Source organism: Chiloscyllium plagiosum, unplaced genomic scaffold (genome assembly GCF_037043375.1).
Source record: "Chiloscyllium plagiosum isolate Xiang-an unplaced genomic scaffold, Cpla_swu_hap1 HiC_scaffold_11, whole genome shotgun sequence".
Classification (NCBI taxonomy): Eukaryota; Metazoa; Chordata; class Chondrichthyes; order Orectolobiformes; family Hemiscylliidae; genus Chiloscyllium; species Chiloscyllium plagiosum.
This window is the reverse complement of record NW_028270149.1, coordinates 29,292,580-29,436,758: the sequence shown is the minus strand read 5'-3', so window position 1 is coordinate 29,436,758 and position 144,179 is coordinate 29,292,580. Positions and strand designations below refer to the sequence as shown.

The 144,179-nt window shown below is 41.3% G+C and overlaps 1 protein-coding gene across 2 annotated transcripts; it reads left to right on the top strand.

Moving 5' to 3' along the window:
• The first annotated feature begins 26,238 nt into the window (after positions 1-26,238).
• Positions 26,239-132,387, top strand: LOC122557341 (short transient receptor potential channel 5-like). Of its 2 annotated transcripts, XM_043704946.2 has the most exons (11): positions 26,241-27,343; positions 51,617-52,016; positions 84,572-85,093; positions 88,196-88,532; positions 90,593-90,732; positions 96,277-96,599; positions 110,720-110,915; positions 119,461-119,664; positions 125,746-125,787; positions 127,175-127,264; positions 131,099-132,387. In XM_043704946.2, exons 2-11 carry the CDS (start codon positions 51,639-51,641, stop codon positions 131,840-131,842), a joined length of 2,976 nt encoding a protein of 991 aa, XP_043560881.1. In that variant the 5' UTR covers positions 26,241-27,343; positions 51,617-51,638; the 3' UTR covers positions 131,843-132,387. The 2 variants fall into 2 exon arrangements, with proteins under 2 accessions (XP_087848072.1, XP_043560881.1); XM_087991946.1 differs by lacking the exon at positions 84,572-85,093 and having other exon boundaries at positions 26,239-27,343.
• Positions 132,388-144,179: the final 11,792 nt, after the last annotated feature.

Below are 144,179 nucleotides of genomic sequence, written 5' to 3'. Positions count from 1 at the left end.
TGAAAAGGAGCAGAAAAACCCTGGCTGGAGTGTCCTACTCTGCACTATCTTGGAGTGAGATGTTTAATGTCTGCCACAAACTGAAATATGAAATGTACAGTGGAGGTCAAGGTCACATGACTAAAGGAAGCCAGCTACTACACTACGTACAGTTGCATTTCTCCAAACATTCCATCTGTTTTTCAGCGGCAGCAGCAACTCAAAGAGTGGGAGCTTGTACCAGGGGCCTGCCGGGAGCAGTGAGTCACTGATGTGAAATTTTAAAAACTTGCCACAAGCACGGGCGTCCTCCATTTCTGTTTTTCAGTGGCAGCAGCAACTCGAAGGGCAAGAGCTTGCACCAGGGGCCTGCCGGGAGCGGTGAGTCACTGATTTGAACTTTTAAATTTGAAGTCAGAGCAGAGGTTTCTGGGAAAGGAGGGACTTCTTATTTTTATTTCCATCCAGCTATATAAGTCAGTGTTTTCTCAACCCGAGACCTTACCTTTGTAGGGCATCCACCCAACCACCTCCTCTAACCTTAAACTCTAGGGACATATCAGGTAAGCGTCGCTTCTTTTTCACTTTGTGATACGGGGACTAGCAGGGATGGCAGTGCAGGGAGAGCAATGTTGCTCCTGCATGATGTTTGAGGTGAGGGATGCCATTCGTGTCCCATCCAAGTACATCTGCAGGAAGTGCACCCAACTCTCGCTCCTCCAAGACCATGTTAGGGAACTGGAGAGGGAGCTGAAACCAAAAGAGAAAATGCTGGAAAATCTCAGCAGGTCTGGCAGCATCTGTAAGGAGAGAAAAGAGCTGACATTTCGAGTCTAACTGACCTTTTGTCAAAGCTTTTCTCTCTCAGTGTTAGACAAGGTATTTACTAAGACTCACTTCCACAGCCATATTTCCTTCCTCAGTGACTGTCTTCGCCTCCGACTTAATCCACGTGGATTTCAACTCAAATTCCATCCTGCATGCAGCCTCCAGAATTACAGGTACTTGCACGATATACAACATTTTTCCAACTGCTGTTCTCGCTGCATCCTAAAAGCCACACTCAGGGCCATGCGCCACCAAAGAGTCAGTTAGACTCGAAATGTCAGCTCTTTTTTCTCCTTACAGATGCTGCCAGATCTGCTGAGATTTTCCAGCATTTTCTCTTTTGGTTTCAGATTCCCGCATCCACAGTAATTTGCTTTTATGGAGTGGGAGCTGGATGAACTTCGGATTATTCGGGAGGCAGAGGCTGTGATAGATAAGAGTTACAGGGAAGTAGTCACTCCTAGGCATGAAGAAAGCTGGGTGACTATTTGAAGGGGGAAGAACAGTCAGTGGAGGGATCCCCTGTGGTTGTTCCCCTGAAAAACATGTATACCGTTTTGAATACTGTTGAGGGGGATGACTTACCAGGGATATGCAGTGGGGCCCAGGTCTCTGGCAAGAGCCTGTCCCTGTTACACAGAAGGGAAGGAGGGAAAGGAGGTGAGTGTCAGTCATTGGGACTCAATGGTTAGAGAATCAGATAGAAGCTTTGTTGGGAGCGAACGAGATTCACGATTGGTGTGTTGTCTCCCAGGTGCCAGGGTCCATGATGTCTCGGATTGTATCTTTGGGGTCCTGAAGGGAGAGGGAGACCAGCCTCAAGTCGTTGTCCATGTAGGTACCAACGACACAGGTAGAAGGAGAGATAGGGATGTAAGGCAGGATTTCAGGGAGCTAGGGTGGAAGCTGAGAGGTAGAACAAACAGAGTTGTTATCTCTGGTTTGTTACCCATGCCACGTGATAGTGAGGCAAGGAATAGGGAGAGATATCAGCAGAACACGTGGCTGCAAGGATGGTGCAGGAGGAAGGATTTCAGGGTCTTGGATAATTGGGGAAGGTGGGACTTGTACAAACAGGATGGTCTTCACTTGAACCAGAGGGGTACTAATATCCTGGGTGGGAAATTTGCTGGTGCTATTCAGGTGGGTTTAAACTAGCTCAGCAGGGGGATGGGAACCGGCGGTGTAGTTGCAGTGCACAGGAAGACGACAGTAGGAAGGACAGGGACAGGATTTCAGGGTCACAGGAATGTGCTGGCAGACAGCGAAGTGGTTTAAAGTGTCTCTACTTCAACGCCAGAAGTATCCGAAATAAGGTAGGTGAGCTTGCAGCATGGATAGGTACCTGGGACTTCGATGTTGTGGCCATTTTGGAGACATGGATAGAGCTGGGTGAGAAACAGATGTTGCAGGTTCCAGGGTTTAGATATTTCATTAAGAACAGGCAAGGCAGTAAAAGAGGGGGAGGCGTGGCCTTGTTAGTCAAGGATAGTATAACGGTGGCTGAGAGAACATTTGATGAGGACTCGTCTACTGAGGTAGTGTGGGCTGAGGTTAGAAACAGGAGAGGAGAGGTCACACTGCGTGGAATTTTTTATAGGCCTCCACAGAGTTCCAGAGAGGTGGAAGAGCGGATTAGCAAAATTATTCTGGGTAGAAGTGAAAGGAACAGCATGGTCATTATGGGGGACTTTAACTTCCCCAACATTGACTGGAAATGTTATAACTCCAGTACGACGGATGGATCAGTTTTTGTCCAATGTGTACAGGAGGGTTTCCTGACACAGTATGTTGAAGGGCCAACAAGGGGGGAGGCCACACTGGATCTGGTGCTTGGTAATGAACCAGGCCAGGTGTTTGATTTGGTTGTAGGTGAGCACTTTAGAGAGAGTGACCATAATTCAGTTACATTTAATTTAGCGATGGAAAGGGATAGGTACATGCCACAGGTCAAGAGTTATTGATGGGGCAAGGGCAAATACAATTAGGCAAGAATTAGGATGCATAGAATGGGGCAGCAAAATGCAGGGGATGCAGACAATGGAAATGTGGAGTTGGTTTAAGGAACAGATATTGTGTTCCTTGATAGGTATGTCCCTGTCAGGCAGGGAGGACATGATAAGGTAAGGGAACTGTGGTTTACAACAGAAATTGCATCTCTTGTTACGAAGAAGAAGGAGGCTTATGTGTTGATGAGGCAAGATGGTTCAGATGAGGAGATGGAGAGTTACAGGTCAGCTAGGAAGGATTTAAAAAGAGAGTTAAGAAGAGCAAAAAGAGGACACGAGCAGTCTTTAGCAAATAGAATAAAGGAGAACCCTAAAGCTTTCTATAGGGAGGTGATGAATAAAAAGATGATTAGGGTAGGAATAGGGCCAATCAAAGACAGAAGTGGGAAGTTGAGTGTAGACCCTGTGGAGATCGGAGAGGTGCTAAACGAACATTTCTCATCTGTTTTCACTCAGGAAAAGGAGAATATTGTTGAGGAGAAGAATGAGGTACGAGATATTAGACTAGAAAGGATCGAGGTTAGTTACACAAAGATGTTATCAATTCTTGAAAGAGTGAAATTAGACAAGTCCGCTGGCCGGATGGGATTTATCCAAGGATTCTCTGGGAAGATAGGGAGGAGATAGCAGAGCCTTTGGCTTTGATATTCGCGTCATCGTTGTCTATAGGTTTGGTACCAGGGGACTGGAGGATTGCAATTGTTGTGCCCTTGTTATTAGGCCTCCTAATAGTCCTAGAATCATTGAAGAAAGGATAGGGAAGGTGATTCAGGAGATGAGTGACAGTAATAGGGTGGTTGTTATGGGGGACTTTAACTTTCCTGATATTGATTGGGAAAGCTATAGCTCAAGTTCGTTAGATGGGTCAGTGTTTGTTCAATGTGTGCAGGAGAGTTTCCTGACACAATATGTAGACAGGCCAACAAGAGGTGAGGCCATACTGGATTTGGTTCTGGGTAACGAACCAGGCCAGGTGTTAGAATTAGAGGTAGGTGAGCACTTTGGGGATAGTGACCATAATTCGGTGATTTTTACTCTCGTGATGGAGAGGGATAAGTGTGTACTACAGGGCAAGAGTTATAGCTGGGGTCAGGGAAATTATGATGCGGTGAGGCATGACTTAGGATGTGTGGCTTGGAAAAGTAGACTCCAAGGCAAGAGTGTAAATGATATGTGGAGCTTGTTCAAGGAGCAACTATTGAGTGTCCTTGATAATTATGTACCTGTCAGGCAGGGAGGAAAGGGTCGTGCGAGGGAGCCGTGGTTTAATAAGGAATTGGAATCCCTTGTTAAATGGAATAGGGCGGCCTATCTCGAGATGAGACGTGAAGGTTCAATTGGGGCGATTGAGAGTTATAGGGTAGCCAGGAAGGACCTGAAGAGAGAGCTAAGAGCAGCAAGGAGGGGACATGAAAGGTCCCTAGTCGGTAGGATTAGGGAAAACCCTAAGGCTTTCTATAGGTATGTTAGGAATAAAAGAATGACTAGGGTAGGAATAGGTCCAGTCAAGGATAGTAGTGGGAAGTTGCGTGTGGAGGCGGAAGAGATTGGGGAGACACTGAATGAATACTTTTCTTCAGTATTTACTCAGGAACAGGGCATTGTCGTCGATGTGAATACTGAGACACAAATAAGTAGAATGGATGGCTTTGAGGTATGTAGAGAAGAGGTGTTGGAAATCCTGGAAAAGGTGAAAATAGATAAGTCCCCTGGGCCTGATGGCATTTATCCTAGGATTCTCTGGGAAGCAAGGGAGGAGATTGCAGAGCCATTGGCCTTGATTTTTATGTCCTCTTTGTCTACAGGAGTAGTGCCAGAAGACTGGAGGATAGCAAATGTGGTTCCCTTGTTCAAAAAGGGGAGTAGGGATAACCCTAGTAACTATAGGCCGGTGAGTCTCACTTCTGTTGTGGGCAAAGTCTTAGAGAGAATTGTAAGGGATAGGATTTATGCACATCTGGATAGGAATAATGTGATCAAGGATAGTCAGCATGGTTTTGTGAAGGGCAGGTCGTGCCTCACAAACCTTATTGAATTCTTTGAAAAGGTGACGAAGGAGGTTGATGAGGGGAAAGCGGTGGATGTGGTATATATGGATTTTAGTAAGGCGTTTGATAAGGTTCCCCATGGTAGGCTACTGCAGAAAATACGGAGATATGGCATTGAGGGTGAGTTGGAGGTTTGGATTAGGAATTGGCTGGATGGAAGAAGACAGAGGGTAGTAGTTGATGGCAAAGTTTCTTCATGGAGTGCCGTCACTAGCGGTGTTCCGCAAGGATCTGTTTTGGGACCATTGCTGTTTGTCATTTTTATAAATGACCTGGAAGAGGGGTTAGAAGGTTGGGTGAGCAAGTTTGCGGATGGTACGAAAGTCGGAGGAGTTGTTGACAGTGAGGAAGGATGTGGCAGGTTACAGCAGGATATAGAGAAGCTGCAGAGCTGGGCAGAAAGGTGGCAAATGGAATTCAATGTAGCTAAGTGTGAGGTGATTCACTTTGGGAAGAATAACAAAAAGATGGGGTACTGGGCTAATGGTCGGATACTTGGTAGTGTGGATGAGCAGAGGGATCTTGGTGTCCATGTACACAGATCTCTGAAAGTTGCCACCCAGGTAAATAGTGCGGTGAGGAAGGCATATGGCGTACTGGCTTTTATTGGTAGAGGAATTGAGTTCCGGAGTCCTGAGGTCATGATGCAGTTGTATAAGACTCTGGTGCGGCCGCATCTGGAATATTGTGTGCAGTTTTGGTCGCCATACTATAGGAAGGATGTGGAGGCACTGGAACGGGTGCAGAGGAGGTTTACCAGGATGTTGCCTGGTATGGAAGGAAGATCGTATGAGGAAAGACTGAGACACTTGGGGCTGTTTTCACTAGAGAAAAGAAGGTTTAGAGGTGACTTGATTGAGGTGTACAAGATGATTAGGGGGTTAGATAGGGTTGACAGTGTGAACCTTTTCCCGCGTATGGAGTCGGGTATTACAAGGGGGCATAGCTTTAAATTAAGGGGGGGTAGATATAGGACTGAAGTTAGGGGTAGGTTCTTCACTCAGCGAGTCGTAAGTTCATGGAATGCCCTGCCAGTAGCAGTGGTGGACTCTCCCTCTTTATGGGCATTTAAGCGGGCATTGGATAGGTATATGGAGGATAGTGGGTTAGTATAGGTTAGGTGGGCTTGGATCGGCGCAACATTGAGGGCCAAAGGGCCTGTACTGCGCTGTATTCTTCTATGTTCTATGTTCTATGTTCAAGAAGGGCAGTAGAGATGACCTAGGTAATTATAGACCAGTGAGCCTTACTTCTGTTGTAGGAAAGGTTTTGGAAAGGCTTATAAGAGATAAGATTTAGAATCATCTAGCAAGCAACAATTTGATTTCAGATAGTCAACATGGTTTCATCAAGGGCAGATCGTGTCTCACAAACCTCACTGAGTTTTTTGAGAAGGTGACCAAGCATGTGGATGAGGGTAGGGCAGTCCATGGTATACATGGACTTCAGTAAAGCCTTTGATAAGGTTCCACATGGTAGGCTGTGGAAGAAAATGCAGAGGCATGGAATTGAGGGTGATTTAGCACTTAGGATTAGAAACTGGCTTTCTGAAAGAAGGCAATAAGTGGTGGTTGATGGAAAATATTCAGCCTGGAGTCCAGTTATTAGTGGTGTGCCACAAGGATCTATTTTGAGACCACTGCTGTTTGTCATTTTTATAAATGACAGTACTGGGTCGATAAAAAGATTCTTAGTAGTGTGGATGTGCAGAGGGATCTTGGAGTCTATGTACATAGATCTCTGAAAGTTGCCACCCAAGTGGATAGTGCTGTTAAGAAGGCATACAGTGTGTTAGGTTTCATTTGTAGAGGGATTGAGTTCCGGAGCCGCAATATCATGCTTCAACTATACAAAACACTGGTGCAGCTACACTTGGAATATTGTGTACAGTTCTGGTCCCCATCTTTTGGGAAGGATGTGGAAGCATTGGAAAATGTGCAGAGGAAATTTACCAGGATGTTGCCTGGTCTGGAGGGAAGATCTTATGAGGAAAGGCTGAGAGACCTGAACCTGTTTTCATTGGCAAGAAGAAGGCTAAGAGGGGAATTGATAGAGACATACAAGATGATCGGAGGATTAGATAGGGTAGACAGTGGAAGTCTTTTTCCTAGGATGATGACGTCAGTGTGTATGAGGGGGCATAACTACAAATTGAAGGGTGATAGGTTTAAGACAGATATCAGAGGCAGGTTCTTTACACAGAGAGTGGTAAGGGTGTGGAATGCCCTGCCTGCTCATATAGCCACTTCAGCCACATTAGGGAGATTTAAACAATCCTTAAATAAGCACATGGATGATTTTGGGATAGTGTAGGGGGATGAGCTGAGAATATTTCACAGGTTGGCGCAACATCGAAGGTCAAAGGGCCTGTTCTGCGCTGTATTGTTCTATGTTCTATGTTCTATCTCTCCACAAAATAAAGTTTGCAGGTAAATGTTGCCCAATGTACATGATCAATAAAAGAAAACTAACATGCATGAATAAAACTGCAATAATTCCAATAAGTTCCACTTTGATCAGTCTATGCGCGTGCATTTCATCTATTATCTTTAAAGCATTTAGGTCTTAGCATGGTGTGTGTGGGTTGTCAGTTTGTCTTGTACTTGCTTGGTCCTGGGGTGATGTTCCTTCCTGTGTAGTGTTAATCTGAAGGTGAGTGCTCGATCATTGCAAGACATTTGTCTTTCACATTCAATGTTTCTGCTGAATTGATGACTCCTAGAAGACATTAAGGTGCTGTCCCTAGTTTCTTTTGATCCAAGTGAAATATGCTACTTGTTTTATATCCCAATACCACTGCAGCCACTAAACAATAGACAATAGACAATAGATAATAGGTGCAGGAGTAGGCCAGTCTGCCCTTCGAGCCTACACCACCATTCAATATGATCATGGCTGATCATCCTTAATCAGTATCCTGCTCCTGCCTTATCTCCATAACCCTTGATTCCACTATCCTTGAGAGCTCTATCCAACTCTTTCTTAAATGAATCCAGAGACTGGGCCCCCACTGCCCTCTGGGGCAGAGCATTCCACACAGCCACCACTCTCTGGGTGAAGAAGTTTCTCCTCATCTCTGTCCTAAATGGTCGACCCCGTATTTTTAAGCTGTATCCTTTGGTTCGGCACTCACCCATCAGCGGAAACATGTTTCCTGCCTCCAGAGTGTCCAATCCTTTAATAATCTTATATGTCTCAATCAGACCCCCTCTCAGTCTTCTAAACTCAAGGGTATACAAGCCCAACCACTCCAGTCTTTCAGTGTAAGGTAGTCCCGCCATTCCAGAAATTGACCTCGTGAACCTACGCTGCACTCCCTCAATAGCCAGAATGTTTTTCCTCAAATTTGGAGACCAGAACTGCACACAGCACTCCAGGTGTGGTCTCACCAGGGCCCTGTACAGCTGCAGAAGAACCTCTTTGCTTCTATACTCAATCCCTCTTGTTATGAAGGCCAGCATGTTATTAGCCTTCTTCACTACCTGCTGTACCTGCATGCTTACCTTCATTGACTGGTGTACAAGAACACCCAGATCTCTCTGTACTGCTCCTTTACCTAAATTGATTCCATTTAGGTAGTAATCTGCCTTCCTGTTCTTGCCACCAAAGTGGATAACCATACATTTATCCACATTAAACTGCATCTGCCATGCATCTGACCACTCACCTAACCCTGTCCAGGTCACCCCGTAATCTCCTAACATCCTCATCACATTTCACCCTGCCACCCAGCTTAGTATCATCAGCAAATTTGCTAATGTTATTGCTTATACCATCTTCTATATCATTAACATATATTATAAAAAGCTGCAGTCCCAGTACTGATCCCTGTGGTACCCCACTGGTCACTGCCTGCCATTCCAAAATGGAGCCGTTTAAACAACAAGCTTATATAAATATTCACATGATGCTATATTAGACAAGCACTTTGCTAGATACTTCATAAATCAGATATTGTTTTCCGATATTTTGACTTGTGCATCTATGCTACAATTCACACCTTTTTCAGATCCATACAAAATAATTCTGCTCTCAATAGATGTTTTTGCTATTTGAACTTGACTTCAGGATCTTCAATGACATATTTTCCTTCTGTTCTTATCATGCTTTTACATTTGCTGCTCTGTGATGATGGCCTCTTCTGTTTTCACTTGCTTATCATCAGCTCTTCAAAGAAAGATCTCTTGGCTGTCTGATCTTACTTTCCCTACTTACAAGGATGTCCTGGATCAGTATGGTTCTCTATTCCTCTATCTTATCTTTCAGATTGTATTTAAGAGCAGCTGGAAAGTTTCACATCAGATGCTGAGTTGGTCTCTCATCTCATCTACTTTGAAATTTGAGATCTGCAAGAACATTTTTATAATCTCCTTGGCTCTGGAAGCAGTCTATGAAATGCTGCAAACATCTCCTGGCATGTGCAGGGTTACCAAGCAAAACGTAGAGCTGCTTCACCTGAAATGATTTGCTGAACTCCAGATCATTCTTTTCACTGAATTGCTTTCTCAGTTTCGCCTATCCTCTTGGGATGAATTTAATTCCATCATATACTGTAGTCTCAACTTCTATAGCTGGGGCAACATCTTGATCGAACTTATGCTGGCCTGTGGAGCTTATGACGTTCCATTTGGCACCAGTGTCTATCTGACACTTCAAATTTACTTGATATTGTCTTTCTGCAGTCATTCTAAAGGAACAAGCCATTTATAACTTTAGACTTGACAATACCAACCTGTCGTATGGTATAGAGCGATTTGTCAGAATTATCAGCTGACATCTGTCCAGAGGCTGTATTTATTGCCTTGCTTTGCTTCTTTTCAGCTAAACACTTGCATATAACATGATTCAGCTTCTTTCAATTAGGGCATTGCTTCCTTCCACATTGGACACACTTCATTTTCTGTGGTGTCCTCTGCAATATGTATATCCTGTTCTTTGGTCTTAATCTTTCTGAAGTTGTTCAGTTAATAGTTCCTCCTTTCTTCCAAGATGTTAGTTTTGGCTGCCTGAAGCATCTTTCAACGTCATGCGAAATCTCATTTGTTCTCTCATTGATGAACTCTGGATCATTGTTTCTCAAAACATTTCCTTTTGTGGCCCAATATTGAGGAACGTCACAAACCCTCAGTGAGATCAGCAAGAGTGGAGTTGGAGGACAGTGAGATCCAGACTGTTAAAGCAGGAACATGAACAGAACTCCATAGCAGCTATTGTTGCTTGAACTTATGATTGTGACCCCCAATTGGGTTCCCAAACTTCATGTTGGCAAGCCTCAGTCCAACTGATGATCGACAATCTTAGAGTTTCTGTACATGTCAATAGCATTCTTAAGAGTAATGTCTTTCCTCTCATAACAGATACACTCTCACAATGGAATCACTTGTGCATAAGGCAACCTTATCTCTGATTAGATTATTTTTCAGTTGTCCAAACTCACAGGATTCAACTAAATGTGTTAGTGCCATCACATACTGATCAATAGATTCCCTCTCCTTCTTTGAACATACAGATTTCAGAAGTATCATTAATATTCCAATGCTGTCCTTTACCTTCTTTCATTTCCACAGAAGCAGGAAAGGGAAATTTCACAGCGACTCTGTTTCATCCAGCCCATCAAAATTGCATTTTTAATTCACTCTAGTTTTTTTTTACAGTATCCAGCTCTCTTACAGCTCTGAAAATTCAATCTCAACTCCACACATCTGACACCATGTTTTGAATCATGTGTTTAATGGCTGCCAAAAACCAAAATGTAAGTAATTTATAGTAAGAGGTACATAATACAAGACTAGGGTAAGCCAGCTAGTACACCCTTTATTCAAGGAATTACTGTATCCAATTACATGAACTGCAAAATATTGGTATGCAGGAATAGCAAGTGATTATAAAAGCAAATAGACTGTTGTCATTTATTGCAAGAGAAATGGAATATTAAAGTAGGGATGTTTTATACAGGGCATTGGTAAGATCACATCTGGACAACTGTGTACAGATTTGGTCTCTTTAATTAAAGAAACATAATTCCACTAGCAGTAGTAGAAGAATAGTTTACTTGACTGATTCCTTTTAAGATGAAGTTTAGGAGAATTACTTTTCTCAGAGAATTGTGAGTTCTTGTAATTTTCTTCCCCAGAGAACTATAAAGGCAGGGGCACTGAATATTATTAAAGCAGAGGTAGATGGATTCTTGACTAATATTGGAGTCAAAAGGTGTCAAGAAGTAGGCAGAAAAGTAAAACCACAGTCAGGTAAATTATTACTTTACTGAATGGTGGAACAGGGCTGAGGGCTGAATGGTCTCCTCCTGTTCCCAATTTGTAGAATTATGTGCACTGCTGCGAAATTTTGTTTGATGCAATTAGATCAAATGCCTGAGGATATTTTACTATGTTAATTGCACCATCTAATGCAAGCAACTGTGGTTGTAAACAAATATAAATTACAATAGAGTTTACTGAATCATTTATACTTGCCAAGAATTTAATAAATGTTTAGAAGTAAGGATGGTTAAGAAGAATTTTGAACTCAATATAAATAAGTCAACACTACAAATAAATAGGATCCTGACAGCACACACATCACAAAACAACCTATTACTTTTATTTTCCACCAACAAAGAAACTATCATTATAGCTGCGGCTAATTTAAAGTCTATTGATTACAGTTATTACACTGAAAAGGGTAAGAACAGATCAGCTGATTCAAGAAAACTATCCCACAGTTGCACCCTGCAGAAATTCAACTTTTCCCATAATACACCAATTTAATTTCCCATCCCTCTTTCCCACAATCCCTTCTCATACAAGCTCTAGGGAAAAGCAGAACACCAGAGAAATAAAAACAGGCCAGTTCAGTAGAGGGAAACAAAACCTCTCGGAATTTCCTCTTGAATTCCTATCAGAGATCTGATAAGCTTCAGGAAACTATGGGTGACTGGTAATTGCATCTTCATCAATCTACCCACCTTCTATAACACAATGTGTCCTAAGTATTGCAGCTCCTTTTAAAACAATTGTACGAGATTTATATTAAATAGCTTGTCCGAGCATTCCAATTTTGAGCACAACAGTGGTCATTTTAATTTTCTGAGATGCAGTGAAATGTACGATGGTGAATCTGCAGCTCATTTGATGTGTCTCCAAGTTTTATTACCTTGACAGCAATAGAAATGAAAGTCATTAATGGTATAAAATGGGCTGTTGTTGCTCTAACATCTGTTTGTGTAATATCTATTGTGTAAAGACAAAATTGCCTCCAACATGTTTTATTAATGTTAGAATAAGCTGACATAAAATTTTAACAATTCAATCGCCAGTGTCTTTCAGTCTCTTGAAAGAAGCAAATAAACCCACTGGATGAAGGAACATGTAGTTCCCCCTTTAAAGTCATTCTGATGTGTTGATCAAATTCAAGTGCACATAGTAAGAATGCTCAGGTGTCATTTAGACATCTCTTCAACTGTTATGAGGTAAAATCAAAATATTTAAATTAACATCATTACCAGCTTCCACCTGACTTAAAATCTTGGATTATATCTGGACATTACAGCTTTACAAAAAATATTTAAGAAAAGTTTTCAATCATATTGACAAAAGAGCATTATTTCAGAGGTGAGGTGACATCAAGTCAGCACTTGACTGAGTACTGTAGAACCTTGCAAAATGATGGGAGGAAGAACATTCAGGCTTTGGCTAATTACAGACAATCAATATTTGCCTGGCAATGGCCATTTCCAACAAGAGAGCACAAACATCACTGAATGCCTGTTACCAACATCGTGGAGGGTGACCTTTGGCCAGGTAGTGAACTGGACCAGCAAAAATAATACTGTGGCCACGAGAGCAGATCAAAGGCTGGGCATTCTGTGATGAGTTACTCACCTCCTGACTCCCTGAATTCTGTTCACTATCTACAAGGCATAGGTCAGAAGTATCTGGATGAGTGCAACTCCAACAACACTCAACAAACTCGACATCATCCAGGGCAAAGTAACACACCTGACTGGCACCACATCAGCAACATTCTCAACATTCACTCCTTCAGAATATCAGCAAAATTGACTGGGTTCACAAAATCATGAGGGGCATGGATATGATTAAAGGATAAGGTCTTTTCCTCGGGGTAGGGGAGGGCATAGGTTTAGATTAGAGGGGAATGATATACAAGGGACCTAAGGGGCAACTTTTTCACACAGAGGGCGATTAATGTATAGAATGAGTTGCTAAAGAAAGTGGTGGAGGCTAGTACAATTACAACATTTAAGAGGCATCTGGATGAGTATATGAAGGGTTTAGATTAGATTAGATTAGATTCCCTACAGTGTGCAAACAGGCCTTTCGGCCCAACAAGTCCAGCAGAGGCATAGGAGCCAAATGCTGCAAAATGCAGATTTATTTAGAACAGCATAGACGAGTTGGACTGAAGGGTCTGTTTCCGTGCTGTATATCTCTGTGACTCTGACACTATTTACAAGATGTTCTGCAGCAACGCACCTTTGACAGTGCCATCTAAACCAATGAGCTGCATCACTTAGTATGACAAGGGGCAAATACATGAAAGCACCACTACCTACACATTTCCCTCTAGGTCACATGCCATCCTGACAGTAATATATCGCCATTCCTTCACTGTCACTGTGAGTGCACCTACACTAAATGCACTGCAGCAGATCAAGAAGGCAGCTGACCGTCATCTTCTAAAGTAGGGATATTCAATAAGCGCTGGCCTAACCAGCAGCACTCACAGTGGCTGAAAGAATAAATATAAATAGTTCTGAGAACGCAACTTACTGAATTTCCGAGCAAGCAGTTAGTAACGTGAACAGGATTTGAAGTGCAGTTATCCCACACATCATGTAAAAATTTGATACATCATGTTTTTCATAAAGTCATTGGAAGAAACTAGAAATTGAATGCCTGATTTTAGATAAGGGATAAATCTGCAAAGCCTGAAAAGCACGCTCAAAGACCTTTGCTCATGTCCTCAGGATGACAGCACCTCCTACTCTGTGTGCATTTATGTGTCTGTGAGACCATTGATAAGATTATGTGCAAATGTGTGTATATATGATAATTATGTGTATGCGACAGACATTGGATTGGATTTTCATTTGTTGGTAGGATTGGCATTAGGATTGTAACTTAAAAATAGTGTTCCTGGAGGGAAATTCTCCAATTCCTACGGTTTTCAACTGGAATGTGGTAGAGTGTGGTGAGAATGAGAAACCCATTAACCTTCTATTAATGATTTTCTGAGCTCCCTACAGAGCTTACTAACAAGCCAGAGAGAGTCAGGACAGGATTTTCTATTGTTAATACAGCAAACCTGAACATCAGTTCAAAACTGTCTGATCGACCATAGGGACTACTGAAAGTTTGTTTTTAATGGATGAAAAGTGTCTGTTCTTGGGGCATCCTGCGCTGGAGCAAGTGCTTCATTTTGACTGCATCACCATTTTCCTTTCCCTTTTTGGTGCTGGATCTTCAAGATGCTGTCTTCAACAAGGCTCCCATCTGCCTTTGCTGTTGGTGCACTGCAGGCATCTACCACCTTCTGCGTGCTACCAACTGGGCACCAAGCTCACCTCTTTATCAGTTAGGAGATTAGAATTTCAAAACAGTGATGCATGAGCAAAACAGGAGAGAAGCATGGTTAGGACACAGAATTTCATTCAGACATTGAGTTCCTGATCCCACTTTAGAAATCTGGCCCATTGTGTACTGTGTTTGTCAAATGAAGCATGTATCAGATTATGTTCATCTCTGCAACAGTAATGGCAGTCAGAATAATTTTCTCATGAAGGCATAAACTGAGTTCTGTTGATGCTTTCATTCTCTCTCAGTTGCTGACTGACTTAATGTGTGTTTCTAGAATGTTCTAAATGTTCTATTTTTATTTCATATTTTCACTATTCCTAGTCTTTCTTTTAACCTGCACAAAATATCAAAGCAGTTTCTCTATTTAGACCCTGCCAGGGTGCACTACTTCAGTCTAATAAGAAAAGTTGCTAACTAAATAGCAGAAAGCCCAGCTGTCTCAATTTTAATTTTATAAATCAATGCTATCCTTTGAGCTTTGTGCCAGTCTTGAAGGGCTGATGGTTATTGTTTGGTTTATATATACATTACAGTCACAGACACAAGTCTTTCAAACCTCAAAGATTTCTTCCTCAAAGAACAAGATTAACATTAAAGTCTTACCTTACAATTGTAAATCAACAACAAAGCCTTCAGTGCTTTAGAAACACAGCAGTCAATGTAACAATGCCCTTGGTGGTCAGTTTATGCTGAGAATACAATTTTGATTGTCAGGATGAAACAGTCACATGGTTTAAATATAGCTAAACACCCACATGTATTTTAAGCCCTACACACTCTTTTTGCCTTTTGCTCTTTTTACGAAGAGATGAACACCCAGTGGGGGAGGTTGGGACAAGAAGAGAACAATTTCGAGCTTGATGTGAACTTTGGAAGTGAGTAGCTAAACTAAATCTATCTAAAAGACATCACCCCAGAACCAAGTGTTAATTGCATTGCCCAAGATCTATTTATTGCTTTTCTCAGCAGGACTAGTGAGCAAATGTTTGAGGATGTAACTCTGAAGATGGACGAGGGAGATCCAGTAGATGTAGTGTACCTGGACATTCAGAAAGCTTTTGATAAAGTCCCACATAGGAGGTTAGTGAACAAATTTAGGGTGCATGGTATTGGGGGCAAAGTACTAACTTGGATTGAAAGTTGGTTGGCTGATAGGAAACAAAGAGTAGTGAATGGTAGGCAGTGACCAGTGGGGTACCACAGGGATCAGTACTGGGACTGCAGCTTTTTACAATATATGTTAATGATATAGAAGATGGTATTAGCAATAACATTAGCAAATTTGATGATGATACTAAGCTGGGTGGTAGGGTGAAATGTGATGAGGATGTTAGGAGATTACAGGGTGACCTGGACAGGTTAGGTGAGTGGTCAGATGCATGGCAGATGCAGTTTAATGTGGATAAATGTATGGTTATCCACTTTGGTGGCAAGAACAGGAAGGCAGATTACTACCTAAATGGAATCAATTTAGGTAAAGGGGCAGTACCGAGAGATCTGGGTGTTCTTGCACACCAGTCAATGAAGAAGGGCTTATGCCCGAAACGTCGATTCTCCTGTTCCCTGGATGCTGCCTGACCTGCTGCGCTTTTCCAACAACACATTTTCAGCAGTCAATGAAGGTAAGCATGCAGGTACAGCAGATAGTGAAGAAGGTTAATAACATGCTGGCCTTCATAACAAGAGGGATTGAGTATAGAAGCAAAGAGGTTCTTCTGCAGCTGTACAGGGCCCTGGTGAGACCACACCTGGAGTGCTGTGTGCAGTTCTGGTCTCCAAATTTGAGGAAAGACATTCTGGCTATTGAGGGAGTGCAGCGTAGGTTCACGAGGTCAATTTCTGGAATGGCGGGATTACCTTACACTGAAAGACTGGAGCGACTGGGCTTGTATACCCTTGAGTTTAGAAGACTGAGGGGGGATCTGATTGAGACATATAAGATTATTAAAGGATTGGACACTCTGGAGGCAGGAAACATGTTTCCGCTGATGGGTAAGTGCCGAACCAGAGGACACAGCTTAAAAATACGGGGTAGACTACTTAGGACAGAGATGAGGAGAAACTTCTTCACCCAGAGAGTGGTGGCTGTGTGGAATGCTCTGCCCCAGAGGGCAGTGGAGGCCCAGTCTCTGGATTCATTTAAGAAAGAGTTGGATAGAGCTCTCAAGGATTGTGGAATCAAGGGTTATGGAGATAAGGCAGGAACAGGATACTGATTAAGGATGATCAGCCATGATCATATTGAATGGTTGTGCAGGCTCAAAGGGCAGAATGGCCTACTCCTGCACCTATTGTCTATTGTCTAAATGCAAGCACTGATCCCTTTCCTGAGTTATTGAGACTAGCAAGAAAACCTGTATAGCTCTGGATGAAACCAACTAACTCTTCAATACTTTGGATATCTGAGGTGCGAAAATCTACATTTTCCAAGCTCAATGGAGAAGGCTTGGAGGCTGGTACATTAGAAGAGTTTTGTAGACAGGCCGGCTTTCCATAACATGTCTGCCTATAGAAAGGTTTCATTGGAATAGACTTGACACTGGATGGGTTGCAGCTCCTCACAGTGAGGCACAGAATTAGGTAGTTTATGGCAGCGCTTATCAATTTGGCAATGATAACAGTACTTTCCTTACATAACAACCATGCATTAATCCTTACTGTGTATGGAGACTGTCAGTTCAATCAAGGTGTTTTCCTGGAGTCAGGGTCAGGGCTATTTCAGCCAGAGACTTCATGTTCCAACGATGGTGTTGCAGAGGTGAAAGGTCTCACTACTCCTGTGGAGGGGTTTCTTATCAACCCACTGGACCTACCAGCTTCGGATCTATTTATTTAATTGTTTCTCTGCAGACAATCAAGGGCACATCAATTCACACATCTGCAGTGCCCAACTCTCCCAGTGAGATCTAAATCACTGCTGGAGACCTCGAATTAGGAAGTTGTTTCAAGAGAGTTGCAACAGTAGCTATGTTCATGCCATGGATGGGCTTGGGCCACTGAGTAGCTACAGCATGTGTTAGTTTACAGTTTTATATCTAATTTATTCCTAGTCCTATGTCATAGAGACCCACTGTGACAAATAGCAGGAAATTTCCTTGCCTAAAGGGCATTAGTGAACAGCAATCAGGTAGCCCTTTGTTTAACATTGCTGGTACCATCTTATTATTCCAGATTTAGTCACTTAATTGAATTTATATTTCTTTGTTGCTATACTGTGATTTGAACTCAAGTTTAGTCCAGGCCTCTGGACTACTAGTCGAGTATAACCACAATGCTATCATACAGTATTTCACTCATAACATGAAATATTATCCAGTGCATTGTGAGAAATGTCACAGAGATTCAGCCACACAATAATGTCAAATAGCAATGGTTTGTGAAAAGAATTAATTCAATTTTTGGCTGCCGCTTTCATTTATAAACTGCTCAAATTTTTCTTTTTCAGACAATATCATCTGAAGATATCTGATTGACTCACAGGCTGCCATATTTCAGCTTCCAATCATTCACCACTGATCTCAATTCCTACCTGTCGTCTTTTATTCCAGAAAGAATCCAAAGAATTTTAAAATCCAGGTTTAATATAATCTAGCTACGATTTCTTAATTCACTTTATCTTCTGGTTTTCTTTATGGTTATTGACATTTCCCGCGGGCTTATTCACTTGAAAGATGTATTAGATTATATGACAAATGAATGGTAATTAAAAACTATTTTGTCTATTTGTTGGGTTTGCATTTTAAGCCAATGTAAAGTTTGGATTGGTTTGCTTTTGTCACATGAATGCTGTAATGGTGAGTTTATAACCCCATTTCTTCTTTCCTAAACCTTCAAATTGAACACGAACACTTTGTGCTTAGAATACTTAGTAACAATCCAACACATACGCTTATCACCTGCTGTGTTGCCTTTTCAGCTATCCTCACATTTTGTTATCTTTGCAGAAAACATAAACATAACAATGTGACTGCATTCAGCATTCACCAGATCACATTCTTTTGCCAATCGTCACAACTTTCACTTGCTCGAAACTGGTTACATTCTTAACTTTTCTGACAGGCCATTGACTAGGAATGTTAACTCTGCTTTTACACAGATGCTGCCTAACCGACTGAGTATTTCTAGCATTTACTGTTTTTCTATCAAAGATACAGTGAGGTTGGAGTGATAGAAAGAGAAGAACATGTGCGACATAGTTAAAGGGATATAGTCAAGATTGATTAAGCCAGAGGCAAAAGGGAACTGAGCCAAGATTTGAAGGTAGACAAGAATATAATGGATAGAGGGGAAGCAGGATGAAGAAGGTACAGTAACAGAAGGAAAAGAGACAAATGACAATCAGTTTGGGATGGGGCAATGAAAAGTAGATCAGATTCAAAGGAATGCGAAGATGATATTGAGGAAGAAATTATGAAACTGTAGTTTTGATTAATAAAAGGAACAAATAGAGCAAAAGGGAAATAAAGGGAAATAAAATAAGATTAAATGACCAGCTCCATTATCCATTATAATGGATGACTGAACTTCACGAACAACTGTATTCAGTAGATAACAAGAGACCCCACACTCAAGTGAACTATGGATCGCCATGTCCAATGAGTGAATTTAAAAAAAAAACAGCAGTAAAAACTAGAACTGATCAGTACAAGAGTAAATTAGATGCTAGGAATACTGCAGTGAGTAACTCATCATCTGACTCCCCAAAACCTGTCCACCATCTACAAGGTGTAAATCAGGAGTGCAATGGAAGACTCCACATTTGCCTGGACAGATGCAGCTCCAAAATCACTCTAGAAGCTTGACAGCATCCAGATCAAAGTAGCCTGCTTGATTGGCAGCTCATCTACAAGTATCCACTCTCTCCACCACTGACACTCAGTAACAGCAGTGTGTACTATCTACAAGATGCACTGCAGAAATTCACCCAAGATCCCAAGAGAGCACCTGCCAAACCCACGACCACTTCCACCTCAAAGGGCAAGGGCAGAAGATACATGGGAACACCAACAACTCCAAGTTCCCCTCCAAGCCAACCACCATATTGACTTGGAAATATATTACCTCTCTTTCACTGTTGCTGGGTCAAAATCTTGGAATTCTCTCCTTAATGCCATTGTTGGTCTACAGGATGTGGACAGCAGCGGTTCAAGAAAACAGCTCACTGCCACCTTCTCAAGGACAACTAGGAAGGGGCAATAAATTTTGGCCAGCCAGGGATTACCATGTCCAATGTGTGAATTTTAAAAAATACAAGCACCGTCAACTGAATGTAAGATTTGTCTGATTATAAACTTGATCCAAGTGAGGAAGCAAAGCGTATCTAGAGACTATCTTCATTTAAGCAATGTCTTATACAAAGATTTTAACAGATAATTGGCAAACAAATAATTGGAACCTGGATAATACAGAATTTGCCACAGTAGAATTGTAGTAGTTTCCAATATAGTGTCTTGCTTGTCCAAAAGCATGATACAGCTGGACAATACAAAGTCAAAAATGTCTATTTATTAACACATGCCTCATCACTGGATTGCAGGGCATTTTCAGCAATTGACTTCATTCTCTGTCAAAATACAATTTACATCTTGTCATCCCATACGACAGCAAGAGTCTATCAATGGTTCTCTTTTTATCTACTGGATTCAAAGAAAATTAGTCACAATAATGGACTCACTCATGCATAGTGACAATCAAATCAAGACTTGCCAAGTACCATTCACTGGAGTGACAAATGAACAATTTTGTTTTCAAAGTGTGCTTTGTTTTGATGAATGTCACTGTTAAATGGGTTTGCAATCTGTATGATGCTTACTGATCATGAATGTCACCCCTAACAGTTTCTTGATATAGATAACTCTAAATCAAGAGTATAACTATTAGAATACAGTCAAATGTGAGGATGTTCTGGTAGATATTTTCTGTTGTCTGTGTAACCATTGTCTTGACCTGCCTCCAAGTGGTATCAATATTGTGATAGCAGTATTAAGGTTCTCACCTAAGGAGAACCATCAGCCAATACACCAACTAAAATTTCAACCTTTTGACATTGAATCAATGAGACAGCTAATTGGATTTTGGAAATCTATACTGAAGACACAAAGATAATAATTGTGCTCTGTAGAAATTCAGATCTACTTCTTAATGAGTTGCAACTAATGTGTGTTAAGTCTGTAATGACCTTAAATTGGTTTGTTTGAAAAATAAATGCCTTCATGGAGCAGGGCAATTGATGAAAAAAAATCAATGAGAATTCTCTTGGAGGGACATCAGCATCATAGAAAGGAGCTTTCAGCTCATGACAATCCCTACAAACATTAGGAACGAGGTCTTCCTGAAACATTGATGGCCAGGAATTGTTTGCACTGTAACATCAGTGGTATTTATTTTCCATGCTTCAACCTTTTTATTATAGGAGGATAAGTAACTTTTTCCAAGTGAATTTTGTCAAAGACTACAGTAATATCCATGTCCATTATGTAAAGTTAACTTAGTAACAAAAGAACAAAGGACTGCAAGTTGTTAATGGATCTTTTAATATCTAATTGCATCCATACAACACTGCATTTAACCAGCAGTCCCTGATTATGGTTTTTTAAGCAAAGCATTTAGGCTGCCTTCCTGAACAGTAGAAAGTAATGATCCTGAAATTCTCTTGAAAACAAAATTGTCAAAGCAGGATTACCCATGAGTACTATTACCTAGAGAGACAAGAGCAGCAGATACTTGGGAACACTACGATACGTAAGGGTCTCCTCTAAGCACACACCAACTTGATTTGCAAATATAAAATCATTCCTTCAGTGTTGCTGGGTCAAAACCTTGGAACAAACATGAAAGTGAGTGTACCTACACCAAGTGGACAGCAGTGGTTCAAAATGGCAGCTCATCATTACCTTCTCAAGAGAAATTAAGGATGGGCAATAAATCTTATTCCATCAAGTCATGCTCATATCCCCTGAAGGAGAAAGTGAGGTCTGCAGATGCTGGAGATCAAAGTTGAAACTTTATTGCTGGAACAGCACAGCAGGTCAGGCAGCATCCAGGGAACAGGAGATTCGACGTTTCGGGCACAGGCCCTTCTTCAGGAAGAAGGGCCTGTGCCCGAAGCGTCGAATCTCCTGTTCCCTGGATGCTGCCTGACCTGCTGTGCTGTTCCAGCAATAAAGTTTCAACTCATATCCCCTGAATGAAGTGAAAAAAATACAAGATTACTCTCATAAAATTTGTAGGGCAGGTATATTTGGTGTAGTAGGTACTTTGCACTGCAAGTTCTGCTTCTGTTGCGTAAGTCCAGCATGCAGACTTCCAATTGCTTAAGTTTTAACCTGTGGCATCAAAAAGAAGTCACAGCAATTTGAGGGTTTTCTTTGGTCAACAACATCAAAATTATTTTGTGTGCGCTTTTCACATTGAAGTGAGCTTTGATTTCAAAGCAACAAATTGAAAGTTTTATATTGATGTTGCTAATCTCCACGTGATGTGTGTAACTCTGCTGCCAGACTCTGATTACGGTGCTCCATGGGGACCTTGGATCTTCATTCTGTTTTCTTCTTTTTCTGTTACTCCTTTAAAAGTATCAGCATTTCCCCATAATGGTATAACCTAGATAACTAACCTGTTTGAAGAGAAATTTTAGCTTTAAACCTGGTCAAACCATTTGGTTGATTATTTCAATATTTAAATCTTTTCCCACCTACTATTTTTCAGCAACCTAGGTCATGGTGAATAAGCATTCTAATGTCGAATAGATATTTCCTAAATATTCAAACTAGCCCCACATAAATGCAAGTTCAAAAAAGCACTACTGATATCTTGTCTGAACTTCAAATTATATTTGAAGTTAGATCGAAATGTATAATCCTGAGGGGACATGGAGATTATTTTTTTTCTCTCTGGTGCACTCTCCTTTTTCCTTCCCGAACCAAAATTGTAAATTAATTCAGATTTGTGATGTCAATTATCTTTCAAGTATACATTCATCGCTGGCATTAATTGATTATCTCACTTGGATAGCATAAGGATTGCTGATGTGAAAAATCGAAATTTCACAGTTTAAGGCTGTGTTTGGAGACTGAAGGTTTGTTGGTGAAACACACTGATCATTAAATATTATGCCCTACAACTTGTGCATGTTCATGTATCAATAATTTGTTGCATTTAATTCAGCGTCAATAATTTCCAATTGTCACTACCCATGCAATGCTTGAGGATATGAGCGACATTTGAGAAAATGTAATTTAGGAGATGTGACTGTGTTTAGAATGAAGGTGCACAGATGCTCACTGAGTACTTTTCTAATTGTGATAATTTGTGTCATCTTTGGTCTGCACACTAATAATGAAGTTTTGATTGTTATAAACCACTTGGTGACAGTTATCCAGAGTAGAGATATTATATCTGCTCTTCAGTCACATTAAAGTTCAATTTACTGAGGTTTACAAATGACATTGAATTGTTCTGTCTTTGATGTGCAAAATATTTGAATTTGAATGATTTATTGTCAATTGTATTTTACAATAAATAATACAGTAAGATACAGTGAACAGCTTTACCTGTTGCCACAATCTAGTGCCATTTTGAATAGTTTAAGAATAAAAAGAAGAAAACAATATAAAAAGAGAATTTGTCTTTGTTCTGCCACTTTTTCCATGAGTCCTGAGCCCTGAACTAGCTCACCAACAACATCTGTGCTGTCACCCATCCTCCACTACCTCACCACCTCTGCACCGGACCCACCAATGTCAGAATCGCCACTCATCAGGCACCATCTTTTCACCCCTGGGCCCACCTCGCCAATGCTGCTGCCGATGCGCTGTACCCACACTCACCCTTCTGTGTTTTCTCTCACCTTTATTCCAATGTTGCCTAAACATGTAAAATCTGCATCGAGATACCATTCAAGGGAGCTGGCTTATCCATTGAATAAGAGTCTGTTCTTCAAGTATTAGTGTTGACAGTGTGTTTTGGAAGTCTATTCCAATATTCCAAAGGAGGCTGGGGTAAAGATTAATGCCGGTATTTGTACAATGTACTTTCCTACAGGGGACACTGAATAATGACCGGGTATGAGAACCATGACATCCATCCTCATTAGTCAAATTGGTAAGCCAAATGTTACACTTCAAATGCCATGCTGGGAAGAATCTATTATTAATGCAAAGGTTGGGCTTCAAATATTGTGTGCCCCAGTATTACACTGAGGTATTAAAACCAAACATATAGAAAGTTTAAAGCAATTATTTGCAATTTTGCTACACAGCAAACTCATAATGGAAATTTCTGCCACTTGTTAAAAATATCCAAAAGACAAAATTATTTTCTGAGGATCCAGGAGTTAAGAATTACCATACGACTATAAGAAAAATAAACCATATGTAAAACTTGAAATACAAAGTAGGAATTTATTCCACGTAAATTAAAGTAATTACGATATAACAAATATTTCATTTTAAATTGATTTGTTTCTTTGTTTGCACAGAGACAGAAAAACATGATAAACAGGAACGGCAGGGGTGGCACGATGGCTCAGCAGTTAGCACTGCTGCCTCACAGCACCAGGGTCCCAGGTTCAATTCCAGCCTCAGGCAACTGTCTGTGTGGCATTTGCACATTCTCCATGTGTCTGTGCGGGTTTCCTCCGGGTGCTCCGGTTTCCTCCCACAGTCCAAAGATATGCAGGTCAGGTGAATTGGCCATGCTAAATTGTATGTTAGTCAGAGGGAAATGGATCTAGGTGGATTACTGTTCAGAGGGTCGATGTTAGGTTGAAGGGCCTGTTTCTACACTGTAGGGGAATCTAATCTAAATTGTATCACGTTATAGCTTAAGCACCAAGAATCGACCTCTGCCTTGAATATACTCAAAGAATGAGCAAATTCCGCCCTCTAGAACAGAAAATCCAAAGATTCACAGGTTCATGACTTAGTGAATGAAGCAATTTCTTCTCATCTCAGTTCTAAATGACCCCTTGTCTTGGAATGGTGATTCTTAGTTCTAAACTCTCCAGCCAGGAGAAAACAATTCTGAACATCCAACCTGCAAGTCCTCCAAGAATTTTATACATTTCAAAGAGACAACCTATCATTTTTCCAAACATCAAAGAATATAAGCAAACTCTACTAAACCTCCACTTGAAGGTCAGCCCTCTCATTCCAGGGAATTAACCTTTACATAAGAAAGAGGAGCTGAAGTAGATCATTTGGTCTCTCATGTTCGCTCTACAATTGAATAAGACTTGTGTTTCAAATTCCACATTCCCAACTACCTCCAATAACTTTGATTCCCTTGCCTAAGAAGAAACTGTCTACCTTACTTTAAACATTTTTTAATGACCACACCTCCACGGCTATCAAAGGCAGACAGTTTCAAAATCATACAGTCTTTTGAAAGAATTGTTTTCTTTACCTCTGCACAAAAGGATAACCCCATTTTAAACAAAAACAGAAATAGCTAGTGAAACTCAGCAGGTTTGTCAGCATCTGAGGGAAGAAAGCAGAGTTAATGTTTCAAGTTCGATGTTTCTTCATCAACTCTCCCCACAGATGCTTGCAGACCTATCAAGTTTCATTCGCAGTTTCTGTTTTGTTTCAGATTTCCAGCAGCAGTTCTTTATTTTGTTTTGCTTTAATTCTGTTGTTCTTCCAGTTTACCTTTGGCCTCAGTCTGACAGTGGAACAACACCTGATATGTAGCCTTGGGAACTTATAACCCAGTGGCCTCAATATTGACTTCACCAGCTTCAAAATCCCATCCCCAGCCTTATCTTATGTCCAGCTCTCCCCCTCCTCTTCCCTCCCTGAGCTATCCTAATCTGTCCAACTTCCTTCTCACCTATCCGCTCCACCCTTGCCCTCCGACCAATCACAATCACCCCCTAACTGCATCCACCTATCACCTTCCCACCTCCCCCAGCCCCTCTATTAACTTGTGGGGTGCCCTCCCCCTCCCCTCCCCAGATCAGACGAAGGATTTCGGCCTGAACTATTCCCTTTCCGGTTCCTCGGATACTGGCTGCCTTTGCTATGCTTCTGAAGACTTACATCTGTCGACTCTGATTTCCAGCATCTGCAGTCCTCACTGTCTCCAAGCGATTGTATATTCTTCCGGATTTACTTAATTTTCTAAAGGAATGTTTTGCTTAAAGTTTCTCTTCTCCCCATTGGCTAGCTTTAAAAACAACTCCGGAATCCTCACGTCTCTCCACTAGTCAAATCTAGCTTGGCCCCCTGCCAATACACGTTAGCTGAAGAGTTTATATCGAATAGATGGAAGCTCAAGGACTATATTCTAAAAAATGAAAATAAGCCATTTGTGACAAATGCCTAATTTATTTACATATCATTAATAATTCATTCTCTTTTCATTCCACTTTTAACCAAGCCCTTGTTCTTTTATCCTCCATTCCAGTGTATTTGATCGTGAGGTTGAGATTGTGAAGGGGACTGCCAGATTAGCAGTTGTTTTTACCAATAAAAGGCTGTATACTCAACTGTGTCAGCGCCACATTTGGCTTAATTGAACTTTCTTGGGCCTTTACTCGGGAGGTCATGAGCTCAATCCTCAATCGTGAGACATGAGGGCATGAAGTAGGCAGGTACTTCAGTGCGATGCTGCTGGACGTGCTACTCGGGATGAAATGTGATACTGAAGCCCGATGGATGTAGAAAATTCCATGGCTCTATTGACGGGAGAATTTAAGAGTGCTCCCAATGTCCCGCAATAACTGTCGAACACACAACACTGAAAACCAGATTTTTTTTTGGTTTGATGCAGTTTGTCAGAACTTGTGCAAACATTGTCTGCTACATTTCCCCAGAGACTAGATTTTCAAAAGAACCTCATTTGAATATCCTAAAGTGGAGAAAGGTGTTACTAAAATCCAAGTTCTTTCTTTGGAGATTGTCGAACCAACCCAAATCACCCCAATGTCCAGGTGCTACATTGGCTAAAAAAAATCTCAAGCATGTCCTGATTTCTGTTTATTCTGGGCTGCGAGAGCATGGGGGAATATCGAACAGATTCTATCCGGAACTACAAGAGGGTACATGCTTTGCTAACGAGATGAGATGACAACCCCATGAAGCAGAAGCTGCAGTGTTTTTTCTTCCACTGCCCAAACACCGGCGATCTTTGAAAGGTCAAGGATGGGTAAAAAGGAAGGTAAGGAGGAAGGAACGAGGGAATAAAAACAAGAGAAACGAAGGAGAATGTGAAGGAAAGAACCTCATAACTTACCTGTCACCGTTTGCAGTGTGTGTCTGTGTGTGTGTTTGTGAGAGAGAGAGGCAGCCCCCGCTTCTGGAGCATGTGCTATGTGTCGGACTCGCGTTCTCACCAAAGGCTGACTGAGTGACGCCTCTGTCACATCAATGCAGAGCTGTACCTACATTACTGACCTATCGAAGATCCTGTCATCCAAGAGCGAATACCCCTCCTGCCCTGGCTTCAGAGGTGGGGAGGGTGTGAAGTGTGCTGGGTATTGATAGAGGCTCGGAATGTAAAACCCAGCTTCTCCTCAGCTCTCCTATCTCGATGGAGAGCAGCGCGACTGGGTTCCTAAGGAGGATCTGGAGAAGCCGAGAGGGACTGACAACAACAAGCCTCTCTGCTGCACTTTTTACCAGCAAGCCCCCGAACCTGGAGGATATCATAACGTTTTCGACACGCTAAATTAAAAGCGAAGTGTCCTCTGGCGGAAAAGTTCATTTTCACAACCGCCGTGTGCTGAGGAGAATTCTAAAACGATTGGGATCTTAGGATCTTCAGCGATTTACATTGTGTTGTGCGGCGAAGTCTTCAGGATGACAACGTTAGTACAATCGCTGCGTTATAAATTCAGCGAAAACTACACTGCACCGATTTATGGGGGGAACCGAGCGTACAGGTAAAGATAGATGTCTTATCCTATTCTAGTGCGTTTAGTTGGTTCTCTTTAAAGCCAAATTTAAATAAAAACATGAATCTTTTTATTTGCTAAGAATGGCAATGTTTAGGTTTTGAAATGATGCCATTGCGCGAATCGAATGCAGGCTATTTTTTCAACGATCCTGTCTGAACCACGTAAAGAATTGGATGGATTTTAGGAAATATCGTGTTTAAAAACAAGCCCCAAAATGGACCCAGTAGACAGAGAATCCGAACCCGTCCGTGCAATAGCAGGCAGTGCTAGCGGCCTTTCACTGGGGGGGCTGTAGGATCTGCTCAGATGGACCTACGGGCAAAAGCGGGCAAAGAGAAGGCAGCCTTATTCGAGTTAGAGTCATAGAGTCATAGAGGTGTACAGCATGGAAACAGACCCTTCAGTCCATTATTCCGTTTACAGTTACTCAGAACTCTCTCACACTCATGCCCCCCCCCCCCCCCCCCACACACACACACAAACAAACACACAGCTTTTTTTAAAACAAGTCAACTGAATCAGTCAGAGGCAATAAACAACTCAGTAAGCTTTCATTAAACCCGTCTGGAAAAAGAACGTACACTTTGGAAGATCTACTGACAGTGGACAGGTCTCGCCTTCAGTGCGTGGGTCTGAATTAATTGATGGCACCCAGGCGCGTGAAACTACCATTGATTTCTGGCTTGTTTATTTGGGGGAAGTGGGCTGGGCTGGGCTGTAGGGGTTTAAATCCCTCAGCCTTACAGGTAGCTCTTGTAAAATTGCTTATAGTTTGTTTTTTAAATGGAATCTTCATCCTTGGTTCTATTGCTTAGTGGTGTTCCTGCCTGACTCAGCGAGGCAACTAGATGACAATTTCAGTCTCTAAGATACCAGTCATTTATGAACTATGTATGGGTCTTTTTAACGGGATCCCATCTTCCCGAACACTTAAAGCTGCCTCTCAGGCTGTGACTGTTTTTCTCTTCCTCCTCCTCCTCCCCCCCCCCCCCCATAAAAATATCACAAGCAGTGCAATTAATGTCGAGGGCCGATTCTCAACAACCAGCGGAGGAAAGCAGTCTGGAACATACCCATAGCCTGGCCGGTACTCCTCACAATCTTTACAATTACATTGAAGCAATTTTTCAATTGTACAAGTGTAAACATCCACAGCTGCCTGTTGGGACGGGAGGGGGGTGGTGTGCGGGAATGGTTTGAATAATGTTGGGATCTCTGTTGCTACAAGGAATATGAAAGGTTGGGGGGGGGCGGTCTTGGGAAATAATTTATTTTGAACTATTTATTTAAGTGTTAAACACTGAATATTGAACCATTGTTAGCAAACATGAATCTTGGCAATTGGCATTAGGGAACAGAGTTCCTATGCCTGTCCATAAGGCTGACAACAAATGGTTAATCCAGTTTGGATACGCTGTTCTTCAAAATCCTCCCAAAAAATACTCAGGAGATTGATGAAGCTTTTCCCTGTTACTACGAGCGCATTGACGAACACCAGGGAGGTTCATTCTGACAGACATGATTCCAATTTCCCACCGACTCCCACTTGCCAAGAGCAGCCCCGTTAACCCCAATGCTCGCAGGCAATTTCACAAATCGACCACAAACTGGAAAAGACTGTGCGCGCAGACTTTAGAAGATTCAGATTTTACGTGATTAACCTCAACCGCGCCATCTCCAAAAAAGAAAGTTAAAAATCACACAACTCCAGGTTACAGTCCAACAGGTTTATTTGGAAGCACTAGCTTTCGGAGCGACGCTCCTTCATCAGATGGTTCAGCTGAAGAAGCGGCGCTCTGAAAGCTAGTGTGCTTCCAATTAAACCTGTTGGACTGTAACCTGGTGTTGTGTGATTTTTAACTTTGTACACCCCAGTCTAGCACCGGCACCTCCAGACCAAAAAAGAGTGGAAGAGATAAGGTCAAGGAGATGAATGTTTGGAGCGGTCACGGCCGTAAATTTGGCGGAAGAGCCGCGGAAATCCCAGAGAGAGAGGAAAATGTCTAAGTGTTTTCAGAGCGTTTCCGCCGAAATTATGTCGGCTGGGGAACTGGCACTGACATTAACCCCATAAAGGTAAAGTCACCATAGTCTTACCAGACCACAGGGCTGCTCCCTCATTATAGAGAGGGAGAGAGAATTGGCGGTGGTTTAACCTAAGGGTCACCACACTTCAGGTGGGGGGAGGGGTGGAGAAGGAGAGTCCTTTATAGAAAAATAAGCCGGTGCGAAAATTGAATTCTGACAGCTAAACTTGCAAAAATCATTGGATGACATAACGCAGAGGAAATTACTATTAGCTAAATACAGCGGGTAAACAGGGTAACGTGGCACTAAGTGAGCCAAGGGGAGTAAAGCTCAGGACTGTGATGCCATGGGTAGGCTCTCTCTGAGACAAAAACTGGATTGGAGCCCCATTGCTCACTTGATAACCATGGCAGGTTCATTAATTGTCATTTCATTACAATAACAAGTTGTAATTCGTAATACTAACAACTCACCAAGAGTGAGAGACCAGCCCTAATTCATGCAGAATTATAGCCTCTAACACCTGTACCTGCAAAACTTAGCGACAGAAACATACATCACAAGAGGCAGGAAGTCTGTAATTCTAAGAATAAATTCGAAGAGGTACTCGGTCATAATAAAGTGCCGCAGGGGTCTTCCAAACTGGAGTTATGACCTCAATCCAACCAGGATATAACAGCTCAAAAGGCAATCTGCTTCATTATATCTGCACAGACTCTCCAACTTGGCATCTCTTAATACTACTCTCTTTTTTCCCCTAACATTTTGCGCATTGCTCCCTTTCAAATTACAGTCTCGCCCACTTTCAAATGCAATCATTGAATCTGACTGCACCACACTCTCAGGCAGTGCAGTCCAGAGCCCAACTGTTGGCAGAATGAAACAGCCTCTTCTCAAATTGCTTTTGTTTCTGTTGCCAATTACTTTAAATGTGTGCTGCCTTATTCTCGGTGCTTTCATAGCTAGGACGTTTCTCCCTATCTACTCTGTCCAAATATCTCATGGTTTTGAATACCTCTGGAGATCTCCTCTTGGCCTCTACTTTTCCAATCTATATTCATTACTGGAGTTCCTCACCCTGGATGCATTCTTGTAAATCTCTCTGTATTCTCACCAGGACTTTCACATCTTTCCTAAAGTTCAGTGCCCAGAACTGAATCTATCTGAGACAAAAATTAGTGTTTATATAAAGTCAACATCACAACTTTTACTGTTTTCACTCTGCCCCTATTACTAAAAGCTAGGATGCTGTCTGCTTTATTAACTGCTCTCTCAACCTGTCCTGCCACCTTGTGCAAATATATGCCCATTTTTCCACATTAAAAATCCATTTGCCAGCTGCCCATCCATTCCAGCAACTTGTGCATATCTTCTTGGGGTTCAACATGATTCTCCTCAAGGGTTACAATGCTTTCAAGCTTTGCATCATCAACAAATTTTGTCCAATGCATCAAAATCCATGTATCAGTAAAAACAATGGTCCCAACACTGAACCTTGGAAAAAATTCATACTCTCATTCCCCCAGTCAGAAGAATACTCATTTTCCATTACTGTTAGCTTGTGTCACACAGTTGACCCTGATCCATGTTACTGCTGTCTCATTTATTCTACGAGCAATACTTTGCTTGCATGTCTGTGCTGCAGCATTATATTAATGAGCTTTTGGAAGTGCATGTACAACACATGAACAACTTTGCCCTCATCAAAACTCTCTGTTACCATTAACAAGTTATTTAAACATGATTTTCCATTAGAAAATCCATGTTAGTTTTCAGAAATGAACTTGCATTTGTCCATATAGTCATTAATTTTGCCATGAATTATCGATTCTAGACATTTCCACCACTGATTGGCCTGTAGTTACAGGATTTATCTTTACACCTTTTTTGAATGAGGGAATAACATTTACAATTCTCCAGTCCCATCACACCACCCCTGAGTCTAAAGAAGATTGAAAGATTATGGCCAAACGCCTCAACAATTTCATTTCCTTCAGTATGTTTGGATGCATCTCATCCTGTGCCAGTGCCTTATCAACTTTTAGTAACTTTAAGATAATCTATCCTTATTAATTGTAAACATTTGTAGTGATTGAATTAATCCCTCTCTCTTCATGGCCTGAGTAGCATCTTCCTTGGTGAAAACAGAATCCTCCTATGCCCCTGCCTCCATGCCTAAATCTCCTTTTTGCTCTCTAACTGACCCTACTCCTCCTTTTACCACTCTTTTACTACATATGCTTATAAAAGATATGAGGATTCCCTTCTGCTTTTACTTCCAGTCTCTTTATATACTCATTTTCTCTTTTAATTTTTTTTTCACATCTCCTCTGAGTGTTCTGTTTTCAGCCTGGTTGCCAATTGCATTTTCCACCCGACATTGTTTCATAAGCACATTTTTTTCTTCTTTAACGTAATTCCTATCTTCTTTGTCCTGCATTAAATTCACCAATAGCATGAAGCTTGATAGGAGAAGAAAGCAGAAGAGTGAGTTCAACAAAAAGCTTTAGGACTAATTAATGATAAATAAAATTCAGCATTGGGATGGAATACATAAAGGATACATGTACTTCACAAGAGAAACACAGCTTGATCAAGGAGGTATATGGAGGAGACATAGTGGAACTAGTAGGCTCATTATTGATCACATCTACGTGGTATGCTGACAGTAAATAAGGTTGTCATATTACATTGTTAAATCAATCCAGCTCAATTTGTCAAAAGTCCATGCTGAATCCACAATATTCCTCTCAAGATCAGTCTTAGAATGCTGCATACACTTCTACTCACTCTTCTGTAAATAGCCTGCTGGGTCCAAAAGATCACTAACCTGTATACTATAAGGCTGATTGTTAATACTAAAATGAAGTGTTTTAAGGAACAACTTTCTAAGCTAGTGCCCTTCAGCCTCAGAAAGCGGCATCCCCGAGAAGACATTGAAGTATTTAATATACTTAACAAAAGACAAAGCACAAACATATTATAATTTCGTCAGGCATTAGTATCACAAAACAAGAGGATTTAAGTTCAGACAGCTTGTACTGAGCACATTTGGTCAGGGATCATGATGCATTATCTTTCTTAATACTGAATCAGAGCTGGACTACTAGGAAGGGTTGTCAATGTCAAAGCAATTTTCATTGAAAATATCTTGTAAACTTAAGAGACAACAAGATCAAAAGTGTAAAAATAGCTAAGTATAAAAAAGACACTTTCCTTGTCATCCCATATTTTTATTCTTACCTGTTGAACTACAAAAGGAACAGAAGGTCATGCTGGAAAAGGAGAGGAAAAGATATGCTTGGCAGGACCAGACACACGCTCACTATGAATTTGGAATAATATTCCTTAAACAGTACTATTAAAAATTGAATTCGGTTTTATCACTAAGTGCATTAATGATTGAGATGGTGCTGAGAACAAGGATAACACCTTGATCAGAACTCAACTCAAATTCTCTACATGCCAAATAACTGAAATGCTGGAAAGTTCAGATTACTTCCCAGAAAGAAAAACAAATGGAGAAGAGGAAATGTACTGAAGAAACACTATTTGAGGTGAATTAAACAGATTTTTGATTCACGAGAGTCAAGTGTTGTAGAGAACAAGCAAGAAAGTTAGGGTGACAATCAGATATTGAGAGGCAGAGTAAGCTCATACAGCTGAATAGTTTATGCCTGCCCTTATCTTTATAATCTTATGGGAACTTGTTCAGAAAAGTGACTGACAGTTCAGATTAGGGAGATACAATAAATGACAATTCACAAGGTAAAGTATTCCCCAAAGCAATTAAAGGAAAACATTTGTTACTCTGTTTAGAAATTTGTTGTAATTATAAAAACAGAAAACAGAAAATTATGGAGATAAGGCAGTGTCTCTTGTCTAAAAGGTGAAGGATTTAACCCTTCATCAGAACTCAAGAAGAAAATGTTCTGATATAGAAGTAAGCTAGGTGGAAGGAATTCAACTAAAAGAATTACTACACTTGCAATCTGAAATAAAGGGATAATATTTCCATAGGGAGTTGTCACAATCTGGTGCTATGACCAGTGGAATCCTTGGAGATACAATGTAAACAGATCTTCTGATATTCCTACAGGAAATGGGAAAAACCTCTATGGAAAGTTTATCCCCAAAAGTCAGAAATACTCTACAGGTGTAAGATTTGTAATATTCCTTTATAGGTCTCAAATGGATTTCCCCTGAAACCTTTCTTTTATTTGCATTCATAGTTACAAGTATTTTCCATAAGTAAAACCTGAAACTTAAAATCTTTTGGATGTCATATAGTGGATAGGGAATATGGACTAATAATCATTCTTTTATCAAAAGATAAGTTTCAGAGTTCAAATAACCATGTAATCCCAATGATGTGGAGGTGCCAATGTTGGACTGGGGTGGACAAAGTCAGAAGTCACACGATACCAAGTTATAGTCCAACATGTTCATTTGAAATCACAAGCTTTCGGAGCACTGCTCCTTCATCAGGTGATCCTGAAAGCACATAATCTTATACCGTATAAAAGGCAGAAAGTAATAAACTGTCAGATCTTATCATTCAGTCTCAGTCTACAGTAATATTTTGATTATTTTGGCAGATGTATGAGAAAGATGAGCAAGACAAAAGATGGAAAATTATAGGCCAATTAGCCTAACCTCGGTTGTTGGTAAAATTCTGGAATCCATCATTAAGGATGAGGTTTCTAAATTCTTGGAAGAGCAGGGTCGGATTAGAACAAGTCAACATGGATTTAGTAAGGGGAGGTCGTGCCTGACAAACCTGTTGGAATTCTTTGAAGAGGTGACAAGTAGGTTAGACCAGGGAAACCCAGTGGATGTGGTCTATCTAGACTTCCAAAAGGCCTTTGATAAGGTGCCACATGGGAGGCTGCTGAGCAAGGTGAGGGCCCATGATGTTCGAAGTGGGCTACTGGCATGGATTGAGGATTGGCTGTCTGACAGAAGGCAGAGAGTTGGGATAAAAGGTTATTTTTCAGAATAGCAGCTGGTGACAAGCGGTATCCCGCAGGGTTCAGTGTTGGGGCCGCAGCTGTTCACGTTATATATTAATGATCTGGATGACGGCACTGGGGGCATTCTAGCGAAGTTTGCCGATGATACAAAGTTAGGTGGACAGGCAGGTAGTACTGAGGAAGTGGGGAGGCTGCAGAAGGATCTAGACAGTTTGGGAGAGTGGTCCATGAAATGGCTGATGCAATTCAATATGAGCAAATGCGAGGTCTTGCACTTTGGAAAAAAGAATACAAGCATGGACTACTTTCTAAATGGTGAGAAAATTCGTAAAGCCAAAGTACAGAGGGATCTGGGAGTGCTAGTAGAGGATTCTCTAAAGGTAAACATGCAGGTTGAGTCCGTGATTAAGAAAGCGAATGCAATGTTGTCATTTATCTCAAGAGGGTTGGAATATAAAAGCACCGTTGTGCTACTGAGACTTTATAAAGTTCTGGTTCGGCCCCATTTGGAGTACTGTGTCCAGTTTTGGTCTCCACACCTCAGGAAGGACATACTGGCACTGGAGCGTGTCCAGCGGAGATTCACACGGATGATCCCTGGAATGGTAGATCTAACATACGAGGAACGGCTGAGGATCCTGGGATTGTATTCATTGGAGTTTAGAAGATTAAGGGGAGATCTAATAGAAACTTACAAGATAATACATGGCTTGGAAAGGGTGGACGCTAAGAAATTGTTTCCGTTAGGCGAGGAGACTAGGACCCGTGGACAGAGCCTTAGAATTAGAGGGGGTAAATTCAGAACAGAAATGCGGAGACATTTCTTCAGCCAGAGAGTGGTGGGCCTGTGGAATTCATTGCCACAGAGTGCAGTGGAGGCCGGGACGCTAAATGTCTTCAAGGCAGAGATTGATAAATTCTTGATATTACAAGGAATTAACGGCTACGGGGAGAATGCGGGTAGGTGGATTTGAAATGCCCATCAGCCATGATTGAATGGCGGAGTGGACTCGATGGGCCGAATGGCCTTACTTCCACTCCTATGTCTTATGGTCTTATGGTCTAAGATTTTTTGTTTTCAGTAGTGTTTGCAAATTTGGATGTAGTTAACTTTTTATATTGATAATTCCTCATGTTTTACACTGAGGATACATTTCATTGTATTGTGTAACATGGTTACTGTGCCAAATGGGACAGATTTTGAACAGACCTAGCAACTCTAAATTGGACATCCATGAGGTACTGCATGCCATCAGGAAAGGCAGAATTATATTTGGCTACATGGCCAAGTTTATATCTTCACTCTACAATTACCATCAAACCAGGAAATCTGGTTCAATGAAGAATGTAGGAGGGCATGCCAGGAGAGACACCAGGCATACTAAAAATAGGATATTAATCTGGTGAAGATACAACAAAGGACTATTTGCAGAACAAACAGCGAAAGCAGCATGCAATAGTCGTGTTTAAGTGATCCCATAGTAAATGGATCAGATCCAATATTTACATTCATGCCATGTTCAATTACGAATAGTGGTGGGAAATAAACAAATTAATAGGAGATAGAGACTCCACAAATATCCAAATCCTCAGTGACGGGGAAGCCCAGAATATATAGCAGATGCATTCTTAAATGGAGAGGAGAAAGATTTTAAAAAGGTATAAGAGGCAAATGTTTGCCACAAAGAACGGTTCACGTGTGGAATGAATGTCATGAGAAAGTGGTGGAAGTGGATATAATTATAATGTTTAAAAGACATTTGAATATATAGATGAATAGGAAAGGTTTGGAGGGATATGGGCCAGGAGCAGGCAGGTAGGACTAGTTTAGTTTGGGATTATGTTCAGCATGGAATCACAGACGAATCACAGATTGTGGGTTTGGTGATGACCACACTGCTTGATAGACTGGTCGAACCGAAGGGTCTGTTTTCATGCTGTATGACTGTATAACTCTAGCAGTAAAAAAAGACAATGCTGAAGCAATTGCAAAAATTTTCAACCAGAAATGCCCAATTGATAATACATCTCAGCCTCCTCCTGAGATCCTAAGCATCACAGATGCCAGTCTTCAATTGCTTCAACTCACTCTACATGATATCTAGCCATGGATATTGCAAAGATGATGGGCCCTGACAATGCTATAGCATTATACTGAAGATAAGTGCACCAGAACCATACATGTTCCTAGCCAATGTGTTCCAGTATAGCTTCAAAACAGGTATTATTCGGTCAACATGAAAAGCTGCCCAACTATGTCCTGTCCAAAAAAACTTGAAAATTCCAACCTGGACAATTACTGTTCTATCAGTTTACTCAGTCATCAGCAAACTGTGTGAACAGGTTATTGACTATGATATCAAGTGGCACTTACAAAGGAATAACCTACTCACTGATACTCAGTTTGGGTTTTGCCAGGGCCACTTGGCTTCTGATCTCATTAAAGCCTTGGTCCAAACATGGATCAAAGAGCTTAATTCCAGAGTGAGATGAGAGTGACTGCTCGAACAACACTCAAGAAGCTTGGCACAGTCCAGCATAAAGCTTGATTGGCCACACATCCTCCACCTTCAACACTCACTCCCTTCACTAATGACACACAGTGGCAGCAATGTGAACCATCTGCAAGATACTTTGCAGTAATTGATCAACATTTATCTGATGGTACTCTCCAAGATAAGGGCAGTAGATGCATGAGAACACCACCATCATGCTACACTGAATCTTGCCTTGGAAATATATTGTTTCTTCAGCGCCACTGGTCAAAATCCTGGAACTCCCTTCCTAATGCTGTGGTTATCACTACACCCTAAGGACTGCAGCTGTTTAAGAAAACAGCTACCGCCACCTTCTGTGGGACAGTTAGGGGTCGGCAATAAATGGTGGTCTAGCCAGTTGCACTGATATCCCATGAACAAATTTTAAAAACTCCTTCCAAATAGAGGCATATAATATTATTAGCAAATTCACTGTCTTTGCAACGTACTCTGCAGATGTGAATAATTTGAGTGTATTACTTAAGCCAGATAGCAAGGAAAGGGACCACTGAGAACAACCATAGGGTAGTTTTGAACATGAAAATACATAAATGTTTCACGACATATTGGAAGTCCATTTTTATCATTTGTGATGCCGCTGGTAGCACTATTGGCTCAGAACCATAAGATCGTGAGGTCAAACTACACTTAGTGACTTGAGCACATATACAGCCTGACATTCCACTGCAGTACTAAAAGAATGCTACACTATCAATGATTCTGATGGCAGATGTTGTGTTCACCTGAGATTGACCACAGACTGATGTAAAACCTGTAAGGCACTACTTGAAGAAGAACAACAAAGTCTCCTATATTCCTGTCCAATCATTATCCCTTGGCCAATAGCATTTTAAAAAAAGTTAACGTGTTACTTTCCACATTGTTTTTGTTGGATTTTTCTGGATGCAAATTGTCTGGCATTTTTCTCTGCATAATAATGGCGACTACACTACCAGAGTAAATGATTGACTTTGAAGTGTTTTGGCACACTTGAACATGCTACAGAAATTCAAGTTCTCTCTCCTTTTTCACCTTCTGAGGCATTATACAAGAACATTTTTAGATGAATTTTGTCCACTGCCTTGCCATTGGACCCATGGATTACTCAATCAAGTTGCATGAGAATAGAAGAGGCAAGGTTAGTAAGTTTGCCTATGGCACCAAAATTGATGGTACAGTGGACAGTGAAGAAAGTTATTAATGTAATGGGATCTGTGGGTTGAGAAATGGCAGATGGAGTTTAATTTAGATAAATTTGAGGTGAAGTATTTTGGTAAGATAGACCAGGTCAGGACGTACACAGTAAATGATAGTGCCCTGGGGAGTGTTGTCGAACAGAGAGACCTAAGGGCACAGGTACATAGTTCCTTGAAAGTAGCATCACAGGTAGACAGTAATGAAAGTGTCTGGCATGCTTGCATTGAATACAGCTGTATAAGACATTGGTAAGGCCACATTTGGAGTACTGCATTACTGAAGCCACACACTAGGCAACTGCTCAGCCCCAGTCAGGGGAGGACTCTGTGGAGTCAGCAATCAACTGGTCACTCTGCCAAAGAAAGATGTTATTGAATGGAAATGGTGCAAAAAAGATTTAGAAGGATTTTACTAAAACTTGGAGGTTTGAGTTATAAGGAGAGGCTGGATAGGCTGGGACTTTTTACGCTGGAACATAGGGGTGGCCTGAGGGGTGACCTTAGAGAGGTTCATAAAATCACGAGGGGCATAGATAAGATGATTAGCCAAAGTCTTTTCTCCAGGGCTAGGGAGTTCAAAACTAGAGGGCATATGTTTAAGGCGTGGGGGAAAGATTTAGTAGGGATCTGAGGGGCAACATTTTCACACAGAGGATGATGTGCATATGGAATGAGCTACCACAGGAAGTGGTTGAGGTGGACACAGCTACAGTATTTAAAGGACATTTGGACAGGTACATGGATAGGAATAGTTTAGAGGGAAATGGGACAAATGTAGAGAAATGGGACTAATACAGTTTAAGAAATCTGGTCAGCATGGATGAGTTTTTGTGCTATACACCTCTATGACTCTCTCTCTCTACAGTTCTAAGTGTTTAAGATTCTCATTCGTCCTCACTTGTAGGTCCAACAGACTGCAGACTATTTCTGGAACCTATTTGACATGGGCAGCTATTAGTTGCCATGTCCAACCAAGTAATCTCCAGTCAGTGAAACATTTGCAAAGAACTGGGACATTAAGCAGCTGCAGGAATCATATGGATAATGATATTACATAGACTTGTTAACTGAAGCAGCTCTGACAGATTAAGTTGGAATATTAGAGTATTTATTTGTCCTTGTAAGATGATATTCAAATTGATTGGGAAATTTTCATCATAATGGCTGAGTGGAAGGGACTATAGACAAACCAAAGATTATAAATTACCATCATTATATGAATTTTTTTGAGCAGCCACACATCAGGGTTAAAGGTAAATCCAACGTTTCTGGGTTCAAATTTTCAAACTTGTAATATCATTAGTATGTATATGAAGTAGTGCAGTTGTGTGCATACACATTCCATAGTTAACTGAATATTTGATATTTTGTATCTGGTAGGATCATTCCTGCTGGTGTAAATTGGGCTATAAAGACCACTGGACAACCTTAATATGTAATTTTGTATTCGAGTTTAACATCTGATTGATTGCCTTTGCATATTTTGTGCAAGAATTTTTGTGTACTATTCAAATAAGATGATAATATATGGTAATCAGAATGTGCAGTTTCCTGTCATTCATGGTGGAATCATACTGAGTGTAGAACCCATCTGGTGTGCGTATGAAGAGAAGCTCCATTTTCAAAAACATTCTTAAAGGGACAAACTTCTTTAATTAATATTTTTCCTTTTTTTCTGCAAAGACCTTTTTAAGCACTTTTAATTTTATTCTTCTGTATTTCCTTTTTTTCTTTCAGTTTCTTTCCTTTGGGATGCTTTGTTTCCATTTTTTGGGAATCAGATTATATGGCAGCGTTTAACAGCAACCAACTCCAACTCAAAAAATTGCAAATGTGTTGATCAGAGAAGTGAGACATGGTGAAAGGATAACGGACATGGAAACATTTACCCCAGCTCAGAAGTAACAAACCAGCTAATTACAATTGGCAGAATCCCTGCCAATTGGCCATAAATATTATATTAATGATAGAAGATTCTTTTGATATTCCAAACCATTATATTAAATAGCACAAACTAAAGCCAGATGACATTTAGACTCCAGAACTATACTATTGCTAGTCATTATTACACCACCAACTGTATGTGTTGGCTCGACTGAAATTAATAACAAAAGGCAAGTCCCTCCACAGACTCTGGATAAGCACAGAACCAGGTCCACTGCTGTACCATTGGTTGCAAAGATATTTGAATCCAGTCTGAAACGTAGAATCACTCAGTGGCAGTCAAGATTACCAGTGTCCTCAAATATCTGAATGCACTTCCTTCCAGTTACCATGGAGATAATTTGTATTATCAACTAATATACCGGCTTTGCATATAACAAACAAGTGACTGATGTATTGATCAGTGCAGCCAGCATTTTTATGTCCTTCCCCATTGAATTACAACCAGAGCATGATGGAGCTACTCATGCTCATATTTCTCAAAATCATCTTGAGAGTCTACCTGCTATCTTTCCAGTCTACTTTTACCACTATTACATGTTTGTCCTCTAATAATCTATCTCTGAATCTCTATTACTTTCTCAAGATGTGGATGTGTATATCTGATTCTGATGACATGCACATACTGCTGAGAAGGATGCAGGGTGCGAGCTTCTTGGGTGACTATTGGTTATATAGCTATTTATTGAAAAATACCTATGAAAATTACAATTTAAAAATTGTAATCCCCTTCCAAGTATTGATTGACTTGCAACAATGTGGCACGGTTTATGTAAGTATTTATCGGTGAGTGTGAGGATAAGAAGGTATGAAAAAATGGTTGTTTCGGAAAAGGTCTATCTCCACCATACATCACTGTCTTATTTCTTAATTACTACCATTTATAAAGAGGCCTCTCCAAAGGTGTTCAGGGAAAAATAATTTGAAGTCATTTAATCATGGATTACTCCTTATCAGTATTGCCACATTGTCACGCAAGTCAACAAATAAATTTGTTATGTTTGGAGTGATGGGAACCTATAAAACAACACACAGGTACCTATGCTGGAACCCATCCTGGATATGAGTATAGGTCAAAGGAAGAAAAAGACCTACTGATAATTGCTAGGCTGTTAATCCAGAGACACAGATAATGTTCTGGGGACCTAGTTTCAAACACTGACACCACAGATAGTGGAATTTGAATTCAATAAAAGTCTGGAATGAAAGTCTAATGTTGACCGTGAATCTATTGTCAATTGTTAGGAAAACCCCATTTGATTCAATAGTGTCCTTTAGGGAAGGAAACTCCCCTGGTCTAGCCTACGTGTGACTCTTAACTGCTGACCTAGCCAGCAACATCCTCATATCGTGAATGATTTAAAAAAAGGCACTGCATCATAAAGGTTTTGGTAGAAGAACTTGTTTGTTGATATGTTAGTTTGAAATTATGTTAAGAGTGCCATCAATAAATTGCAGCACAAATTAATACCATACTTCCATTCAAAATGTATGATGGACATTCAAGAGTGCTTTGTATCAGGCTGCAATCAACGTGTGGGGATGTGTTTTCATCTATTTGGCAGAAGGTTCAAGTGGGTAGCTTAATCATATCTGATTTATGCAGGTCTGCAAACTTTCCTCATTTGGTCCAATCCCTTTGTGTAATATAAATTGCATCGATCCCTTGCAATACATTTGGTCAGGTGCTACATATCACTCTTTTCCTCTGCTCCTTTCAAATGTGATATTAAACTGTTGCTGCATTCTCCTTGCAAGTTTAGGAAATTTGAGTTATCAGTCTTGCTAGTGCAAAATTAAGTGTATGGACTGCAAATAACTCATTGAATATTCCCTCTAAAGGTTTGCTTGAAGAGCTGCTTTGCCCTTTAATAGACAATTACAGCCAATTTAAATAGATGAGGCAATCTACAATATCCCACTCCAAGTCTATGATCTTGCTGTAATAGGTGAATTGTATGCCAGAGCTCAGAGGAAACATATAATTAGGATTGGCCCTGGAAAATTAATTGGGGTCAACCTTATGTTATTCAGTGGGTATACGCCTCCCTACAAAATCTTCCTCCCTTCCAAGAATGTCACAGAAAAATTAGACTTAATGTGTCAATGTCGTATTAGAGAGGTCAGTTTTCTCAGCACCGTGAAATTGTATATTAGTGAACTCTTTGAAAACGTTCATGTGCACAAGTTATAATAAAATATTAATCAGTTCAACAAATATCAGAATAGTTGAAGGAAAAATAAATCTCACTCCATTTAAAGAAAAGTTCTATCTTTAAGTAGTGGCCATTTACTCACCATACTTTTAACAAGATTTCTGGACTCTACAAAACTAAGCCATAATTTAAATTTAATGCAATATAATTTGGAAAACCGTTTCTTGAATCTTAAAGTAAGCAAGAAACTTGATGCAGAAAATTCCAATGCTTCTCTGTATTCCAGTTATTAAAAAGAATTAGTTCAAAAATGTTATTCCAAGTTGATGATTCATCTAATAGAAGAATGCCAGTTGCGCAAAGAGCATTGCATGAATGTCAGACAAATACAACATTGATCTTAAGTTATAAACCACCCAAATTGAAGCACTATAGTATGAATCATATAATACAGTTACATTACCTTTTTTGAGTCACATAATAGTGCCTATGGCCAAGGTATTTTCAGTTCAACCCTGCAATTGATTCTTGTTAAATAGTACATCTACATATCTAATAAATTATAGTATTCATAAATCTACATTACATTGACAGTTACAGCAAGATTAGAGTATATTGATAAAAACTTAAAAGTCCATCTGATCTCATTATATACTGGCCTGTAACACGAATAAGAATATATTCCATTTTGTAATGTTGCCTCTGCTTTACAAATGAGGACAGCTACACAATCCGTCTAGCTCATATTACTGGGTTTAACCAGTAATTCCAATTTTTTTCTGGTATTAAATGAAATCTATGGAAAATGATCTAAAGTTTTGTCTTAATCCTACTTAGCCATCAAATCAAAATTTAATTTAAATCTTGATGTCCAATCCTAGCAAGTTGCTTAAACAAAAATGAATTGAGGCTGGATATTAGGGCATTTCTGACAGTATTCAATGGAGAGGGTTCCATTTCAAGACAACATAGCAAGAGAAGATACAGAAATTTAAAATAATAAATATTCCAATTCATGGTGGTCAGCTGAAGGAGAATATTCCAATTCATGGTGGTCAGCTGAAGGAGAGGTGCCATGGCACCTAAAAGCATCACAATATCTGTTATGGTTTTTTCCTTCTTCTGAATTTTCCATTGATATAGTTTACATAAACAATTCTATAGATAAAGATATAGTCACACAATATAAGTCTTGCCAGTGCCACTATGTCAGCCTGTAGAATAATTATTACTCAGCTTATAATCATACTCATTTAAGAAGACATGACTTACAGTCCCCTCCTTGTAGTTTATTAAATAGTACAGCTTGGTAGTGAATTGACGCATTAGTTTTTTGTGGCACATGTCAGTTTCTTAGCAGCATTACCTTACACTGGCTTTCCAAACTCATACCTAAATTCACTTGGTTACTGAACAAGCCAGAACTAAGAAGGTTCAACTCATAAAGGGCGAAACAATGGAAGGTGAGAATCAACATAAAGCATTCGCTCCTTTGGATACTCAGTGCCACGTTGGCAACTGAAAAGTTGTCACAAGAATATGAAGAACATAGAAATTACTTAGCTGAATAATCTGAATTCTTCTAATGACCAAGTGTTCTGCATTCCTGATGCCCTCCAATCAACACATGCCATCTTCTAAGAAAGGATTCAAAAACGTTTCGCCATGTTTTCCTCCTCAGAACAAGTAAATGAAACCCAATGACAAAATATGGACCTAATTTTGAATTCGGCATTGCATATTTGACTAGCTCCTTTCCTTTTCTTGAGATGTCTACAAACATTATAGCATCAATATTATTGGCTTGAATTTTTCCATAGTAATGATAATGAACTGCCATTGTTCACCATAATTATTCATTTGTAACTGACAGCAAGTTCTGAAAATTACAGTTAACTGTAAAAAATTCTGAAATTCTATACTTCCCTATTATTTGAAGTTCCCACAGACTACAGTCAATTAGAATTCATTGAACTAATGAGAATTGCTTGTCTCACATTAAGGTAACCATAAAGCTCTGTTTCGCAGGTCCATTCTCTAGATAAGGTACTGCATTACTACGCAATCACTGGACCTGGAAAAATCTCTTGTTCATGAAAATGTTTCCAAATGCCCCAACTTTTAATTTCTCCTGTTGCCTAGAGCACAAAATACGTAGTGTATATCGTTTTGGGCAAAGGTAAAATATATAACTGTCTAAATAATAATAATAAATGCATTTGAGATAAATATCAAGAATGGTTTTACTATTGTTATTATTGGCATTAGCTATTGCATAGTTGGGAAAAGCAATATTACAGTTGCCATAGGTACGACACTGACTGAATGGCATATGACGTAGAACTCACACAAAATTGCAAAAAGTGAAAAGTGAAAATTGCGTTGTCAAAAAAGCATAATTGCTCTTTCACAACCAGCTTTAAAAGATTTTCCATAAACCATCCAGAAAAGAAACATCTTCACTATGTTCAGTATAGTAATCAGTATTTTTTATTTCAAGTGAAGGTAGAACTTCTATAAAAAAGCATAAAGAAAATCTAAAACTGCTCTTATCTAACTCAAGATCTGAAACCGTTTTTTCAGTTAACACCAACTGGGCCATGTAGGCAATGGGTATGAAAAACTGATCTTTCTGAATAATATTATTGTAATATTAATAAGCATTGTCTGAATGTGTTTCGATAGTGTGATGTCCCATGCATGGGAATGATATTTACATTTGATTTTCATTTATAGTGTATTAGAAATGCAGGCTGGAAAAAAACTTACCTCACGATGCCATTTACATTTTCTGTTTTAGTTACTGTGCTCTGAGCCTGTGCACAATCTCAGCTGGTGCAAGACTCAAACCTCACTTTGCATCGCAGAGCAGACATACAATTATTAGCAGGATACTAGGTTCATAATTATTGGTAGGGCTGAAAATGTGTTGCTGGAAAAGCGCAGCAGGTCAGGCAGCATCCAAGGAGCAGGAGAATCGACGTTTCGGGCATGAGCCCTTCTTCAGGAATAATTATTTCATAATTATTGGTAAACATCCTGACTAACCCTCAAGAAATAATTTTCTTTATATTGAATGTCAGATGTCTCTATTGTGATAAACACCCAGACATTTTTAGCTATCCCATGTTTTTCCGGTCATCAAAGTTAGAAGTAAAAGTCTAGACAGAAAAACCGATGGAACTGCAGATGCTGGAAATCTGAAACAAAATCAGAAATTGGTGGAAAATCTCAGCAAATCTGGCAATGACTGTGAAGAGAAATTAGAGTTAACGTTCCAGGTCCAGTACCCTTCAGAACTCCTTAACACATGTCCCTCCAGCTGGTCTCCTCCCTCTGGCCTTTTACCTGCACTCGACATGTCCATTGAGAACTGTCAACGTGACATTGATTGACTCAATTTCTCAGCGCCCCCACCCCACCCATTCCAACCTATCTCCCTCTGAACTGATTGCACTCTGTGCTCTCAGATCCAACCCTGACTTTGTAATTAAGCCTGCTGAGAAGGGTAGTGCTGTACCTCAGGCCATTGTGTCCACAATGGTCACTAACCTCATTTTAACCTTTTTTTTCTCCTCCAGCGCTTCCAAGTTCACAGTCTTCCAACCCTGTACAACCCGCTTCTACCACATTCCCAAAATGCACAAACAGGACTACCCTGGCAGACCTATTCTTTCTACCTCCTCCTGCCCCTCAGAATTCATCTCTTCCTACCTTAACTCGATTTTTTCACCCCTTGTCCAAACTCTTCCCAATTACATCTGCTGTTCCACTGACACTTTTCATCAGTTTCAGAATTTCTAGTTCACGGAGTTCCAGCTGCCTCCTCTTTACCATGGACATGCAATCCCTTTAGACATCCATCCCACATCAGGATGGTCTCTGGACTCAATGCCTTTTCCTGGACCGTCCACATCCACCACCACCCTTCGCCACCTTGTCAAGCTCGACCTCACCCTGAACAACATCTGTTTTAACCCGTGTCACCTTCTTCAGGTCAGTGGGGTGGCCATGGGTACCCGCATGGGTCCTGGTTATGCGTGGCTCTTTGTGGAATACGTGGAACATCCCTGGTTCCAGTCCTGCTCCGGCCCCCACCACAACTCTTCCTCCGGTATATTTCTTTATTGCAGTTCTAAAGAAGAGTTACTGGATCTGATATGCAAACACTGATTTCTCTCCACATATGCTACCGCGCATGTTGAGATTTTCTCGCAATTTCTCTTTTTGTTCTAGAAGTGAAAGAATTCCATGGTGTTGCTTCTTGTCTTGTTCACAGTGAGAATATTTTAAACATGATCGGCTGCTTTCCATGCTTTATCATTGTTTTTGCATGTCTGGTGAGCCTCTTGACTTAGCACAAGACTTGGGTTGACTTTGGGAAGCGAGAAATCAAGCCACAATGTTACTAGATTGTAGTCAACAGTTGTCTTTGAGATCATGCACTTTTCCATTGACTGCAAAATCTAGCAGCATTTGATTTCTCCCTTGCACTAGTACCCGTAATCCTGTTCCAAACAGATATTGCCTAACTATTTCTATAATAAGGACTTAAGAAATAAGAGCAAGTGTCGGCCATTTGGCTGATTGAACCTGTTCTGTGATTCAGTAAGATTATGTTGATCGTAAATGACTTTAATTCCACTTATTTGACTCCCAGACATAACTCTTCATTCCTTTGAAGATCAAAAATTGTTGACTTCAGCTTTGAATATATTCAATGATTCAGTCTCTACTTCTCTTTAGAGTACTGAATTCCTAATATTACAATACGCTGTGAGAAAGAGGCATTTTTCCTCATATCTGTATTGAATTGAGACCCCCTGTTCTGACTTATGCTCCTTCGTTCACAAAGGGAATCATCCTCTCAGCATCTAGCCTGCCAAGCCCCTTCAGGATCTTTTATGTTTCAATAAGAATACCTCTCATTCTTCAAAACTCTTATAAGCATATGCCCAATCTACTCAACCTTTCCTCAAAGGACAACCCCAGAAATCAGTCTAGTCAAACCTCTCTGAGCTGTCCCAATGCAATGCCCTTCTGAATCCTTGCTGACCATACCAACGGTTTGTGATTCTTATATGAGGACACACATATCGCTCTGTTTTGCAGCAGTCTTTTAATTCCATCTTTTCCATTTGAATAACATTCTTCATCTTCATTCTGCTAAAACAAAGAACCTCATAATTTCCAACATTATATTCCATCTGCTAAGTTTTTGCCAACCTATCTACTTTATTAGTATACCATTCAAACTTTGCAGACCCCTTCTGTCCTCCTCAAAAATAATTTGCCTGCTTATTTTTATAGCATCAGCAAATTTGGCTGCAAGGCACTGGGTCCTTTCGTCCTAGTTATTAATATAAATTGCAAATAGGTAAGGCTCTCTGTAACATTTCACTTGATGAAATTTGCTAACCTGAAACTAACTCTACCCTGAGTCTCTATTTCTTGTTAATTAGACACTCGTCTGAACCATGCTAATATAGTACATCCAACAGTAAGAGTCCTGAATCTTGTGTAGCAACCTTTTATGTGCCGTCTTGTTGAATGATGTTTGGAAATACAAATTCTTTATGTCTAGTAGTCTCCATATCAACTATATTAACCTGCTTGTTTCAGCTTTAAAGAACTCAACAATATTACTTCCCTTTTATAAAACCACGTTGACTCTGCTTGATTCTATTCTGATTTTCTACACTTGCTTCATAATTGAATTCCAACTTTTTCCAATGACAGATGTTATGTCAATGGGCCCTATGGCTTCCTGCTTTCTCTAACTCTCCATTCTTGAATAATGGTATTATATTTGTGGTTATAGCAACCTATTGGAACCTTTCCAAAACCCAGGGAATCTCTCCAATTCTCTGCAGCTCTCCAAATAATGGTCTTGCATGGTACTCTATGTAAATTATTCAGTTAAAAATCACACAACACCAGGTTATAGTCCAACAGGTTTATTTGGAAGTTGTAGCTTTTGGAGCACTGCTCCTTTTTCAGGTGGTTGTGGAGGATAAGATTGCAAAACAATCTTACGATCTTATTCTCCACAACCACGTGATGAAGGAGCAGTGCTTCAAAAGCTAGTATTTCCAAATAAACCTGTTGGACTATAACCTGGTGTTGTGTGATTTTTAACTTTCTCAATGGAATAAATCATTTTTGAGAGTTGTAAATCATCTCTTGAATTGGCTGGCATTGCATCTCTAACCATCTTTATTTTGTAACCTATTTTCCCAATTTACTACAGCAAAGTGTAACTTAATACTTTTGCAATTGATTTTATTCTAAATTAAGGACATTAATTTTAGACTCACATTTCTCACCTTCAAACGGAATCTGAAATTCTATTATACTATGAACACTCTTGCCCTTGGAATGAACTAATTAGTATGGTATTAGTTACTCTATTTGAGCCTGTTCTGCATTTCATGTGGAAAAGGAAGTATGTGTTAGGCTGAATCCAAATTGGGATAGGATAGTCAAAATATTAAAGGGAGTGCTTAGTCGTCTTATAAGGGTTGAGCTACTTATCTAGAAAGGCAGAATCTTCCTACACTAGACATATTCTTATCCTGGGAATGCAAAGGGCACAATGTAATTACAGAGGCCATGACATGAAATAGAATGCGTTGAAACTGAACTCAGTAAGGTATTTCAGATTTGAGAAGGGTACCTCAAATATTAAGACCTTTTGTGTAAATATGTCGCAAGTAAGCCTGTACCAAAGAAGAAGATGGCGTTTATAGATTTGTGCCTGATAGGGGCTCAATGCAGGAAGTATGGGGCAGATATATGTTTAGTGATGCAAGCTTCCACTAGCCATGTGAATATGTGGTGCACTGTTCACACGAACACCTGAAGGGTATTACCATCAGGATCAGAGCCCTGCATTTCAAATCCTCAATGTCTAGGCACTTTGACAATGCACAAGGACTGTGGAACTATTCCAGCATAATGTAAGGCACAGAACATTAAAAGGGAGATTTGAAACTTCCATTGCCTTGTCACTAACTTATAACTTTGAAGATAATCCTGAATTACTTGATTTCTCTTCATTGCCCAGAGCTGAGGTCAGTTTGAGCCCTTGGTTGAAGTATTTCTGAGCAGAATGAAAAGATGTGAAGGGTGCCAGCAGAGATAGAAAACATCCCAAAGCATTTCATAAAGCATTAAAAAGTGCTGAGCCAAAGAAGTAGATATTGTGAAGCATGACCAACTGTTTTATCAAAGAGGGGAGAGAATAGCAGAGATCTATGAAATTTAGGGAGGGAAATCCAATATGTGAGGCTATGGCAGCAAAGGGAGACACTAAATTAGGAGAAAGAGAGCTTTGGTGGAGGGAACACAACAAGATAATTAAGATTTTGAATTAGAAGCATGGTACATTGGGAATGAATGCAGTTCAGTAAGGAAATAGGTGGAAGTAAGTCGGACTTGACATAGAATAAGATGCAGGAAAGATGAGGTAAACGTTTTAGCTGTAGATTGATTCATGAAGGGTGAAACTCAACAATATAAAGTTGTAAATAACAATTTCTCTCATAGAGAGGATATGGAGTTGAAGCACAGCGCAGAATGAGATGAGATAGAAACATAGAAAATAGGAATGAGAATGTTTTAAAATTTGACAGTGTAACAGTTTGACAATGTAAGATAGGGGCTGGGATGCAGTGAGGAGAGGAAAAAAAGATTTACATTTACATTGCAGCTTTCATGACCATCAACTGTCTCAAACTGCTTTACAGCCAATGCAATATATTTGACAGGTAGGCATTGTTATGATCAATGAAAGATATATGACACAGCTAATTTGTGTGCAGCAAACTCCCGTCAACAGCAATATGACAATGACCAGATAGTCTGGTTTTGGTGATATTGAAATAAGGGAGAGATATTGGCTAGGCTACTAGGAATAACCCCCCTGCCCCTCTTCAAAATAGTGCTTTGGAATCTTTTACATCCAACCAAGTAGGTGAATAAAGCCTTCGATGAACATCTCATCTATAAGTTGACACCTGTAACAGTGACACAGGAGAGCCATCACAGATTTTGCACTCGAGCCATTGGCTGGAAGTTGAATCCAGCGCATGTGCAACTCAAAGGCAAAGCTGCTACTGACTGAGCCACAGCAGACTTGATAGAATAGGTGGCAAGTATCCAGAATATACGGTGGCCATCACAATATTTAACCAGAAGAAATTACAGCATTTCCAAGATTTGACACACAGACAATAGAAGGTTCAAGAGCGGTGCTGGGAGAAAGGAGCTGGGCGGTGTCAGCTGATCCTATGTCAGCAAATGATCTTACCAAGGGTCAGTGTATAGATGAGGAAAACAAGGTTACAAAGGATTGATCCAGGGAACTTCAGAGGCAGGAAGAGAAGGCATAGCTGGAAATGCTCTGACTATAACCAAACTAAATAAATCTTCTCAAAATGTATCGCTTTTCTGTAAAACTGTTTCTTCTCCTCCCAAGAAGATTGAGTAAGAGGATGAGAAGCTGCCAGTTTCGATGCAAATGAACAGTAGGAATTTGATTCAAAACAAAATATCATTATGTATTCAGTATATTTTGTGATGTCAAGACATCCAAAACACTTTATAGTAAATAATGTACAGTTGAGTTACAGTTACTATTATTATGTAGGGAAGTGCATCATCTACTTTGTTCCCAAAAGCAATTACTTAATGACCAGATATTTTGTTTCACAATAAACATTGCACTGCACATGTCCCCAACAATTATAATTTATAGAGCACCCCTCATGTAAAAAACAGAGCAATTTAACATGCAGCAAGAAGAGAAGTCAGTAACTCAACTGTGAAAAGGGAATACTTTGTGTTTGACAGACAGTTCGTGCAAAGTGAAGGGTTTTTAAAAGGGGATGTGGACAGATGGAGCTTCAGAACACATAGTCAAATGTATCAATGAATGCCTCACATGTGAACCATGATTGGGAAAGATTCTTAATAGGTAAGTGATGCAGCCATTAGTGATGGCTTGTTCTTACTTATTTCCAGCCTTCTTCCCCATTCTCCTTACTGACTCATTCTTACTGCTGTGGTTCCACAGATGTCAGCCATTGTGTTGTAGCTCAGCCAATATCTTTGTGTATGAACCTCGGAAGCTGACAGGCTATTTGGCTGTGATGGTAACATAAACAATCTAAACATATACATGCACATAGCTCCTGGACAATGAAAAAAAACTGAGAAACTGATTGTTTCATTTTCTCCCTGACCTTGGAGTACAAAGGCTGCTCGTGGACCCCTCTCCTACCCCACACCCCACATAAGATTACTCAATTCAATTTTTTTTAATAAAAATGCTTCCTAGCACTCAAAGAGTCAATTTTGAATCAATTGTGCTCTAAAAGCTAAGCTAAGCTTCCAGAATTTTCTTTTTCTCATTTTAAAACAGGATCCATGCGGCACAATGAACAATGGCCCAGCTGTACTACAAAAAGGTCAACTATTCTCCATACATAGACCGGATTCCATTGCAGATTGTACGTGCAGAGAATGAGCTTTCGCTGGAGGAGAAAGCTTATCTGAATGCGGTGGAAAAGGGGGACTATGCCAGTGTGAAGCAAGCTCTGGAGGAAGCTGAAATCTACTTTAATATTAATATCAACTGCACAGACCCTCTGGGACGGAGTGCACTCCTCATTGCAATTGAAAATGAAAACTTAGAGATCATGGAGCTGCTCCTGAGTTTCAGCATTTACGTGGGGGATGCATTGCTCTATGCAATACGAAAGGAAGTTGTTGGAGCAGTTGAGCTTCTGCTGCATTATAGGAAACCAAGTGGAGAAAAACAGGTAATTAATCTAATTGCAAATTATGTCAATGCTTTTGAATATGTTATCCTGCTGTGTGGTCTGGTGAGGTAAGCAATTGGATGGTAAGCCATCTGCGATATGTGACAGGATTTATGTTTGATCACATGATTCTTCCTCATGATGAGTTTAATACATGACATTAATATGTAATTGGCTGCTCATCACAGGGTCAATTAAAGCATTGAGTTATAAGCAGGCTGTTTAGTCATACACAGTTGCTAGAGTGAAGCTTGGAGCTAGGAACTATGGAACAGCATTCAGAGTATAGTCTGAAAACAATTTTTACTGATTTCCCAATATTTATGTGGAAACTAATTAAACACTTTCAGGTTGTGTTATCGATGGGTAGCATATAAATAAGAAATGCTTGGAGTGATGAATAGATTCTTAATGGACACTAGAATCATAGAATCATAAAATTCTAAGTGGGTTACACATGGGAAATGCAGGGTTATAGGGTAAAGGTAGGAGGGTGGATCTGGGTGGGATACCTTCGGAGGGTTGGGATGGATTTGATGAGCTGAATGGTCTGCTTCCGCACTGTCGGAATTCTATGCTTCTATGACCAGAGGTAACGTTGTGGGAATTGCAAGAGAAGCTATTGCAAGTGATATTCTTCCTGGATATGAGAATGGAACCAAATTTCAGCAGTCTATCCAAGTGGACAATAATGGAGATGTAGCAAAGGAGGATGCTGTGGTCAAACGTATAGACAGGTTTAAAAGAATGAAGAAGGAAAGTTTACTTTTGTCACTTTTGTACAAGATACATTTTGCAACTTTGATCAGAACTGCTTCAGTACTGCAGCTAATTTGGTAACTCGGTATAATGTGTGAATACTCGATTTGAATATTGAATTCTAAGAAAGATGGACACAGATCTGAAAGTTAACAATAGATTTAAGAGTTTTGAAAAGGAAAGGTTGGAGGTAGTGCCAATACATGACATTAGGAAGCAGGCTGGGAAGTGTAGACTCAAGATACAATCAGGTGAGTAGGAGATGTGTTCCATTGCTAAGATTGAACTCAGAGCTATCAAGGAGATTGAGGTAAGCCAGAAGAATTGAGCTCAGGGGTAGAGCAGGATGGTCTTCAAGGTAGTTTTGTACGATAAGCTTATGTGAGAGAGGGCCACAGCAAAGTTAACTGATTAGATTGTCTCAATCTTAGTGACATACAAGTTCAGGAGCCCCACACACACATTGTTAAAAGTAAGGGAAGAGTTATTGTGGTTCTGTTCGCCGAGCTGGGAATTTGTGTTGCAGACGTTTCGTCCCCTGTCTAGATGACATCCTCAGTGCTTGGGAGCCTCATGTGAAGCACTTCTGTGATGTTTCCTCTGGCATTTATAGTGGTTTGTCTCTGCCGCTTCCGGTTGTCAGTTCCAGCTGTCCGTTGCAGTGGTCGATATATTGGGTCCAGGTCGATCTGCTTATTGATTGAATCTGTGGATGAGTGCCATGCCTCTAGGAATTCCTTGGCTGTTCTCTGTTTGGCTTGTCCTATAATAGTAGTGTCGTCCCAGTCAAACTCATGTTGCTTGTCATCTGCGTGTGTGGCTACTAAGGATAGCTGGTCGTGTCATTTCGTGGCTAGTTGGTGTTCATGGATGCGGATCGTTAGCTGTCTTCCTGTTTGTCCTATGTAGTGTTTTGTGCAGTCCTTGCATGGGATTTTGTACACAACATTGGTTTTGCTCATGCTAGGTATCGGGTCCTTCGTTCTGGTGAGTTGTTGTCTGAGAGTGGCTGTTGGTTTGTGTGCTGTTATGAGTCCTAGTGGTCGCAGTAGTCTGGCTGTCAATTCGGAAATGCTCTTGATGTATGGTAGTGTGGCTAGTCCTTTGGGTTGCGGCATAGAACATAGAACATAGAACATAGAAGAATACAGCGCAGTACAGGCCCTTCGGCCCTTGATGTTGTGCCGATCCAAGCCCACCTAACCTACACTAGCCCCTATTCTCCATATGCCTATCCAATGCCCGCATAAATGCCCATAATGAGGGAGAGTCCACCACTGCTACTGGCAGGGCATTCCATGAACTCACCACTCGCTGAGTAAAGAACCTACCCCTAACATCTGTCCTATACCTACCACCCCTTAATTTATAGCTATCTCCATGTACAGCGCATCATCCGCCGTCACTTCCGCCACCTCCAAACAGACCCCTGCACCAAGGATATATTTCCCTCCCCTCCCCTATCAGCTTTCCGTAGAGACCACTCCCTCCGCGACTCCCTTGTCAGATCCACACCCCCCACCGACCCAACCACCACTCCCGGCACCTTCCCTTGCAACCGCAGGAGGTGCAACACTTGCACCCACACCTCCCCCCTCACTTCTCTCCAAGGCCCCAAGGGAAACTTCCATATCCGCCACAGATTCACCTGCACCTCCACCCACATCATCTACTGCATCCGCTGCAGCCGGTGTGGCCTCCTCTATATTGGGGAGACAGGCCGCCTACTTGCGGAGCGATTCAGGGAGCACCTCTGGGCCACCCGGACGAACCAACCCAACCAACCTGTGGCACAGCATTTCAACTCCCCCTCCCACTCCACCGAGGATATGCAGGTCATTGGACTCATCCACCGCCAAACCACAACAACCCGACGGTCGGAGGAGGAGCGTCTTATCTTCCGACTGGGAACCCTCCAACCGCAGGGGATGAACTTGGACTTCACCAGTTTCTTCATCCCCCCTCCCCCCACCTTGTCTCAGCCGGATCCTTCCAGCCCGGCACCGCCTTCCTGACCTGCAGTCTTCTTCTTGACCTCTCCGCCTCCACCCTACTCCGACCTATCACCCTCACCTTGACCTCTTTCCACCTATCACATTTCCAACTCCCCTCCTCCAAGTCCCTCCTCCCTACCTTTTATCTTCTCCTGCTGAACACTCTCTGCTCATTCCTGAAGAAGGGCCTGTGCCCGAAACGTCGAATCTCCTGTTCCCTGGATGCTGCCTGACCTGCTGTGCTGTTCCAGCAATAAAGTTTCAACTTTATAGCTATGCCCCCTTGTAATAGCTGACTCCATACATGGAAAAAGATTCTCACTGTCGATCCTATGTAAAACCCTAATTATCTTGTACACCTCTATCAAGTCACCCCTAAACCTTCTTTTCTCCAATGAAAACAACCTCAAGTGCCTCAGCCTTTCCTCATACGATCTTCCTACCATACCAGGCAACATCCTGGTAAACCTCCTCTGCACCCATTCCAGTGCCTCCACATCCTTCCTATAGTATGGCGACCAAAACTGCACACAATACTCCAGATGTGGCCGCACCAGAGTCTTATACAACTGCAACATGACCTCAGGACTCCGGAACTCAATTCCTCTACCAATAAAAGCCAGTACGCCATATGCCTTCTTCACCGCACTATTTACCTGGGTGGCAACTTTCAAAGATCTGTGTACATGGACACCAAGATCCTTCTGCTCATCCACACTACCAAGTATCCGACCATTAGCCCAGTACCCCATCTATTTGTTACTCTTACCAAAGTGAATCAGCTCACACTTAGCTATATTGAACTCTATTTGCCACCTTTCTGCCCAGTTCTGCAGCTTATCTATATCCCGCTGTAACCTGCCACATCCTTCCTCACTGTCTACAACTCCTCCGACTTTTGTGTCATCCGCAAACTTGCTCACCCAACCTTCTAACCTCTCCTCCAGGTCATTTATAAAAATGATAAACAGCAATGGTCCCAAAACAGATCCTTGCGGAACACCGCTAGTGACGGCACTCCAAAATGAACCTTTGCCATCAACTACTACCCTCTGCCAACTCCTAATTCAAACCTTCAACTCACCCTCAATGCCATACCTCCGTATTTTTTGCAGTAGTCTACCATGGAGAACCTTATCAAATGCCTTACTAAAATCCATGTCCTCGTTCTGTTGTCTTTCCCTTAGGCATCTGTTGATGAAATTGCGGGGGTATCCAGTTTTGGCGAATACATTGTATAGGATCATCAACGCCACACTCACAGGAATCTGATTCACTAGAGAGGAAGAAAAGGACAACCAACTCCCATTCCTAGACATGATGATACAGAGAACACCTAACGGAGAATTCACCACAAAGGTATACAGGAAAGCTACACACACAGACCAAGTCCTGAACTACGAAAACAACCACCCCAACACACACAAAAGAAGTTGCATCAAGACATTGTTCAAAAGGGCTACAACACACTGCAGCACACCAGAACTGCAAAAAGAGGAAAAGGAACACCTATACAATGTATTCGCCAAAAGCAGGTACCCCCGCAATTTCATCAACAGATGCCTAAGGGAAAGACAACTGAAACGAGGACATGCCGCAACCCAAAGGACTAGCCACACTACCATACATCAAGAACATTTCTGAACTGACAGCCAGACTACTGCGACCACTAGGACTCATAACAGCACACAAACCAACAGCCACTCTCAGACAACAACTCACCAGAAAGAAGGACCCGATACCCAGCATGAGCAAAACCAATGTAGTGTACAAAATCCCATGCAAGGACTGCACAAAACACTACATAGGACAAACAGGAAGACAGCTAACGATCCGCATCCAGGAACACCAACTAGCCACGAAACAACACGACCAGCTATCCTTAGTAGCCACACACGCAAATGACAAGCAACATGAGTTCGACTGGGACAACACTACCATTATGGGACAAGCCAAACAGAGAACAGCCAGGGAATTCCTAGAGGCATGTCACTCATCCACAGATTCAATCAATAAGCAGATCAACCTGGACCCAATATACCGACCACTGCAACGGACAGCTGGAACTGACAACCGGAAGCGGCAGATACAAACCACTATAAATGCCGGAGGAAACATCACAGAAACGCTTCACAGGAGGCTCCCAAGCACTGAGGATGTCACCTAGACAGGGGACGAAACGTCTGCAACACAAATTCCCAGCTCGGCGAACAGAACCACAACAACAAGCACCCGAGCTACAAATCTTCTCACAAACTTTGAGTAAGGGAAGAGAGCACAGGTGAGAGGTGTTTAAAAAGATTATTAGCTGCAGAGAAAAAAAATGCTCAGAGTTATCCTTGCAGGGTGATTCCAGAATAACCTGGAATAGTCAGCGGTTTTAATAAAGGAGAGTTTAGGGGCCCCGCCAAATCTATAAAATAATGAAATGGATTATTTGGAGTAAAATTCGGTCGAATTTACAGCCTCGTACAAGCATTTCACACAGCGGAGGATATAAGAAGTGAAAGCTTGAGCTAACTCTGGTAAACTCTACATTTGATTCAACTAACATGAATAGAGTCATAGTATTATACAGCATTGAAACAGGCCCTTTCGCCCATCAAGTCTATCCCAACCAACAAACACCAAACCACACGAATTCCATTTACCAGCATTTGGTCCATAACATTTTAAGCTCGGATGTTTTCATGCAGATGTTTCTTAAATGTTGCAAGACCACCACCCTTTCAGACAGCACATTCCATTTATCTACCACCCTCTGGGTGAAAAAAACTTATTTTAAAGATCTCCTTCAAACCATTTCTTCTTCACCTTAAACTTATGCCCTCTGGTCTTAGACACATCTGCCATGAGGAAGAGATTCTCACAATCTACCCCATCTATGCCTCTCATAATTTTGGATACCTCAATCGGATACCTCTCAGCTTCCTCTGCTCCAAGATAAACAAACTCAGCCCATCAAGTGGGCTGGAGTGGCAATGTTTGTGTTATCTCCCATACAAAAAACTTGGCAGAGATAATGTGGTATTTAAGAATGCAACTGACATTTTATTAGCACTAACTGTTATAGGCAAACATTACATTCCGAGACATCAGTATCTGGACTAACATTAAACTCTGAAATTACAACAGAACAGCAATGAGCAGCATGCTTCAAATACCGTGCCATGCTTCAACCAATCTTGGGGCAAAATGAGATGTTTATGCTGCAGTGATGGTACAATGAACATATCTCTTAAAGATATATTGACATATTTTGTTTAAGACCATAAGACCATAAGACATAGGAGTGGAAGTAAGGCCATTCGGCCCATCAAGTCCACTCCGCCGTTCAATCATGGCTGATGGGCATTTCAACTCCACTTACCCACATTCTCCCCATAGCCCTTAATTCCTTGTGACATCAAGAATTTATCAATCTCTGCCTTGAAGACATTTAGCGTCCCGGCCTCCACTGCGCTCCGCGGCAATGAATTCCACAGGCCCACCACTCTCTGGCTGAAGAAATGTCTCCGCATTTCTGTTCAGAATTTACCCCCTCTAATTCTAAGGCTCTGTCCACAGGTCCTAGTCTCCTCGCCTAACGGAAACAATTTCTTAGCGTCCACCCTTTCCAAGCCATGTATTATCTTGTAAGTTTCTATTAGATCTCCCCTTAATCTTCTAACCCCCAATGAATACAATCCCAGGATCCTCAGCCGTTCCTCGTATGTTAGACCTACCATTCCAGGGATCATCCGTGTGAATCTCCGCTGGACACGCTCCAGTGCCAGTATGTCCTTCCTGAGGTGTGGGGACCAAAACTGGACATAGTACTCCAAACCAGAGCTTTATAAAGTCTCAGTAGCACAACGGTGCTTTTATATTCCAAACCTCTTGAGATAAATGACAACATTGCATTCACTTTCTTAATCACGGACTCAACCTGCATGTTTACGTTTAGAGAATCCTTGACTAGCACTCCCAGATCCCTTTGTACTTTGGTTTTATGAATTTTCTCACCGTTTAGAAAGTAGTCCATGCTTGTATTCTTTTTTCCAAAGTGCAAGACCTCGCATTTGCTCACATTGAATTCCAGCAGCCATTTCACGGACCACAAACTGTTTAGATCCTTCTGCAGCCTCCCCACTTCCTCAGTACTACCTGCCTGTCCACCTAACTTCGTATCATCGGCAAGCTTCGCTAGAGTGCCCCCAGTCCCTTCATCCAGATCGTTAATATATAACGTGAACAGCTGCGCCCCCAACACTGAACTCTGCGGGACACCGCTTGTCACCGGCTGCCATTCCGAAAAAGAACCTTTTATCCCAACTCTCTGCCTTCTGTCAGACAGCCAATCCTCAATCCATACCAGTAGCTCACCTCGAACACCATGGGCCCTCACCTTACTCAGCAGCCTCCCAGGTGGCACCTTATTAAAGGCCTTTTGGAAGTCTAGATAGACCACATCCACTGGGTTTCCCTGGTCTAACCTACTTGTCACCTCTTCAAAGAATTCCAACAGGTTTGTCAGGCACGACCTCCCCTTACTAAATCTATGTTGACTTGTTCTAATCCGACCCTGCTCTTCCAAGAATTTAGAAACCTTGTCCTTCATGATGGATTCTCGAATTTTACCAACAACCGATGTTAGGCTAATTGGCCTATAATTTTCCATCTTTTGTCTTGATCCTTTCTTGAACAAGGGGGTTACAACAGCGATCTTCCAATCATCCGGGACTTTCCCTGACTCCAGTGACTTTTGAAAGATCTCAACTAATGCCTCCGCTATTTCCTCAGCCACCTCCCTCAGAACTCTAGGATGTAGCCCATCGGGGCCAGGAGATTTATCAATTTTAAGACATTTTAGCTTTTCTAGCACTTTCTCTTTTGTAATGGCAACCATGCTCAACTCAGCCCCCTGACTCCCTTTAATTGTTGGGATATTAATCATGTCTTCTGCTGTGAAGACTGACGCAAAGTACTTATTAAGTTCTCCAGCTATTTCCTTATCTCCATCACTTGGCTTCCAGCATCAGTTTGAAGTGGCCCAATGTCTACTTTTGCCTGTTATTTGTTTCTTATGTATTGAAAGAAACTTTTACTATCATTTCTAATATTACTGGCTAGCCTACCTTCATATTTGATCCTCTCCTTCCTTATTTCTCGATTTGTTATCCTCTGTTTGTTTTTGTAGCCTTCCCAATCTTCTGATTTCCCAGTGCTCTTGGCCACTTTATAGGATCTCTCTTTTTCTTTAATACCTTTCCTGACTTCCTTTGTCAGCCATCGCTGTCTAATCCCTCCCCGGATACTCTTTCTTTTCTTTGGGATGAACCTCTGTACAGTATCCTCAATTATACCCACAAACTCCTGCCATTTTCGTTCTACTGTCTTCCCCGCTAGGCTCTGCTTCCAGTCTATTTTCGTCAGTTCCTCTCTCATGCCCTCATAATTACCTTTATTTAACTGTAACCTTTATTTAACATCTGATTTTGCCTTCTCTCTTTCAAACTGCAGACTGAATTCTACCATATTATGATCGTTGCTTCCTAAGTGTTCCCTTACTTTAAGATTTTTTATAAAGTCTGATTCATTACATAGCACTAGGTCCAGAATAGCCTGCTCCCTTGTGGGCTCTTAATGTTATACTGACATACTGACCGTGAAACATAATACAATATTAGCACAGAGGTAATGAGAGTAGGGGGCCCAGGCCTCAATGTTAGGACACTACTGTTTCTTATTTACATCACTGGATTTAGAAACCCAATACAATTTGCTGAAATTCGCAGATGTTAGCAAATTGGAATTGAAAAAGACAAACTGCAAATGACAGAATTAGTTAACCAAGTATGCTTGGGCCAAAAAAAAGACAAAAAAGTGTAAAATATTGCCCATCCCTAATTTCCCAGAGAACAGTTAAGGGTCAACCACACTACTAGAAGCACATGCAGACCAGATCAGGTAAGGATGGCAGTTTCCTTCCCTAAAGCATATTGATGAACCAGATAGGCTTTTCCTGATAATCAACCATGGATTCATCATTAGACTCTTAATTCTAGATTTTCTTTAATTTGAAATCAAATTCCGCCAGATTCGAACATTACCTGGGGCTCTGATTAACAGTCTAGTGATGTTACCACTAGGCCATCACCTCCCCTTAGATAGTGTGGTGGAGGCTTTGGAGATGGAGAATTTTAGATCAGATCATCTACCCACGTGATTCCATCTTCAAGATATCTTGTTAGATATAGGGTCAGGTTGGAAGTTGATGGTAGTGATTAAGTTGTAATTTGGGGTCAGATTGGATGATATCTTCCTAACCATGTTTAAGCGTTTTGCTGAATGTGGATTCTAACAGATGGCTTTAGGTAGCCTCCCAACAGCCAGCTAGAAGGCCAGTGAAACCTCCTATAATTCCTGGCCCGGCCAGGAACTTCAAAACAGTTCAAGAACCATCTCAATCTTATGGCACTCTCATGTTCTCTCACCTCCTTTAGTAGCCTCTTCCAGTACAGTTGCCAGTCACCTCGAGTCTTAGGTCATCTGATTGGTCCTTCCAATTACGCAACCCAACTGCTGACTTTCATTGAACAGATGGGGTAGGATGTGGAGGCATCCTGTAAATTGGCAGCCTCCACAAAATGTTTGGAGATAGTGGACCTGAGAATCTGGAAATGGTCCCATCCCTCCTTTAAAAACTAAGTCAGTAAGATTCTGCCCAATATACCCAATTAGTATGGAGCAGACATCAACATCTAGTAGTGTATGAGCTGAAGAAAGTTGTGATCAAGCTTTAGAGTTACTGCATTCACACCAGTTCTTGTTGTTGAAAAGTACAGGAGGGATTTGAGTCTGGAAGCAGTACACTGAAAAGCAGTGAGGCTGATTACTAATCTCACAGGTGTGAATAATGACATAAAACTGGAGAGATAGCTGTTCAGAAAAGAGGCATCAGGGAAATTATGCGATAAGTAAATGCTTAATCCAAAATGCTATCATCTCAACTGGATGTACAGGTAAATGACCTAGTAAAAGATAACATCAGGAATAATATTACTGGGAGGTTCTTTCTTAAGAGAGAGTCATAGAGTCATACAGCATGGAAACAGACCCTTTGTCCAACTCAATCTGCGCCAACCAGACATCCCAATATGACCTCATTGCATTTGCCAGCATTTGGCTCAAATCCCTCTAACCCTTACTATTCATGTACCCATCCAGATGCATTTTAAGTGCTGTAATTGTACCAGCCTCCACCACTTCTTCTGGCAACTCATTCCATGGACACACCACCCTCTCATCTTAAGCCAATGTTCTCTCGTTTTGGACTCCCCCAATTGGGAAAAAGACCTTGGCTATTCACCCTAACCATGCCCCTCATGAATAGTTGAAGTTTGATTGGCAAATGCCCTTCTTTAACCATAAGCATTTAATGACATTATGAGCTAGTAGGGTCAAAAGAAGAGCTGAATTTCCAGGCAGGTGAGGTGCTTTTTTATTTAATAAGGCCTTTACTTCAACGAGTGAGTTGTGATCACCATTACAGTGGAAATTAAGTAAGGAGAATGTTTCAATCAGTTTTACATTTCACTTCAGAGAAACTATCAGGGAAATCACTAAGTACCTATAAGACACATCCCTAGTGGGGTAAACTGTAACTTTGACATGTACCTAACATAAGCATTGTTAAAACATTAGTCCATTTAAAGAGAACTACAATGGTGATTGATCCACCACTGTTTGATTTATGCTTCTGCCAAATTGAACATGGCCTTGAATAAGAGGGCAAAGCGAACCTAAATCGGGATGCTGCATCAAGTAAGAGATTGATATTGGCAGAGTTTTGTAGGCTACATGCCTTCTTTGTTAATGGATTAATAGATAACCTGGGAGGAAATGAGAAAAAAAACATTATTTACTTGACATGTTTCTTGTGAAGCTCATTAAATCTTTGCACATTCATGAGGTTACTATAGTTCCAAACATTAATGACTGTATCTAAAACACCTCAGGCTGCACAATTATCATTAAACATCAGTTAACGGCACTGGGACCATTGCCATATCACTTGTCTAGGAATGTATGGCTTATTAAAAAGATTTTTTAATCCTCACAAATTTTTGTTTCCCCCTTCCTTTTCCTGAAGCCATTCATTTCATTATGGGCAACAGCCCCAAATGCCTTCACTAAGGTGTTGCTATTCATGTGTGAACCTTGACAGGTAGTGTAGCTACACAACTTCAATGTGACGTTTATTGAAGTACAGCCTGAGCTCCTTATTGAACATAGTTCTTAAATTCTTTTCAACAGGATATAATTGGGTAGCAGTCCAGTGGGTGCGGGAAGGGGTTTCTGTCACCAATTTTAACATCCCTCCTTCTTCCCAACCACTATACCTCTACTCCTTGTTAAAATCACCTAATTCCATTTAAGTAAAGATTGACTCTGGGAGCCTGTGATTTGTGTGACTCAGCATCTTACTTGATAAATTCCTGGAGCTCTCAGGAGATCTTGCAAAAGCTTTACTTAAACTTTTATGAAATGATCCAATGCACATAGACTAATGTCACTAATGGAACAGAAATCCTTTCAATCTTAAGTTTACATCCTCAGATAGTAAAAGGTCATGTTTGCAGTGCTTATTTGATAAATTGAGGCCTAACTTGCGTCCACATTGGATTATGTGCTTCCACAGTTTGTTTTAATTTCCTCAGGGCTTAAATATGACATCAATAAACTTTTAACTATTTCTTGACAATTATCGTATGTCACTGCTTTGCTTGTTAAATCATAAGCAAATTACTATTTAACTGTAAGAAATCAAAGCCTCCAGAGTTCCTCATAGTTTTTACAGAGGATTACAGAGATTATATAGCACAGATGAAGACTGTTCATCCCAACCAAACTATGCCAGCATTGATGCCACACTACAGCCACTTTTCTTTTAACTATAAATCTGTCAGCGTTTCTATTCCCTTCTCCCTCAAGTGCTTTTCCAGCCTCCCTGTAAATGCATTGATACTATCCCTGTGGTTGTGAGTTCCACATTCTTACCACTAGTGAACCTTTTCTGGACTGCCTCCAATGCCAGTATGCCTTTCTTTAGATAAGGGGACAGAAACTGTTCACAGTATTTCAGATGTGGTCTGACTAATGCCTTCTATAGTTTTAGCAAGATCTCCCCATCAAAACCTTTCATAATATTAAAGGTTTCTATTTGGTCATCTATTAGTCGCCTTGTTTTCAAGAGATTAAAGACCCTATTTGTCATTTTTTTCCCTATATTATACATTTTTGGTATTATCTTTGATGTATATTCTGCACCCTCTTCAATGCTTGCTATATAATATATTTGGATTTCCAAAATGTGTTTGATAAGATATCATATGTAAGACTACGTAATAAGATAAGAGCCCATGGTGTTGGTGGTAATATATTAGCAAGGGTAGAAGATTGGATAACTAATTGGAGACAGTGTGTTGGGATAAAGAGGAACAGTTTCAAGATGGTAACCTGTAACTAGTCAAGTGCCAGAGGGATCAGCGCTGGGACCACAATTATTTACAATATATGTTAATGAATTGAATGAGAAAAATGAATGCACTATTGGCAAGTTAATAGATGGCAAATATAGGTGGGAATGCAAGTAGTCAGACGGCATAAGAAGTCTATAATGGGTCATCAACAGGCTAGGTGAATGGGAACACCTCCACCCGCAAGTATCCATCCAAGTCACTCACCATCCTGGCATGGAAATATATCACAGGTCCTTCACTGCTGTTGGCTGAAAATCCTGGAATTCCTTCCCTAATGTGGGTCTACCTACTGTACATGGATTGTAACAGTTCAAGAAGGCAGCTCACCACCACTTTCTCAAAGGCAACTACGGATGGGCAATAGATGCTGACCCAGCCAGTGACATTCATATTCCATGTCCTCCATATAGCATGGTGAGCTGAATGGCCTATTTTTGCTCCTGTATCTTATGGTCTTAAGCCTCAAAATTCTTTTCATAACCTACCAACCAAAACTATGTGTTCTACTAGTATGGGCTAATCATGGTTTGATATAATTGTGCATAGCTTCCACACCTTTCAATTCTATTCCTCTAGAAACATATGGTGTAATTTATAATGCATTTTAGTATATTTGATTGGAGTCTTTAAAACACTTAAAATCCTTGTTTCTCCACTTTACCTAGAGTCATAACTTCCAAGTCTTCCCTTTTTCCCAGCTAAAATGTGCTGTCACAAATTTACCTAGTTTGAATTTCATTTGCCACTTATTTATTTATTCTGTCAGCTTATTACTGTTCTTATTCAAAAGTCCAGATCATTAATGTAAGTTGTGAACAACAGTTGTCCTAACAGTAATAGTTGTGGAACACCACTTTCCTCTTCCTGACATTCTGAATAATTAACCTTCATTCACAGACTCAGTCTTCGGTCTTGAAGTCAATGAGCAATTCATTCTGCCACTCATTCCCTGAATCCACATTCTGTATCTGATATGTTATAATATAGAACATAGAACAATACAGCACAGAACACGATGTTGTGCCGAACATTTGTCCTAGCTTAAACACCCATCCATGTACCTATCCAATTGCCGCTTAAAGTTTGCCAATGATTCTGACTCTGCCACTCCCACAGGCAGCGCATTCCATGCCCCCACTACACTCTGGGTAAAGAACCTACCCCTGACATCCCCCCTATACCTTCCACTCTTCACCTTAAATTTATGTCCCCTTGTAACACTCTGTTGTACCCGGGGAAAAAGTTTCTGACTGTCTACTCTATCTATTCCTCTGATCATCTTATAAACCTCTATCAAGTCACCCCTCATCCTTCGCCGTTCCAACCAGAAAAGGCCTAGCACTCTCAACCTATCCTCGTACGACCTATTCTCCATTCCAGGCAACATCCTGGCAAATCTTCTCTGCACCCTCTCCAAAGCTTCCACATCTTTCCTAAAGTGAGGTGACCAGAACTGCACACAGTACTCCAAATGTGGCCTAACCAAGGTCCTGTACAGCTGCAACGTCACTTCACGACTCTTGAATTCAATCCCTCTGCTAATGAACGCTAATACACAATAGGCCTTCTTACAAGCTCTATCCACCTGAGTAGCAACTTTCAAAGATTATGAACATTGACCCCAAGATCCCTCTATTCTTCCATCTTACTAAGAACCCTACCGTTAACCCTGTATTCCGCATTCTTATTTGTCCTTCCAAAGTGGACAACCTCACACTTGACAGGGTTGAACTCCATTTGCCACTCCTCAGCCCAGCTCTGCATCATATCTAAGTCTCTTTGCAGTCGACAACAGCCCTCCTCACTATCCACAACTCCACCAATCTTCGTATCATCTGCAAATTTACTGACCCACCCTTCGACTCCCTCTTCCAAGTCATTAATAAAAATTACAAACAGCAGAGGATCCAGAACTGATCCCTGCGGAACTCCACTTGTAACTGGGCTCCAGGCTGAATATTTACCATCTACCACCACTCTCTGACTTCGACCGGTTAGCCAGTTTTCTATCCAACTGGCCAAATTTCCCTCTATCCCATGCCTTCTGACTTTCCACATAAGCCTACCATGGGGAACCTTATCAAATGCCTTACTAAAATCCATGTACGCTACATCCACTGTTCTACCCTCATCCACATGCTTGGTCACCTCCTCAAAGAATTCAATATGACTTGTAAGGCAAGACCTACCCTTCACAAATCCGTGCTGGCTTTCCCTAATCAAGCAGTGGCTTTCCAGATACTCATAAATCCTATCCCTCAGTACCCTTTCCATTACTTTGCCTACCACCGAAATAAGACTAACTGGCCTGTAATACCCGGGGTTATCCCTATTCCCTTTTTTGAACAGGGGCACAACATTTGCCACTCTCCAGTCCCCTGGTACTACCCCCGTTGACAGGGAAGACGAAAAGATCATTGCCAACGGCTCTGCAATTTCCTCTCTTGCTTCCCACATAATCCTAGGATATATCCCGTCAGGCCCGGGGGACTTGTCTATCCTCAAGTTGTTCAAAATGCCCAACACATCTTCCTTCCTAACAAGTATCTCTTCTAGCTTACCAGTCTGTTTCACACTCTCCTCTTCAACAATATGGTCCCTCTTGTTTGTAAATACTGAAGAAAAGTACTCATTCAAGACCTCTCCTATCTCCTCCGAATCAATACACAGTCTCCCACTATTGTCCTTGATCGGACCTACCCTCGTTCTTGTCATTCTCATGTTTCTCACAAACGCATAAAATGCCTTGGGGTTATCTTTGATCCTATCCGCCAAAGATTTTTCATGCCCTCTCTTAGCTCTCCTAATCCCTTTCTTCAGCTTCCTTCTGGCTATCCTGTATCCCTCCAATGCTCTGTCTGAACCTTGTTTCCTCAACCTTATGTAAGCCTCCTTTTTCCTCTTTACAAGACATTCAACCTCCCTCGTCAACCAAGGTTCCCTCACACGACCATCTCTTTCCTGCCTGACAGGAACATACATATCAAGGACACGTCGTATCTGTTCCTTGAAAAAGTTCCACATTTCCCCGACATCCTTCCCTGACAGCCTATGCTCCCAACTTATGCTCCTCAGATCCTGTCTTACAGCATCGTATTTACCCTTCCCCCAATTGTAAAACCTGCCCTGTTGCACGCACCTATCTCTCTCCATAACCAAGGTGAAAGTCACAGAATTGTGGTCACCATCACCAAAATGTTCACCCACTAACAAGCCCATCACTTGTCCCGTTTCATTACCAAATACCAAATCCAATATGGTCTCCCCTCTGGTCGGACAATCTACATACTGAGTTAGAAAAGCTTCCTGGACACACCACACAAACACCGCCCCATCCAATCGACTTGATCTAAAGAGCTTGCAATCAATATTTGGGAAGTTGAAATCACCCATGACTACTACCCTGTGGCTTCTGCACCTTTCCAAAATCTGTTTCCCAATCTGTTTCCCCACATCTCTGCTGCTATTGGGGGGCCTATAGTAAACACCCAACAAGGTGATTGCTCCTTTCCGATTTCTGACTTCAGCCCATACTACCTCTAAAGGCAGATCCCCCTCGAACTGCCTTTCTGCAGCTGTTATACCATTTCTAATTAGCAACGCCACCCCCCCTCCTTTTTTACCACCCTCCCTAATCTTACTGAAACATCTGTAACCAGGAACCTCCAGCAACCATTCCTGTCCCTCTTCTATCCACGTTTCCATGATGGCCACAACATCGTAGTCCCAGGTACCGATCCACGCCTTACGTTCACCCACCTTATTTCTGATACTCCTTGCGTTGAAGTATACACACTTGAACCCATCTCTGTGTCCGCAAGTATTCCCTGTCAGTGCTACCTTCTCCACAGCCTCCCTACATTGTTGGACATCCTGACAAACAGCTAGCCTACTTGCTGGACTACAAGTCTGGATCCCATCCCCCTGCCAAATTAGTTTAAACCCCCCCGAAGAGTGCTAGCAAACCTACCCCCCAGGATATTGGTGCCCTTCTGGTTCAGGTGCAACCCGTCCTGCTTGTACAGGTCGCACCTTCCCCAGAATGCAGTCCAATTGTCCAAATACCTGAAGCCCTCCCTCCTGCACCATCCTTGCAGCCACGTGTTCAACTGCACTCTCTCCCTATTCCTTGCCTCACTGTCATGTGGCACCGGCAACAACCCAGAGATGACGACTCTGTCCGTCCTAGCTTTTAGCTTCCAGCCTAACTCCCTGAGCTCCTGAATGACCTCCCCACCCTTCTTCCTACCTATGTCGTTGGTGCCAACATGCACCACGACTTCTGGCTGCACACCCTCCCCCTTAAGGATTCTGAAGACACGGTCCGAGACGTCTCGGACCCTGGCACCCGGGAGGCAACAAACCATCCGAGAGTCTCGCCCATGTCCACAGAATCGCCTGTCTGTCCCTCTAACTGTGGAGTTTCCTATAACTAGTGCTCTCCTCCTCTCCCCCTTTCCCTTCTGAGCCTCAGAGCCGGACCTCGTGCCAGAGACCCGATCGCTGCAGCTTACCCCTGCTAGGCCTTCCCCCCCAACAGTATCCAATGCGGTATACTTATTGTTGAGGGGAACAACCACAGGGGATCCCTGCACTGCCTGCTTCCTCCCCTTCCCACTTCGAACTGTTACCCAGCTACCTCTGTTCTCTGGCGTAACTATGTCCCTGTAGCTTCTATCTATCACCCTCTCAGCCTCTTGAATAATCCTGAGTTCATCCAACTCCAGCTCCAGTTCCCTAACGCGTTCTGTGAGGAGCAGGAGCTGACTGCATTTCCTGCAGTTGAAGTTGGCAGGAGCATCGGTGGTCACCCCTACCTCAAACATCCTGCAGGAGGAACATTCCTCTGCCTGCGCTGCCATTACTCTACACTTAGTCTCCAAAACAAGAACACTGAGTAGCTTACCTGTGGACTTTAAAGTTAGGTTAGAGGAGGAGGATGGGAGGGAGGCCCTATTTTGTATATATTATTGGGAGACCTTATCTAGGACTTTAGAAAGTTCAGACTAATTACATCTGCATTACTACTGTTTACTCTCTCTTTTACTGCCTTAAAAATTCAATAAGTTGATCAAGCAAGAGCTTGAAATACAGCTATTTATTATTGCATTTTTTTTGTTTGCTCCCTGATAAGTACAAAAGCGAATTGTTCATTTTGCATTTCTTTCAACTTTCTATCATTACATGTCATGTTATCTTGTCAGTCCCTCAATGACCCTATTCACATCATAGTCTTTATTGATTGATACAAATTACAGTATTTTGTAATTTGTTTTATGACCTTCAATAACTTAATTTCATAGTTCTTCTTTGCTTCCCAATATTTTCATTTTGTATTCTCCCCTAATCTCTTCATATTATTTCCTATGATTGAGACCGAAGTATTGAATATTATCAAGAAAGAGTTAGATGCAATTCTCAGGGCTAAAGGGATCAAAGGATATGGGGAGAAGGTGGAAACAGGGTACTGAATTAAATTATCAGCCACGATCATATTGAATGATGGAGCAGGCTCAAAGAGTCCAACAGGCTTCAGCTATTTATAATATACATTAATGGTATAGATGTAACATCTCCAAGTTTGCAGACAACAGCAGGCTGTTGTCTGAAGGTGAGCAATGAGAAGGATGCAGAAATACTTCAGTATAATTCACACAATTTGAAGGAGTAGGCAAATGCACGACAGATGAAGTGTAATGTGGATAAATATGAGATTACCACATTGGTAGCCGAACCAGCAAAGCAACGTATTGGCTGAATGGCAATAAATTGGCAAAAGGATATGTGAGGAAGATCTTGCTGTCCTTGTTCACCAAAAGCATGCAGGTGCAGCAGGCAATGAAAAAGGCAAATAATATATTGGCTTTCATAGTGAGAGCATTTGGGTGCAGGAAGCAGGGATGTCTTGCTGCAATTGTACAGGGCCTTGGTGAGACCCACACCTGAAGTGCTGTTGGCGTTTTGGTCTCCCTACCTAAGGAAGGATGTTCTAGTTATGGAGGGACTGGAACAAAGGTTTACCAGACTGATTTCTGGGTAGGCAAGGGTAATGTATGAAGAGAGATTGTAACAAGGGTGACATGGTGGCTCAGTGCTGCCTCACAGCACCAGGTACCTGGGTTCAATTCCACTCTTGACAACTGTCTTTGTGGGGGTTGCACATTCTCCCTGTGTCTGTGTCAGTGTCTGACTGATGCTCTAGTTTTCTCCCACAACCCAAAGATGTACAGGTTAGATGGACTGACCATGCTAAATTCTAGTGACATGCTAGTGTTCAAGGATATAGGTTGGGTGTGTTAGCAATGGGAAATACTTGGTTATAGGGATAAGGTAGAGAGATGGGTCTGGAAGGGATGCTCTTCAGAGGGTTAGGACTTCATAGAATCGTAGAATCCCTACAGTATGGAACAGTCCATTTACCTCAACAAGTCCACATTGGCCCTCTGAGCAGTAACCCACCAAGACCCATTCCCCTATCCTATTACTTTACATATATCCCTGACTAATGAACCTAATCTACATACCTCTGAACACTATGGACAATGCAGCATGGCCAATTTCACCTAACCATCTTTGGACTGTGGGAGGAAACCGGAACACCCGGATGAAACCCACGCAAACACAGGGAGAATGTGCAAACTCCACACGGACAGTTGCCCAATGTTGGAATTGAGCCGGTGTCCCTGGCGCTATGAACCAGCAATGCTAATCATTGAGTCACCATGCCGCCCTATAGCAATTTTTATCTTTGGTACCACAAGCCATTATTTCGTTGAATCATCACAGAATCCCTGCGATGTGGAAGCAGGCCATTTGGCCCCGTTGAGTCCACACTGATTCTCTGAAGAGAATCTGACCCAGATCTGCCCCCTACCCTATGGCCAATCCCCCTAGCCTGCACATTTTTGCACTGAGGGAGGAAATCAGAGCACCTGGCAGAAATGCACGCAGACACAGGGAGAATGTACAACCTTCACAAAGACAGTCACCCGAGGCTGGAGTCAAACCCCTGTCCCTGACGCTGTGAGGCAGCAGTGCTAATGACTGAGCTACCTTACTGATTTGTTGGACTGAATGGCCTTTTTCCACACCGTAGGGATTCTATGAAAGGATATGGGGAGAAAGTGAGAACAGGGCGGCACGGTGGCACAGTGGTTAGCACTGCTGCCTCACAGCACCAGAGACCTGGGTTCAATTCCCGCCTCAGGTGACTGACTGTGTGGAGTTTGCATGTTCTCCCCGTGTCTGCGTGGGTTTCCTCCAGGTGCTCCGGTTTCCTCCCACCGACCAAAAATGTGCAGGTTAGGTGAATTGGCCATGCTAAATTGCCCGTCGTGTTAGGTGCAGAGGAATGGGTCTGGGTGGGTTGCGGGTCGGTGTGGGCTTGTTGGGCCGAAGGGCCTGTTTCCACACTGTAAGTAATCTAATCTAAGGGTACTGAGTTTGATGATCAGCCATGATCATATTGAATGGTGAAGCAGACTCAAAGGGCTCCCATTTATCTCTCAGCCCCTTTGGGATCCCTAACATTCCGGATCAAGAACTTATGCTTGGAATGTCAATTCCCCTGTTCCTTGGATGCTGCCTGACCAGCTGTGCTTTTCTAGCACCACACCTTTTGACTCAAAGGGCTAAATGGCCTACCCCAGTCCTAGTTACTGTATTTCTGTTTCCTATTGCTGTTTGCCAATATTGTTAGTCACTTTGTTTTCCCAAATTCTCGTCTCAACCCATTCAGATTTAATCTAACCTCCTATCATTTTAAAGCATGTTATTTTATGTGCACTATTGCTTATATGTTCCCTGACTTCTCTTTCTCGGTCTGGTTTATTCCTATTCCTTCATCCAGGTCCTTTCCTTGTTGGGCTTTTTACATTTTCATTTCGAAAGAAGTCCAGTGCACTTTGTAAGAACATTGTTCCCTATCTGTTTTAACTACCTCGTCTGCCTGATTAAAATTGGTGCAGATAAATTCACCCACAATTCTTAGAATCTGCAGCAGGAGGCGGCCATTCAGCCCCTCAAGCCTATCTCACCATTCAACAAGATTGTGGCTGATTTGCCCAGGGCATAACTCCTCTTTTATGCCAGCTTAACAGAGTCATCAAATCTCTGATATTTCAAAAATCTGTCAACCTCTTCCGTAGGTGATCTAGCCTCCCCAACTGTCTGGGGTAGGCAATTACAGGCATTCACTACACTGTGGGAAAAGAAATTACTATCATACAAACAAAGAACAAAAGCACATCACTCAGCCTATTGAGCCTGCTCTGCCACTGAATACGATCATGGCTGAAATGATTTTAACCTTAACTCTACCTTTCTGCATATCTCCAATAATCTTTCATAATCAAGAACCTAGCCACTTCTACCTTAAAGATATTTTAAAATTCTGCATGTTGAGGAAGGAAATTCCACAGACTCAAACCTTCTGAGTGAAAAAAAAGAGTTTGCTCATCTCTGTTTTAAATAGATGCCCCCTTGTTGTTAACTACAGCCCATCGTTCTAGATTATAGCATATGATGAAACATCCTCTGGACCCATTCAAGCCTAGAATCATATATGTTTCAAGTAAGTCATATATGACTCTTAACTGCATAGGCCTAGCCCTTCTAACCTTTCCTAATAAAGCAATCCTCACATTCCAGATATTAGTCCATTAAACCTTCACTGAACTGCTTCCAATGTGTTCCATCAGTACAATGGCCAGTACTGCATACAGTACTCCACATGCAATCTCACTAATGCCCTGTATAATGAAAGCATAACCTCTCTACTCTCGCATTCCCCTCACAATAAACAGTAACATTCTATTATATACATGATATACTAATCTTCTGTGATTCATCCATTAGGACACCCAAATCTTGTTGCATCTCAGAGCACTTTCATAATGTAGTTAATACCCTTTATTTTTGATTCTTTCTTCCAAAATGGACAAGTTCACACTTTCCCATATTTGCCAGATTTTCACCCACTCACGTAAGGTATCCTTTTGTCAGTTCCTTCAGTACCGGGACCTCCCTGACCAACACCCACTTTCTGACAAGGTCATTTGGTCACGTATGCATGCAGTGTGTTAGCCATGTAGACAACTGGACACCTGCTGTAGTTGCTAGATGACACCTTGGTGTGCCTTGGAGCAAGATATCCTCCCAACCCTTCTAGTCAGATCCCTTTTGACAAGCAAAACACGCAACCTGTCGGTGATTCTGCACAAAACAGCACATCAGTACAGCAGTACTGAGAGCCTTTAGGCATTGTCTGAAGCCAATGTGTTATGAGGCAAGGCATAGACTCTGTAAGCTTGCAGGTGGGAGTTAAGTCACTGAGTACTAAAAGAACAAGTGAGCAGCCCTGAGCTATGGCTTGGCCCAATCCCTAAGCCAAGTACCTGTCCCTGAACATAAAGTGTTCAAATTAACTCATCTTCAGTAAAATTTCTAAGTCTCGTAAAGCCCTTATAATTGGTGCAGCTCCTTGTTAACTAGTTCTGATGCTGAAAAGGGACCCCTTTTTCTACACCAGTCCTTTAGCCATGATATATTAATTCTCCTGATCTTTCTGCTTCTATGCAAATATATAGGTAGCATGCCAATAATACAGTATAGTTGCACTTGAGGTCCTGCATTTAAATTGACAGCCTGTTTCCTCCCTGTTCCTAACTGTCATTCATTTCAACATGACCATAAGACCAAAAGATAGGGGAGTGAAATTAGATCATTCAGCCCATCAAGTTTGCTCTGCAATTTCATCATGGCTGATATATTCTCCTGCCTTCTCCCTATAACTTTTGAAAGTACACGGTACTTGTTGGGAAGGACAGTGTCTGCGGATCTCTTTATCAAACTTTCCTAATTTCTTATGACCCGTCTCCCTATCTGTCACCCCTCCTCCCAGAGAGTTACTGAACCTGTGTTTTCCTCTGGGGTGTGACTGTGCTCTTGATAAAACACTTCAGATATCATGGGGCAGAGGTGGAGTGAAGGAGAACAGGAACCTGACCTGTTGCCAAAAGGGAGTCTTCAACCCATGTTCAGACTCTCATTAGGCTATGCAAAGAGTCTCACTCCTATTTGAGCCTTTTAAGCCCAACGCAAAAGACAAGATAGAAGAGCTGGAAAAGAAGTGTGTCATCAAGAATGAGACAATTCCACAGAGAAGATTAGCAGCATGCTAACAGTGCCTGGTTAGATCAAGTGGTTAGAGCATGTGGTATTAATGCCATGGTTATAGGTTAATGTCCGTAAATCTGAGCCAGGAGGCCTGGGTTCAAGTCCCACCTATTTCAAAGGTGTGTAATAAAATTGCAGTACAAGTTGATTAGAAAATATATTAAAAAGATCAAAAACGCTGCAAACTGAGACCATGCTTAGGTACAACATATCTGAGGCTTGAAGAAATCTCACAACCATATGCCAACTATTGAAACAAAGTTTGCTACATCTTGGCAAGGTCTTTACTACTCTCAGTGTGAAAGATGGTTACTGCCAAATAAAGCTGGATTAAAGCAGAAATTTCCTATGTTCTGTGTGCCATTCGGGAAGTCTGCATGGTTGTACTGTGCAAAAGTGAGGACTGCAGATGCTGGAAACCAAAGTTTAAGTTAGAGTGGCGCTGGAAAAGCATAGCAGATCAGGCAGCATCCAAGGAGCAGGTAAATCGATGCTTCGTGCAAAAGCCCTTCATCAGGAATGGTTGTATTGTATATGCTGTTTGGAATTTCTACTGCTCCAGAAGAGAATCAGCAGGGACTTAGCAGTGATCTTTCTGGACTGAGAGCTTGTACAAGGTATCAGATGTAGAAGCAGAAGTTGGCTATTCAGCCTATCAGATCTGTTCTGCCATTCAGTGAGGTTATGGCTTCTCTGATAATCCTTTATTTCAGTTTCCTGCCTTTTCTTCATAATCGCCTTGATTGTCTTCTTGATTTAAAAAAAATCTGTCTGTCTCAGTGTTGAATGTTCTTTCACAGCCCAGTCTCTACAGCCCTCTGTGGCAAACAATGCCACAGATTCATTATCCTCTGAGATAAGAAATTCCTCCTCATCTCTGCCTTAATGGTGACCCCTTATTCTGAGATTATGCGTGCTCGTCCTAGAATGTCTGACTGGGGGAAAGTACCTTTGCACATCTAGCCTGTGGTCCCCTAAGGATCTCTTATATTTCAGTCACCTGTCATTCTTATAAACTCCAATAAGTACAGGCCCAATTCACTCAACCTTTCCTCATTAGATTGTCCCTCCATACCCAGAATCAGCCTATTGAACCTTCCCTGGATTGTTTCCAATACCAGTGCATTTTTCACATATTTCCATTTTTCCAGCACAGAACCCATCAAGTTCCATCAACATTTGATCAGGTCAGGCTGTGTAAAGATTACAAGTTTCCTTTCCTAAAATATATTTATGAATAAATTGGAGTTTTACAATAATCCAAAAGCAACTCAGTAACTTTTTCTTTTAAAACCATTATCCAATTATTTTTCAATTCATCTTAAACTGACGTCAAATTCTCAAATTATCATAGAGATCCAAACATGTAACAGTTTAATATTAAAATATGCTGGGGCCAGATTCCCATTCTACTTTGTGCATGATAACCTTTTTTGATATATTGTTAAATATTATAAAAGAACGAGGGCTACAAATTCCTCTGGGTACTTAGAGTAGTGACATTATAAATGCATTTGTTATGCTTTCCTCTGGCATTCAGAAATAAATGAGTTCCTTCAAAATGTAATTTTGCAACAAAGGGAAGATCATTTTGGAAATATTTTTAGACAGAATGACCAGAGGAACTCCTAACAATATAATTTTGAAATCTTGTATTTGCAATTTAAGTCCATTAATAAGATCAATGCAATTTTTAAAATTTCCAGTCCCTATTATTTGTTATTGATCCAATTTGGCAGTAATTTTTAAATCCTTTAGTGTAAATATTAACATGCATCTGAACTATAGATGCACCTTTGTTTTGAGCCCTGATCTCTTCTGTCGACAATGGAAAATGGATCTATTTCACAAAGATAATTGGCCCATGGATTGATTTAACGATTGTAATTTTATTTCTGCTTGTTTTAGAATAGAATTGAAACACTTTGAATCACAAGTTTATTATAAACTGCTCATTCTATTCTACTTGATACGTAAGCTATAATGAACATTTTTTTAAATGTAACCTTCTAAAGGTGAGAGTTCTAAATTTACAAGGCATTTGCTGACCTGCATATTCTGGCTTCCCAACATCTATTACAAACAAATGTGCTGCAATGTGTAAGCAATACAGCGAAAAAGATTTGTTCTGCAGGAATGATAGCAGAACAATGACATTTCGCAGATGAACAATACAAAGAAAATGCAAACATATGACTTAAAGCTTAGTTGTTGATGGAATGCTGCAATATTCTAGAATGTGTATAGAATCAATACATTTTCTTCTCATAAACAGAAATTCATTCATGCAATTCACATACGGAGAAGATCACTGAAACTCACTCAAGCTTAATCACTGTTGCATTTGTTGAACATTGACTAACATCTGTGACAGTGTTATTTGATTTACACTATAATTATCCTTCTGCTTACCAACAATAGGGATGATGCTATTGTGGAATGGAAAATTTCATTTCTCAGACCCATTTCATAACATCAAACAAATTGAGTTCAGGAATAACATGAACTAAAGGGGAAATCATATGAGAAAAAGGAGATTTATTTTCTTAGGCACACAAACCACGTGCAATCCATCCTATCATTTGTTAGTCACCAGTGGAAACGTACTACAAAATTCACCTTAGCTAAGAAACCTTTCAGTAAAACACCATATTATCTGCATCCAGAGCTGACATGGGCCAATTGATTTTCACAGATGACATTTCCATTTTTTCCACCACAGAGCTCATCATGTTCCTTCAGCATTTTGATAATCTTTACCTTTTGTCTATTGATCCTTAAATTACTTCATAAGTTAATACATAAGTTATTTTTGAAAGAGTTAATCAACACATTAGTTATTAGAATGCCATCCAGTGTAAACATCACCCCCTCCTGTGCAAAACCAGAATGCCATGAATCTATCCAAGATATACAGCTATAATGTGTCTATAAAATAAATGATAGGAGTCTTATCAAATATGTTTTCTAATTAAGTACCAATTAATGAATTAAAGATAGTTTTGGTGTGGGAGAGTCATTAATTAGGAATTAGATTGAAACTCACATTAATTAGCATCTTTACACCTAGCAGTGAATAAGACATTCATTTCTTTCCCCTAGATTGAGATTTTCAGACCAAGGTCCCAGAGGCAAAATTATAATGTTCTAACTCCATTCATACACCTAATATAATATTTTGAAAGCAGGGTGGAATAAATCCAACTGCAATTTTTGAGCATGTGGATTTGGTTGCCTCTTCACTGAGCATATGTAATGAGTGGTGCAGCCTAACCAGGAAGAGGATTAGTTAGAAATATGCCATATGGTCTTTATACCCTGCTGCTAAAGCAGTGCTACATTCAAATCAATTTTGAAACTTGTAAGTGCCTGATAGCATTCTTCAGTTTTGAACAAAATCAAACAACTTTTATAATTCTACTTGGAGAAGTGGTTGGAAATAAAAGTGGAAGTTGCTTGAGAGACTTGGCAGTTTGGCAGCATCCGAAAAAGAGTGATATTGGATCGAGATATTAACTTTATTTCTCTCTCCAATGATGCTTCCAGACCTACCAATTTTCTTCAGTTCTTTCGGTTTTTAATTTGGATTACCAGCATTAGCAGTGCATTGCTTTCATAGAATCAATATCACATACTCTTCAATACGTTCAACATCAATCTCCTGATTGTTGGTGTTGCATTATGCCACATGCTCTGCATATCACTATACTTCCAAGAGACATGCTTATGATACCATCGCTGCTTATCATGCCATGTGACCTAAAGGTATAAAGATCTCATACTCCATCTTACCTCAGATCACTTGAAGCATGACACTCTATAGGATGTACGGTCCTCCGTTGTAAACCTTTAGCTTAATACTAACTGAGATATTTCTGTGCCTTAAGAATGTAATGTGTGTGTAGAATAGTTAGCTGCAATAAATGCTTCCCCAACACTAGGTTATCCAGACCCAGTTTCTTATTCTTTGGGACATAAGTATTGTCACATCAGATAAAATACCCTGTTGGACACAACCTCAAGTTAGTTAGCATGTGTAACTTCACAGTTCAAGGTAGTCCTCAGATGACAAATATGGCTTGTTATATGACTCAGGTTGCCTCCTCTAGTTGAGTTTATTACTGGAAGATTCAGTAACACATAAAGGTGGATAAATCCCCAGGACCTGATCAGGTATACACTAGAACTCTGTGGGAAGCTAGAGAAGTGATTGCTGGGCCTCTTGCTGATATATTTGTATCATCGATAGTCATAGGTGAGGTTGCAGAAGAATGAAGGTTGGCTAACAGGGTGCCACTGTTTAAGAAGGGTGGCAAGGACAAGCCAGGGAACTATAGACCGGTGAGCCTGACATCGGTGGTGGGCAAGTTGTTGGAGGGAATCCTGAGGGACAGGATGTACATGTATTTGGAAAGCCAAGTACTGATTAAGGATAGTCAACATGGCTTTGTGAGTGGGAAATCATGTCTCACAAACTTGATTGAGTTTTTTGAAGAAGTAACAAAGAGGATTGATGAGGGCAGAGCGGTAGATGTGATCTATATGGACTTCAGTAAGGTGTTCGACAAGGTTCCCCATGGGACACTGGTTAGCAAGGTTAGATCTCATGGAATACAGGGAGAACAATCCATTTGGATACAGAACTAGCTGAAAGATAGAAGACAGAAGGTGATGGTGGAAGGTTGTTTTTCAGACTGGATGCCTGTGACCAGTGGAGTGCCACAAGGATCGGTGCTGGGCCCTCTACATTTTGTCATTTACATAAATGATTTGGATGCGAGCATAAGAGGTACAGTTAATACATTTGCAGATGACACCAAAATTGGAGGTGTAGTGGACAGTGAAGAAGGTCACCTCAGATTACAACAGGATCTTGACCAGATGGGCCAATGGGCTGGGAAGTGGCAAATGGAGTTCAATTCAGATAAATGTGAGGTGCTGCATTTTGGGAAAGCAAATCTTAGCAGGACTTATGCACTTAGTGGTAAGGTCCTCGGGAGTGTTGCTGAACAAAGAGACCTTGGAGTGCAGGTTCATAGCTCCTTGAACATGGAGTCGCAGGTGGATAGGATAGTGAAGAAGGTGTTTGGTATGCTTTCCTTTATTGGTCAGAGTATTGAGTACAGGAGTTGGGAGGTAATGTTACGGCTGCAAGGGTCATTGGTTAGGCCACTGTTGGAATATTGTGTGCAATTCTGGTCTCCTTTCTATCGGAAAAATGTTGTGAAACTTGAAAGGGTTCAGAAAAGATTTACAAGGATGTTGCCAGGGTTGGAGGATTTGAGCTGCAGGGAGAGGCTGAACAGGCTGGGGCATCGGAGGCTGAGGGGTGACCTTATAGAGGTTTACAAAATTATGAGGGGCATGGATAGGATAAATAGACAAAGTATTTTCCCTGGGGTGGGGGAGTCCAGAACTAGAGGGCATAGGTTTAGGGTGAGAGGGGAAAGATATAAAAGAGACCTAAGGTGCAACGTTTTCACACAGAGGGTGGTACATGTATGGAATGAGCTGCCGGAGGAAGTGGTGGAGGCTGGTACAATTGCAATATTTAAGAGGCATGTGGATGGGTAAATGAATAGGAAGGGTTTGGAGGGAAATGGGGCGGGTGCTGGCAGGTGGGACTAGATTGGGTTGGGATATCTGGTCGGTATGGATGGGTTGGACTGAAGAGTTTGTTTACACATTGTACATCTCTATGACTCTATGACTGTCAAAGAATACAGGAGAATATAGATAGACTGGAGAGTTGGGCAGAGAAGTGGCAGATGGAGTTCAATCCAAGCAATTGTGAGGTGATGAATTTTGGGAAGTCTAATTATATAGTAAGCGGAAGAGCCTTGGTAAAAGTTGATGAGCAGAGAGATCTGGGAATTCAGGTCCACTGTACCCTGAAAATTGCTGCACAGGTGGATAGAATGGTCAAGAAGGCATATGGTATGCTTGCCTTCACCGGATGGGGTATTGAGTATAAGAGCTGGCACGTCATGTTAGAATTGTGCAAGACATTGGTTCGGCAGCATTTAGAATACTGTGTACAGTTCTGGTCGCCACATTACCAAAAGGATGTGGACGTTTTGGAGAGGGTGCAGAGAAGGTTTACGAGGATGCTGCCTGGTATGGAAGGTGCTAGCTATGAAGTGAGGTTGAGTGGGTTAGGATTGTTTTCATTAGAAAAAAGGAGATTGAGGGGGGACCTGATCGAGGTCTACAAAATCATGAAGGGTATAGACATGGTAGGTAGAGTTAAGCTTTTTCCCAGGGTAAAGGATTCAATAACGAGAGGTCATGCTTTCAAGGTGAGAGGTGAAAAGTTGAAGGAGGATACACATGGTAAGTATTTTACAAGAGGTGCCTGGAAAATGTTGCCAGCAGAGGTAGTAGAGGTAGCAGAGGTAGATTCATTTAAGATGCGTCTGGACAGATGCTTGAGTAGGTGGGGAGCAGAGGGATACAGATGCTTAGGAATTGGGCAACATATTTAGACAGTGGATTTGGATCGGCTCAGGCTTGGAGGGCCGAAGGGCCTGTTCCTGGGCTGCAAATTGTTCTTTGTTCTTTTTATTTCAGGCTTTTACTGTAACAAACAAAACCAAAAATAAAATGAACTATAAAAACATTAACACTTCTTTTCTGCACAGCTGGTAACAGACCTGCTGAGTTTCTCCAAAACTTTCTGTTTTTATTTCCCATCTCCGGCCTTTGCAGTAGTGTCCTTTAAATAAGGTGGAGGCTTGCAGTGCCTTGAATAATCCTATTCAAAGCTGCACCGGTGTCCTGGGGTAGGGGAAGGGTTGTTGGTGTCTAGTACTTTGCACCCAGTCAAATGAGCCAGCATTAGGAAGGGTTAGGCCCACTGAGAACCATCTGCCTTTCCTCCTCACCTTCCCCTCTCTTTCTCTGATACTTTCACCCTATGAAAGTCATTCCACCATCACTAACTTGTGGTGTGGGCTTCAGTGACAACATTAGACCTAAGGTGGCTCTCATACCAGCAGCATACACCTTCTCCCTGGTGGTTCTGCCATTGAATAGAAATGCCAGCCTCTGTGGCAGCTCTTACTGGGCAAGACTTTTACTCCAGGGCAAAGGACAGAAAGTGGAATTGAGGCAGAGGATCAAATATGGCTGTACTGAATGATAGAGGGGCCACATGGTCTTCTCCTGTTTCTACTTGTTATATTCTTAAGATATTAATAATTTGAGAGACTTCTATTAATTGTCTTTTGAGTTTTTTATTTTTCAGAGCAAAATTTCCAGTTTGGTATGCTTGCCTTTATTGGTCAGTACATTAAGTATGGGATTTGGGAGGTCATGCTGCGGCTGTACAGTACATTGGTTAGGCCACATTTGGAATACTGTATGCAATTCTGGTCTCCCTTCTATAAGAAGAATGTTGTGAAACTTGAGAATGTTCAGAAAAGATTTACAGAGATGTTGCCAGGGTTGGAGGGTTTGAGCTATGGGGAGAGGCTGAATAGGCTGGGGCTGTTTCCCTGGAGAGCCAGAGACTGAGGGGGTGACCTTATAGAGGGGCATGTTTAGGGTAATTAGACAAGGTCCTTTCCCTGGGGTGGGGGAGTCCAGAACTAGAGGACAAAGGTTTAAGGTGAGAGAGGAAAGATTTAAAAGGGACCTCGGGCAACCTTTTCATGCAGAGGGTGATTCGTGCATGGATTGAGCTGCCAGAGGAAGTGGTGGAAGCTGGTACAATTACAACATTTAAAAGGCATCTGGATGGGAATATGAATAGAAAAGATTTAGAGGGATATGGGCCAAGTGCTGGCAAATGGGACGAGATTAGGTTAGGATATCTGGTAAGCATGGATGTGTTGGACGGAAGAGTCTGTTTCATTGCTATCCATCTCTATGACTCTATGATACTTACACCCCCTTATCACTATTAACTTGTAAATCTTTTCTGTATTTTCTGCAGCATGCCACAATTATTCATTTGAAATGGAGAGGCCAGAAGGGAACACAGTACTCTAACTCAGAACTAACCAAGGTTTTATGCAAAGTTTAACATGATCTTCTTCCTTTTGTATTTCACTTCTCCACAGACTTGCTCTATTTCATTGCTGGCATTCTTTCAGATCTTAACAATTACTAATGTACAAATCTGTATCCCAAAAGTATTTTAAAGTCTGTGTGCACCACAAATAATTCAATAATATTGCTTAAGCATTATTTTCTTCTTTCAGAATCCATGGTGACTATTTTTGTTATGTGCTACTTCATTGGATGGTCTGATACCGTCCCCTGAAGCTAATTGGTCTATAATACGATCTGCCCTTTTGAAGATAGAAATTTGTTGAAAGGTGAAAAGTGGTGAAAGATATCCAGTGGAGCATGGAAAAGGGAAAGCAAAATAGCAAGAGAGAGAAAGAGAATGAATTGAAACAGAACTGAAACAGAGTGATAGCATTGACTTTGAACATACAGATAAACATACCAAATCTTTGCATTGGTAATGTCGCATCAGAGGACTGAAATTCAGACTCTGCTGCTGCATCCCTTAGCCACGTTGGGCTCTTTATATAAAAAAATATAATACTGAACTGAACCACAATAAATTTTCTGTAGAAGAACTAATCCAGATGATTAGTTCCCCAATCTCACCAACTTCTCCATTACTGTTATCTGGTTTCACATATGTGCCAATGTGTATTGAAAGAAGGCACAGATACATACAGTATACAATTGCTATAATTATATCATTTGCAGTTGCAGAGATTGTAAAAGCCTTGCATTAAAAATGCAAGGCCCATGGCACAGGACCAATGCACAATATTGTGACCAGCGAAGAAATACAGGAGATTATGTATTCAGTGTGAACTTTTGTAAGGCTGCATTTAATTGACTTTAAGTGATGATCTTAATAAATCCTGCATAAGCAAGTCATCACCTTAGAAATATAAATGTTGAAATCAAGAGTCTTAACTTGCTAGTTTATGAAGACAGGATATATCTGTAAAAAAATGTTACTGTTTGGAAAAAGAAAGATTTTGAATTAAATATTTGAAGAAAATGCATTCCAAGTTGTCATCTTATTTGTGTTGATTTTTGAGTGACCTTGTTAACAGGATATTAGCTGTCCGGATATGTAGCAGGTAACTTACAATCCTGTGCATCAACAATGTAGTTGGTTCCATTTTAAAGCACACTTACTGTCAAATATCCAAAGTGTTCATATTTCAGGTGATGGACTTCTTTTAATTCTCCTTTGAGTCTTTTATTTTCCAGAACAAAATTTCCAGTCTGCTCTTTCTGACAGTTACACCTCCTTAACCCTATTAGCTTATAAATCTTTTCTACATTTTCTGCAGCATGTCCCAACTATTTGTTTGAAATGTAGAGACCAGAACAGCACACAGTACTCCAAATCGGAGCTAACAAAGTTTAATGCAAATTTTTAACATGACTTTCCTCCTTTTGTATTCTCCTTCTCCACAAACAGGGTCTGATGATCTCAGCACAGTCGTTCAGTGGTTAACACTGTTGCCTCACAGCACCTGGGACCTAGGCTCAATTCCAGCCTTGGGGTGACAGTCTGTTTGGAGATTGCACATTCTCCCTGTATTTGTGAGGGTTTCTGCTGGATGCTCTAGTTTCCTCCAACAGTCCAAAGATTTGAAAATTAAGTGGATTAACCATGCTAAAACATCCACAGTGTCTAAGGATGTGTAGGCTACGTAGATTATATATGACCAATATGGGGATAGGGTAGGGGCTTGGATAGAATGCTCTTTGGAGGGTTGGTGCAGACTTAATGGATCAAATGGGCCCACATTGTAGATATTCCATGATATCTAGATCAACTGAGCAATAGAAGGGAGAAGGCTTTTTGAAGGTAGATATTCAATTCATTTCATTTACTCATGAGGAGCACAAGTATTCCTCTGGAACCCATAGGAATAATGTGGATCTCTGTGGCCTCAGAACCTCAACCGTTTGAATTAATGCCCTAAACATTACTACTGGAGCCACGTACACCTTCAAAAGCTCAAATCAATCCCAGTCATGCAGTGTAATCTGCTTTAGATTTGCTTTGATATGCTGAGAAAATAGTATTGATTTTTATGTCATTTCTGCTTGGCAGGTCCCTCCTTTATTGATGGATGCCCAGTTTTCAGAATTCACTCCAGACATTACACCCATAATGCTTGCTGCACATACCAATAACTATGAGATTATTAAACTATTGGTCCACGGAGGAGTCTCCATTCCTCGACCTCACCAAGTCCGGTGCAACTGCGTGGAGTGTGTTTCTAGTTCAGAAGTTGACAGTCTCCGTCACTCAAGGTCACGCCTGAATATATACCGTGCTCTTGCTAGTCCTTCGTTAATAGCCTTGTCAAGTGAAGACCCAATCCTCACAGCTTTTCAGCTAGGATGGGAACTGAAAGAACTCAGCAAAGTAGAGAATGAGTTTAAAGCTGAATATGAAGAGCTGTCACAGCAGTGCAAACTCTTTGCCAAAGATCTGCTGGATCAAGCTCGAAGTTCGAGGGAGCTGGAGATCATATTGAACCACAGAGATGACCAGAGCGATGAGTTAGATCCCCAGAAATGCCATGACCTAGCAAAACTGAAGGTAGCCATCAAATACCATCAGAAAGAGGTAGGACTTACACATGATCATGTCTACATGTATGTCAATCTAAGTTAACCAACTCCTGTCAGAAGCAGCAGTTTAAGTCATCATATAATTGGTTCTTTGCTTCGGCTTTAATTCCGCAACACCTGTTCATTGGAAATAATATGATAGAGTATACAGCAACACAGGAATTCTCATCTTGGTGCTGAATTGTGCAAGGAATTCATTATCCTCCTTAGCCTGCTATATGAATATACTAATTAACCACCCCTAATGTTGTGGACCATAAGCGAATACCAAATGTTGTCCTCAGGTAGACAGTTGACAATAATTGAATCATATAGACATCTTTCGGAGTTCATTTAAGAGTCAAGAGGTTTTGTTGCCTGTTTCTCATCTGAATATCCATCAGCCGGCCATGGTGGTGGGAGAAAGGGATGCATCTATTAGTATTGGCATCATATACATTTTTCAGAATGGTCGGTAAATGGTGGGGATTGAATTGAATTGAATTTATTTATTTTCACGTGTACCAAGGCACAGTGAAAAGCTTTGTCGTGCGAGCAATACAGGCAGATCACAGAGTTAAGTAGCATAGATAAGTAAGTAATAGGTAAACAGCGGCAAAAACCAAAAGACGAGTACAGGCGAATGTTAAGAGTTTGTGAGTCCATTCAGTATTGTAACAACAGTGGGGTAGAAACTGTTTCAAAACCAGCTGGTGCATGTGTTCAGGCTTCTGTACCTTCTCCCCGATGGTAGAGACTGTAGAAGAACATTGCAAGGGTGGAGTGGATCTTTGTGATAAAACTACAAATAGGTACAAATTAGAGTCCAATACTGGCTGTAAGATCCCAATTATCAATTCTAGATTGGAATGAGTGATGCATGCATCTTGAATACTCTTATTTATAAAAGTGTTGGCTCACCTACCAACGTAGCAAACAGTCCAGAAAATCTGTTAACTCTATTTTTGGAAAGCAGATGTACTTCCCCTGGATCTACTCAAAAAACCTTGGCCTCTTTATGGCCAGGTGTGGCCCTTTCCTGGGATCGGTCCAGGTTCTTCAATTCCCAGCCAGGAAGTTCAATAAACAGCTGTTTGGCTGCAGTATTTAAATTAAACCTGGCACAGGCCTTAAGCCTGCCAGTCTTGGGCAGTTTCAACCTTTCACGAGTGATTGCACTGCCAAGTGAGTGTCGTTACAATATGTCAAATTGACTTATCAACTTCTATCACAACTGTAAACATAGAACATCATAATAGATCACTGTGGCATGATCTGTACATGGAGTTTTTAATATATTAGGTATTTTGATTAGAGGTGTTGGCCCATTTTCTCAGGACACTATCAGTGTCCAGCAAGGGTCAGATGAGAATTGAGATGTATCAAATGAAAATGGATTGGGGCTGCCAAGGTTTCCATTTAAAACTTTTAGATCACACAGAGAGAAGCACGACAAAGGAAAAAGGTGAGATTCAGAGTAAGATTATGCAAAATGATGTAGAACAGGTGATAGCAACGGTGCAGAGAGGAAGAAACCCAGTCAACTAAGGGAAGGCTTTTTAATTGCATAAAATGTTATTCTTACAAACAAAATCATCGCAGGCCTGAATATGAGGGATGACTAACTGATCCCAAGAAGTTGATTTGAGACTTCATGCAGCAATGATACCCTTCTTGAATGTGGAATATTAAATAGTGAGGTGAATGTGAAGATATATTGGATTCTGCCAAATACTGAAGAACTGTGGGTGGCACGGTGGCACAGTGGTTAGCACTGCTGCCTCACAGCGCCAGAGACCCAGGTTCAATTCCCGCCTCAGGCGACTGACTGTGTGGAGTTTGCACATTCTCCCCGTGTCTGCGTGGGTTTCCTCCGGGTGCTCCGGTTTCCTTCCACAGTCCAAAGATGTGCAGGGTCAGGTGAATTGGCCATACTAAATTGCCCGTAGTGTTAGGTAAGGGGTAAATGTATGGGCATGGATGGGTTACGCTTCGGCGGGTCGGTGTGGACTTGTTGGACCGAAGGGCCTGTTTCCACACTGTAATGTAATCTAATCTAAACTAATTCAGATATGTCGTGACTTCTTTCTTTACTTTATATCTTCACCTATTATTTCTGGTTTAGATAAAATCACAATATAAGTTGAGAGGGTCCAAACATTGACTTCCACATTTGACTGCAATGTGTTGGATTTCCAATGTGTAACCCTTTTGGGATTTTATACATTGATCATGCAGTTTGGACTGAGACTGATGCGTTTTTTTTTCCATTTAACATTCGGATCCATGGATTCATGGAGAGGAATGCATCATCCCAATGACCTGTCAAACCATCATTCTCCTGTTTGCAGTGAACTCCAATCCTCCTGCACTTGTGCGCATTCCGCTTTGAAGGCCAGTCAGGGTACCACACATCTGCTGCAATTCAATGATTCACATTCACTAAAAGTCCCAAGCACCCTTGACCAGCTGAGAAGAAATTGAAGGGGGCCCTGCCCTCCAATGTGCTTTGCCCACTGTTGTTCCTTTTTCTACAGGTGTGATGTGAAGCAAAAGTTGGATCACCAGGTAAAAGTCCAAATATGTGCCTCACTGAGGCCACCAAAGTGTGAATGCATGATTCCTAGTCCAGAAGGACTGTTTCTTTGAGGAACCAGCATTAATGATCGCACCAATTGCTACTGCCACAGGACGGCTTTTAACATGGAAACTATATCTGTACTGCTTTTGGATTAGTCACTAGAATAGATTGGAATTTGCTTGGATTGTAATAGTGTGATGGCACAGTTAATTGGAAATGCTGTAAATTGAGACATTAACATGCTATGAGTTGAGATGTTAAAACCAGTATCATGCCAATGAGTCCATTAAAAGCTAAATGACTGATCTCAGCTGTACAGCATAGCAAAGCTGTGAACAAATCCAGATGCTATTCTGCATGAACAGAGTAACTCAATATACTCTTGCACACTCCCTACCAGGAGATTTCCAATGGCCAAATGATGTTAGCCATAGAAAGGGAGAAGGAGAAAAATGCCTCGAATTGTGAGCTGTTCAGTCGCAAAAGACAAAAAAACGAAAATTGTTCTGATTTTACGTGTTCTTATTACCTTCACAGTTCGTTGCTCAGCCTAACTGCCAGCAGTTACTTGCGACATTGTGGTACGATGGATTCCCAGGCTGGCGCCGCCGACACTGGGCAGTCAAACTCCTAACCTGCATCACCATTGGGTTTCTATTTCCAGTACTTTCTGTGGTTTATCTGGTGGCGCCAAAGAGCAGACTGGGACTCTTCATTAGGAACCCTTTCATTAAGTTTATCTGCCACACAGGCTCCTACCTGACATTCCTTTTCCTGCTATTGTTGGCATCTCAGCACATTGTCAAGACCGACCTTCACATGCAAGGGCCACCACCAACTATTGTCGAGTGGATGATATTACCATGGGTATTAGGTAAATATCTTTTTGTAAACTCTTCTTCATTTATAGTAAGTTAATACATTGTTTGATGTAATAGAATCTTAGAGCACTTCGTTTCATTGTGCATATGCCATCTCTTTGAAAGTTAAGCCAATAAGTTACATACCTCTGATCTTTCCCCCATGATTCAGCAAGTTTTTCCTTCTTAATAATAGATTTAATCTCCTTTTGATTGTTATCATTGAATTTGCTACCACTACTCTTTTATATCATGGACTCCAGACAATAGCAATACACATTTTGTACAGTACATAAACTCATCTGCCATTATTTGGTCTTGCCCTTACCTACTAAGTTGTGAAAGTGCAAGCTGATAATTACTGAACTGCAGAATCAACTGGCTATCTTATGAAACAGACAGATTGAACGATTGCGAAATAAACAGTAGAAGGATTGAGGAGCTTGAATAACAATGAGTGGATTATATTTTAAATCAAGCGAAGAAAGAGAAGGGAGGAAATGAGAGATTGGACTAAAACAGAAAGAAAAAGAACAAAAAATTTAAGATAAAAGTTTTTTTCAAGATTACATGCCATTACATGATTCTTGGATCTCATAAACAATTATCACCTGAAAGATATATGAGACATATATAAATTTCATCATACATGAGTCTCCACATATATGGACAGATCACTTTAAGTGCCAAGGAATTGATTTTTGAAAATTATTGTATTCTGCTTATGCTTGAAATAGCCAGACTTCACTTTCTATGGTGAATGTATCTTGTATCTACTGTGTAAATAAAGTACCTGGATGGTATTCTGTGTATATTAATGCTGAGGGTGAAATGCTGTCTCTTCACAGCTAATGGTAGATTGGTGACTATAATTGGCATTGCTAATCAGACATCCATGTGTTTCTCACCTGAAGGTGTTGTACCATTTCCGCATAAATAACAGGGTATACCATTAGCTTCACCATAAATTTAACAATAAGATATACCTACAATTTGACTTGTGGAGAAAATTCTCCCCATCGCCCCCTCAAAGTTCTTTTGTCAGATATCTTAACAAAAACAGAATATTGCTGGAGAAACCCACCAGGTCTGGCAGCTCTTGTGGAGAGAAAGCAGAGTTCACGTTTCAAGTTCAGTGACCTGTCTTCAAAATCTTAACTCTGTGTTGTCTGGTTATTGACCCTCCAACTTTAGGATAGGTTATCTCTATCTGCACTAACAAACCCTTTCAAATTAGGTTTAAAATCTCTATTAAATATTCTTTAATAGACATTGTTTTAAGGAAAGCAATCCCAAATTCTCCAGTTTCTCCAGCCAACTGAAGTTCTTCATGTTCTGTCCCATTCTAATACATTACTGTTCTATTCTTTTCAAGGACTTGACTTCTCTAAAGCTATGGTGCTAAGAGTTGAGCACAATACTCCAGCTGAGGCCTAACCAGTGAACTACAAAGGTTTAGCAAAACGTCCTTGCTTTTGTGATAAGCCCTCTATTTATAAAGCTCAGGATCTCCTATGCTTTTTAACAACATTATCAACTTGCCTATTATCTTTAAAGATTTGTGTATGTGAACTTTCAGGCCTCCTTGGTGCTGCACCCTTTTAATTATCCCATAAAGTTTAGCTTGTCTCCCCTCATCTGCCCTTCTAAAATACTTCATTTTACATATTAGTTTATCTCTGCATGTGTCTATTTCCTCTTCATGCCCTGAAATATCCATCTCGGTGTTCACTATTCTTCTAACTCTTGGTATCTTCAATAAATTTTGAAGTTATGCTTCTTATAGTCCAACCCAGGTCATAAATAAATACCACAAAATGAATGCCTAAATAATGATTCCTTAGCATATGGTTAGATTTGAAATGCTTTTTTAAAATACATTAGTGACTGACTATTTTCAGTTTATAGTCTTATCGATTGAACAGAATGAAATAAAAGTTTAAAAGTAAACTTCGGGAACAGTTTGTAAATTCTATAACAGTTAAAACTGCAGACAATATTTTGAAATGAAGTGGAAAGTTGATCTGCATGAAAATGCCAGACATGTAGTTTTAAAAAAGTTTTTTTTTCCCAGGCTTTATATGGGCTGAAATCAAAGAAATGTGGGATGGTGGGTTTACTGAATATGTACATGACTGGTGGAACCTGATGGACTTTGCAATGAATTCCTTATACTTAGCCACTATCACATTGAAGATTGTTGCCTATGTGAAGGTGAGTAGTCAGTACATGTTTTGTTAAAGGAATCCAAGTAAACTATAATAATAGACATAATAAATTTTGATACTGCATCCAATTTAATCTGTTAAAAAAAAGCATAACTATGAACTGTTTCTGCTCAAAGAGGGACTGTGTCAGAGGAAAGCATCTTGATTCATATGCAGAAATTTGAGACTGTGGTGGCGCAGAGCTTAGTTTTTTACTTGAATACTCCTATTGTGATTTCTTTTGCTAAATTTTGATTTTTGGGGTTACTTTGTGGTTTTCAGGACATCCTTTTTTCAGTCTGCCTAACTCCTCTGTTACGTGGTTCTGTCACTTCGTAACAATACCTTTTGTAATTGTATTGATATAAGGTGTTTGGACTCATACTGAAGCAGAACCAGAAGAATTTATCAATATTCCCAACAATCATCACTGCTCCATTAAAATTAATACCGCAACACAACAGGAAAAATTATTTTCCTAGAAACCGCAGTGCTTCAATTTGACTCAAGACACATGCATTATTTTAACAGTATTAACTGTTGTACTTCTACACCTAAAAAACCATCACCTAATACATGCCTTCCAAGGACGAGTGAAATTACAACTAGATCATTGCATGTTGTCTCAAAAGCCATTGCACCTCAAGTAATTCACAATATATAAAATTCTTTGAGATAAATATAAACCTTCATGAAATAAAACTTTTCAATACTAAATGATACAATTGACACAGTGTTCATTACAATCACATCCATTGCCCTTTCCCCATATAACAGCTCCTGAACTCCTGCAGCTTTAATATAAAGACTCTACACTAATTTGCAAGCAATGTATTGCCAACATTTTCCTGTTCCCAGTTAGACAAGTATTCCTTTTTTGAGAAGTTTAAAACTGTTTTATCCACTTTGCAGCTCCTGTCTCCTTTTCAGGCACCTTCAACACTTTGCAAATCTACAGTCCTTTCGCAGACACTCTCCTCCTTTTCCAGCCTGTTCTCTACTTTGCAGCTGCTCTTGTCCACATTTGCAATCTCACATTGCTCCCACCTACTGCTGCTCCAGCCCCTTGGACTTATTTCTCAAAGGAACAGGAGTAGGCCCTTGAGCCCCTGGAGCCAGTTCTGCCATTCAGTAGAGATCATGGCTGATGTTTGACCTGACTCCATATACATGCCTTTGGTCCATATCTCTCCGTACCTTTGCTGAACAAAAACTTATCTATCTCAGATCTAAAGTTAACAACTGATCTAAGATCCATTACCGTTTGTGAAAAGAGTCCAAACCCTTTGCTGTCCTTTGTGTATCAAAGTGCTTCCTATCATCTCTGCTGAATGGTTTGACCCTAATTCTCAAACTATGCCCCTAGCTCTAACACCCCCAACCAGTGGAAATATCTTTATATCCAACCTGTCTTTTGGTGTTAATATCTTGAACATTTCAATCAGATCACTCTTTAAACTTCTAAATTCTAGAGGGAAAACCCTCCAAGGCTAACATATCCTTACAAAGATTTGGTGCCCAGATATACTCACAGTACTCCAGACAGAGTATAACAAGGGGTTTATATAAGTGTAACATAACTTCCACATCCTTCTACTCCAGTTCTTTAGAATTTAAAGGTCATCATTCCATTAGCTTTCTTAATTATTTTCTGCTCCTATTGATGATAATTTATCGTTCTACATACCTGAAACTATGTAGAAAATACTTGATCTATCCTTTCCTTGGTCCAAAATGGATAACCTCACACTTGCTTACATTGAACTCCATCTGCCACAGTTTTGCCCATTCGCCTAGTCTATCAATATCTCTATGTAATTTTATGCTCTCATCTACATTGCCTACAATGCTGCCTGTCCTTGATTCATCAACAAATTTGGAGAAATGAGTTTTTATGCCATTTTCCAAGTCATTAATAAATAATGTGAATAATTGAGGCCCTAACACAGATCCTCGTGGAACACCACTGATTACATCTGCCAATTTCAGTGCCTGCCATTTATCCCCAGTTTCTGTTGTCTGCTGTTTCCAGCTACATTAGTAGTTTTCCCTCAATTCTATGGGCCCCTTAATTAACAATCTTTTGTGTTGGACTTTATCAAATCTGGAAGTCCATAAAAACAATATTTATAGACAATACCTTGTCCACTACCGTAGTCACTTCTTCAAAAACATTTGATGAGGTTCGTCAAGCATGACTACCTCTCATGAATCCAAGTTGGCTGTCCATGATTAACTGAAAAGATTCAAGGTATTCAGTTAACCTATCCTTGAATTTAGACTCCAACAATTTCCCCACCACTGATGATAGGTTCACTAGTCTGTAATTCCCTGGTGTTCTTTTGCTCTTCTTAAAATGTGGAGTGACATGTGACAATTTTCCAAACCAGAGAGATGAATCCAGTATGTAGGGAACTCTGAATGATTATAGTTAGAGGGTCTACAATGTGCTCCCCTACTTTCTTTAACACTGTTGGATGGAAATCATCAGGAACTGGGGATTTGTCACTCTTAAGGCTTCCCAATCTTCAGCCTTGCTCCCCAGGGCTCATCAGGCCTTCTGTCTTGCCACACTTGAGCCAGATGATCAGAATTCTTTACCCACATCCCAAAGGGAGAAAGTAGTTTTAAATAAAAAGTAATACTTGGAAATACTTACTGGAACTCCGTTTTGAGGTACACAAGACCAGTATGCCTCAGTTACCAGTTTTATTGACTTTTCCTTCTGAGACCCTTTACGTTTGTTACTCGTAAGTGTGGTACTTCCCTTCATATTACTGTTAGTTAGCGGAGTTTTATAATTAGCTTTGTTTGACCAATTTCAGTGCAATTTGCATTTACAATTCTTTACATTTTGATACAAGTTAAGGCTTTCTTTTCTTCCTCATGTTCCCAATTCTGAGTTGCCATGGGCAGGGAGGACATCAGTCAACTTGCTCAGTCTCAGCTACAAGAGTAGCTTAATCCACCAGTAGGTTCGATTTTAAAAGTGACTAGTCTCTACGTGGCAGGTTCCCACCTTACAAAATTCACTGCTGTGAAATAGTAGGAGGAGGACTACTGCTGCCATTGTGTAGCAAAGTGCTTTAGAGTCCCATCACACCTGAATCCATGTCCACACAAAAAAGACTGAATGTTTCCCACAGGAATTGCAGTCCTCCTTAGCAATGGTGAGGTTAAAAATCTGCAATTGAGAGGTGAAAATGTATTCCCTAGGCTGCTTCTTATCTATCCAGATGTCAAATTGTTCTGCTGAATAAAAGCATTTCTCCTAAGAGTACGTGAGAATTGTGAAGAGAATGCATCTATGTTTAAGCAGTTTCAGTCAAATTTCATACTATAAACCACACTCAAGTCAGTAACGAAGATTACATTTTGTTTTTGGAGTTTGTTATGGACCAGGCCAGACCCCACAAAATACTTTAAGAAGGTAGCCTAGATCCTAACTTTTTCTTATTTTAAAAGCAGATGTCCAGGTGTGATGCAACTGGTCAAACCACTCGGCAAAGTAAAATTTATTTAAACATGACAGTTGAAACACAAACAAAAGAAAGCAGAATTTAAAATAACTTAACTATTGGAAGACCTAACCAACCTGATACAGTAACTATCACTAATTAGCTGTTCCAATACAGTAACATCCCACAAACACACCCCTTGGCCAAAAGGTAAATTCAAACACAGATTCTTACAGGCAGGAGAGAGATTTCAGGAGGAATTCTTTAGTGAAGCTTGCAACTCCCCTGGACTCTATATCTTGTAACTGCTACAGCTAATAACAAACTAGCAAACATCTGAACTGGGAGAACTGGCCACTCCCCTTCCATTGTTAAACTAGACTCTTTGGCGCCTCTGCCTTTAAGACCTCTCTTCAAAAAAAAAATGAACAAAATAACCTTCTTAAAGTAACAACAACGTCACAAGTGAAATTGCGAATTTAAGAAAATAAAGGTTGAATTTTGTGCAAGATATAGAAGTCCCACTGTCAGGGCTGAGAGTGTGAAACTGTTTTTGCTGCTTGTGAGATCCTATGGCAGTGGACCTTGCCAGCAGCCAGCGAAGTGGTTGCCACTATTGCGTAGTCCAAATAAGAAATAGGGTCCACGTGCAGAAGCTGCTGGCACAGTCAGAGAGCTGGTAGCTCAACCCATCACCATTTCTAGCTGTGTCCATTGCTGAGGCTGCAGTACCAGGAAATGGACACCTCAATGACCAAGCACCCTCAGAAAATGAAAGGTAGGGTTGTGGGGATGTCAGTTCCAGACGGGTAATGACATTGCCACATGTGTGGGCATTGCTGCTGCCATGCTTCCATTGGCTAAATGGCATTAGCTGGGGTGTTAAGATTGAAACTGACAGTGTGGATGTGAATTAGTCCGATTTGCCACCTCAACCTTCTTTAAAGGAATATATTCCCAATAGCTAGGTCAACAACCTTACCAAAACAGCATCAAGCACAGCCCAACCCTGAGTGCTTACATCTAGACTGGTAACATTTTGTTTTCAAAATTGCACCATTCTCTGAAAGAGAGCACTGAATTTTGCAGCGAGATAGTATTAATCATTCGCTAAAGACTCAGGAACAGGCTTCTTTTCCCTATTCCACATCAGTGTTTTTCTTACACTTTCCCTAGGTTTTTTTAAATATAATCTTTTCTCGTGTTAATCAGAAGTACAGCAAGACTTTAGCAGGCTGGGTCATATGGCTAGCTGTTGGTTTCGAAGCAGTTTGATGGCTTCATTGGAAGAGCTTGTCAATAGGTGCTTAGGATGTCAATCCAGCTTCACCTGCTACTTGATCTTCTACCAGTGGGTTTTTTGGGCAACTATGTGAAATACTGCAGTTGATCTTGAAATATATAATGAATGAGACTAGCATTTCTCCGTGAATTTTCTTCCCATTAGAGGGCCAGCATTGCAGATTTGAATTGGTATATGACTTGGACAGTCTCAGCCTCTGTGCTGAAGTACCAGCATGCTGGATGGCAAAATAGGGGAGGGATTCTACTGGGAAAACATATTGAGCAAAACTATGTTGCATAGAGTGAAGGCTCATGTTCCATGGATGAACTTCCCAAGAAACTGGGAATAAGACCTTTTCAGATTTAATTTGATTTATTGTCACATGTACCTCAGTACAGTGAAATGCTTTTTTTGCGAGCAGTATGGGAAGATCATAATAAGCAAGGATATACCAGTCATAGGATGCTAGGACAGTGAGGCATACAGGTTACACTGCACAGAAGGAGTGCAAAACAAGTTCAACATGAACAGGACCAATATTATGTAAAGAGCCAAATGTACAGGCCATGAGGACGTTTAACTAATTCTGGATGTAATAGTTGGCTTCTGAAATTTTTACCAGTTCATAATAAAAAATGATCCATGATCTTCATATCTAGTTCAGTAAGGTCGGACAGACGTCTGAGATAATTGCACATTCTATGGGATTTGTAAGTCTTGGAATTAGGAGCAGCTTATTACTCGTCAAACGCTATGTCTATGCATTCAATTCGATTTTCCAGCCCTAACCTGTTGCTTTGTTTTAAAGTACAATGGCTCACGCCCTCGTGAAGAGTGGGAGATGTGGCACCCAACATTGATTGCAGAAGCCCTGTTTGCAATAGCCAATATTTTCAGCTCCCTTCGTCTGATCTCCCTTTTCACTGCAAACTCTCACCTGGGACCATTACAAATCTCACTGGGCCGCATGCTCCTTGATATTCTCAAGTTCCTCTTCATTTATTGCCTGGTGCTGCTTGCATTTGCAAATGGACTGAATCAACTGTACTTTTACTATGAGACCAGCGCTTCTGAAGAGCCCAATCATTGCAAAGGAATACGGTGTGAGAAGCAAAACAATGCATTTTCAACGTAAGTCCACTTATTAAGTATTATAATGAGCAAAGCCAAACCACTGAATAATCTTTAAACTATTTCAAAGTTGTCTAATGGTATTTTTATACCTTTTTCCCTGTCTATTCAGGTCACAAAACTTGTGGAACATCTTTGCTTGAACTAAGAAAAATCCTGTAGCACTGCTCACAGGTCCTTTGAGTGTTAAATGTGTCTTTTGATGTTTAGCATGAATCTTATTGCATCCCAAATCCGAGCAATTCACCTTGTACTATAAAACATTAACTGAAGAAGAAATATATTACTGAGCTGATAGCAGATGAAGTAAAACAGGAAGGTTTATATTTATAACTTTGCTTACTTAACAGTTTCTGAGAAAAAAACAAGCTTACACTAAAATAACAGCAACCACTTCCAACTTGTTGCATTATAATATATCTTTGTTTGATGCTCTACCCAAGGTCAATTGTACTTTTATTAAATCATTCACTAAGTTGGAGCATGCTGTCAGGACCAGCATTTACAGTCCATCCATAATTATCTTGGAGATGTAGTGGTGAGTTGCCTTAAGATTTGCTACACTATTCCAGAGGGCAGTTAAGGGTCAACCCCACTCATGTATCAGCTAGACCAAACAAGGGCAACAGGTCTCTTTCCCAAACAAGGACCTTTGTGGTTCCATTTCTAACAACATTTTACTCCAGATTTAATTAATTAAGTTCAATTCACAACCTGTGAGGAGGGAATGAGAACTCACATCACCAGATTTGTAATCTCAGCCTCAGAATTGCTAGGATAACCATGATGTTATTGCAGATCTTCCAGAAAAACAAACTCCCACATTCTCCATGTTTATACGATTACAAAAGTAACTTTTTCTCTCTGTTACATCTCAAAGTAGATTTGAGGCTCTTACTGAAGCAGTTATTAGTCAATCATAATCCAATGAGATTTCTGCCGTGATGAGTTTTCAGTGACCCGTACTTCAAAATAATGTCACTTCTAATGGTTTGATACCCTATGATTGATGGGTCTACAGTCACAATGTCCTGAGTCAGCATGGAAGTGTCTTGTAATGTCTTCATTTATCATGCTAGAAAAAATCTCATCCTAAATGATACCAAAACTTCATATATTTTTTTCAATGGACAAATTTGTATAAAATGTTGCAGTTACTTTTTAAATTTTGATTTCTTTTTCTGAAATCTGTGCACTAAGGAGTAGATTCCTGTGGGATTTATTGCTATAACATTCATAGAAACCTGACAACAGGGAAGAAGTTACAATTCCAGTGATATCTCTCAAACTCACAGACAATTGGCATCTAGGAACTGTAATTCCCCACTCTTTTCATATCTGCTTTTCATGTAGGATGAGTTGTTATGATGCATTGAGAACTGCAGGAACATAGTGACAAATAGAACTCTCACTATTCAGAATTTTCCCACACAGATAAGAATCCTCAACTCACAAGGGACAAGTACAATACCAAATAAAATCCTTAGATTGCTAACATTACTGACAGGCATAAATGAGGGAAATCTCAAACATAATGACCAATGTCATGGGAATATCTTTTTTCAAATTGTATATTTTCTTATGTGTTACATTATAACTTATATTTGTGATTGATACATTCGTGTGAAGAAGAAAATGGTATATGAATACATTGTAAGAAAATTATTTGACTAGTATACTACATTCAAGTCTCAAGGTTTTGAGAATTCGAAGTGATTTTTTAAAATTGATTTTGAAGTGGTTGCACATTCCTCATTGATGTTTTCAATTTATTCCCAATTAGTTAATTAGTTTTGTGATTATCAACAGGCAAGTGGATGCTTGAGCTACTCAGGATCTGGAGATGCCGGTGTTGGACTGGGGTGTACAAAGTTAAAAATCACATAACACCAGGTTATAGTCCAACAGGTTTAATTGGAAGCACTAACTTTAGGAGCACTGCTCCTTCATCAGGTCCTTCATTACAACCATCTGATGAAGGAGCAGCGCTCTGAAAGCTAGTGCTTCCAATTAAACCTGTTGGACTATAACCTGGTGTTGTGTGATTTTTAACTTTAAACTAGTCAGGGATTAGTATAACTTTGAAGTGTGACATTTGCTGATGTCATACTTTTAGGTTAAAAGACTTGACAGTAAACAAAAGTCTTCTAATTTAAAAATGAGGAACGAGATCAGACATATCTGGAAGGTCACTTTTTCTCATCTGATTGTGTCACTTCCTCCCTTCAAGCATGTCACATTTGCTGAGTTTTGGTTTCATGGAGCAAGCTGCTCAGTTATTAGCAGCCATTTTATTCACTGAGCCTGGAGATAGTCAGTTTCTTATTAAACAGGGCATCTGACTGCACTACCAAATTTCATATATATTCCAACAAGGCTTGCCACTGGACAATTTTATTCCCCTATCTAACAACATTGTAATTTCTACCATCATCTGGTTGCATTTAACTGACCTAGCACAAAATAATACCATAGATATTTCTGTTCTATCATGCACAGCTATCCACCGGATAAACTTAAATTCATAGAATCATAGGCATATACAGCATGGAAACAAACCCTTCAGTCCAACTTGTCCATGTCAAACAGATATTCTAATAAATCTAGTCCCATTTGCCAGCATTTGGCCCATATCCCTCTGAACCCTTTCTAATTACAAACCCATCCAAACTCCTTTTAAATGTTGTAATTGTACCAGCCTCCACCACTTCCTCTGGCAGCTCATTCCATTCACGCATCACCTTCTGTGTGAAAACATTGCCCCTTAGGTCCCTTTCAATCTTTCCCCTCTCACCTTAAACCTATACCGTCTAGTTTTAGACTTCCCCATCCCAGGGCAATGACCTTGTCCTTTTACCCTACTCATGTCTCTCATGATTTTATAAACCTCTATAAGGTCACCCCTCAGTCTCCAACGCTGCACAGAAAATAGCTAAGTTTCACAACATCCTTCCTATAGCAGGGAGACCAGAATTTTATGCAGTATTGCAGTAGTGGACTAACCAATGGCCTGTACAGCCGTAGTATAACCTCCCACTCCTTTACTCAATGCATTCAATGCAAGCATACCAAATGCCTTCTTCACTATCCTATCTACCTGTGACACTACTTTCAAGGAACTATGAACCTACACTCCAAGGTCTCTTTGTTCAGCAACACTCCCCCGGACCTTACTATTAAGTGTATAAGTCCTACCCTAATTTGCCTTTTCAAAATGCAGCACCTCACAATTATCTAAACTTGCTGAATCATTGGAAGTTATTTCATTGTATGGTGGCACACTACTATTAAACCCATATGGAAGAGGGTTTTTTTTTCATCCAAAGATGTCCAGGTTAGGTGAATTGGCCATGCTAAATTGCCCATAGGGTTCAGGGATGTGTAGGTTAGATGCATTAGTTGGGGGTAAGTATAGGGTAGGAGAATAAGTCAGGGTGGGTTACTCTTCAGAGGGTCGGTGTGGATTTGTTGGGCCGAAGGGCCTGTCTTCATACCGTAGGGAATCAAATTCCAATTAAGTTGCGCCTTGAAATTGCAAGAATTTGACAAAGTGTTTAAGTTGAATTTTTGGCCAGCCTCAAATTTGATTAGTCACACTAGATTCCTTCTGGATTCACTGCTCCACCCCAGAGAAATCACAAAGACAGGTTGTATTTAAATGAGCAAAAACAGAAATTGCTGGAGAAACTCAGCAGGTCTGTCAGCATCTGTAGAGAGGAAGCATCCACAAATGGTGCCAGACCTGCTGGATTTCTCCAACAATTTCTGTTTTTGTTTGTTTTAGATCTCCAGTATCCGCAGTTCTTTGTTTTATCCAATTGAAATAAATTGACACTTCAAAAGGAGCTGAGTTCCATACATTAACATTTAGGCAGGTCCCTATTGCGTATTACCTGCCTAAAGCCTAATCAGAGATCCCAATGGAAAACATAGAGCATTAAAAAAATAAGTATTGAAATATTGACCTCAGATATTTGTTTCTATATTGTTTTGAGGAGTATGTAAAATCATGGGAATATATTGATCTCACTTTTTGATCTATTTTAGGGAGAATGTAACAATGTAACAATGCTGTGACGGTATTTTTGTCACTTCCCATCTATCACTAAGGTTAAAGTTTCTGCTTCAGCTAGAGTGTAAAAATAAACAATCACAATCTGGGCATGTTGAAGTGAATAATTAACATAGCAGTGACAAGACTGAACAATTTGACAGTAGTTAACTGGAATGATAAGGGTTTGCATTTTCTGCTGCTGTGGATCCAGATGCATGGAGTTGTCATGTCAGGATTTATAGAATACAATAAGAAATATAATTATAATCATCAACCCACTGTGAAATTTCACTGGGAGCACAACTGTAGTCTAATGAGAAATTAAAATGATTGAAAAATACAGATTTTGGTCAATGATTTCTGCTGTGTTTAAGTTGAATTTTTGAATATAAGTTGAGATGCGGATGACAGATTTGCAATTTTTATTGCACTTTATACAAGTTCTTGGTTCAAGCAAAATGTTGTTTTTGACAAAGCAGCTGTGCAATCATTAGAATTCAGCTATCAAGGCTTGTTGACTAAATGAACATTCAGTTGGAGGAAATTTTACTGCCACTGAAATTTTTTTGTTTCTTTACATGATTACACAATAATTAACAATTCATGGCTAAAATTTGAAACTATAAGTGGGCAGAATCAGAGGGGATGAATGAGATTAAGAATAAGTTACCATTTTAAAAGCATTTCCTGAGTAATGTTCTACTTGAGAGCAAGATTCAGCGATTTTTACCAGGCCGACATTTTTGACTGATGGAGAAACACAGAACTTGCTGAAATTGAGTTAACAATCACACAACACCAGGCTATAGTCCAACAGGTTTATTTGGAAGCACTAGCTTTCAGAGCGCTGCTCCTTCATCAGGTGGTTGTGGAGTATAAGATCATAGGACACAGAACTTTTTGCAAAACTTTAGTGAAGTTAGGCAACTTGCTGTAAACGTTTGCTATAAATTCTTTATCTGACGATCTTATATTCCACAACCACCTTTTGTGAAGGGCAAGTCGTGCCTCACAAACCTTATTGAATTCTTTGAAAAGGTGACGAAGGAGGTTGATGAGGGGAAAGCGGTAGATGTGGTATATATGGATTTTAGTAAGGCGTTCGATAAGGTTCCCCATGGTAGGCTACTGCAGAAAATACGGAGATATGGCATTGAGGGTGAGTTGGAGGTTTGGATTAGGAATTGGCTGGATGGAAGAAGACAGAGGGTAGTAGTTGATGGCAAAGTTTCTTCATGGAGTGCCGTCACTAGCGGTGTTCCGCAAGGATCTGTTTTGGGACCATTGCTGTTTGTCATTTTTATAAATGACCTGGAAGAGGGGTTAGAAGGTTGGGTGAGCAAGTTTGCGGATGACACGAAAGTCGGAGGAGTTGTTGACAGTGAGGAAGCATGTGGCAGGTTACAGCAGGATATAGAGAAGCTGCAGAGCTGGGCAGAAAGGTGGCAGATGGAATTCAATGTAGCTAAGTGCGAGGTGATTCACTTTGGGAAGAATAACAAAAAGATGGGGTACTGGGCTAATGGTCGGATACTTGGTAGTGTGGATGAGCAGAGGGATCTTGGTGTCCATGTACACAGATCTCTGAAAGTTGCCACCCAGGTAAATAGTGCGGTGAGGAAGGCATATGGCGTACTGGCTTTTATTGGTAGAGGAATTGAGTTCCGGAGTCCTGAGGTCATGATGCAGTTGTATAAGACTCTGGTACGGCCGCATCTGGAATATTGTGTGCAGTTTTGGTCGCCATACTATAGGAAGGATGTGGAGGCATTGGAACGGGTGCAGAGGAGGTTTACCAGGATGTTGCCTGGTATGGAAGGAAAATCGTATGAGGAAAGACTGAGGCACTTGGGGCTGTTTTCACTAGAGAAAAGAAGGTTTAGGGGTGACTTGATTGAGGTGTACAAGATGATTAGGGGGTTAGATAGGGTCGACAGTATGAACCTTTTCCCGCGTATTGAGTCGGGTATTACAAGGGGGCATAGCTTTAAATTAAGGGGGGGTAGATATAGGACTGATGTTAGGGGTAGGTTCTTCACTCAGCGAGTCGTTAGTTCATGGAATGCCCTGCCAGTAACAGTGGTGGACTCTCCCTCTTTATGGGCATTTAAGAGGGCATTGGATAGGTATATGGAGGATAGTGGGTTAGTGTAGTTTAGGTGGGCTTGGATCGGCGCAACATCGAGGGCCCAAGGGCCTGTACTGCGCTGTATTCTTCTATGTTCTATGTTCTAACCACCTGATGAAGGAGCAGCGCTCTGAAAGCTAGTACTTCCAAATAAACCTGTTGGACTATAACCTGGTGTTGAGTGATTTTTAAATTTGTACATCCCAGTCCAACACTGATACCTCCACATCATACTGAAATTGAGAAACTGTATAGTTGATTAACAGAGCATGTCCAATTAGTTTTTCGAGCTTTTTATGATATTAATGATTGTTTTATTAGTAATGCTTTCCTTTAAAATCAAAACCCTATTCTGAAAAGTGACAGCTGGTTAAAAAAGTTACCAAAACTGCAAAGAATTCTATTGCAGGGAATGGCAAAGGGCTTTTATGAATACATTAAGGACAAAAGATTAACTAGGGAGAGAATAGGTCCTGTCAATGATCAGCAAGGCGGCCTTTGTGTGGAGCCGCGGGAATGGGTGAGATACTGAACAAGTATTTTGCATCAGTATTTACTGTGGAAAAGACATGGAAGATAGGGAATGTGGGGAAATAGATGGTGACATCTTGAAAAATGTCCATATTACAGAGGAGGAAGTGCTGGATATCTTGAAACTCATTAAAGTGGATAAATCCCCAGGAGCAGATCAGGTGTATCTGAGAACTCTGTGGGAAGCTAGAGAAGTGATTGCTGGGCCTCTTGCTGAGATATTTGTAACATCGATAGTCACAGGTGAAGTGCCGGAAGACTGGAGGTTGACAAATGTGGTGCCCACTGTGTGAGAAGAGTGGTAAAGACAAGCCAGGGAACTATAGACCGATGAGCCTGACCTTGGTGGTGGGCAAGTTGTTGGAGGGAATCCTGAGGGACAGGATGTACATGTATTTGGAAAGGCAAGGACTGACTAGGGATAGTCAACATGGCTTTGTGCGTGGGAAATTATGTCTCACAAACTTGATTGAGTTTTTGAAGAAGTAAGAAAGAGGATTGATGAGAGCAGAGCGGTAGATGTGATCTATATCGACTTCAGTAAAGTGTTCGACAAGGTTCCCCATGGGAGACTGGTTTGCAAGGTTAGATCTCACAGAATACAGGGAGAACTAGCCATTTGGATACAGAACTGGCTCAAAGGTAGAAGACAGAGAGTGGCGGTGGAGGGTTGTTTTTCAGACTGGAGGCCTGTGACCAGTGGAGTGTCACAAGGATCGGTGCTGGGTCCACTACTTTTCGTCATTTATATAAATGATTTGGATGTGAGCATAAGAAGTATAGTTAGTTAGTTTACAGATGACACCAAACTTGGAGGTGTAGTGGACAGCAAAGAAGGTTACCTCAGATTACAACGGGATCTTGATCAGATGGGCCAATGGGCTGGGAAGTGGCAGATGGAGTTTACTTTAGATAAATGTGAGGTGCTGCATTTTTGGAAAGAAAGTCTTAGCAGGACTTATACACTTAATGGTAAAGATCTCGGAAGTGTTCCTGAACAAAGAGACCTTGGAGTGCAGGTTCCTAGCTCCTTGAAAGTGGAGTTGCAAGTACATAGGATAGTGAAGAAGGCATTTGGTATGCTTTCCTTTATTGGTCAGAGTATTGCGTACAGTAGTTGGGAGGTCATGTTGTGGCTGTACAGCACATTGATTAGGCCACTTTTGGAATATTGCGTGCAATTCTGGTCTCCTTCCTATCAGAAAGATGTTGTGAAACTTGAAAGTGTTCCGAAAAGATTTACAAGGATATTGCCAGGGTCGGACAAAGTTAAAAATCCCACAACACCAGGTTATAGTCCAACAGGTTTAATTGGAAGTGCCGCTTTTGGAGTGCTGTTCCTTCATCAGGTGGTTCAGGATTGGAGGATTTGAGCTATAGGGCGAGGTTAAATAGGCTGGGGCTGTTTTCCCTGGAGGCTGAGGGGTGACCTTATAGAGGTTTATAACATCATGAGGGCATGGACAGGATAAATACAAAAAGTCTTTTTCCTGGGGTGGGGGAGTCCAGAACTAGAGAGCATATGTTTAGGGTGAGAGGGGAAAGATATTAAAGAGACCTAAGGGGAAACATTTTCACGCAGAGGGTGGTATGGAATGAGCTGCCGGAGGAAGTGGTGGAGGCTAGTACAATTGCAACATTTAAAAGACACCCTGGATGGGTTTGGAGGGATATGGGGTAAAAACAATGACTGCAGATGCTGAAAACCAGATTCTGGATCAGTGGTGCTGGAAGAGCACAGCAGTTCAGGCAGCATCTGAGGAGCTTCGAAATCGACATTTCGGGCAAAAGCCCTTCATCAGGAATAAAGGCAGTGAGCCTGAAGCATGGAGAGATAAGCTAGAGGAGGGTGAGGGTGAGGAGAAAGTAGCATAGAGTACAATGGGTGAGTGGGGGAGGGGATGAAGGTGATAGGTCAGGGAGGAGAGGGTGGAGTGGATAGGTGGAAAAGGTGGACAAGTCCGGACAAGTCATGGGGACAGTGCTGAGCTGGAAGTTTGGGTGAGGTGGGGGAAGAGGAAATGAGGAAACTGTTGATGCCCTGGGGTTGAAGTGTTCCGAGGCGGAAGATGAGGCGTTCTTCCTCCAGCCGTCTGGTGGTGAGGGAGCGGCGGTGAAGGAGGCCCAGGACCTCCAGGTCCTCGGCAGAGTGGAACGGGGAGTTGAAATGTTGGGCCACGGGGCGGTGTGGTTGATTGGTGTGGGTGTCCCGGAGATGTTCCCTAAAGCGCCATGCTCGGAGGTGCCCAGTCTCCCCAGTGTAGAGGAGACCGCATCGGGAGCAACAGATACAATAAATGATATTAGTGGATGTGCAAGTAAAACTTTAATGGATGTGGAAGGCTCCTTTAAGGCCTTGGATAGAGGTGAGGGAGGAGGTGTGGGCGCAGGTTTTACAGTTCCTGCGGTGGCAGGGGAAAGTGCCAGGATGGGAGGGTGGGTTATAGGGGGGCGTGGACCTGACCAGGTAGTCACGGAGGGAATGGTCTTTGCGGAAGGCGGAAAGGGGTGGGGAGGGAAATATATTCCTGGTGGTGGGGTCTGTTTGGAGGTGGCAGAAATGTCGGCGGATGATTTGGTTTATGTGAAGGTTGGTAGGGTGGAAGGTGAGCACCAGGGGCGTTCTGTCCTTGTTACGGTTGGAGGGGTGGGGTCTGAGGGCGGAGATGCGGGATGTGGATGAGATGCATTGGAGGGCATCTTTAACCATGTGGGAAGGGAAATTGCGGTCTCTAAAGAAGGAGGCCATCAGGTGTGTTCTGTGGTGGAACTGGTCCTCCTGAGAGCAGATACGGCGGAGGCGGAGGAATTGGGAATACGGGATAGCATTTTTGCAAGAGGTAGGGTGGGAAGAGGTGTAAGCCAGGTAGCTGTGTGAGTTGGTGGGTTTGTAAAAAATGTCAGTGTCAAGTCGGTCATCATTAATGGAGATGGAGAGATCCAGGAAGGGGAGGGAGGTGTCAGAGATGGTCCAGGTAAATTTAAGGTCAGGGTGGAATGTGTTGGTGAAGTTGATGAATTGCTCAACCTCCTCGCGGGAGCACGAGGTGGCGCCAATGCTGTCATCAATGTAGTGGAGGAAGAGGTGGGGAGTGGTGCCGGTGTAATTACAGAAGATCAACTGCTCTACGTAGCCAACAAATAGACAGACATAGCTGGGGCCCATTCGTGTGTCCATGGCTACCCCTTTGGTCTGGAGGAAGTGGGAGGATTCAAAGGAGAAATTGTTAAGGATGAGGACCAGTTCGGCCAAACGAATGAGAGTGTCGGTGGAAGGGTACTGTTGGGGACATCTGGAGAGGAAAAAATGGAGGGCTTGGAGGCCCTGGTCATGGCGGATGGAGGTGTAGAGGGATTGGATATCCATGGTGAAGATGAGGCATTGGGGGCCGGGGAAACGGAAGTCTTGGAGGAGGTGGAGGGCGTGGGTGGTGTCTCGAATGTATGTGGGGAGTTCCTGGACTAGGGGGGATAGGACAGTGTCGAGGTAGGTAGAGATGAGTTCAGTGGGGCAGGAGCATGCTGAGACAATGGGTCGGCCAGGGTGGTCAGGCTTGTGGATCTTGGGAAGGAGGTAGAACCGGGCAGTGCGGGGCTCCCAGACTATGAAGTTGGAAGCTGTGGGTGGGAGATCTCCTGAGGTGATGAGGTTCTGTATGGTCTGGGAGATGATGGTTTGGTGATGGGGGGGTGGGGTCATGGTCGAGGTGGCAGTAGGAAGAGGTGTCCTCGAATTGGCGTTTGGCTTCAGCGGTGTAGAGGTCAGTGCGCCAGACTACCATTGCACCCCCTTTATCTGCTGGCTTGATGGTGAGGTTGGGATTGGAGCAGAGGGATTGGAGGGCTGCGCATTGTGAGGGTGAGAGATTGGAGTGGGGGAGGGGGGTAGACAGGTTGAGGTGGTTAATGTCCCGGCGGCAGTTGGAAATGAAGAGGTCGAGGGCAGGTAATAGGCCAGCACGGGGTGTCCAGGTGGATGCAGTGTGTTGGAGGTGGGCGAAGGGGTCCTCGGAAGGTGGGCAGGAATCCTGATTGTGAAAGTAAACTCGGAGGCGGAGGCGACGGAAGAATTGTTCGACGTCACGGCGTGTATTAAATTCATTGATGCGTGGACGGAGGGGGATGAAGGTGAGTCCTTTGCTGAGGACTGATCGTTCGTCCTCAGTGAGGGGGAGGTCTGGGGGGATGGTGAAAACTCGGCAGGGCTGGGAGCTGTGATCTGGTGTGGGTGTAGAGCTGGGAGTGGGGGCGGAACCTGTAACTGGAGTGGGTGTGATGGTGGGGGGAATGGGGGTGGAGACATGAGCAGGGGTAGTGTTCCCCTCGGGGTTCTGGGGGGTGGGGATAGTAACAGTGGGGTCTGTGGGGGACATGTCAGCAGAATGCAGGTGAGTGGCGCTGGTGGGGGCGGAAGTGGTGATGACCACGGCAGTAGGGGTGGCGGAAGTCACTGAGCATGTGGCATCAGCGATGATGTGAAGGGCGGAAGTGATGTCACATGTGATGCATGAGGAATTGTGAGGGGTGGAAGTGGTTGTGGGAGTGGCTATGATGGGTCGGAAGTGACATCATCAATCAGCGTGGGGGTGACAGCTGCATGGCTAATGGCGTCTGAGTAAATTCTGAGGCCAGGGGAATCATCTAGAATGTTTGAGGAACGCTGGTTATGGAGGTGGGTAGATAAAAGTTTGTTGTACTTACAGTTTTTGATGTTTGAGATGGAGTTGAAATACTATTTGTTGAAAGTATGAATTCTCCTGAGGATGTAGTACAGAGTGGGTCCTTTGGGCCAGGTGGGACTAGATTGGGTTGAGATGTCTGGTCGATGTGGACGAGTTGGACTGAGGGGTCTACTTCCATGCTGTACACCTCTATGACAGTCTAATGGTAATGTTTCTGAATTAGGAATCCAGAGGCCTTGAAGATTGAGTTCAAATGCCACCATTACAGTGAAATTCAAATTGATTAGCGAGCATATCTAGAATAAAAGGTTAATCCCACTAGTATTAATAAGGAATTTATTGGATTCTCATAGGATAAAGACAGCAGAAACAAGGCAATGCCACAATCTTCCCTCCAAGCCACTCACCACCTTGACTTTTTAAAAAAAATTCATTCACAAGATAAGGACCTCGCTGGCTAGGCCAGCATTTATTGCCTGTCCCTACTTGCCCAGAGAGCAGTTAAGAGTTAACTACTTTGCTGTGGCTCTAGAGTTGCATATGGGACAGACCAGGCAAACGCGGCAATTTCTTTCTGTTATGAACATTAGTGAACCTGATGGGTTTTTCCAACAATTGGTAATGGTTTCGTGGCCACCATTGGAGACTTATTTCCAGATTATTGAGTACAAATTCCACCATCTGCCATGGCAGAATTCAAAACTGTGTTCTCAGAACATTACCTGGGTCTCTGGATTAGCAGTCCAGTGACAATACAACTAGGCAATCATAGTTGGCCTTGACTTGGAAATATAATTGCTGTTCCTTTAGTGTCACTGGACAAAATCCTTTAACCTGTATTGCTAACCAACTGCTCAGAGATGTTATTGCACACCATTGAAGCAGATGGGATTTGAACTCAGACTTCTTAGCCCAAAGGTAGGGACACTACCACTGCACCACACAAGCCATTTCATTTTCTATTTTTATTTGTTGCTGATGTCAGTTGAAGGTTTTAACAATGTTATTATAGCCCTAGAGATTTTTCTGATTGTAGACTAGAGCAGAACTCTTTTGAATATACATTTTTATTTAAGCAATGTCCAAGTTATGCAAGTATGTCAACACAATACAGATAAATACAGCCTTGTAATAACAGGTAAATCTATTTTGAATTTTTTCCACTGTGACAATGCTGCACCTTTAACAAGGTTATGTTGTATTTGGGTTTTTTTCAGAGAGGTCATAAAAGATACAGACTCCAAAAAGTCTGGGTTTGGATGGGTTTTAGGGCCAATTTGATTATAGCTAACTGATACTGCTTCAAGCAAAAGGTTTTAAAGTTTTAACAAAACACTTTTTTAAAAAAAAAGCACTGCTGCTGCACAGCGCCAGCAACCTGGGTTTGATTTCAGCCTCAGCTAACTGTCAGAGTGGAGTTTGCACATTCTCCTTGTGTCTGCATGAGTTTCCTCTGGGTGCTCAGGTTTCCTTCCATAATCCAAAGATTTGCAGATTAAGTGAATTGGCCAAGCTAAATTGCCCATAGTGTTCAGGGATGTATAGGTTAGAGGCATTTGTCAGGTATAAACCTAGGGTAATAGGGTAGGTGAATGGGTCTGGGTGGGTTACTCTTCAAAGGGTTGGTGTGGACTTGTTGGGCCGAATGGCCTCTTACCACACTATAGGGATTCTTCTTCTATAAACTTGCACAATGAAAAGGAAGTGGCCAGTTACCCCAGATCAGTTTTTTTTCTTGTTTGGTTTGGTTTTTAGCTGTAGTGTTTAGAAGCTGCTGGACCCCAAAGAAACAGGTCCATGCTGATACTCTCTCTCTGAAATCTCTCCTGTCAGACCCTATTTTTGATTTTACCTTTTGTGCCAAGGGGTGTTTATGGGGATTGTTGCAAGTGTTGCAACAGCATCATTAAGTTGGGATGATCTGTTGGGTTTTCAGATAGTTAAGTTATTTTGTATTCTGTTCTATTTTGTTTGTGATTCGTTTGGTAATCTTGTAAATAAATTCTGTTTTGTTTAAAACTATGTGGTTTGACCAATTGCATCCCTCCTGATTACACCTGCTTAAAACAACTAGCAAAGTTAGGGTCTGGGCTACTTTCTTAATATGTTTTAAGGGGGTCTGGCCTGGTCCATATCACACACCCAATATCAGTATGTAACACAGTTCATCAGTCAGATTAGATCCCTACAGTGTGGAAACAGGCCCTTCGGCCCAACCATTCCACACCAACCCTCCGAAGAGTAACCCACCCAGACCCATTTCCCTCTGATTAATGCACCTAGCACTATGGGAAATTTAGCATGGCCAATTTACCTGGCCTGCACATGTTTGGACTGTGGGAGGAAACCGGAGCACCCGGAGGAAATCCATGCAGACGCAGGGAGAATGTGAAAATTCCACACAGACAGTCATCCAAGGCTGAAATTGAACCTGGGACTCTGGTGCTGTGAGGCAGCAGTGCTAACCACTGAGCCACCGTGCTGCCCCACGGTTAGGTCAATGATCTAACCAAACAGTGTGCCTTAACATCACATGGTTTTCCAAAAATAACAGTGAAATTGAAAAATGCTTTGGCATTTTGATATCGGCAGTGAATCACAGATGAGAAGTCACTTCTGAATGTTATACATTAGACCACTTACCAGGAGTTCATTCTTAGATTCAACTGAAGCTGCACATACTGTGAAAAATTATAACATTGTCACATTTCTGTCTCTTCTGCAGATTATTTGAAACACTGCAATCCTTATTCTGGTCAGTATTTGGTCTGTTGAATTTGTACGTCACTAATGTAAAAGCTCGGCATGAGTTCACGGAATTTGTTGGAGCCACCATGTTTGGAACCTACAATGTCATCTCCTTGGTTGTCTTGCTTAATATGCTGATTGCCATGATGAATAATTCTTACCAGCTCATTGCAGTAAGTTAACTATAATGACTCTTCGTAATGTTATAATTAGCCAAAACAGTAACAGAATAGAGATGGCTTCGCTGATATTCTGTGCTACTGAATGTGAGAGAAAAATAATGCATCTCCATGAACAATCACAGTTTGCAGACAGTTAAAAATCACACAACACCAGGTTATAGTCCAACAGGTTTAATTGGACTACCACCTGATGAAGAAGTTCCGAAAGCTAGTGTGCTTCCAATAAAACTTGTTGGACTATAACCTGGTGTTGTGTGATTTTTAACTTTGTACACCCCAGTCCAACACCGGCATCTCCAAATCAAGTTTGCAGATAAGTTGTCTCAAACATCAAAGACACAAACACTTAATTTGTTTCTGTGGTAAAGATTGAAGGATGAATATTGCCCAGCAGACAAAATATCAAGTAATCTTTTACAATTTTTATATATTATGACTTCCCAATTTGTTAAGCTCTTTGGAGGTAATATTGCAGAATGAAGGCCAGACAAATAGAGATAAAATGTGAAGAGGGAATTGAGTCAGGTCACACATTGTAGTGTCAACTCAAATCTGGCCTGAGGGGGTTAAAAAAAATCTTAAAGAATTCAATGTATTCTAGAATTTAAAACAAAATTATCCCAGATATATGAAATGTGAAACAGCTGAACTCCACTAGAAGCTCATCAGGAAAGATGCTAAAAAGCCAACAATCCACACGGCAGGGAAAATTGTCGGGGTTTTACACTCCTGTGGGAACTTGGGATTATTATGGAAAGAGAAAAAGGTAGAACACATTTGGTGAATGCAAACTTTGCAAAGCTGAGAGGTGATCTGGCAAAAAGTGGACTGGTAAGAGCTACTTGACACTTGAATGCCATGTCAGTGAGATGCATTCAAATGCAAGATTCTACAAGCAGAGTGTAGATATGTCCCGACAAAGTAAAAGGATGATACTGCCAAATCAAGAGACACTGGTTATCCAGAATCATACAAGGTAACATCAAGCCGATAAGTAGAGCATACGACAATCTCAGAAGAAGTAACGATTGAGGAAACCATGAGCAGTGTAGCAAGCACAGTGAAGTGAAAAAGGAAATTAAAAAAGCAGAGAATATAAAAAGAATTGGATCGAGTGAATCGTTACAAGAGTATAAAGGCAGTAGGAGTATACTTAAGAGGGAAATCAGGAGGGAAAAAAGGGGACATGAGATAGCTTTGGCAAATAGAGTTAAGGAGAATCCAAAGGGTTTTTACAAATACATTAAGGATAAAAGATTAACTAGGGAGAGAATAGGGCCCCTCAAAGATCAGCAAGGTGGCCTTTGTGTGCAGCCGCAGAAGATGGGGCAGATACTAAATGAGTATTTTGCATCAGTATTTACTGTGGAAAAGGACATGGAAGATATAGAATGTAGGGAAATAGATGGTGACATCTTGAAAAATGTTCATATTACAGAGGAGAAAGTGCTGGAAATCTTGAAACGCCTAAAAATGGATAAATCCCCAGGACCTAATCAGGTGTATCCTAGAACTCTGGGAAGCTAGAGAAGTGATTGCTGGGCCTCTTGCTGAGATATGTGTATCATTGATAGTCTCAGGTGAGGTGCTGGAAGACTGGAGGTTGGCAAACATGGTGCCACTGTTTAAGAAAGGTGGTAAGGACAAGTCAGGGAACTTTAGACCAGTGAGCCTGACGTCGGTGGTGGGCAAGTTGTTGGAGGGAATCCTGAGGGACAGGATGTACATGTATTTGGAAAGGCAAGGACTGAATAGGGATAGTCAACATAGCTTTGTGCGTGAGAAATCATGTCTCACAAACTTGATTGAGTTGTTTGAAGAAGTAACATAGAGGACTGATGAGAGCAGAGCGGTAGATGTGATCTATATGGACTTCAGTAAGGCATTTCAACAAGGTTTCCCATGGGAACTGGCTAGCAAGGTTAGATCTCATGGAATACAGGGAGAACTAGCCATTTGGATGCAGAAGTGGCTCAAAGGTAGAGAGTTGTTTTTCAGACTGGATGCCTGTGACCAGTGGAGTGCCACAAGGATCAGTGCTGGGTCCACTACTTTTCTTCATTTATATAAATGATTTGGATGTGAGGTATAGTTTGTTAGTTTGCAGATGACACCAAACTTGGAGGTGTAATGGACAGCGAAGAAGGTTACCTCAGATTACAAAGGGATCTTGATCAGATGGGCCAATGGGCTGGGAAGTGGCAGATGGAGTTTAATTTAGATAAGGCAAGGTGCTGCATTTTGGGAAAGAAAATTTTAGCAGGACTTATACACTTAATGGTAAAGACCTCGGGAGTGTTGCTGACCAAAGAGACCTTGGAGTGCAGGTTCATAGCTCCTTGAAAGTGGAGTCGCAGGTAGATAGGATAGTGAAGAAGGCGTTTGGTATGCAATCCTTTATTTGACAGAGTATTGGGCAACCCAACCTTCACTCCCGGCACCTTCCCCTGCAACCGCAAGAAATGTAAAACTTGCACCCACACCTCCCCCCTCACTTCCCTCCAAGGCCCCAAGGGATCCTTCCATATCCATCAGAAATTCACCTGCACCTCCACACACATCATTTACTGCATCCGCTGCACTTGATGTAGCCTCCTATACATTGGGGAGACAGGCCGCCTACTTGCGGAACGTTTCAGAGAACACCTCTGGGACACCCGCAACAACCAACCCAACCGCCCCATGTGAATACTTAAACTCCCCCTCCCACTCTGCCAAGGACATGCAGGTCCTTGGCCTCCTTCATCACCAGACCATAGCAACACGACATCTGGAGGAAGAACGCTTCATCTTCCACCTAGGAACCCTCCAACCACAAGGGATGAATGCAGATTTCTCCAGCTTTCTCATTACCCCACCTTTTCTCAGTCCCAACCCTCAGACTCAGCACCGCCTTCTTGACCTGCAATTTTCTTCCCGACCTCTCCGCCCCCACCCCCTCTCCGGCCTATCACCCTCACCTTAACCTCCTTCCACCTATCGTATTCCTAGCGCCCCTCCCCCAAGTCCCTCCTCCCTACCTTTTATCTTAGCCTGCTTGGAACACCCTCCTCATTCCTGAAGAAGGCCTTATGCCCGAAACGTTGATTCTCCTGCTCCTTTGATGCTGCCTGACCTGCTGCGCTTTTCCAGCAACATATTTTTAAGTTCTGATCTCCAGCATCTGCAGTCCTCACTTTCTCCTGGTACGTGTATGGAATGAGCTGCCAGACAAAGTGGTGGAGGCTAGTACAATTATAACATTTAAAAATTTGAATATGAATAGGAAAGGTTTGGAGGGATATGGGCCGGGTGCTGGCAGGTGGGACTAGATTGGGTTGGGATATCTGGTCAGCATGGATGGGTTGGACCGAAGGTTCTGTTTCCATGCTGTACATCTGTATGACTCTATAATTGGTCAGTAAAATTAAAGAAATATGTTTTATTGGCACATGTAGAGCAAGAAAATGTCTAAGGAGAGGTCAGACTTATTGGAGATGCACATGATGATTTGTGCATGAATATAAAGGTAGGGAAATGTTTTTAATGAGCATTTTGCCTCTGTCATCACAAAACAAACATCTGGGGAGGCAATTGCCTCATGATATTATTGCTGGACTATTAATCCAGAAACTCATCTAATGTTCCAGGGACCTGGGGTCAGATTCTGCCATGAACATAGTGGCATTTGAATTCAATAAAGAATTAAGAGTCTAATGATAACAATTAAATAATTGTCGCTTGTTGAAAAAATCCATCTGGTTTATTAATGTCCTTCAGGGAAAGAAATCGGTCGCCCTCACCTGGTCTGACCTTTCTGTGACTCCAGATCGACAGTAATGTGGTTGATTCTTAACTGCTCTCTGGGCAGTTGGGAATGGACAATAAATGGTGGCCTAGCCAGAGACACCCACATCTCATGAGTAAACAACATAGATTCTAGTTAAAGAGGAGGAGTGTGAAATTAGACAAAATAAGGATAATGAGAAGAGAAGTACTGGATGTACTGACCTGCGTAAATCTAGAGAAATCGCCAGGGCTGGATGAATTGCATCCCAGGTTATTAAAGGAAACCAGGGAGCAAATAGTCATTGCTCTGAGGATTACTTTCCAATCCTAGCTATATATAGGTGAGGTACCAGCTAATTTGAAGTCTATGAATGTTGTACCATTATTCACAATGTGTAAGGAACAGGTCAAATATTTATAGGTTGGTCACTCTGAATACAGTGGTGGGCAAATTACTGGAATCAATACTGAGATAGGGTCAACTCCTACTTGGAAAGGCACAGATTAAGCAAGGATTATCACCATGATTTTGTTCAGGGAATATCTTGTCTTACAAACGTAATTTGTTTTTTGAGTAAGCAACAAAGAGGAATGGTTAGGGCAATGCAGTAAATGTTGTCTGCATGAATTTTAATGAGGTGTTTGACAAAGTCCCAAAAAGCAGATTGGTCAGAAAAAAATTAAATTGCACAGGATATAGGGGTGTGTCGTGAGTTGGTAGTGAAGACAGTGGCTGGCAACTGCAGAAAGATAAATAGTTTGGTTAAGTTGGCAGAAACGTGGCAAATGGAATTCAATCCAGAGAATGCAAGATCATATATTCAGGTAGGGCAACCATATCAAGGGAATACACAATAAATGGAAGAGTATTGAGAAAGGGAGAAGATTTGATTTGATTTATTATTATTGTCACATGTACCTAGGTACAGTGAAACGTTTTGTTTTGGGTACAGTATAGACAGATTATACCATACAAAGATCATAGGGTGATTGAACAGAGCAAGGAATACAAAGTTACCGCTGCAAAGAAGGTGCACAAAAAGCAAGATCAACATTAGATTTGAAATTTGAGAGATCCATTCAGAAGTGGGCAGCACGGTGGCACAGTGGTTAGCACTGCTGCCTCACAGCGCCAGAGACCCGGGTTCAATTCCCGCCTCAGGCGACTGACTGTGTGGAGTTTGCACGTTCTCCCCGTGTCTGCGTGGGTTTCCTCCGGGTACTCCAGTTTCCTACAACAATCCAAAGATGTGCAGGTCAGGTGAATTGGCCATGCTAAATTGCCCATAGTGTTGGGAAAGGGGTAAATGTAGGGGTATGGGTTGCGCTTCAGCGGGTCGGTGTGGACTTGTTGGGCCGAAGGGCCTGTTTCCACACTGTAATGTAATCTAATCTAATAAAAAAAAGTCTAATAATAGCAGGGAAGAAGCTGTTCTTGAACCTTTTGGTACGTGTGTTTATGCTTTTATATCTTCACCATGACAGAAGAAATTAGAAGAGATTATAAATGGGGTGTGAAAGGCCTTTGATTAGATTGGACGTCTTTCAGAGACATTGAGACGTGTAGATGGAGTTAATGGATGGAAGATTGACTTGCATAAAGTGAGAGTATTTGGAGTTAAGTCCACAGGTCAGTGAAGGTGGTATAACATGTAGATTAAATGGTAAAGAAGGTATATGGTATGCCATACTTATCTGGGTGAGCTATTGAATATAAAAGTGTGAATGTAATTTTTAAACTATGTGAAGCACTGTTCAGACCACAGCTGGACCTTTGTGTACAGTCCTGGTCACCACATTACAGAAAGAACATAATTGTTCTAGAGAGTACAGAGAGGATTTACAAGAATGATGCCAGACTAGAATATTGCAGTTATGAGGAAAGGTTGGATAGGCTAGGGTTGTTTACCTTAGAATAGAGGAGGCTGAGAGTTGAATTAATTGAGGTGTTTAAAATATTGAGGGATTTGGGTAGAGTGAACAGGGAAGACCAGTTTCTTCTAGCAGAGGGGTCACTTATCAGAGAGGTACAGATTTAAAGTAATCAGTAGAAATATTAGAGGGCTCAAGGAATATCATTTTCACACAGAGGGTGGAGAGTATTTGGAATTTACTGACCAGTTGAGTCAAAAACCCTAAATTCCTATAAAAGGAATCTGGTTCTACATCTGGAACACTGTAATATAGAAAGCTCTGGGCCAGGTACAGGGAACTGGGGTTAGCATGGATGGCTAGTTTATTCAACTGGTACAGACACATTGGATTGAATGATCTCTTTCTGTGCTCTAACTTTTCAATGGTTCTGTGGTTCTTTTTGCATCTTTCACAGTATGTGCATTGGAAGTGAGGATAGGTTAGGCTCACTGTGATGTCTTGCATCATTAGAATGCCTGCTGTCCCTCACTGTCCTAATAACACCAAAGAGTATCCATTGCCTGGCAACTTCATCCTAACTGAGGCAATCAATACTTTCTGGAGGAAATGAGTGGTGAGAAAAACATAAGGGTATTAGGAAAGTGTAGGGGAACAGTACTAAGTGGAAAGATCTTTCAGGAATCCAAGCCAGGCAAACTGAGCCAAATAATTTCCCGTGTCCCTTAAAATTCTCTAATTCTAAAAAAGGAAAAGAAAATGATACAGTGAAATTCTCAATTTGCAATATTAATACTTTGCTGGTATCTCACACTACACAGGTACTGTTACACAGGAAATGGCTGATATAAAGTTACACAAAATTTGTAATTGCTACCTTATCTTACAACTAATAGACAATTCGCACTTGCTTTCTTACAAAACAAACTGCGTAGCTCACTCATGTATCACTATGTGGTTCATTTTTGAATATATAATTTATCACACATACTGACACTCAGCTTGATTCATCTATACTGCAAGCTGCACACTTGCTATTTTCCGTATTTATGACCAGATTGATAAAAAAGAAAACAGCAGACACCAGCGAGTTTTGACACAGCCAAAAAGTATGGAAAATGTCTAGTTCCATTTTCAAAGCTTCAGTTTAGAGCTTCCAGAGTTTTGGCTTGTAACAATATTTCACACTTCATGATATTTCTACAATTCTCCTTGGAGGCTAAATAACATTTCAAAAGAAAATAAAAAAAACTAGATACTCAGGCAAGAATTTTAGTCATGCATTTGAATCACTGAAGATTGCAGCTGTCAGTTCAGAGCTCAGGAACTATGTAGCTTTATGTCAGCAAGTTGCACTGCAGGTCTGTGTGACATTTAAACAAAATATGATCAGAATCAAGCTAACGTTTAAGTACTAAGTGAATCAAAGAACTGCAGATGCTGGAGATCAGAAACAAACAAAAACAAAATTGCTGGAGAAACTCAATAGGTCGAGCAGCATCAGAGGAGAGAAAACACAGTTAACATTTTAAGGCCTGTGACCCTTCTTCAGAACTGGATTTGAAACATTAAATCTATTTTCTCCTCACACATGTTGTTAGACCTGCTGAATTTCTCCACCAAACTTTGAGGATTGGCACTAAACATTGATCTGATCTAGAAATACAAATTTGATTTTTAATATAATGTTTAACAGTTGCACAATAATGCTGTTTTTTACATTGATAGACAATGCATATTGCAGAGTCTCCCTTTAAAAAAACATAAATAACAATAAAGTTACTCCAGTCACCTGGAATCACAGATGACAGATGGAGATGCTACTTACTAGGCATCACAAACAATAGATAGACCGATTCCAGGAATAACAGACAACAGGCAAAGATATTGCAGTCACCGGAATCAGATCAGAGATGCTGGTCATCAGGAATCATAGGCAGCAGATAGAGACACTATTCACCAGAAATCACAAACAGATGCTACACTCTCCAGGAATCACAATCAGTTGGGATAGACACATGAAGAATCACAGAGTCTAGGTTAGAGTGGTGCTGGAAAAGCACAGCAGGTCAGGCAGCATCCGAGGAGCAGGAAAATCGATGTTTCGGGCAAAAGCCCTTCATCAGGAATAGAGGCAGGGTGCCTGCAGAGTGGAGAGATAAATGAGAGCGGGGTGGGGAGAAAGTAGCATAGAGTACAATAGGTGAATGGGGGTGGGGATGAAGGTGATAGGTCAGAGAGGAGAGTGAAGTGGATAGGTGGAAAGGAAGATAGGCCGGTAGGCCAGGTCATGGGGACAGTGCTGAGCTGGAAGGTTGGAACTGGGGTGAGGTGGAGGGAGGGGAAATGAGGAAGCTGGTGAAGTCCACATTGATGCCCTGGGGTTGAAGTGTTCCGAGGCGGAAGATGAGGCGTTCTTCCTCCAGGCATCGGGTAGTGAGGCAACAGCGGTGGAGGAGGCCCACACCTGCATGTCCTCGGCAGAGTGGGAGGGAGAGTTGAAATGTTGGACCATGGGGCGGTGGGGTTGATTGGTGTGGGTGTCCCAGAGATGTTCCCTAAAGCGCTCTGCTAGGAGGCGTTCAGTCTCTCCCCAATGTAGAGGAGACTGCATCGGGAGCAACGGATGCAATAAATGATATTGGTGGAGTGCAGGTGAAACTTCAATGGATATGGAAAGCTCCTTTGGGGCCTTGGATGGAGGTGAGGGAGGAGGTGTGGGTGCAAGCTTTACAATTCCTGTGGTGGCAGGGGAGGGTGCAAGGAAGGGAGGGGGGTGAAGAATCACAGACAGCAGTTAGAGATACTGTAGTCACCAGACAGTTTTGGTTCACAGAACAAGAACCACAAATAAGATATTTGTTCTTCATCACTTGTGTCTTTAATCTACTTGCAGGACCATGCTGACATTGAGTGGAAGTTTGCCAGAACAAAGCTTTGGATGAGTTACTTTGATGAAGGTGCAACTCTTCCACCACCTTTCAACATCATCCCCAGCCCAAAATCTGTTTGGTACCTCTGTAAATGGCTACACATGCACATCTGTCCAAGCAGAGATTCAGAGAACGAGCAAAAGCGTGAGAATCTCAGAGAATTTACAGTAAGAAAGCTCATCTTTATACAATTTCATATGAAAATTACATTAACAAACAATTCATTTTTTCCCCTTTTCTCTCATTTCTATGCAAAAATATGCATTTCTATGTCACAACAGTATGCTAGAGCTGTTATGTTTTAAAGTCAATATAAAATCAGAAAGAATGAGAAATGAAATTTGAAAAGTTTACATTTCATAGAATTCCTACAGTGCAGAAGAGACCATTTCATCCATCGAGTCTGCACCAACCCTCCAAGGACATCTCACCCAGACCTGCCCTTCCCCGCCCACCCTGTGCCATATTCCCACAGATACCCAAGGCTGGATTCGTAGTGCTAACCACTGTGCCACCATACTACTCACTAAGATATTTCAGTTCAGTAATAAACCAAGGTTGGGATCTGTTTACCTATAATTCATCTGCTGCCACACATGACTAAATAGTTACACTAGAATTCATTGACAAGCAAACATTAAATATTGGGCTTGTTTCAACAATCCAGCAACAGTACTGAAGACTTGTGCTCCAGAACTTGCCGCACCTTTGCCAAGCTGTTCCAGTACAGCTACACAGCCAATTACTGCCCCATCAGTCTACTAAATTTTAACAGTAAAGTGATGGAAAGGGTCATCAACAGTGCTCTCATGCAGCATCTGCTCAGCATTAACCTGCTTGGTGATGTCTGGTTTGGGTTTCACTAGGACCACTCAGCTCCTGACCTCATTATAGTCTTGGTTCAAACACAACCAAAAGAACTGAATTCCAGAGGTGAGGTGAGAGTGATAGCCCTGGACATCAAGTATGCATTTGACTGAGTGAGGTGTCAAGGAGTCCTATCTAAAGTGGCGGCAATGGGAATTGTGGGGGGGAGGGGGGGGTTATTTTCTGCAGCTTGGAGTCATACCAAGCATATAGGAAGATGGTTGTGGTTGTTGAAGGTCAGTCATCTCAGCTCCAGGACATCTCTACAGGAGTTCCTCATGGTAGTGTCTTAGGCCAAACCATCTTCAGCTATTCCATCGTTGACCTTCCCTCCATCATAACGTCAGAAGTGGGAATGTTTGCGACGATTGCACAATATTCAGTACCATTCACAACTCCTCAGATACTGAAATAGTCTATATTCAAATGCATCAAGATCTGGACGATATCCAGACCTGGGCTGAAAAGTGGCAAATAATATTTGTGTCACACAAATGCCAAGCAATCACTATCTCCAAGAGCTGGAAATGTGTTGCTGGAAAAGCGCAGCAGGTCAGGCAGCATCCAGGGAACAGGAGAATCGACGTTTCGGGCATAAGCCCTTCTTCAGGAATGGGGAAAGTTTGTCCAGCTCAACATTTCAATTCCCCCTCCCACTCCACCAAGGATATGCAGGTCTTTGGACTCCTCCATCGTCAGACCACAACAAAACAACGGTTGGAGGAAGAACGCCTCATCTTCCGGCTAGGAACCCTCCAACCACAAGGGATGAACTCGGATTTCACCAGTTTCCTCATTTCCCCTCCCCCCACCCTGTCTCAGTCAAATCCATCAAATTCAGCACCGCCTTCCTAACCTGAGATCTTCTTCCCGACCTCTCCGCCCCCACCCCAGTCTGACCTATCACCCTCACCTTGACCTCTTTCCACCTATCACATTTCCGACGCCCCTCCCCCAAGTCCCTCCTCCCTACCTTTTATCTTAGCCTGCTGGACAAACTTTCCCCATTCCTGAAAAAGGGCTTATGCCCGAAACGTCGATTCTCCTGTTCCCTGGATGCTGCCTGACCTGCGCTTTTCCAGCAACACATTTCCAGCTCTGATCTCCAGCATCTGCAGACCTCACTTTCTCCTCACTATCTCCAAGACACAATCTAACCACCATCCCTTGACAGTCAATGACATTGCCATCATTGAATCCTCCACTATCAACATCTCAGGGTTTACTTTTGACCAGAAAATGAACTGACTCACTACATAAACACAGTGGCTACACATGGTGGTCAGAGGCTAGGAATACTGTATCAAATAACTCACTTCCTGTCTCCCCAAAGCCTGTCCACCATTACAAAGCAAAAGTCAGGAGTGTGAGGGAATATTCCCCACTTGCCTGAACAGGTGCAGCTCCAATAACACTCAAGAAGTTTGACACCATGCAGGAAAAAGCAGCCTGCTTGATTGGCACCACATCCACAAGCATCCACTTCCTCCACCATCAGTGCACAGTAGCAGCAGTGTGTACTATCTACAAGGTGCACTGCAGAAGTTCACCAAAGATCCTCAGACAAGACCTTCCAAGCTCATGACCATTTCCATCTAGAAGGACAAGGGCAGAATATACATGCAAGTTGCCCTTTAAGCCACTCACAGCCCGACTTAAAAATATATCGCCGTTCCTTCACTGTCTCTGCGTCAAATTTCTGCAATCTCCTCTTTAAGGGCATTGTCGATCAACCTACAACATGTGGACTGCAGCGGTTCAAGAAGGCAGCTCACCGCTACCTTCTCAAGTACAACGAGGAACTGGAAATAATGCTGGCCAAGTAGCAATTGCAACATCACATGAATGAACAACAAAAAATAGCTTTCTATCCTATATTTTCTGATACAGAGGATACTCCAGCTTTGTTTTTTAATGTAACCCCAAGTGTAAAATATTAGCAATGCTTAGCACTCGCCAATCACCATCTCCCCAGTTCAATCAAAAAAGCAAGAAGGGCATATTTTCTAAGTAAATGATGATGGAACATAGCATTTTCCACCAGAAAAGGACATCTAGGAATAGGGAATTTGAAGCACATAATTTTACATCCAAGTTTATTCCAGAGCATCTCAGCAGGACTTTCCTCCTCTAATGGGAGGAGGGGAGTATGGAACTTGATTTGCTGCCTCCAGCAGGCCTATGGAATTGGCAACGGAAGACTACCCACCCACAAGCAATGAGTAGTCAGTTAGTGGTTGACTAGAAAATTCTAGATCTTTGCAAAACATCAGAAAGTAGGTCAGCTAGCTACTGTCATCCCCCACCCTAGCAGCAGAGTAGGGGGCCAGTGCTCCAAACAAGCATTTTAACCTCCCCTCCCCCCCGACCCCTGCTAGCTGCCTAGTCACAGCTGCAGCCAGAAGCTGGTCTATGAAGGCTTGAATCTGTCACAGCTAGTTGCTTCAAAACTTGTATGATTTTCTAAAGTGGAGGCACATGAGGCATCACTTACGTCCTCTTACCTGAACTGTAAGTTGCTGTTCCTTTCTTGTTGGAAGGCATCCCATTGGTCCTCCTGCTTTGACAGAGCCATTTGCTATCCCCAATTGGGATCACCAGCCTTTCTTCGACCACTCATTGGCCAATCCAGAGAAATTCTCTGCCAGACTGTTTCCCACACAATGCAGCGTTGTGACCTCCATTTGACTCCAACATCAGGGTTAAGATTCAAAAGGCAAAGACTTGTATTCCATTTCTCAAAATTTAGGGCTGAACTCTGCATTATTGCATTTTAGATTAGATTAGATTACTTACAGAGTGGAAACAGGCCCTTCGGCCCAACAAGTCCACACCGACCCGCCGAAGCGCAACCCACCCAGATCCATTCCCCTACATTTATCCCTCCACCTGACATTATGGGCAATTTAGCATGGCCAATTCACCTAACCTGCACATTTTTGGACTGTGGAAGGAAACCGGAGCACCCGGAGGAAACCCACGCAGACACGGGGAGAATGTGCATCCACCACACAGTCAGTCGCCTGCGGCGGGAATTGAATCCGTGTCTCTGGCGCTGTGAGGCAGCAGTGCTATCATTTTATTCTGATAAAGGAGAATGCAGAAATATGCTGGTGAAATCTCAATTCTAGCCATTGAGATGTATCACTACTGAAAATTCTACATTTCTGCTGCATGTTATGACCAACTGGGGTAACACATTATAAATCAAGCCTCACTACTCCTAGAGTCATAGCAAATATTAACTTTTTTTTTAAAGTGCTCACAGTACCTTATTTTATCTGACTTTCAGACCAAAGTTGACAGAAAGCACAAAGTTAAAAATAATACAACACCAGGTTGGACTATATGAAAGAAAGCACAGACCAGGCCTCTATACTAAAGGAGAATAATTACTTATTACAAGTAGCTACAAGTAAACAGATATAAACCAGTGGAATAAAACACTACTATCTAAAATTGTACTAAAACTGTAATACATTCTATCTTTATATGCACACACATACAGAAAGACAAACAGACAAACTTATAGGAAAAATAGATATTGGCAGAGGTAAAAAGAACTGGAAAGTCAGTTCAGTAGTCTTTGCTTCCTGATCCCGATATTGTTGATGATCTTTCTTCAGTTGTTGCTCAGTTGTATTTCTCCAGAAGCTTCTACTAGGTTGTAAGAAATACAGAGTGAAAGATTCACTTGGAAAATATCTCTGATCAATCATTTCAAAAATCACAATTCACAGCAACAGCTGGAGAAAAGGTAACTGGTTTTCTTCAAGTTTAACCCCTTCTTACTGCAGAGAGCAGGCAGCTTCTGCTGTGTAGCATAACAGCATAGACTTCAGTTTATTTTTTCTCTGTGTGTGTCTGTGTCTCTGTAACTTATTTTCAGTTCCAACCTGCTCACATGGCTGTGAACCAATCAGCTTCACATGTAAACAATTCCTGATTGCCTGCACATTGCAGGAACCCACAGCCACAAAAAAAAGTGTTCACATAAGGTACCAAATTCACCAAATTAAGATGCAACCATCTTAATAAATTGGTGCTTTTAAAAACAGGTCTTTCTCCTCACAGTCCACTGTTTTTAAAGACACAAAAATAACAAGACACAGCTCTCATACTTTTGTGACATACTGGCAGAGACTTAAAAGAAAATCCTCAGCTCCTTTGATGTCTGAATGCTTAATTGTACGGCCATTTTGGGTGGAAAGTATGCAGAGAATGTGACTCCAATATCAATCACCAGCTTTGCTGATGACAATGTGGGAATGAGAATTGGCCTCTGACACGAGTAAAACACAACAACATTTCCAATGCTGGTTGCAGTGTTCACTGATTGCAAAGCGTGTACAAGTAGACATCAAGTAAGGACGGGATCCTCTCAAATAAATGGCCATATAACATGTCTGGGCTCACCAATGAAGCAGAACCATATCATTAAGCCACCAAAGCTTTCGGTGTATGTTGAGCCATTGCCCGGCATAAACCTAGAATTAAAAGGGGAGAACATCAAAATAAGCACGGCAAAGCCCACACAAGTGAAGGCATCTGCTCAGCTAATGTTAGTCCAATGTGTCAACTGTAATCTTCCGCATAAAATTAATGAACAGAAAACTTCACATTGGAACGCAATAAGATTTTAAAAATGCATAAATAATATAGAGCAGGCAGTGGTCAGAGCCTGCCTCTAACAATATCACTGTGTAGACCTTCCTACTGCTTAGGTGGCTGGAGCCAGCTTGACACAAGATGAAATGCACCTCAAAGAGAATTTAATTTCCTCTTCCTGAGCAGATATAGACGCAAGGGTCGAAATTTAGATGGTCAGCACACCATCCCATTTCTCCCAGTCAGTTCTGCTATATGGTGCCAAAGGCATCTGAAACATGCAATGGCTTCCATGACTTTATACTATTTGGGATACTTCAACATTCATGGCATGTTCATCCAACTCTAATGGCCTACTGGAATCACTGTTTGATATATTCCATGAAACCGGGTGAAGTAGAAGCCTCTTTACTCAGACTGGATATGGCAATCTATTCATAACTCTGCAATTTCAATGCTTCAGAGCTGAAAAAGAGCTGGAGTAAACCTTCCCATTGCCATTTTCCCCATACACTTCCGTGGCAGCATTGTACCACATAATCATTAGCGGCTTACCATTTTACTTTGGAAAGTATCTGGGGTTTCTCAGTTGACAGGAGTTTTGTTGACACTTGTGTTGCATTGAGAAAATACTTAGCCTTGTTAATTCCAATCTGCTTATTTTTGAATTTTAGCTGTGCTATCAATGACATGTGTGCACCTGCAGTGACAATGCCCACTGTTGTGTTTTGTCAATAATTTACGGAATTCTGAAATCAATTTTCTTCTTTCAGGAACGGCATGCAGATGACCTGATCCAAAATCAACACTACCAGGTTTGCTGACCAGTCAGTATTACAGAGAAATCACATAAAATCAATCATAATTACAAATCCCACCAAGAGTTGAAATTCGTCTCCAAAACCATTTTGGTTTTCATTTTTGACCTTCATTTTTAACCATGTGCTTCTGATCGTCACTCTGTTTCTCTTTATTTTACGGCTATCATTACAATCAGTGTTTATCTGAACTTTCTCATTCCTCTCGTGTATTAAATACACCAATCTATATGTTTTTCATTCACTGAGCTTAAATCAAGGCTCTTCATTAAACTATGTCATTTGCCATTGTCAGAAACGACGTGCTAAGACACACTCCCAATGGCCATATCGTTTTAGGCTAAATTTTTAGATAATGGTCATGTGAAACCCAGCACTTGTCCATATTCTGCTATTCTTTATACTGGTATCATTTTTATGACTCCAGATAAAGCACACAAAAATCGACTCGAATACGCAATTGTAGCCATATTGTTATTAGAGGGGCAGAATTCTTAAAAAGGACAAGCTCATTTTCAAATATACTGTGTGAACAAAAAAAAATTTCATTATTGAAAAATTATTGGGGTCCAATAATTACCATTATAAATCATTGTTGCGTCTTCTCCGTTGCTGCTTTGACCTTGTTAGAATAATGTTCAAATTATTAATGTCCAAATATGTTACAACCAAACCTTCCATCTAGAGAGACAGTATCCCACTATTGTTTCCACTTGTTCCTTAAATATTTTAGGCTGATCATCTCCACCTTTCTATTTAATATTTGCTGCTCTGCCCAGAAATAGCTCTGATTTTTTTTTTTACTGATTGTTTCCTGCTCTCCTATTTTAATTTAAATTACCATAGTAATCAGCGGTAAACATTTCCTCATTGCACCTCAATGATTGTCTCGCCCATGCCATATTTTTTCTTTTTTTCCCCTCCTAGAAACCCTGGCAAAAGAGATCAGCCACCTGTCTTCTCCTTGCACTGTTTACAACACTTTATTCACCTCTGGTTCCTCAGGTATCAAACCTGGACATTATGCTCAATGTGCAGCACTGTATAATTGGACTTAGTGTTACACACCAACTAATAGAGATGGAGTCAATTCTACTGTGACTAATGAAGTATGATAAAAGGGCTGTAATCTGTTCATTGGCCCATGGCAAAAGTACAGTGCAATCATTATCATCACAATGAAACATTTGCAAGTGATGACATTTTCACATGATGATGGTACATTAAATGTCAAGTAGAGTATTTTCACAACACTTAAGTCTCTTCAAACACAGCATGTTTAAACGCTTCATATATAAACAATGCAAGTCAAATTAGTCTTAATAATGAATAAAATTAAATAATGGGCACTGATTTTTTTGTATTGTTCCTTTTCATTTGGCAGGAAGTCATTAAAAATTTAGTGAAAAGATATGTTGCGGCTATGATCAGAAGTGCCAAAACTGATGAAGGACTTACAGAAGAGAACTTTAAGGTAAACATGGCACTTGCTTCAATGGGTTTAACCTTTTGGTAATATTTTGAAAGTGGATTTCAAGCCTTCAAATTTTTAAGCAGTTTCTTATCCTATGATGTTCTACTCAGATTTTAATAGAGTTAACCAAAGTGGTACTTTCTGCTTGCTCAATTGTAAGGAATTATTCCAACCATCAGAACTGACTACTGAGGGAAATATTGCTGCCAGCATTGTGTAGGCAATCCCTAATTTAAATGGACAGATTCCAGGACACTAAATACCTCAGTACTTTGCAGCACCATTATTGAATGAAGGAGCCCTGTCATCTGAAGCAATAGTGTTATTCCATTTCATCGCAGTTTACCCTAATACCATTAAAAAAAGCACCATTTGCCGATCTATAGGGAAAGAATAGGACTAGACAGATAACATCTTCAGAGTACAATCACAGGCATTAAAAGGTGAATGCCTTCCCTCTGTACTTCATTTTTCTATGAATTTCTAAACGAAAAATGTTTAAAGAAAACTCAGACTGTGGTTCACGTACAAAATTTTGAACTAAGTGTAGTACAAACATATGTAGTGCCCTGATGTGAGACATGACAGTGAATTGATGATGGGAGACTAGAAGCAGTCGAGGTATTCAAATATATAGATTTTAAATGTTGTCATCAGGCACTTTCCATACAGAAACTTTTAAATATTGAGTACTGCTGAAAAAAGACACATTTAGTCAAAGCTTTTTTTGCCTTGCAGTCATCAGGGCATCTCACAAGAACATAAATTCAAGGGTCGAGTGTGTGGTGCTGGAAAAGCACAGCAGGTCAGGCAGCACCTTTTAAAATCCCTTAGCCTTTTAGGAAATGAGATAGACTGGGCACTTTTGAGGATGAAAAGTGACCACAATTCTTGATCAGTAAGAGGATGAAAGGAGAATTGAGTGGAGAAACATATCAGCGCAGACTCAGTGGGCTGAACGGCCTAATTCTGCTCCTATATCTACTTAGGCCATTCATGGGTTTGTGCAGTGTATCTCAAGAAATAATCTAGTAGGTGTTCCTAAAGGTTTGGGTGATGTAGCTGTTGTAATCGCCACTAGTGGGGTATGCCACTAACAGGATGCCGCTATAAAGCTAAAATGATATTCTTCCTATTACAGAAATGAGTAATGTTGGATATGAATTTCAGTGCCAATGTGATATCAGGTATGTAGGTCATATATCTAAAAGATGGCAGATTGTAAAAAAACGTCCTTTGGCTCTTCACAACAAGCAAGGTACTGGCTGTACTCAAGCAGATTCTTCACAAAACCTGCAACACAATGTCTAATATTGTCATAACAAGATGTGATTCTGCAACTGGACCACATTTTCTGGATAATCTTGAACATGCGCAGAATTATGCTGATACTCAATATAGGGTAGTTAGTCAATATTGGTATGATGCACTTGTGTGCACGAGTAACTATATATATATTGATACACAACACTCTGTCCCATATAGACAGAAAATACAAACTAAACTGGTTTCAGCTCAGCAAAATACATGATAGCTATTCATTCGTTCCTATCACAGGGTATTATCCAACCAATCAATCCACCTGGTTTCCATTTAAACAAAACCTGTCTGTTAACTGTCTATCAGCATTAGTTGGCATATTCTCTCGCGTTGACGCTCCAACCAGTCACCACTGACCATTTATGCTCTATAAATGTTGGCTTTTCCTTTGCATTGGCAGGCTTGCAAAGTGTCTTGATGGTGTAAGATGAAAGACTCAGAAAAAGTTTCTTTTTTCAGCGATACTCAAATTTTGTACTACCAACTAATATATAATAATTAATTATGACTGACTGCATATACATTGCTGGTAATAAAATAAGCTAGGGTCCTTGTGGTGAAATGATAGTGTTCTTACCCATGACATGTGGCCTAAGTTCAAGTCCTACTTGCTCCAGAAGGGTGTTATAACAAATCTGAACAGGTTCATTAGGAAAATACCCAATAAAATTGTTGGAAATCTGAACCCTGGTAAAAAAGTTCCTCAACATATTTTTGTGCTTTGAGGAAACATCATGCCAAATTTGAGAGATTTCAGGTGAGGACCTTAATGTTTCAATGCCATGTAACATTAGATTATGATTCGGAGATGCCGGTGTTGGACTGGGGTGTACAAAATTAAAAATCACACAACACCAGGTTATAGTCCAACAGGTTTAATTGGAAGCACACTAGCTTTCGGAGCGACGCTCCTTCATCAGCTGATGAAGGAGCGTCGCTCCGAAAGCTAGTGTGCTTCCAATTAAACCTGTTGGACTATAACCTGGTGTTATGTGATTTTTAACATTAGATTAGATTACTTACTGTGTGGAAACAGGTCCTTCGGCCCATCAAGTCCACACCGACCCTCCGAAGAGCAACCCACCCAGATCCATTCCCCTACACCTAACACTACAATTTAGCATGGCCAATTCACCTGACCTGCACATCTTTGTGACTGTGGGAGGAAACCAGAGCACCTGGAGGAAACCCACGCAGACACGGGGAGAATGTACAAACTCCACAGAGAGAGTTGCCTAAGGCGGGAATTGAACTCAGGTCTCTGGCACTGTGAGGCAGCAGTGCTAATCACTGTGCCACTGTGCCACCGTGCCGCCCATAGCATTACAGACTCCTAAAATGTACTGGTGATTATATTTCATACAAGCCATACAGACCAGAAAGTTGCAGGCTCCCAAGATTAAACTTAGCTAGTTGGTTTTGAATCAACCCATTTTTCTCTTTCTGATTTACATTATGTGCCTTGGGTAGGACAATCAAGTTTCAAAATACAAACATGATAGGTGGGCAGACAGCACATTGCAAGGGAAGATTATTTCAGCTCTCCAGCTGATCAGGAAAATGAGCCTTGTAGATCCCAGCTGCATACTTTAAAAAAAAGGTATATTTCCCCGTTAAGACTTCAAGATTTTTAAGTTGTCAACCCATTCCAAACACAGTTAGAACAGACTGTATTCTAGGTTGAATTGATTCAGCTGCCTATTTTCATTCACTAAATTTGTATATTAACTACTCATGTATGTGTCATTCTAGTCAGACATCTTAAAACATGACCATTTTTGTGTATCTGATAGTCAGACATCTGGATTGTAACAGAATATATTCCTCCTCATTCATAGCCCCCCCCAACTGTTCTCCTTAGTAAACCATTTGTTCCATTTTCAGACATAGTTATAGTTATAGTTTAGTTTGATTAACAACTTAATTTTTCAATGTAATGATAAAGCTAGCAATAGGGATCACAATTGGCTTCATATTTTGGCAGGGCTCTTGTCTAGGGTGTAGTAAAACCTAAATCTACTTCATTTTGCAAAGGGAGCAATTCTAAGGAAGGAAGGAATATCCTTCTGCAGCTGGCCAGTAAACACTGAACGGAAAGAATCAGATTAAAGCAAATTTGACAATAACGCTGGGGACTGAATTTACAAATCATAAGAATTTGAGTCAGACTACGAATGTGGATTTATTTCTTTCACTGCATTAATTGTAGTAACTAGTCAAAGTTTGGCTAACAGTATTTCTGTAATGATGAACATTACAGGTAGCAGGTGAGAAATAACAGGTTATCAGAACGTCTAGGAAAGACAGTGATCACCTCTTTATGACTTAACCGATATAGCTGGCTCTTTCTGGTCTGTATAAATTGCTAACTTGATACTTTTGATAATTTCACTATTAAATCATCAGGTTTGGAGGAAAGAAGAATCTTTTAAATACATCAAATTAAGATAGCTTAAATTTAAATTTAACATATGCAGACCATATGAAATATATTAATATATTTTATTATCATAGGAACTGAAACAAGATATCTCCAGTTTTCGCTATGAAGTTCTTGACCTGTTAGGAAACAGGAAATCATCGCGAAGGACATACTCTACCAGCAGTGATGGGATGCAGATGGGAGATATGGAGGATGATAGTGCTGAAGAAATGAAAAAAATCGTGTCATTCAATTTGGCAGGTGAAAGTAATGACAGAAAGACGTTGAAAATGAACTCTTTCAGTGTTTCAGCTCTTATTAAATCAGTTTCTGGAATTGACCTTAATGAAGAGAAATCCAAAAATAACAGGATGAGTAAGCAATCTTCCTCAGTCAGAAATGGCAATCGATTCCAGAGATATCCAAATTCGAAGAAGGATTCATTTAAAAGACTTGGCCTTTTGTTCAGCAAGATGAATGGGCAACTATCTGAACCAAGCCCAGAGCCAGTGTCAAGCATTTCTGATGGACTACTTCAAGCACAAAATGTGTGGCAGGACTTCAATTATTCCCAAATTTCCAATTCTAACAATATAACAAAGAGTGAGAGCAGCCTTAATGCTGTTGGTCTTAATGAAGTAAACAGAAGAAACAGAATTGATAGCCATTGTTCAGCTAACCATGATTCCTTTAATTGTTCTTCCAATATCAGTACCTCCAATAACAAACTCATTGACTCGTCAAGTGACGTCTATGACTCCTGGGGGGAAGCCTGTGACTTGCTAATGACCAGATGGAACAGTCATCAAGAGGACTATGTAACGACTCAATTATAATACTGTATACCAAGATACCACTTTACCACAACAAACTTTGGGTCATGTTCATGAGGAATTATTTTATAAAATTGAATATATGAGAATGTGTGGCTGTAGGGGTGTTTTCTAAAGAGGAACCACACTTCCTGTAAATTACAACTTGTATTTGTACAGCATCATTAAAGTAATAAAACATCCAAAGGCATTGCACAGGAGTGTTAGGTGAAAAAAAAATGATGCTGAACCATGTAAGGCAATAATAAGTAAGATTGGTCAGAAGAATAAGTGCCTTAAAAAAGGACAAAGAGGTAAAGGAGGAAACATTTAGGAGTAAATTAAAGTTTAGGCCCTTGGCCTTGGAAAGCACAGCTACCGAAGGTAGAACAATTAAAAATTGGGGCTGTTCAATGCAATCAGAATTTGAGGAGCAGATATCTTGGAGTGCTGTGTAGCTGAAGACAGTCACAGATAAAAGGGGACAAGACGACAGACAAGATCAAGTCATTAGATGAAAGTGCGGACTGTAGATGCTGGAGATTAGAGTCGAGAGTGTGGTGCTAGAGCAGGTCAGGCAGCATCCGAGGAGCAGGAGAATCGACTTTGTTGAAAGGCTTTTGCCTGAAACGTCGATTCTCCTGCTCCTCGGATGCTGCCTAACCTGCTGTGCTTTTCCAAGATAAAGTCATTTCTTAATCAGGAACTAATTAAGTCAGCAAGCACACCGATGATGGGTGAATGAGACCTGGTGCAAATAAGGATGTAATAGCAGAGTTTAATACAAGTTTGAAGTAAAATGTAAGACATGCACTGGAATACTGAATAGGGAAGAACATGGATAAGTATTTCAAAAACAGACAGGCTGAGGCATAGGCGAAGTTGGATGATAGTACAGTGATGGAATAGTCTTAAGTGAGGAGGAGATGTGGTCGAAAGGTATCCTCAGTACCGTGTAAAGAAAGACTAGGCTAACTTCGCAGTCCCTGCCCCCTAATTTGTTTTAGGCCTGCAGACTGTAGTGGTTCATGAAAGCAGCCCACCTTCACCTTGTCAAACATCCATTGTTGGGAAAGAATCAGAATCGATTAGAGGAGGTAATAACAGAACATTTGCAAAATCATAAACTATCAAGCACAGTTAGCATGACTTCATGAAAGAGAAATTATGACAGAGTAACCACGTGGTCAGAGAAAGAAATCTATACTGCTGTCTGACACAGCAGTGAATCTGCACAGTTACTGCCTTTGCTGTTTGAGTTCAAGTATCTCTGGACATCGGAGTGCGTCTGGGAAAAATTAACAAACAGCAAAATTCACAGCTGACCTTGGAGGAACCTGTGTGGGAAAGCTCACAGCACAGGAACAGATAAGTGCATAGTTCTTTTATGTGTAACTTCACTGTAAACCTACAATAGTGAGTAGAGTGGGTTCTTTCTTGATTATATGTTTTCTTGAGATCTGTCTCTTGATTAAATTTAAAAAATATAAACCATAAATATTAAGTTAGCCTGGTGCAGTGTTTTTTTTTAAGAGCAATAATTTGGTGCTATTTTCTGGGTATGTAGATTGTGAAGGAGTAAAGATTACCTTTAGTAGAATGTGCTCTTCCTGTCGGATGTGGGAGTTTAGGGAGAGTTTCCATGTTACTGATGATTATATGTATAGGTAGTGTCTTTGGTTGCAAATCCTATCAGATTACATGGATTGGTTGGAGCGGCGGTTAGATGCAATAAGGAATTTACAGGAGCTACGGGGTGTGATGGATGGCAGTTATCGGAAAGGAGAAAAGCCGCAGATATAGTCAGATAGATGGGTTAATCCAGGAAAGTTAGGAGAGGGAGGCAGATAGTGTAGGATCTCCTCTGCGATCCCCATCTCAAACAAGTGTGCTGTTTTGGAAAATGTAGGTGGTGATGGACTCTTAGGGGAATGTAACACTAACAGCTAAGTTTCTGGTATCAAGAATGGCTTTAATATAGTGGAGGGTACGTCAGGTTCCAAACCTTTGAAAGTGATAGATTGTCAGAGGCACAGACAGACATTTCTGCAGCTGGCAGCGAAAAATCAGAATGGTGTTTTGCCTCTCTGGTGCCAGGATCAAGAATGTCTCAGAGGGTGCAGAATGTTCTCAAAGAGAGGGACCAGGAGGAGGTCATTGTGCACATTGGAACTAATGACATAGGAAGGAAAAAGAATGAGATTCTGTAGGGAGAATATAGGAAGTTAAGGTATTTAAAAAGGAGATCCTCGAGGCAGAGAGATTTGCTTGAGGTGCTCAGGGAGATAGTGAGAAAAGAGATCAATCTTGGACTGGTATAGTTGGGAAAGGGAGCCAGTCAAACAGTCAGGGCAGGCAAGAAGAAAGCAGAGAACAAGGTAGGACTTTGATTTTAAAGATTCATTCCCTATAGTATGAAATAGGCCCTTTGGCCCAACAAGTCCACACTGACCCTCTAAAGAATAGTCATGATAAATTAAACTGCATTTTTTCCAGTGCAAGAGATCGAACAGGAAGGGCAGATTAACTCAGGGCATGGTTAGGAACATGGGACTGGGATAGCATAGCGATTACAGAGATGTGGCTCAAGGATGGATAGGACTGGCAGCTTAATGTTCCAGGATACAAATGCTACAGGAAGGATAGAAAGGGGTCCAAGAGAGGAAGGGGAATGGTGTTTTTGATAAGAGATGGCATTACAGCTGTACTTAGAGGGGATATCCCTGGGAATACATCCAGGGAAGTTATTTGGGTGGAACAGAGAAATAAGACAGGGTTATCACCTTATTGGGACTGTATTTTAGACACAATAGTCAACGGGAAATTGAGAAACAAATTTGTAAACAAAATGATAGGGTGGTTATGGTAGGGGATTTTAACTTTCCAAACACAGACTGAGACTGCCATAGTGATGGAGAGGAATTTGTTAAGTGTGTACAAGATAATTTTTCTGATTCTATACATGGATGTACCTACTAGAGAAGGTGCAAAACATGACCTGCTCTTTGGAAATAAGGTAGGGCAGGTGACTGAGGTTGTCCGTGGGGGTACACTGTGGAGCCAGCGACCATAATCTATTAGTTTTAAAATAGTGATGGAAAAGATTAGACAGGATCTAAAAAATTGAAGTTCTAAATTGGAGGAAAGCTAATTTTGTGGGTGTTAGGCAAGAACTTTCAAAAGCTGATTGGGGGCAGATGTTCGTAGGTAAAGAGACAGCTGGAAAATTGCAAGCCTTCAAAAATGAGATAACAAGAGTCCAGAGACAATGCATTTCTGTTATAGTGAAAGGCAAGGCAAGCCTGGTGAGTGTACAGAATACTGGATAACTGGACAAATTGAGATTTGGTTAAGAAAAAGAGAACATATGTCAGGCAGGTATAGACAGCAGAGATCGAGTGAAAGCTTAGCAGAGTATAAAGGCTGGAGGAATATACTTAGAGAGAAATCAGGAGGGCAAAAAGGCGACATAAGATAGCTTTGGCAAATCAGGTTAAGGAGAATCTAAAGGGATTTTACAAATACATTAAGGAAAAAAGGTAATTGGGTAAAGAATAGGGCCCCTCAAAGATCAGCAACGCAAGCCTATGTGTGGAACTGCAGGAGGTGGGAGAAATACTAAACAAATATTTTGCATCAGTGTTTACTGTGGAGAAGGACGTGTAAGATAATAGAATGTGGGGAAATAGATAGTGACAGCAAGTTTTGAGAAGATTTATATTTCAGGTTGAGTAAGTTTGTTCGCTAAGCTAGAAGGTTCGTTTTCAGACATTTCATCACCATGCTAACATCATCAGTAAACCTCCAGTGAAGTGCTGTGTTATGTCCCACTTTCTGTTTAGGTTTCCATGCGTGGGTGATGCCATTTCCTCCTCTTTCTCAGAGGGTAGTAGATGGGCTCCAAATCAATGTGTTTGTTGATAGAGTTCCGGTCAGAATGCTATGCTTCTAGGAATTCTTGTGCAGGTCTCTGTTTAGCTTGTCCTAGGATGGATGTGTTGTCCCAGTCAAAGTGGTGTCCTTGCTCATCTTTATGCAAGGATACTAGTGAGAGTAAGTCATGTCTTTTGAGGCTAGCTGATGTTCTTATATCCTGATGGTTAGTTTTCTGCCTATTTGTCCAATGTGGTGTTTGTTACAGTTCTTGCAAGGTATTTTGTAATTGACATTCATTTCGCTTGTGGTCTGCATGGGGTCTTTCAAGTTCATTAGCTGCTATTTTAGTGTGTTGGTGGGCTACCACAATGCCCAATATCAGTGGGCAAGCTGTTGGAGGGAATCCTGAGGGACATGATTTACATGTATTTGGAAAGGCAAGGACTGCTTAGGGATAGTCAACATGGCTTAATGCATGAGAAATCATGTCTCACAAACTTGATTGTTTTTTGAAGAAGGTTGATGAGGGCAGAGCAGTGGATGTTATCTATCTGGACCTCAGAAAGGCGTTCCCATGGGAGACTGGTTAGCAAGGTTAGATCTCACTGAATAGAGAGAGAACTAGCCATTTGGATACAGAACTGGCTCAAAAGGTAGAAGACAGAGCGTGGTGGTGGAGGGTTGTTTTTCAGACTGGAGGCCTGTGACCAGTGGAGTGCCACAAGGATCAGTGCTGGATCCACTACTTTTCATCATTTATATAAACGATTTAGATGTGAACATAAAAGAGGTATAGTTAGTAAGTTTGCAGATAACACCAATATTGGAGGCACAGTTGACAGCAAAGAAGGTTACCTCAGAGTACAATGAGATCTTGATCAGATGGGTTAATGGGGTGAGTGGCAGATGGACTTGAAATTAGATAAATGTGAGATGTTGCATTTTGGAAAAGCAAATCAGAGCAGGACTTATACACTTGATGGCAAGGTCCTGGGGAGTGTTGCTGATCAAAGAGACCTTTGAGTGCAGGCTCATAGTTTCTTGAAAGTGGAGTCGCAGGTAGACAGGATAGTGAAGGCATTTGGTATGCTTTCCTTTATTGGTCAGAGCATTGAATACAGGAGTTGGGAGGTATTATTGCGGCTGAATAGCACACTGGCTAGGCCACTTTTGGAATATTGTATGCAATTCTTGTCTTACTCCTATCAGAAGGGTGTTGTGAAACTTGAAAGGGTTCAGAAAAGCTTTACAAGCATGTTGCCAGGGTCAGAGGATTTGAGCTACAGGGAGAGGCTGAATAGGCTGGGGCTGTTTTCCCTGGAGCATCCGAGGCTGAGGGGTGCCCTTATAGAGGTTTATAAAACCACGAGAGGCATGGATAGGATAAATAGACAAAGTCTTTTCCCTGGGGGTGGGGGAGTCCAGAACTAGAGGGCATAGGTTTAGGGTGTGAGGGTAAAAAGCTAAAAAAAGGGACCCAAGGGGCAACTTTTTTCATGCAGAGGGTCGTGCGTGTATGGAATGAGCTGCCAGAGGAAGTGGTGGAGGCTCTTACAATTACAACATTTAGAAGGCATCTGGATGGGTATATGAATAGGAAAGGTTTAGAGGGATACAGCCAAGTACTGGCAAATGGGACTAGATTAGGTTAGGATATCCAGGTGACATGGATGGGTTAGACATGAAGGGTCTATTTCTATGCTATACATCTCTATTACTGTAAGTTGAGATTTTGTTTTTCATCTCAACAAGAGTGAATAGAGTGGAACTAGATGTGCTGTATTTAGGCTTCTAAAAGGCATTTGAAAGGTCTCACACAATGTTAAGATATAAAATAATAGCCCACGATGTCAGGGGTATACCTTGCTTTGGATAGAGAATTGGCTCTCGGGCAGGAAATAGGATACAAAATTTTCAGAGATAGTGATAGGTTAAGTGAGTGGGCAAGGAGGTAGCAAATAGAGGATAATAGGAAAATATGAAGCTGTTCATTTTGAAAAGGAGAACAAAAGAACAGATTATTTAATTGGAGAAGAAACTGCAGAAAGCTGCAAAGAGGTTTGGGTATTTGTGCATGAAACAAAGCTAGCACAGGTACAGCAGGTATTTCAAGGGGATGGAATACAGAAGCAGGAAAGTCTTACTGCAACTGTACGTGGTACTGGGGAATGACATCTGAGTAGTTTTGTTCCCCTTATTTAACAAAAGATATTTCATTGAAGGCAGTTCAGAGAAGGTTCACTTGGACGACCCCTGGTATGGAGAGAATGACTTCCAAGCAAAAATTAAAACAGGTTGGGACTGTATTTGGAGTTCAGAAGTAAGATTGCATTGAGACATACAAGATTCTTAAAGGACTTGACAGGGTAAATGCTGATCAGATGTTTCCCTTTATGGAATAGTTCAGGACTAGAGGGTGTAGTCTCAATAAGATGCAAAGGAGGTTGCAAGTATTTGCAACTCCATGCCAGAGAGCTGTGCGGGCAGAGTCTTTGTGTATATTTAATATTAAAGGTAGATTCTTGATGAGAATCAAGCGTTACAGGGAAAGGGTAGGAGAGTGGATGTGACATGTTGAATCAGCCATGATCCTATTAAATGGCAGCACAGGCTCAAGGGACTCCTATTGCTGTTTGTTATAGTCTTACAACAGATAAGAGGTAGCCAGCACTTATTACCTGCAAAGCTGACATTCCAAGATTGCATGCATTAAATTACAGGAGCAATTATGTTGTTGATTTGATAATCTCGCAGGTCTCAACCTAGAGTGTTCAATTCTCACCATAATAGTTGGTTCACAAGTTAAATAAATCTGGAATTAAAACTAGATCAGTAATGGTGCCAAGGAAACCAGCAATTTGTTAACATCCTTTAAGGAAGGAAACTAGTGTTATAATCTCTTTACAGATGTCTATAAGAAATCCAAACTTTCCATGGCCAATATAAAAGAAGTTGCATGATAAGATTTCAAGTTTTAAGAATTCTATTTCAACAACTAAAGGCAACATTGAATGATATACAACTTTTATTAAAAAAAAGAGTGCAGAAAATAACTTGCCCCTTTTAACATTTAAAAACTTTACCTTTTCACTCAGCTGTTACATTTCATACTGCCTGACTTAATATTTTGGAACCAGCTCAGCCCATACGTACAAATAGAATAACTCAAGGTTTTATTTCCATTTTTCTCCTTTCCTGATCTTAATCATGAAAAACAGGACTAGGTTAAGTTTTTTCTGGAGATTCTCCCTCCAGTTCAGGCTAGGTGTACCTTTCCCTCTAGTTTTAAAACTTCAATCTTCAGCTCCTCCATTTGATTGCAAGCTCTTACCTGCATTTCTCTGCAATGACCCATTGACCTGCTGCCTCCAGCTACTCATGGGTCTGACCTTGCAGCCTGACCTGAGTCATCTCAAATGACATTGAAAGCTGTTCAAAATCAAACATCATACTTCAGATGTTATGTTGAAGAGGTCAAGATGTAGACGATTGGGTTAAGAACATTATCCTGATGTGTACCTGTAATGATGTTCTGGGGCTGAGATAACTGCATTCCAACATCCACAAGTGTCAGTTTCAACTTTACCCCCTCAACCCTCTAACCCACTCGCTGATTCCCTAAAACTTCAATTTTGCTAGGGGTTCCTTAAAGTCGTTTTGTCAGACACTGCCTTAATCTCAAGGATAGAAGAAAGAGAAGACGACAAATGCTGGAGATCAGAGTCAAAACGTGTGACACTGGAAAAGTGCAGGTCAGGCAGCATACGAGGAGCAGGAATGTTGATATTTCGGTCATAAGCTCTTCGTCAGGCCTGATGAAGGGCTTATGCCTGACCTATCTACTCTCCTCCTCCTTGGATGCTGCCTGACATATTGTGCTTTTCCAGTGCCACACATTTTGACTAATCGCAAGGACACTCATTCCAACCTAGCCTCTGGAATACAGCACTTTGTGTGCAATGAAGTCAGGAGCAGAGTGGCCTTCGTTGACTCCAAACTGAACATTAAGATTACTGCTGAATTAAGTGCTGCGTGATATCTGCTTGCCATTTGATGATACAAAAGTATTATAGATGCAAATCCAGGATAAAAGTGAAAAATACCAGAACTACTCAGGAGGTCTAGCAGTATCTGTGAAGAGAAACCTTTAAAATCAGGTTGATGGCTTTTCAGACTCGTTCATTCAGATGAAAATTTTATACATGGATGGGATGGTGGATGGGATGGTCTATGGGGAAAATCAGATAAGAAAAAGCACGATTTAATAGAAATGAAAGACCAGTGTTACAAAGGATACAAACTAATATCTAAAGTGTAGATAACATACTTTCCTTCAGGCTATCACAGACATTTGACTGGCTTCTCTTCACATCACCAGTCTCCCTCACAATATGAAAACATGTGAGCATATGTGGAAGTCAAAGTTGAAATGTTCATAGCACTGCAGTGTGTCCAGGGAAAATTAATTAAATACACTATGGACTGTATGGAGCTTGGTTGGAATGGTGTGGAGGGTCGCAGTCCTCCTGGTTAACAAAGTAATTTATCGAGGAGAAAGTGAGGTCTGCAGACGCTGGAGATTAAAGCTGAAACTTTATTGCTGGAACAGCACAGCAGGTCAGGCAGCATCTAGGGAACAGAAGATTCGACGTTTCGGGCACATGCCCTTCTTCAGGAATGAGCAGAGAGTGTTCAGCAGGAGAAGATAAAAGGTAGGGAGGAGGGACTTGGAGGAGGGGCGTTGGAAATGTGATAGGTGGAAAGAGGTCAAGGTGAGGGTGATAGGTCGGAGTAGGGTGGAGGCGGAGAGGTCAAGAAGACGACTGCAGGTCAGGAAGGCGGTGCCGGGCTGGAGGGATTCGGCTGAGACAAGGTGGGGGGAGGGGGGGGATGAAGAAACTGGTGAAGTCCAAGTTCATCCCCTGTGGTTGGAGGGTTCCCAGTCGGAAGATAAGACGCTCCTCCTCCGACCGTCGCGTTGTTGTGGTTTGGCGGTGGATGAGTCCAATGACCTGCATATCCTCGGTGGAGTGGGAGGGGGAGTTGAAATGCTGTGCTACAGGGTGGTTGGGTTGGTTCGTCCGGGTGGCCCAGAGGTGCTCTCTGAATCGCTCCGCAAGTAGGCGGCCTGTCTCCCCAATATAGAGGAGGCCACACCGGCTGCAGCGATTCACCTGCACCTCCACCCACATTATCTACTGCATCCGCTGCAGCAGGTGTGGCCTCCTCTATATTGGGGAGACAGGCCGCCTACTTGCGGAGCGATTCAGAGAGCACCTCTGGGCCACCCGGACGAACCAACCCAACCACCCTGTAGCACAGCATTTCAACTCCCCCTCCCACTCCACCGAGGATATGCAGGTCATTGGACTCATCCACCGCCAAACCACAACAACGCGACGGTCGGAGGAGGAGCGTCTTATCTTCCGACTGGGAACCCTCCAACCACAGGGGATGAACTTGGACTTCACCAGTTTCTTCATCCCCCCTCCCCCCACCTTGTCTCAGCCGAATCCCTCCAGCCTGGCACCGCCTTCCTGACCTGCAGTCTTCTTCTTGACCTCTCCGCCTCCACCCTACTCCGACCTATCACCCTCACCTTGACCTCTTTCCACCTATCACATTTCCAACGCCCCTCCTCCAAGTCCCTCCTCCCTACCTTTTATCTTCTCCTGCTGAACACTCTCTGCTCATTCCTGAAGAAGGGCATGTGCCCGAAACGTCGAATCTTCTGTTCCCTAGATGCTGCCTGACCTGCTGTGCTGTTCCAGCAATAAAGTTTCAGCAAAGTAATTTATCGACCAAACCTTTACAATGACTGAGTTCCCAGTGAAGTGTTTGGTAAGAAACCGTGCCTTGCAATGACTATCAGTAATCACTTATGGACACAGAAGCTGGCATTCATCTCAGGAAAAAATCCCAAGGAAATGTTAAATGCTTTTTTGAAATTAAGGATTTAAAAGTAAAAAGCAATTGCTTCCAACAGTTGTCAAAGTACATAGATGTGAGATAATTGACAGAAGTCAGAAACAAAAAATGTATTTTGCAAATCATCAGGAATTGGAATATAGAGCTGATTAAAAGATGCTGAAAACAGATTCCATACAACAGCAGCTTTCAAAAGGGAGTTCGATCATTCCTTGATCAAATCTTTGTAAATCTACAAAGGAGGAGTGGGTGACATTAACTAGATGGCTTTTCAAAAGTGCCAGAGACTCAAATGGCTCATCTGGCAATCTTTATGATTTTGCTGGAAACTGTAGTGTCAAGTAACCATCAAGTTTACCTTTACATTTTTATCCCCAGCCTCATCTCAGTGCACCCATCCAAATTTCTACTTTATGGTTTTGAAAATTTAGACTAAAGAGTCTATACAAGACTGCAAATACTTCATTGCAGTACTTATTGATTGGTTTTCACTGGACTACACACAAAAGTACACTGACACAAGTAGGTTGCAGTGCTCAGATTTTATTAACATGAAATGAAAGATGAACCCACAACCACATAGCATTTCCTTTGGAACTGTACTCCAGAGCTGAGCAATCAACAGTCTAAAACAAAAAAGTCAATGCCAAACATTTTCTGGCACAAAACTGGCAAACGAAAGTTAACATGTTAAACTGATCAAAAATACACAAGCTTTCACAAACTAAAGATTTCAAAAATATCAAAGATTTTAAACATGAGGTAGAAGCGGTACGGTTTGTATGCTGGAATCAACCAACTGAAACAAGCAACACGTGAAAAACATTACATTATAATGTTGGAATAACTTTTTTCCTTTGAAGGGTAGCCCTTCAACTGATTTCAGAAGACACTTCACTCAAGGTGAAGTTGAAGCTCTGTTGATATTGCACAATGGAAAGAACTTGCATAAAGCACATCTACTGACAAGCAACATTTGCCTTATTTTGGTCTACAAACCCAATTAGGAGCTTTACTACAAAGTGAGAAAGTCTCAGTATCGAGATGTGAACAGCTATTTAAATAAAAGACCACATATACAAGTATTTCAGGCAATTGCAGAGGAAAAAGTGGATGATTTTTTTGAATCGGAGTTAAATCAATTAAAGAATCTGATGCTCGATAGTGGTTGGGGTTGGTAAGGGGATAGTGGGCAAGGAGGTAAACAATCTACCTCTAATTAGGCATGTTAAATCCAATTTTTTTCTCATACTTAGTGAGATACATAATGTGTAGGCAGATTGGCAGGTCCAACATAATTTAATGGAGCTGGAGGTGCTGGGCTCTGCAGCCTTGGTGAACTATTACACATCTGATTTGTTGGGTACCAGGCACCAACATAATGAAGTGCGGATGCAGCAGGGATACAGGGATCATAAGCAGGTGCTGGAATGTACTGATCAGTCAGCACTGGATAGTACATTGTTGAATGAGGAACAGTTTGAGGCTCCACAGTAGGATAAGATCCTGCAGAGGAAAGTAGAGCCCATCAGTACCAAAAACATACATCTATTCCACCCAAAAACTGTAAGACATTGTTACTTAAATTTACAGAGACCAGACTATTATAGACAGTATCTCAACATGAAAGTGACTTTCTGTCCAATCCTAGAAAAATGTTCATTCTCCAAAAGAGAGAAATTCTTGAGACAAGGGAGAAAGGACAGGGAGAAGTGAGGATGCACAATAAATTTAACAAAATGAAAAATGTAAGTGAGCTAAAATACCACCTAACTTTTCAAAAGCTTTAAGAATCCTGCAATTATATCTAATGCTGCCTAAACATCAGTCACATGACTTGCTCAACTTTTTTTTTAAAATCTTCACAAGATATGGTATTGTTGTTAGCAAAACAAACATCTGTTGCTCACTCCCAAACTACCCTGAAGTGATGAGCCACCTTCTTGAACATGTGGGTCAACACTCAGAACATCTTCCAAACTAACATCTAGAAGGATAGAGCAAATGCATGGTAACACTATCCCCTTAAGTTCTCCTTCAAGTCACACACCATACTAACTTGGAGCTAATGGTCTTTTCTTCAATGTTGCTTGAAAGAAATCATCAAACTCCCTTTCTAACAGCATGGAGGGTGTTACATACACCAAGGACTACAGTCATTTCAAGGCACAGCTCACTGAGGTCAACTAGTGATAGACAAAATGTTGCCAAGCAGTGACCAACCCACGAGTAAATAGAACATAAATTGGTAGAACTGCAGCATTTTTAGAGCAAACGAATATTGTATTTTCAAGTTAAGATGGAATGTGACTTGATGGGAAACCAGTCAGCCATGTCCCTACACATCTTTTGCCCTTGTCAAATATGGTAGGTCACAAGGATGCCCTGTTGAGCTGCAGCAGCACACCTCATCGTACAAGCTGAACTATAGCTCACCCATGGAGGAGTGAGTGAACGCTTGAAGTGGTGAGTGATAGGCCAATCTAGAAAGTGCTTTCTTCGGAATGGCACTGAGGTTCAAGCATTGCTGGAGCTGCACATTTTCAGGCAAATGGAG

Excerpts from the sequence above, each read along its gene's own strand:
- LOC122557341 (XM_043704946.2), top strand. The coding sequence starts at position 51,639 with ATGGCCCAGCTGTACTACAAAAAGGTCAACTATTCTCCATACATAGAC. Across the intron at positions 52,017-84,571 it reads AACCAAGTGGAGAAAAACAG|GTCCCTCCTTTATTGATGGA; the intron begins GTAATTAATCTA and ends TCTGCTTGGCAG. Across the intron at positions 88,533-90,592 it reads GATATTACCATGGGTATTAG|GCTTTATATGGGCTGAAATC; the intron begins GTAAATATCTTT and ends TTTTTTTCCCAG.